Raw genomic sequence first — 144,179 nt, forward strand, 5'->3', positions numbered from 1 at the left:
TATCCTACTCAATGGGGTGCCTGGTAAAGTTTTTTGTTGTCGTATAGGAGTTCAACAAGGAGATCCACTCTCACCTCTGTTTTTTTGTGTTGGCTGCTGACTTCCTTCATACTTTACTAAACTCAGCCAACAACCATGGCCATCTGCATCTTCCAATTCCTCTGTAGAGCGACAGGGCTTCCCCATCCTGCAATACGCAGATGACACCCTCATTTTTATGCAAGCGGTTGTTGATCAGTTGAGATACCTAAAAGACTTTTCATCTCCTTTGTTGAATCCACAGGTCTTAAAGTGAATTTCTATAAATTAGTGATGGATCCTATTGCTGTCCCACAAGATAAGTTCAATCATTTAGCGACCACTTTTGCATGTTCAAAGGGATCTTGTCGTTTACTCATCTCGGTTTACCTTTAAGCCTGACCAAGCCCTTAGTTGTAGATTCTTGGCCAATGGTCTTGAGGTGTGAAAGAAGATTGATTACCATTTCTATTTTCCTTAGTCAGGATGGCCGACTAGAACTTACTAATGTGGTTTTCATTACTCTTTCAACTTTTTCTATGAGTATGTTTCTCTTTAAATGAAAATCAACTATAAAACTAGAAACATGTTTATGCATAACTGCTGGTGCATTGATTTTATTGTAGTGAATGGTCTTTTCCAACATTCAAAACAGATTTTAAATGAATTTGCAAAATAGCTTTGGAATAAAAGAAAGGGAAAAGAAAAAGGAAAAAAAACTCCCTGTCGCTCCTTTTGGCCCAGCGTCCCAGCTCCCAGGCCTCACTCCCCTCTCCTCTCTCTCTCTCTCAGCCGATGACCTTCCCTGCTGCCTTTTTACGGTGCGGCCCAGTCAGCCGGGCTGGCCCAGTAGCCTGGTGGAGAAGCCCGCGCGCCCATCCTTCCTTCTCTCGCTGACGAAGCGACCCCACACATCAGCCGCATCACCTACTATCGGCACGAAAAATGTCGACACGTAGTAAGCCGGAAGGATCTGCTTAGGATGAGCCCGGAGATCCGCTTGGCTTCAACGCAAGATTAACCGATCCTGCGAATTCCTCCCGAGGCATGTCAGTCAATTTGACCTGCAATTGACAAGGAGAGAAAGTTTATCAGTAATTTAAGATGGAACAAGCCGGTCTTTACCTAGATAGTTCCAAGTGTGCCGTTTCGGGAGCAGCGAAAATCGACTAAATAGCCGATACGCACAGAAATTGGCTATTACGGACAGTAAAGCTTATGAATCACGATTGATTTTATATTGATAAGTACAATGCCCACAGATGTAAGTGAAATCATCAACTAGGTGAATATTATCAGTGTGAATCATTGAGCCGATGAATCTAATTGAGAAAGGATATAACATGCAAACAAATCGACTATCTAGTATAAATGGATTTACAAACACTCTTAATCTAATCTGTTACCATCAACAATGAGGTTCGACCGAATTGATGGTAGCTATGATGATAATAACAAACTAAAACCTTAGAATCCGTAAAGCCATCTATACGTCGACAGGCTTTCCGAAAGACACGCTATATGTGTGAAAGCTCAAAGTGGATCGGCTGAAATAGCCGATTTGGGTGAAGAGGGACTACAACATGTGAACAATCGACTATTTCACATAGACAAACCTATGAACTCATCAGACCTAACCTGCTATCTCTAATAGTGGGGGTCGATCAGATCGATCAGCTATGATAAAGACAACAAATTAAACCTTTAAAGTCAATAGATCTACTCACATTTAACAGAATCATGGAGACACACTGTAGGCGTTAAAGCATAAGCGATCGGCTATTTAGCCGATGCAGGCATAGCAAACAGTTAAGGTCACGTCTAATCAAGAACAAATCTACTAACTAGCATCCTCCAATCTACAGCGCCATCAGTGGGGATCGACCGGATCATTACAACCATAATAGCGAACTATAGACCAGATTTAACTAACCAGCAAACCTCTTCAGGATCATGCATACCTTAACCGTGTACTATGCACGATCGAGATCGAAATAGAACAGCCGATGAAACATAACCCGTCGCTCAAAGTAAGAGACATCATGTTGTGACAAAGCAAACGACAGACTAAAAGAATATGAGGCCGATCTAAATCGATCTCGACTGGGCAGATTGATGTTGCTGCAAACTAATAACAATAAGAACATCAGCAAAATCGATAACTTAATGAATCTACTCGAAGGACGCCACCCTTAGGTAGAACTGATAACTTGACCTTAATCTAATTTGAGCAGTGGAGGTCGTCTGGATCGATGCAACCGTACTTGAACTAGACAAAAGTCGATAACTAGCGTATACTAGAGTTCGCAGTGAAGGTCGAACTTAACCAATGCAGCCGTACAAACAAAAGTATAAGCCATGATGGTACTTACAGACAAGCCGAAGGTCGGGCGGACCGATACAGCCCTGCTTGTTGAAGAACTCGCCGAGATCTACACTACTCCTACTCCTAAGGGTTGGCACGAAGTCAAAAAAAAGTAAATTGTATTTGATTGATTGGATGTCCTCTTACAATAGCTGGGGTCCAATATTTATACCTAGGGCCCAAGCATGAATCCTACTTAAGTACGACTCATTGTAATCTTTGGTATAAAAGAAAATACTCCTAACTTAAGATAACTTGGACCCTAATCTTTCCCTTTTTGTAGAGTTCGATATGTATTTCCCGACGCCAACCATAGCACATTGTCATTATCCGCTGACGTCATTCGAAGGGAGCCGATTCCAGTGTCGCATCTAAATTAGCTGATATCAAACCTTATGCAATCGATTTCTTGATTGACACAATCTTAGAAGTTTTGAGTTTCCGCGTTCTTCTTTCCAAATTTTGGTGTAAACACCTACCTCCCGTGCCCGAGCAGAACTCCAGGCAGAGGAAATTGCCGCCCAAATCCTAGGCATTTCAGGATTTCTCTATGTGGGACGCAAGCTGAGCCACCCTATAAAGCCCCAAAGCTCCTACAACTCTTGGTTCCCATCTACACGCCGCCTGCTAGCCCTAGCCACGCCTCTACCCTCACCGAGTCTCGCCGGGTTGAGAGCCGACACCGCCACAGTCAAGCACGTCGTCTGCCACTTCACCACCATTTGCGACCACCTACTGAGCCCTGCGACAAGGTTATGAAGCTACAGGGTTCGTTCTCTTTCTATTTTTCTCTCTTTGTCTGTCTCCCGCCGCCGCCGGTATTCATAGGAAGTCACCGCCTACCCCGTCGAACTGTACATCGTCACCGTTCATTCCCCATTGTCGAGAATCACCTAGGTGAGCTTGCAATCTTCCGCTCTACCTCCCTGTGCTCTCCCCACAAGAAACCGAATCCCTAAGCCCTTTTTCATTGAACTCCGGCGAGCTCGCATCACCGGCAATGGCTTCCGCCGCACAGGTCAATGTTCTGGCCAGCCAACCTCGCCCAAACCATCACATCCGTCCATCCCCAGATCAATAGCCTAGATTAAAGCATACCACTTCACCTCTTTGATTAGTCTACCACCACAGTCATGGACACGGCCCATAGCTCCACGTCGGTCGATTCACCATGAACCCGCGAATCGGCAGCCGCCACATGGCCTCCACGCGGGCAACGACTAGGTCGCCTCACGACTTTGCAAAAACCTCCTCCAACTTCCCCCAAAACAGCCCACCATCCTGAACCGATTCAAAAACTGATTTTATTTGTTTTAATTTGAAAATCAAGTTCCAGTTATTCACAGAATTGCCATTAGACACGATTAGCCCGTATCTTCTCTGTTTTTGCTCGGATTTGAATGATTCCCATGTCTGCGTGTTCGTAGCATCGCGTAGAAATGTTTTAAAACCTTTTGAACAGCTATTTCTAATGTTTTGTGTTTTGTTCTAACTAGTCTATGTGTGTTTGCTATGCATGTATGGATGGATGCTTGTATGGTGTTGTTTGATCTCGAGTAGACAGTGAGTTTTTCATTGGTGATCCGGAGCAACCCTTTGAAGATCAAGAACAACAGCAATACTTTGAAGAAGACAAGTATAATATGAGGACGATCCTTGTTACCTATTCACCTTTAATACAATACTATTCATATGCATGTGTTAATGAACCACCTAGAGTTTATCTACCTTGATATTGATATTGTGTCCTTGATTTACCTATGGTTTTTGCATGTGGGTAGTGTGCTTAATTAGCTTGTTTCAACCAATATTGAGTAAGGAATATAATTAAATATGTATATGCAACATGGTATTAAAACGTGCTTTCTAACAACATGTAACCAAGGCAGGGCTAGAGCATTGAGTCTTTTCTTATGGTGCTCTAGTTTCTCTCCTTAAGGACTCATCTTTACGCAGCAACCCAGGACTTGCAGTACAACACGAGGACCACATGGCTCTGGTCTTAGTCTAGTACCTTGCTCTGTTCTAGTTTGTAGCGGCTTACCGAAAGGGCAAGAGGGGTGTTTTGTCCTTCTCCATTTGCCTCCCTATGATGGTTTTCTCCCTTCAAATGTGATGAACACTTATCATGTTCTGAGGCGACAAGAAACAAAAACAACCATCCCTAACTACATCTTATGCCCAACTAGGTAATGCCTTGGTATGTTGCGTTCTTTGGATGGAAATCAGGGATATACCAATATTGGTTATTGTACGATGACTAGGTTGGTTCAAAAATATATCATACTATCGAAATGAGTTGTCCACGCTTATAGTTCTTACATATACACGGGCAAGGTGGTGCCAACGATCAGGTCAAGAAATCTCAACTCAATAGCACTGCTGGTGTAGCGAAGACCAATAGCAATATCACTATTGTCTCTTGGAAAGATGTAATTATTCCGCTAGAGTTCATTGTTAGCATTTTCCTTGTATTGTACATCATAAGCTAAGCTAGATAGATCATTTGTACTACTTTTGTATCATCTATAGAAGTACTTAGCCACTGATTTGAAAGAGTAGAACTTCTACTTTCAACTATAACGATATGTATGTATGAATCACACTTGAATATTGTATAATTGGACTTTTAATTAATTAGTGGACTTTGTTGGCACTAAATTCGTTTAGATTTAGTTAACGCATTAGCTAGTCATTCGGCTCATAGCAAATGCACAGGTCGTTAACTCGTTTGCTGATTCTTTCGTTTGTCGTACGGCTCATAGCAACACACGGGTTGTCAACTCGAGAGAAGGATCAATCTACCGACAAGGAGGCACAACATGATGCCTGAGAGAAGGATTAGTCTACTAGCAAAGAGGCGCAAGACGAGGCCGAAATGCTTACTCAACAGATGTTCAAAGAGAAATTAGTGCTCGATGCACAGCTCTTCGAATAAGAAGGCATCATGAGCATAGAAAGACGAGGAACCACTCTACTTCACTCTCTTTAATTTAGGCTAGTTTAGTTGGGAGTCAAAGTTGAGTCGAGCTAAGCTCTGGTTTGTTTTTTAAAATTTATTTCTGGAGGTGTGCATTATATAAACACCTCTGAAAATCCTTGCTAATATTGACCTTTAAACAGAGACAGGGGAGCCGCCCACCTCTGGAAATTTCGTTTGGCCAACTCTGAAAATGAATTTCTTAGTATTGTTTTCTAAAATCCTTTTTGTATTAGTGGCAAATGAAGTTAGGATTTAATAGAGACATTTTCTTGGGATCTGTCTACCCATGGGGCGAGTCATTTTGGGCGCCCCAACACCCGATCGGCAACAGATAAAAAATTGAGTGCTTCTTGTCCATGCAACACTTGATTTTCATGACCCTTGGATCTAGATTAAATCAACAAAAAAATCCAAACAACACAAAAAAATAACCAGATTATTTTTATGTAAGTCAAATTGGAAAATATCAAAGGAGAACCAAATAAAACATACAGAAAATAAAAAAACCATAAAATAGACAGATTATTTGTATGGAAGCCAAATTGAAAAATTTCAAAGGGAAACCAAATAAAACATACAGAAAATTAGAAAAAAAAAAGGCAAAAAAAGATCAGATAATAGTTTGAGTAATTCTGACTATTCTTATTTACGAATAATCAATTTACATTAATTAAAGATAGAACTTACAACCAAACAGAAGTAGTAAAATATGGTACAATAACATGTAATCTGCTCCTGATAAAGGAATGAATATACATACAGTACATAGCTAGGGGCTAGGTGATTTGACGGGGCAGCATGTCCCTTCACTTGCAAAGCAGCAGGCAACTTGTAACATTCCGTAATTCTGTGTAATAAAAAAATCCTAACTTTTTTTTAAAAAAAATTGCTTGGATGTGTGTTGCATGTAAATGTTAGGTCAAACTCAAGTCAAATGTTTTCTCTTCCGATCGCAAATTCAAAATCTAAGCTTCAAAACTTTTTACAACAAACTGCTTGTCATTAGGATTGATCACCTACGTGACGAGAGGTGTTTACAAATAAAATGTTTTTCAGGAAAAATTAAAACCTTGGCACTCGAATTCAACATGCAACCCGCTCGCATGATTTATTATTCCTAAAACGTAAACCTAACTCTCTCCCATACCCTTCAAATTGAGTTTAAAAATAAATTGATGCACCATTTAGTATAAGATGCATGTGTGATTTGGATCTTCTTGATTGTGCTTGGAGGTAGCCTTGATTCCCAGAATTCCCTAGAGAAAATAGGAAATCTTTCTCCTTTGCCCCATGGCCAACAGGCACTATCTAGCCCCTTGCTTCCCTAGAGACTAGCTCGCCTCCTTGCCGAAGTGGCCCAGACCAACTCCCTCCCTCCTCCTTCGCCTCAGGCCGGAGCAGGCCCAAGCCGCGCCTCGGCCCAGCCCAGGTACCAGCAGGGAAGCAGCCCAACTCGCCTGCCCTGCCCCGCACCCGCGCGGCACGCGCCAGACGGCAACGCCGCCGCTCCCCTCGATCGGATCCTCACTGTGTATGCTCCTATATATATGGCTTCTAGGCCCCGCTCATTAGCTACAGCAGATGAAGCCCCCGTCGCTGCCCGTCTCCCTTCCTCTGACGATCGCGTGCGCGGCACGCGGAAGCGACGCCAGCTCCAGTCGCGAGCGCGTGCGGCGCCACGGTGGGGCCCTTTGGCCAGCGACGGGAAGCTGCAGAAGACCGCTCGCCTCCATCGCCCCTCCGTTGCTTTTCCATCCCTGCAGTGTCGTCTTCTTCCTTCACCTGCCCCGTCCCCTTCTTTTCCGTCGGAGCCGTAGCCTTCCGTCGCTCGCTCCGTCTATCGTCGCGGACGCCGCGCCTTCACGGGCCCCGCCTAAAGCTGCGCCCCGCAGCGCCCTTTACCGCGCAGACCAGCGTCGCGACCTGCCTCCCTTCGCGAAGCTTCCCGAGTCGGCGCTCAGATGCACGCTGCGTGTCCCCGCTGCGCGGACGCCATGACCACCGCCGCCCGTAGCACGGTCCACCCCTCGGCGAACCCTAGCCGCGGGCTATAAGAACCCAAGCCGGTTGCCTCCCTTGACCTCTCCCTCTCCCAGCCGCCGCAGCCCCCCTTCCTCTCTGCCTCCCTTCTCAGCCCAAGGCCGCCATGGCCGAGACGCCCTGAGGCTACGACGGCGCGAGCACGCCGCCGTCACGGAGCTCTGCCTGCAGCCCTGCACCGAGCCTTCGTCGCCACGGAGCCGTGCGACGGGCGTGCCCACACCACGACGCCACCGCGGCCGCGTCATCTTCCTCGGAGCCCCGTCAAGCCGCCTCGCCACTCCGAGCCCCGCCTCTCTTCCACCGCGACCACCGCACCGCCACAGCCCCGAGCCAGGCCGCGTGTCCGCCGGTAAGCCCTTCACGGTGGCCAAAGCTCCCACCTTTACCACCTTGCTGTCGTTTGGGACTGAGATCGGCCTCCGTGCCGTGTGCTCTACTCGGTCGTCACAGGGAAGCCGCATCGCCTCGACCGTTCGCACCGCCCGGCATCGCCGTCTCACCTAGCCACCACGACACCGGGCCACGCCACCTCACTCGGGAACGCGTCGACGCCGAGCAAGCAGGAGCGGAACCGCGCCTTCACCTCGAGCCAACCACGTCCGCGACCGCACCGCCGCACCAGAGTCCGTGCACCGCCCCAACTGTTCCCGCTACCCCAGACTTCGCCGGTGAGACCATCGAAGCCCAAAGTCTCGACCTTCTCTTCCTTGCCAACCGCCTAACCTCTGTGCCCGCCTTCGAGCCACAGCTGCAGCGCCTCGACTTGCCTCGTGACCGCGTCCTCAACCTCCGCCAGGCACCCATCTCCGCCAATCTGCGCCTCGACCACGTCCGCGCCAGCGTCATCGTGCCCACGCACGGGAACGCCGGGGCGCACCACGAAGCCGCACCGCCGGAACAACCTCTCGGAGCCCTGCGTCAACAGCCGGAGCAGGGCGCTGAGCCGTGAGCACGCGCGGATGGCATCGACGCGACCTCGGCCTTTCCTGCACTGACCCCTACCTGCGCTACCGGAATCCTCAAATTTATGAGTGTTTTTATGTTTGTCGAGTGTATTTTTTTTGACACTCGGCGAACAATTTCTTTGTCGAGTGCTACGCTAAAAACACTCGGCAAAAAAAAAAAACACTCGGCCACTACCGGAAACCCTTAGTTCGCCGAGTGCAAAAATCTTTACCGAGTACATTATATCGGACACTCGGCAAAGAAGTTTTTTTTTTAGTGCTACCACAAAAACACTCGGCAAAATAATTGCACTCGACAAAAGAGGTAAAAAACACTCGGCAAAGTTTGGCACTCGACAAACGAGAACAAAAACACTCGGCAAAAGATAGGCGCTCGTAAAGTCCACATCCGTTAGTACGTGTGCCGTCCGAAGGAGAAGAAGAAAAAGAAGAAAAATAAAAAAAGGGGTTTGCCGAGTGTCCCGATCTGACACTCGGCAAACCCGAATTTGTTGAGTGTCAGATCTCGGACACTCGGCAAACACATCGCGGCCTCCACGTCGTCGATCCGCGGCACCAATTCATCCGCCAATCAGAGACCGCTGCTCCATTCTATAAATAAACCGCACCCCACGTCTCTCCTCACATCAATCAAAATTCCCCATCCTCAAATCAACGTGTCGCCGGACGGCGGTGCGGCGCCAGTGTGCGTCTTCTCCTTCTCCGGCCCGTGGGTGGGTGACACGCGGTTCAAGGCGCGGCTGGAGCGAGAGTTGGGCGTGTACGTGCACGTCGGCGCGGAGCTGGCGCTGGACCTCATGGTGTCGCGGTACCTCAAGGAGGAAACGCTGGACCTGGCGTGCTTCCACAACCTGGAGGCGCACCTGCACCTGCTGGACGACTACCAGGGCCGCGGCCGGGAGTTCAGGCTCTACGGCAGGGACCCGGCGCTGGTGACCCCACGGCGAGGGCACGACATCGATATTCATGATGTGCTCCTCGTGGAGGTCCAGCAGCCTGAAGGTGCTCCGGGATGCGGCGCGCGGCCGGCCGGTGGCTCGGGACGGGGTGGCACAGGTCTACGCGGCTCGCTGGCTTCCACGACAACGACTGCAACTCCTCCCAGCACGCACGCGCGCAACGCCGCGTGGGCGAGCAGCCGGAGCGAGCAGAATGCCTTGCTAGCTTGATGACCTCACCGTGATGTCATGCTCACACATTATACGGCCATTTTCCTTTAGAAAAATAAATTCAGAAAAACTTTAGAAATACACTTCTACAGTCCTCTGGATGTTTGCCGAGTGTTTTTCGCGTGGACACTCGGCAAACATGACATCTTTGCCAAGTGCCGGTGCCGTTAGACAATCGGCAAACGCGCCGTGACCGTCCTCTCGCCATCACGTTACTTTTTTTGCCGTGCGTCGGTTTTAGCACTCTGCAAAGTCTTTGCCGAGTGCACGATAAAAAACACTAGGCAAATAAACTTTTGCCATCATAATGTACGCCATGTGGTGTTTGCCGAGTGTAATACTCGGCAAATCCTTTGCCGAGTGTTTTTTTGGCTTTGCCGTGTGCCTTATACACACGGCAAAGCTCCTGTTTATGGTAGTGGGCAAAGAGGGGGTTTGCCGAGTGGCAAAAAAAACACTCGACAAAGGGGGGTTTGCCGAATGTAAAAAAACACTCGGCAAAGAAATAAAATATTTTTTCTGGTAAAGAAGGAGAAGAAAAAAATAAAAAAAACTTTGCTGAGTGCTCAGATCCAGAGCACTCGACAAAGAAATTTTGCTATAACACCCCAGCCGTCCTCCTTTCCCGCCCCGCCTCCCTCTCTCCAAATTCGCGCGCCCGACCCCTCCTCCTTTCCCACACCGACTCGCCTCCCTCTCCGGCTGCCGCCCCGACCCCTCCTCTCCCTCTCTCCGGTCGTCGCCCCGGCCCCTCCCCTCCCTCTCTCCGGCCGCCACCCCGCCCCTCCTCTCCCTTTCTCTGACCGCCGCCCCACCCTCTTCCCTGGATCTGGCCGGATTCGGCCACCGCACCGCCCCTCCTCCCTGGATCCAACGGGGACTCGCGGAGTGAGGCCTCGGGTTGAGTGCCCCACGAGAGGCGGTGGACTCTGTGGTGGTGGGTGCGGGCTTCGTGGTGGTGGGCGCGATGGCCGACCGTGAGTTGGTCGTGGTCGAGGCGGGCCCCAGCTTCGGCACCGGCAGCTCGGGCGTGGTGGCGTGGCAGGCGTGGTGGCGGCGGGAGGCAGCTCGATGGTGTCGTGGCGGTGGGAGGCAGCTCGGTGGTGGCAGGGGGAGGCGACTCGATGGTGGGCGGTGACCGGTGGTGGTGCTTGTTTTTTTTCGAAAAATGTTTGCCGAGTGTTTTTGGGCACTCGATAAAGTTTTTGCCGAGTGCAAGACAAAAAACACGTGGCAAAGAATGTTTGCCGTTAAGATCTTTGTCCGGTGTCGGTTGCCAAGTGCAACACTCGGCAAAGAGGTTGCCGAGTGTTTTTAGGGCTTTGCCGAGTGCCCCTGGCACTCGGCAAAGCTCCCGTATCTCGTAGTGCTGCACCGCACGGAAGCCCGGCGCCAAGCCATCCGTGTCCCAAGGCCTCGCCTTTCCCTATTTCTCTCTGTGTCCATGCCTGTGTCGGCCTTTGAGCCTGCGTGTTTACCCTGCAGGGGCACGATGCCATGCTGGAGGCCACCCACGACTGCCGCATGGACATGACGCCTTCAAACACACGCTCACGAGCACCCCGCATGGGCACGACGCCACGAACCGTCCACGGTCGTGGTTGTGCATAGGAGCACACACTCATGCATGGTCACCAGGTCTTGCACACTGAGGCACACCTCCTTGACACGGCACCGGCTCACGTGTCATGGTGGCGCCATGCCACTCGTGGTCACCATGACCTAGCCGCCATGTGCTTCACCCTAGCCATAGCACCAGGCGCTGCACCATCGAGGCCTCACTGCCACCAAGCATATGAACGAACCTTGTTTGTAGCTAGAAGCCCCAACCTTTCCCTTGACCTGGAGTCCACCAACGGATGGAGCCTGTTTTCGCCATAGTCACGAAGCACCGCGACTGGAGCGCCGCCAACCTTCCTTGCCGCTGTCGGAACCCTGAAGTGGAGTCATGCCCTTTTGGTCCATTTTAGCCAGTCGGGGCCTCCCTTCCCTTTTCTTCCCTCATACAACACGTTGGAGACCACCTCGCCGTAGGAGCACGAGAGCTCGTGCTTGCCGTGGCAAGAGCCACCGTCGAGCACCTATTGGACTCCTATCGAGCACCTGGAGGGCACCCCATCCCCCTCTACCTTCTCTTGTTGTTGGGCCGACAGCAACGATTAAGCCCGCCAGGCCCATCATGGTTCCTAGCCCAGTGCTGGCCCCTCTCCCCTTTCCCTCTCATCTTCCTCTCTGGGCCGGTTTGCAGCACCAGGCCCAAGATGGCCCTTCATCGGCATATGCGCCTTTCTCCTTGTTGGGCCTGCGCTATTGCACATGAAGCCCAACCGATCGATGCCCTTTCTCCTTCATCTATTTTTAGTTTCCCTTTCCCACCTTTGTAAATTCACCATAAATTCATCCTAGTTTAGTGTAGTCCTTGAGTCTAGTGAGTTAGGTTTTTGTCGCATTTTTATTAGTTCTTATTGGTGTTCGTTCTCGGCTTTTCTTTGCGTAGCGACGACCCGAGCTTGGATGGATCCGACGACACACCCGAAGATGATGGATCTCGATGGTGGATGACCCCTACTTCTGGAGACACATACAACTACTTCATGGACATTGCAGGTGTCATGGCAGCACCTTATCTTAGAGGAACCTATTAGGCATTGCAAGTAGAAATGCTAGTGCTTTACTTTACTCATTTGCTAGTATATGTGATGCATGCTATTGCCTAAGCCTTGATTGCCTTGATTGAAAACTCCTTCACCTTGATTACCCAGCTTTGCGCTCGCACTTATATATTGCCTACCTACTTGCTTGCACTTACTTTCCATCATAATTACATATATGCCTTGTTATGTGATGTCATGGTTGGTTGGTGATGTGATTGGTGGATCGGGGTTTGTCATGAGGCTTCCCCGTGAGGTAGATGGTAGGTTGGCGTGATGGGAGCATTGAATCCCATGTGGGTGGTGGTGATTGGGGAGTTCCAGAGATATTCCTTGCCTTGATCTGTATCTTTGGTGATACTGGCCGGTGTGAGAGGATTTACCCTGGAGGGGTGCACTTGGTCCACCTTTAGTCCCGGTTGGTAATACCAACCGGGGCTAAAGAGGCCTCCTAGCCTAGCCACGTGGGCCGGCCCTTTAGTCCCGTTTGGTATTACCAACCGGAACTAAAGGTTTTCTTTTTTTTCTTTTTTTTGTTTCTATTTTCAATTGATGATTTGTTTTGGTTTTCAAATAGGTTTTCGAATACGCATTCTACGCTGCTAATAATATACATATTCTACATGCTTATAATGTTCGAACATTTTGTACAAACTAAAGTATGAAATTAATGTATATATTACATGCATATACATATATTGTACGCTATTTTATGTACATATAATATGTATATATATATATTATAAATAAAGCTTGCATTGTATATTCTATTATATCCTTGGGATAACAAATTCACTCCATCTAGTTTGGCTTCCATGTTTCGTTCATGTCATTGTAGAACTCGCCAGCGGGGTTTAAGACCTAGTCATTAAGAAATCCTGCTATGGTCTCTTGAATTGCTTTTAGTTGGTCACGTCGTATGCCTTTTTCCTTCAACCATAGAGTCTTCAACAAAAGTTAAAGGAATATATATATATATATATATATATATATATATATATATATATATATATATATATATATATATATATGTGTGTGTGTGTGTATGTGTTGGTCACGTGATTACTTATATATATGAGCAATAAAAGAAATTGTGAATATATGAATATATTTATATAACGTACTTTGAGGATCTCTTCAGGAGTTCTTTTTTAGTACACCATGATGAACTCACAAACATAGTATCCGTAGTAGTTGGTCCCCTGTTCTTGCCTCAGAACCCACTTTTACGAGAAAAAAGATACGGTGAATTGAAAGCATACATGGTGTTAATTGAATTATATATATATATATATATATATATATATATATATATATATATATATATATATATATATATATACCTAGTACTTACTTTGTGTGCGATTACATCCAGTGACGCTTTGCAATGTTTCATGTGGTGTTCCTCAATGAAACTTTTCCAAACACTGTGTCCAATAAAATAAAAAATTAATTTGGACTTTAAGAATTGTTGCAGTTAAGAGATCGGGTATATATAGTTGCTAGAGAGACCAAATTACCCTTTGATAATATCTATCATATCTTGGTACTCTGTTTGCTCTTTTCTTAACGAGTCTAAGACGCTCAACCGACTATTGGCCATATCAATGACCATCAATATCCAATGATTGTTGCATATGTTTTTATACACAAATATGATCGATATTAACTAGAGTCAACATATATATATATATGGGAGATAGCTTAGCTAGTAAGCAAATAATTGAACAAATGTCCATATAATCGATATTAATTATTTAACACTCACTTGAAGTTGTAGGGGAAGAGTATGTCCTTGTTTTGTTGGTTCACTAAGAACCTCATGAGATTTTTCTCGAGTTTAGCTTTCCATTCAGGCAGGGGATTAGGGTGTTTGAATAAGACATTTGGATCAACGAAACCAACATCATTATCCTTTCTCTTTCTGAGTTCTGTCATCTCATATTTGCATATATAAAAATATAGTGTGAGGATATATAATTTATATATATATACATGTAGCTTTATATATATACACTTTAATAGTAGAAAATAATCACACTTACAGACAATAGCAGCTAATGATACTTTTGTCGAGAAAGTCCAGGTGGCATAGTTGGTGTAATTCTAAAAACTCAACATATATAACGTCATCGCCACGGAAGTAATGCTGGTTTCTAACTCTGACAGAAACAAAGGTCTCTCCCCATTCACACACCACCATGTACCACTTGTTTAGCAGGTATATTTGAATACCCAGTTCACCTAAGGCCTCAGGGTTGTATAGACTCTTTCTATGTTCAAATTTCTTCCAAGGATCCACTTTTGGAGCAAATGGTCCTTCAGCGAGCACTTGGGTAAGGTCCAAACCAGTATCCTCGTAAAACCGAACCAGGTCCTCAAAATCGACGTCCAGTAAGTCTAAGTTTGAACCATATTCATTACGAATGACAAGAGGGGGGACTGATTGTTGCGATTGTTATCCGAGTTGTGCAACACCTTTCCCTGCTCTAGTCTTTTTCTGTGCCGCCTCAAATGACTTGGTGAGAGAGCGGTCGTAGTCCAATTTTGCTAGGGTCTTTTGAGATTCCCGCTTTTTCTGGTCCACCTTCTTTCTTAGAAGATCTGGAGGTAGGTAGAAGTACGGTTTCTTTGGGTTTTCCCTCGCTTCTCGTTGCTTTCTTACTTTTTCGAAGAAACTGTTCAAATCTTTTTGTACTGCATCATTTAATTTCTTTTCACTTTTCTCGTAAGATAGTTTTTGGGGAATAATAGGATCAGAGGAGGCTTTCTTCTTTGCCGGCTAGTGGGCCAACGGCTTTGTTTGTGGGGTGGACCTCTTAGGAGCTGGCTGCTTCTTGGTCATCAAGGGAGGCGGGGCAGCCGTTGGAGACCTCCTTTGAGGTGGCGGCGGTGGCAGCATTGCATAATCATTGCCCGAAGCACTATGATGATCTAGAGATTGAATAATTGGACTTAGGTTGGCGGAGGCCCTGCTGTGTGAGTACAAAAAAGAATAATGAGGTATAAGAAATTGTTATTATTATTAATCATGCATGTCAATAGAAAATTAGTGAAAAATTATTTCGTTCACTTTTGTCCGCACCTATTGTCTGGCAGTTGAGGAAGCGGCGGTGGACTAGAGACCCCAGGAATAATGATGTAGCGCTTGCACCATAGTATGAATGTCTTCTCTACTTCTCCTAGAGTCTTCTCCCCATCACCTCCTGGAATGTCAAGAGCCAGATCACTAAAACCTTTGTTAACTCTATCCACTGAGACGCTAATATATCTATGTGGTATTATTGCCCTATGGATTCTTGGTGTCTTGGTAGGATCTAGAGGAGAAAAAACACCAAGATCCACCATGATTGTGGCATTCCCTTTTGGAATATGTAGCTCACATGATGTAAATGGTGCAGTGATGTCATCCACGGGGAAACATAGCATTGCGTCATCTTGATTTGGCAACTCTGTGAAAGCGCAGCTGCTTTTCAACTGATCAGGGGGGCTAATATTAATGTTGATTCCTGGATCTGATGCCTGCCTTTAGGCACTCATTGCTATTTGCACTTGCTTTATGATTTCCTCCTACATTCTAGCTTGCATGTCTTTTTCGCGCTCCTATGCTTGAAGCAACGCCTCCCATGACTCACGAACATATTCCTCCAACCTGCTGATCCACGCTGCTTCCTCATCATTCCTTCTCTGCTGGCTTCTGTAGGTATCTCTGTCGTTAGAAAAACCATGCTCCCAAGAAATATTCCGTCCTAAACCTCTCATTTGGCCACTGTGTTCAGCAGTCCCGATGGCATACGTCAGTTCATCCTTCTCTCTGTTGGGTCTGAATGCACCAATAGCTTTAGCTTGTAGAGCATAAGAAAATCTTTGTGTTGCTCTTTTAAGTTTTGGGCCATGAACCAGCTTCCCGGTCTCTAGGTCCAGTCTTCCCCCATGAGCGAAAAACCAATTCTTCGTGCGTTTGGACCAATTGTGTGATTCTGGTGTGATACCCTTGGCAAGAATGTCCGCTTCCATTTTTCCCACTTAGGAATGGCAGTCGCGTAGCCACCTGATCTCATGCCATAGTGGTATACCTTCTGTCTGGCATTCTCTTGGTTCCTTCTCACTTGTTCCTCACCCTCTTCCGATGTCTTGTACTGTACAAAGTCATTCTAGTAGGGCCTCAACTTCACGAGCGGGCCCCTAGTATTGAAATTGGGCGTTAGGTTCTTTTTGACGTATTTCGTGTATAGGGATTTCTTCCAAGTCTGGAATTGTGTGGCCATCTTCTTCATAGCCCACTTTCGAACTAGCTCCTTCAATTCATCATCGTTGATATCATCATAATCATCCGCTTACAACGTGAAATGTTGAAGGATATCATCCCAAATTAAATTCTTATCAAGATCAGAGACAAAACTAACATGAGGCTCGTTGATCTTTTGCTTCCATTCACGGGCACTGATTGGAAATCTATCTCTTACAAGATACCCATAGTGTTGCACGAATTTCCTTGCATGTGGACCAAGTGGTTCGCCTGTCTCAATATTGAATTTCGATATTATGTAGCGTCTCTACAATGGCTTTTTTGGGCCTCAAATATTTTTGCTTTTCGCCGTTGTGGTCGTCGATCCAGAGAGCTACGTATAAAAAAGAATAAATAAATATCATGTGTACACATAATAGATGATAGATATTCAAATATATATATAAGATTCAAATATATATATATATAAATATATATACCTCGTCAGTATTTTCTTGCACAATATTTTCTTGCTTATTTTCAAGAGCCAGGTATTGACTCCCGTCATCTACATCTTGCTAGTCACCATCGACAAATTAAGTGTCGGTGTTGATAATATTCATCATTTCTTCATCCATGTTGTCTCTCGGGGCAGCCATCTAGCTTTTACACCACTAGATATATCTATAAAAAAATAAAAACCATATATCTATAAAATGGATCGAGTCATGTGCTTAAAATTAATTAAATAACTACACTCGAAATTCAAGTCACCAAAGCATAACTTTGATTTCTTATTTTCTAGAAATATTTATTGGCAAGTGATATATATAACAAATTTATATATATAACAATATAAATTTAAAACTCTCTAATATGTATAACAAATATATATATAACAATACAAATTTATAACTCTCTAATATGTATGTATAACAAATTTATATATATAACAATATAAATTTATAACTCTAATATATATGTATAACAAATTTAGCTATATAACAATATAAATTTATAACTCTCTAATATAGATGTATAACAAATTTATATATATAAAAATACAAATTTATAACTCTCTAATATATATATAACAAATTTATATATATATAACAATACAAATTTATAACTCTCTAATATATATAACAAATTTATATATATCAATACACAGTACATTGGGGCCGGTGGCGTTGGTGGCGTGCGGCGTCGAAGAGGCGCACGGAGCTGTCCCCGGAGGCGATGGCGTAGAGGGAGTCGTGGGACTCGGACCACGTGCAGTCGAAGAGCGCGTTGGAGGTCAGGAAGGGGAAGATCGGTGCCGTGTCCGGTGGCGGCGAGGTCAAGGACGATGAGGTGGCCACGGGCGACGGTGACGAGGGCGGTGGCGGCGGCAGTGGCGATGGGCGACGAAGACGAAGAGTGAGGAGGAAGAAGAAACAACCGCCTTATATAGGGGAGGGACCTTTAGTCCCCGCTCCTGTAAACGCCCGGGACGAAAAGACCTTTAGTATCGGCTGGTAATACCACCTTTAGTCCCGGCTGGTATTACGAGCCGAGACTAAAGGTGTATTTTGGCGGGCCGCAAAAAATGCAGCCCACCTTTAGTCCCGGGTGGCAGATCTACCGGGACTAAAGTTGGGCTGCAGTTTCACTTCCCGCCCGTTTCAAGCTCCATTTGTTTTTTATCTATTTCTTTCTATAAAATGTTAAAGTCTTGTTAATTGCATAGTAAATTAAATACAAGGCATAAAATTATTTTAAAAGAATATGGATTTACTTTTGCTTTATTGCACAGAGGAAAATTGTGTGACCTAAAGTTTTTTGTTTTTTCTTATAAATATTGAAACATAATGTCATTAATAATTACTATTTCGTTAATGCAGAAATGTAGTGTTTAATTTAAATCATTAAAACTTTTGTTTTCGATTGGAAATTTATTTTCACATCATTTTAACGTAAATCTTTTTATTTTTTCATCACTCATTGTTCAAAAGCGACATGGAAATCCCACCATCAAACACAAATTTAATTTGAATATAGAAAAAAGGAAACACCTAATAAACATCTCTGAATTCATAATTATTACATAATACCTCTAATACACACTATTAAACATCACTACAAAGATGAACCGTTCATCCTTGCCAAGGATGTGAATCAGGTGTTCTATGTCAAGGATATGTCTACAAAACTGAAGAGAGGGAAAAACAACAACGACCCAATCAATGAGCCAAAGCGCCACATAGTTCTTTCAGAGAAAAGAAACATCGTTGGAATTGAAGACAAGTCAGACATATCAGAAAATTATGAAAAGGGTGATCGAATTCCACCCTTCACAGTGAACAAAGACTCAAGCATCCAGCTAAATGATGAGGACACTCCATGGTTACGGCGCAATCATAACCAAGGGATATACGTTAAGAAGTTCACCACTGTGCCCGTTTGATATAAATATTGTTGAGGTTCACGGTTGTCATTCCATACTGGTTGTCGACTGCTACCCCGCCTCTAGTCGCCTTTACCCATTGGCACTTGAACAAAGGTACCTTAAAAGTAGGTGCATAGTTTAGTTCCCATATCTCCTCTATGCGGCCATAATATGTTTGCTTATTTCCATTAGGGTCGGTGGAATCTATGCGGACACTACTATTTTGGTTAGTGCTCCTTTTATCTTGGGCTACTGTGTAAAATGTATTCCCATTTATCTCGTACCCTTTGTATGTGAGGATATGCCATGATAGCTGCCTAGCCAACAAATACAGTTGCTCATCAATACTCTCATCACCCTGACATTCTTTTCGCAACCACTCGCTTAAAGTTTCCATGTGCTGACGCGTAATCCAAGCTTCAGACTTCCCTAGAAACTCGGATCGGAGCAACTCTTTATGTGTCTCAATATATGGATCCACCATGGAGGAGTTTTGCAGAACTATGTAGTATGCTTTATTAAAATAATTGTCCTACGTACCAATATATGATTTCTTCCCTAGTGTCCCCTTTCCACTTAGTCTCCCCTCATGTCGCGATTCAGGAACACCAATCGGGTCAAGGTTGGGAATAAAGTCAACACAAAACTCAATGACCTCCTCTGTTCCATAGCCCTTGGTGATGCTTCCTTCTGGCCGAGCACGGTTGTGAACATATTTCTTTAGGACTCCCATGAACCTCTCAAAGGAGAACATGTTGTGCAGGAACACAGGACCGAGAATGCCAATCTCCTTGACCAGGTGAACTAGGAGGTGTGTCATGATATTAAAGAAGGAAGGAGGAACACCAACTCAAAGCTGACAAGACATTGAACCACATCATTCTGTAGTTTAGCTAGATCCATTGGATCGATTGCCTTCTGAGAAATTACATTGAGGAATGCACGTAGCTTCACGGTGGCTAGACATATATTTGGAGGTAGAATTCCTCTTAATGCAACTAGAAGCAATTGCGTCATGAGCATGTGGCAGTCATGGGACTTTAAGTTTAGGAATTTCTTCTCTGGCACATTTATTATACCCTTTATATTCTAGGAGAATCTAGATGGTACCTTGATGCTTGCTAGGCATTCAAACATGCTTTCCTTCTCTTTTTTGCTAAGAGTGTAGCTGGCAGGACTTAAGTAATGGCGTCCATCATCTGTCTTCTCTAGATGTAGATTATCTCGTTCTTTCAAACACCGCAGGTCCTGTCGTGCTTCAAGTGTGTCCTTAGGCTTCCCATACACACCCATGAAGCCTAGCAGGTTCACATAAAGATTCTTCGTCAGGTGCATCACATCAATCGCGCTATGGACATCTAGGACTTGCCAATAGGGTAGCTCCCAAAATATGGACTTTTTCTTCCACATGGGTGCATGACCGTCGGCGTCGTTTGGAACAGGTTCGCTGCCATGTGCCTTTCCAAATACTACTTTCACATCCTTGACCATATTGAGTACATCCTCACCAGTTCGGTTGCCCGGCTTGGTCTGGTGGTCTGCCTTACCTTTAAAATGCTTGCCTTTCTTTCTTAGGGGGTGATTCACAGGAAGAAATCGACGATGGCCAAGGTACATGACCTTTTGACATTTTTTCAAGAATATACCATTAATGTCATCGAAACAGTACGTGCATGCATTATATCCCTTGTTTGATTGTCCTAAAAGATTACTTAGAGCAGGCCAATCATTGATTGTTATGAAAAACAATGCTCGTAGGTCAAAGTGCTCCTGTTTGTGCTCATCCCACACACGTACACCTGGTCTATTCCACAAAAGTAGAAATTCTTCAACTAGTGGCCTCAGGTACACATCGATGTCGTTGTCAGGTTGCCTTGGGCCTTGGATGAGCACTAGCATCATAATAAACTTACGCTTCATGCATAACTAGGGAGAAAGGTTGTAGATACATAGAGTAACAAGCCAAGTGCTATGACTACTGCTCTGCTCCCTGAAAGGATTCATACCATCCATACTTAAAGTAAACCTTAAGTTTTTTGCATCATTTGCAAACTCCGGGAATTCTCTATCGATTGCTCTCCACTGGGACCCATCAGCAGGGTGTCTCAACATATTATCTACCTTACGGTCTTCTTTATGCCATCGCAACAACTTTGCATGGTCTTTGTTTCTGAATAGACGTTTCAAGCGTGGTATTATAGGAGCATACCACATAATCTTAGCAGGGATTTTCTTCATGGGACGTTCGCCCTCAACATCACTAGGGTCATCTTGTCTGATCTTATACCGCGATGCATGACATACCGGGCATGCATCTAACTTCTCGTACTCCTCGCCACAGTAGAGGATGCAGTCATTAGGACATGCATTATCTTTTGGATTTCTAATCCCAAAGGGCAGACTACCTGTTTTGCTTCGTACGTAGTGGCGGGCAATTCGTTATCCTTCGGAAGCATCTTCTTTTGGATTTTCAGTAACTCCCCAAATTCCTTGTCAGATACACCATTCTTTGCTTTCCATTGCAGTAATTCCAGTGTGGTACCCAACTTTTTTTTGCCCCGTATCACAAGTTGGGTATAGCAATTTCTTGTGATTCTCTAGTATGCGCTCGAACTTGATCTTCTCCTTTTCACTTTTGCATTCTCTTTGTGCATCACGAATGGCCTGACCAAGATCATCAGCGGGCTCATCTTCTACCCCTACCTTTTCTTCAGCTTTCCCCATTGCAGTATCATTGAAGGCACCATATTCAACAATAATGTCATCATCGTCCTATTATTCTTTTTCACATTCTTCCATTACAACCCTGGTTTCTCCGTGCTTCGTCCAACAAATATAGTTTGGCATGAAACCCGACTTCAACAAGTGTGAATGAAGACTCCTTGAGCTAGCATATTCCTTCAAATTCTTACATATGGCACATGGGCAGCACATGAAACCATCACATTTGTTTGCCTCAGCCACACGTAAGAAAGAATGCACGTCCTCAATGAACTCTTGGGAGCGGCGATCAGTATTGTACATCCAATGCCGGCTCATCTACATTACATGACATACATACCATATTAAAACCTAGAACATAATTAGTTAATTATACGACATGCATGCCACCACACAATGTATTAATTTATGAAAGTCTCGCTATAATGTAGACAATCCCAACTACCACTAAAAAAACTAAAGCTAAAATGCACTTCAGCAACATAAGGATTTCGCGACCAATCCCAACTAAAACAGACAGATCATGCGTTTGTTCAACATCTATGGGCTTCTTCCGCAGGATCACTGCCTCATCAGTCGCCGTAGCTGCCTGTGCAAGAGAGTTTTGCACGTGTTCAACATACTCTTCCTCCCAGTACCAGCCTGAACATCTAGTGCCATCCCACTAAAATTAAAACAAAAAATTAGAACTTTAATCACAATCATCATGAAAATAAGTATAAATTAACCATAATCATCAAATACGACAAAATAACTCACATTGCGATCCGGACACTTGTAGAAGATACAGCCCTTGTTGGGACACTCCTTCCTCACCTGGTACTCCATCACAATCTTCTCCTCACACTTGCCGCATGCAATGAGAGGGAGGTCTAGCCTCAGTCACTTTGGAACCCGATGAGAGGCCGAGGACTCGGAAGCAGTTGTCATCTACTCTCTATACTCATTTTTAATATAATATAAATTTCTCATTTTATAAATAAATAAAATTAAAAAAAACTCTAAAATTCTCTATATCTCTAAACCATGAAGTGTGCTATGCATGCTAGAAATGAAAGCTGAATACTAGTTTTGGATAACTACTTTAACCTTCCTTCATCCAAATATGCAAACTTTAAAGTGATTTTGAGCTTAAATGGCTTACAAATAAAAAAATCCATCATAAAAAACCACATATATTTAGTACACAAAATGAGATATGCTACTGATGAAACATGAGACTATAAAGTTAGTAACCTTTAGAACCGAAGAATCGATTGAGGAATCGAAGAAATCTTGTGATTACCAGCGATGAGGAAGAGGAGAGGCCGGCGATGAAGCAAGAACACTGAGCTCGAAGTGGCTCGGGCTCGGAGAGGAAGAAGGGGTATATAGGAGGGGATCTTTAGTCCCGGTTGGAGACAGCAACCGGGACTAAAGGTCTATTTCTAGTCCCGGACAGAGCCTCCAGCCGGGAGTAGACTTTTACTCTCGGTTGTAGGGACCAACCAGGAGTAAAAGTTAACCTTTAGTTCCGATTGGTAGCTTCAACCGGGACTAAAGGTCCCCTGCAGCAAAAGCCTGCCACAGTAGCCGTTGGCCAGGGACCTTTAGTCCCGGTTGGAGCTACCAACCGAGACTAAAGGTTTCTCTAGTCCCGAGCGCGAAAAATACCGGGGCTAAAGCCAAATTTCGAAGTGGATCAAAAGTCGTTTCTCTACTAGTGTACTAATTTGGAAATTCAGGAAACGTGGTGTTTTGTGAGATGATACTCCATAAATAAAACCATGCAACAAGTGCTATACAATATGTAACGATGAATGATGGACATGGATTACTTGCACATACTTCCTCCATTCTTTTCTACAGGTTATATTAGTTTTGTCCTTAAGTCAAACATTACTATCTTTGACCGTCGATTTTACAAAACCCTTAAAGTTCCACAACATATGAATTCTATACTATGAAAGTATTTCTCATACTAAATCTAAAAACATAAATTTTATGTCATGTACCTATATATTTTTTTTGTAAAAAAAATCGATGGTTAAAGATACAAATATTTGACTTATGGTAAAGCTTATATGACATGTAAAAAATCGGAGGGGAGTATGTTGAATACAAAAGTCAAACTAGTTCAAGCTGCAAGTGGGTAGGGAGTCTACTTATAAGAACTAGAACATCTGGCTTCATCCTCGAAGAAGAGGAATCAGACCACTTTATTACAACAATAACTCCACGATGACTGCATGAACGAGTTTACAGAACAAAACCGACTCAAAACACAATTCTGGAAGTAAAAGATCGTCCATAAGACGTGAAGAAATACATTGCCGCATTCTCCAGCTCCTTTCCATGCATATGCAGCTAATTAACACACTTGTTGGCCTGGTCCTTATTTTCCCACATATGTATAGATAGAGACTGCCATCATACTGATGATACACACAACGTACATTATTTCGACTGAATTACTTCTTCTCAAATAATGCCTGCCAAAAGCTCATAGTATTCTGCTAGTGATACGTTGCAGTTGCAGGCCGAGATAGAAGTTTATTACATGGCAGAGACGCTGGGAGTCATAGTAGTATTTATATCTGTGGCGATGTCGACTAATCCTGCAAAGTTGATGGGATCCGCATACTCCTGCAGGCCGTAGAAGATTGCGACCACCCCTCGTTCATATGTAGCCTGTGTAGGATGTAACATATCCCAGAACATGTAGTCATCGCGATCCGAACAATAAGTCGTGTTTGGCTTGCTGCACATTACCGCCGCGTTCAATTTTCCTGATCCGCAGCATGCCCTCTCGACCACCCGAATATGATCATAGAAATGCACAGCTAATTGTGTTAAGAACAGTTCATTTGTTACTACAAAATACTAGCTAGTACTAAACAATTGATCTTGATGAATTAATCAACCTAAAGATAAGATTGTTGCACAGATTAAACGATGGCCTTGAACATACCAGCCACGAGATGATTGTCCGTCAAGTCAGTGAGAAAATTGTAGGTGCTTGCTATGGAGTATTTCATGCCGGGCATGGAGGTTGCGACGGCTGTTGCCACGTCAAGCCTTAGGAGTTTGTTGAAGTTCTGTGCCATAGAGTTAGCGGCGTCGTTGCATCCGCCGTTGGCCACGGGGACTCTCGAACCTGGAGTACAACCGATTGCTGGCACGTCTAGGATCCCCAACCTCCGTGCTCCCAACTTGTACAACGCCTGCATTCACGAAGTATGTGCGTGGCGGTTTATTTAGAAAGAATGTAGCCACCTACCATGTCATCGTTGCATTCTTTTTATGAAAACTTTTTTCATGGGGTGTTCTTCTGTTATATTTTTCCCTACACATATATTGTACAACAAAATTGAGTTATACTTGGAGTTGTTCTGGATAAAGAAATTTTGTAATGATATCTATGTAAGAAATAATGTCACAGGCTACATTATAAGTGTGCAATAGATGGATGTGGTAAACGTATCTAAACTTTGACCATCAATTACTTTGCTTTACATTGAGATTTATCATTTCAAAGTGTAATCCACGGAGTTAGTCTCTTAATCAATCTACGGTATGTTTGGCAAAAAAAAAACATTCTACGGTCTGTCAATGTGTTCTAATAGAAAGTAATAGTAACAAATTATTTGATAGACCTTGCCAATGTCCAAAATAATAACTCTATTGTGACATATTATATTTTTTTTGGTTGCATTCTTTTGATGTGCAATAATGAACTTGTATCATAGATTATATGGTCCCTCACGTACGTACGTTGATATGCTCGACATAGGTTAAGACCATGCTACTCATGTAGGCTGGGGCATCTTCTTCGTCCATGCCACTTTCACTGAAGGCAGAGAAGTCATTGCCTCCGGCGCTAATAAGGAAGAACGACTTTGATATCATATAGTTGAGCTTCCGGCCACACCGCCACATTCTTGCTTTAGTTCTGGAGAACAACATGATCTGTTTTTGCAGCGTGAGTGTCCCATTTCCCTGCATACACATTCGCCGGCAGCCATAGATATGAAATTAATTTATCAAATATATGTAATGTAATTCTCCTTGTCCACTTTTACACAATATATGGTTGAATTTAATTACCAGTAATTATTAGCTAGTGTGGTGATCGATCGGGATATATTTGTGTACTCACTGCCAGAAACAGTAAATATGCCGATTGTTTACTTATTTGCCAAGTGCAATTAATCGGGCACTCGGCAAAGAACTAATTTGCCGAGTGTAGGAAGTAAGACACTCAGTATACATATTACACTCGGTAAAAAATAAGATTTGCCGAGTGCAGTGTAGACTATAAGACACTCGGCAATAAATTAACACTCGGCAAAATCGTATCACGTGACCGGCATGTGCGACGGCCGTCTGACGGCATGCCGGCCATTAGCAAAAGTGCAACTTTGCCGAGTGTTTTGCCAAAGCACTCGGCAAAATAATTAGTTTGCCAAGTGTTTTTATCCAGCACTCGGCAAAATTATAAGTTTGCCGAGTGTTTTTATCCAACACTCGGTAAATCCAAAAACTTATTTTCCTCTCCTGCCCTCCGAACTTTTTCTACCATCCACTTACAACATGTGTTACTACATGTTAAAATTTGTTACTACATGTTAAAATTTGGTATATTTCTGAATCCGTTTGATATATTTAATTAATTTATTGCGTTTAGAGGAATTTTTTTGGTATAAGTCAAATTTGAATTGCAAGTGATTCAAATAATGGAATAAAATGAGTAAAAAAATTATATTCATGTTATTGAGTCCATTTTGAGGCCTTGCTCAGGAAATGAAAAGAATTTTTGAACATCTTGTTCACGAAACCCGGCCATGAACGTGTGGCCGAATGATATTTAAATTCTAAAAAAAGCAAACGAAGTCTGAAAATCATGAGATTTATCAAAATCTCATGATATCATACATGAAGGCTATGGTAAAAAATTGAGAAGGTTTTGGACAATTTGTCACGTACGATGTTTACAATCCGAAGTATCTCAGAAGAAGAATCGTAGCGTAGAGAATAATCCGGTAAGATTTGGATTCAAAGTGACGGCCGAATTGGGGTTTGACTTCAGAACTTTTTGTATAGGCAATAGAGAACATAGATTGATCCATGTGTAATTTTGGTAAATTTTTGGATCCATTCAATAATTTTAATTTGTTAAGTGCAATTATAGAATTTTAATTGATATACATTGAATTTGAGCTACAACTGCATGAAATAATAAGTTTTTTTCACTCCTGACCTTGAAACTTTTTCTACTCTCCACATACAACATGTGGTACTCCATGTTAAGAATTGATATATTTCTGGATCCATTTGGTAGGTATATACAACATGTTAAGATGTGGTATTGCATGAAATAAGAAGTTTTTTTTCACTCCTGACCTTGAAACTTTTTCTACTCTCCACATACAACATGTGGTACTCCATGTTAAGAATTGATATATTTCTGGATCCATTTGGTAGGTACATACAACATGTTAAGATGTGGTATTGCATGAAACAATAAGTTTGCCGAGTGCCCGATATATGGGCCTAGCTAGGTGCTTCTTGTTTTTTAAGGTTATTTGTTAACTAGTCCTGATTAGCATTGGAAGTTTGTGAGTGCAGTTTCCAATATGTCCTCGTAGATATCAAACTTACACAATCACATGTCCAGGTGTGCGACTCGAAGAGAACTTTCTCAGATCAATGACCTACTCATGGTGCTAAGTAAGTGAAGCTAGTAACATATAATTTTCTAATCACATAGCACATTCTAATTTCACCGCCTTTCACACTTTATAGTGTCACGCTGAGTCAAGAAAAATATAGACGGCACAGGAAGAACCATTTCTAGGCTCATTATATGGAAACACATACCCCTAGAATAGTTAATAGCCAACAACAAATGCGGGTTCTACGTGATGTGGGCAATGCATTAGTACCTCAACGAGAGCACAATGGAAGGAAATAAAATGGTGTGTATGTTTCTCATTTTATATATATCGGTTAATTCAATAAAATACACTTCTATTTTGTCTAACACTTGTGCATGTTGATGTCATCTTGCTTCAACGATAGCGTGAGAAACTTAAAACCTCACAAGCTATTAGACTTCGAGATCAAAGAACTACAACACAAGCTAGCATCCTTCGCCATGGACGATGTCTTGAGTAAAAGAGTATCTTTCAGCATTGATCAAGCTAAGGATAAGAGTAGTATGATCCAGAGATGATGAAACTTCTATCGTAGTATATACATTTTTACTATAACGGCATATACATTATTGTAACATTTGTAATATAAATCTTGATGGATTTGTGATGTATGTGATGCTTTAAATATCCAGTCCAATAACCATAGGAAATAAAAAAATATATTACACAAAAATAATAAAATAAAATAATGAATAGGCATATGGAAAAATCAAATCAGTTTGTCGAGTGCCCGATATATGGCACTCGGCAAATCTCAATTTTGCCGAGTGTCAAACTTGGGACACTTGGCAAACTCCTTCACGGCCCCACCGAGCACTTTAGTTATTGAAAATGAAAAAACAAACAAACGGGGGTTTGTCGAGTGCTAGATCATGGGCACTCGACAAACCTCCCTTGTAACCACCCCAATCCCCACCCGGTCGCGCACACACGCACAGTCAAACACACAGCTGCGCATGCGCCCGCCCACACCGTCGGCCGGCCCCGCCGCCCGCCCACACCAGCCCCCAGCGCCGTTGGTCTCATGCGCCGCCTCCCGCCCACACCCGCCGACGCCGTCGGTCCCAAGCCCGCCCACAGTAGCCCTCGGCGCCGCCCGCCCACAGCAGTCACCTTCGGCCCTGCGCGCGCCCGGCGGCCGGCACCCCTGTTGGCCGGCGCCCGGTGCCCTCTCCTGGCCTCGCGTGTCCACGCCGGCCTGCCGCGCGCCATCCCCGCGATCCTGCAGGCCTCCCACGCTGCCGCGGAAGCTTGACGCCTCCCACGCCCCGGAAGCCCGACGCCGCGACCGCTGTCGTCCGCTCTAGCCCTATGCGCGCCCGGCGGATGGTAGCCCCCGTTGGCCGACGCCCGGTGCCCTCTCCCGGCCTCGGGCATCCATGCCGGCCTCCCGCGCACCATCCCCGCAACCCTGCTGGCCTCCCGTGCCGCCACTGAAGCTCGACGCCGCCACCGCCTAGGTTCGCCACCTCCACTGGTCGGTGCCACTGGTGCCAAACTTGCTTTCTGACAGGAGAGCCTTTGCAAAACTGAATGGGATTTGTTTTAGTTCATTGAACTACCATTTTCTTAATTTTCATGTCCTTTGTTCAGTAATGATGGAAAGCTAAATCTATAGTCAGAGAACCACCATTTTCTTAATTTTCAGCACCTTGATGATGATTTGTTGAGGACAGTATTGCTTCTTGGGATCTAGGATGGGGATGTTCTTTGGTGGTTGTTAGTCTACATACTTTTTTCTTATTCAGCATAAGTATTGGTGATGCAAATCTGCAGGAGTTTCGTAACTAACCCACCACCTAACCAAGTGGCCAAGTGCTGCAGTGTGGGGCGTCGCACAGAACAGATTTGTCAATTTTGTGTTTGCTTGTACTAGCTTCTGCAGGCCACAGAGTTACAAATTTATAGGAAAATGTCACTGTTTGATAAAGTTGAGTCGCAGTGGTATAGAAGAGTGTCAAGAATATTTTCTTTTCTAGTAAGGTTGGGGGGTCAATATCATTGGGAAAGTGACTGATACTGGTGGGTCATTGCTGTAGAGATTTGAAAGGACAAGTCTGAGACCACTAACCCAGTGCTATGAGAGTAAAAATACAACTGACATACTCCTCCCCTCCTCCCTTCGTTCCCCTTCAGGGAAGGTCTTGAATTTTAGAATGAAACATGCATGCAGCATCAGCCTCCCTGTAGCTCAGCAATTTCTATGCCATTGGAGTATTTCTTTTTTGCTAGTCCTGATTCTTTGTGTGGTGCCCAGCTATGTTTAAACAAATTATGAAAATTCATTGCTTTGTAGAAAGGTGCATATGCATAAAATTGTCTGCACATTTGAACTTTTTAATATCCATGTATTTCACATAGTCTCTCATGGAGGGAAAAAAAACCCACAAATGTTGAACTTTGCATCTTGGGATGAAAAACTGAGCTTTTCAATTGATAATTGCACAATTGCACGTGTCACCATCTAAAATTGCTCTGCCACGCAACACCCTACTTAAATGCATGTGCCTTGTTTTTTCCGTCCAATAGCTAAAATTTACAATTGACACTATTATGTTCGTTTGTTGCAGGAGAGGCTATTGCAAGGATCATTCCCCACCGTCCTCGACTCGTCACTTTGCAGGACAGCAAGGTGAGGCATCCTACACCCCTCTTTCCATATCATGTTCGTATATCACGTAACCTAGCTAGGCATCTCCCGTTCGAAAGAGATACAGTTGGACATATGCAGATCTTTGCATATCTATAACCGTATCTGTTTCGAATTGTCCACGTTTTTTGGACAGCCGGAGGATGTATAGATGGAGTTAGTTTCCCTGCTCTACTCGGATCCAAGCTAGAGTTTCAGCAGCATCTCCCTGTTGTTCTCCGGATATACAATCTCCCTGCCAGGACGTGTATTTGGAGAACAGCGGGGAGGTGCTGCCGAAATTATGTCTCAGATAGGAGCAGAGCATGGAAACTAACCCCATCTACACATCCTCGGGTGGGATTAGGATCTATCTTCACCGATTAGACATTATAGGAACCTGTAGATGTAATTGATTTTTATATTACTTGGTGATATGTTAGAGGATGGATGACCATGAGTGGATGTACATGGGCCGCTCTAGTCAGGGTTCGATGACCGATGAATGGATTGTGAAGGCCGATGCTTTCTTGGAACTAGCATTTGCAAGGGTTAAAGGAGCGCCTGACACTTGGTGTCCCTGCAACATTTGTGCAAACACACATCGATAAACAAAGGTGGTCATGGGTAAACATCTTTGCAAGAATGGATTTACGACAGACTATACCCGGTGGATCTACCATGGTGAATCCGATCATGTGAGAGACGAGGTCATGAGACAACGCATCGAGGATTATGATGCTGATACCGGGGTAGGAGACATGTTAAATGACTATCATGAAGCTCACTTCGATGAAGGACATGGGGAGGAGGAACCAGAGCTAACCACAAAGGCGTATTATGATATGTTGTCTGTGGCACAGCAACCCCTTCACGGGCATGCCAAGGTTTCTCAATTGGATGCCATTGCACGCCTAATGGCCATAAAGTTCCAATTTAGCTTGAGTCGAGAAGCCTTCGATGTTATGCTGATAGTTGTTGGTAGTCTGCTCCTGGATGGTCACATCCTGCCAAAGAGCATGTATGAGGCATAGAAACTCCATCGTGCACTTAAGATGCCATATGAGCAGATGCATGCTTGTCCGAAGGGATGCATCTTATTTAGGAAAGAACATGCGGAAGCAAAGTACTGTGTGAAGTGTAAATCATCTAGGTTCCTGGAGGTAGACTCTGGTGATGGTCAGAAGAGGTAGCTCGCCATCCCCGTGAAGATCCTACAGTACCTTTCATTCATACCGAGGATCCAACGACTTTATATGACTGAGGAATCCCCGTGAAGATGGGCTCGAACGGAGTTTTGAGATAGACTTAACCGAAGCTCAGGGAATGGAAGTAGACGATGAAAGTGGTGCCGACGAGGACACCGGTGGCGAGGTTCAGAATGTGAAGGACTTAGAATTACTTCAGCGATTACATCTAAGCAACGACGGTGATGATGACATTCCTCCTTCGGAGCATGGGGATGATTATATCGACATGTGTGATAGTGATGATGAGACCTATGATCCAGCTAATCCCAATGATGATTATTATTTCTAATACATGTATGATCCTTTCTAATTGATTTATTATTTGTCATACCATGTTATTTTCTAAGTATGTTTTGTTTATTTTGCATCTATTTTGATGTATTATCTGTGCTAATTGGTTTACTCTTTTTAATTGAAGGTGATTGAACAATGGTGGTGAAAGCTCTAGTTTAGTTTTGGTTAATTGATGAAACCCTAAGTGCTAACCTAGTTTATCAAAGTGATTATGAGATAGGTAGCACTACTCCAAGTAATGAAGCAATGGTAAAGATCATGGTGATGGCATAGTGATGATCAAATGCTTGAACTTGGAAAAGAAGAAAGAGAAAAACAAAAGGCTCAATGCAAAGGTATAAATAGTAGGAGTCATTTTATTTTAGTGATCGAGACACTTAGTGAGTGTGATCACATTTAGGATCGATAGCCGTACTATTAAGAGGGGTGAAACTTGCATTGAAATGCGGTTATCAAAGTGCCACTAGATGCTCTAACTCATTGCATATGCATATAGGATCTAGTGGAGTGCTAACACCCTTGAAAATGTTTGTGAAAATATGCTAACACACATGTGCACAAGGTGATACACTTGGTGGTTGGCACATTTGAGCAAGGGTAAGAAACTTCACCGGCGGAGTGTCCGCCCGTAGAATGCGGACAGTCCGATGGCACCACCAGCGCCCTATATAGAAAAGACAGAGGTCACTGTAAGTGACCGGACACTGGTCTCAGTTGGACCGGCGCGTCTGGTCAGTAGCAGCAGAGAACGCGCTGTTTCGGTCACATGACCGGACACTGGTGCGAAAACTAACCGGACACTCAGGGCCTGAGTCCGGTCATTCTGACGTATGATGACGTTGTGTGACCGAACGTTGGGTGTGTCCGGTCGAGCATGACCGGACGCGTCAGGTCATGATTTTGCGCGAATGGAACCTTACTGGAAACGACCGGACGCTGAGGTCCAGTGTTCGGTCACTTTGCAGCAGCGTGTTCGGCTCTCACTTGACCGTTGAGATCGGGCGATCAACATTTGAAGAGAGGGGACACATGGCATGCATCACGTGACCAGACGCTGAGGTCTAGCGTCCGGTTAATTTGACCAGAGCATCCGGTAACCCCGTGTTGTGCCCAATGAAGGTGTACAATGGCTCTATTTCGTGGGGGCTTCTATTTAAGCCCCATAGCCGGCTCAAGCTCACTCTCTTGGCCATTTGCATTGACATAGCAACCTTGTGAGCTTAGCCAAAGCCCTCCCAGTCATCTCCATCAATGTTTCATGATCATTGCGAGAATGGGAGAGAATCTAAGTGCATTGCTTGAGTGATTGCATCTAGAGGCACTTGGTGTTCGTGTTTTGCTACGGGATTCACTTATTGCTCTTGGTGGTTGCCACCACCTAGACGGCTTGATGCAGCGGAGGAGGATTGGCACGAGTTGGTGATTGTTTGTGGCCATCTTCGGCGATTGTGAGGGGATTCGTACCTTCCCCGGTGGAGTGCCAAAAGGTAACTCTAGTGGATTGCTCATGTCATTGAGTTACCTCACTTGTAGGTAGGTTCTTGCGGTGTCCAAATTGTGTGGACGAGGTTTGTGCAACACCTCTTAGCTGCCAAACCACCAAGTGTTGGTCGACACAACGCGGACATAACGCGTTGGCAAGCACGTGAACCTCGGGAGAAAATTGGTTTTCTCTTGCCATTTGGTATTCTCCCGGTGATTGATTTAATATTCACCTTGTGATTGGTTCACTCCTCTACATGGCGGTATAATCACCCTACTCACTCATTTATATTCTTGCAAACTAGTTGTGGCAAGCTCTTTAGTGTAAATAAAATTGAGAGCTTGCTTTGTTATTTTAAGTTCATCTAGTGGAGCTCTTTAGAGTAGCAAGATTGAGAGCTCTTAGTGAGTAGTGACATTGCAAGTTGTGTGCCTAGTAATCATTGCAACTAGAATTGTTGGATAGATGGCTTGCAACCCTTATAGAGCTAGAGCAAGTTTGCATTTCGCTATTTGTCATACTAATCAAAGTGCTCTAGTTGATTTATAGATTTTTAAATAGGCTATTCACCCCCCTAGCCATATTTGGACCTTTCAAGTGGTATCAGAGCCATGGTCACCATTTGATTGAAGGCTTAACAACCTCGGTGTCAAATTATGGCTCAAGTTGAGAAAGACTTTGTATGGATTAAAACAAGCACCTAGAGCATGGTATGAGAGATTGAGGGATTTCCTACTCTCTAAGGGATTCAAGATGGGAAAGGTTGACACCACTCTCTTCACCAAAAAGCTTGGAAATGACTTGTTTGTAATGCAAATCTATGTTGATGATATCATATTTGGGTCAACAAATTAATATTTTTGTGAGGAGTTTGGCAAGATGATGGCAAGTGAGTTTGAGATGTCCATGATTGGAGAGCTTAGCTACTTCCTTGGTCTTCAAATAAAGCAAAAGAAGAATGGCATATTTGTGAGTCAAGACAAGTATATCAAGGACATGCTCAAGAAGTTTGGAATGGATGATAGTAAAGCTATCAGTACACCAATGGGGACAAGTGGAAGCTTGGATAGTGATGCTAGTGGCAACATGGTGGATCAAAAGATGTATCGGTCTATGATTGAAAGCCTACTCTATGTGACCGCATCAAGGCCGGATGTGTTGTTTATTGTATGCATGTGTGCTAGATTCCAAGCCTCACCAAGAGAAAGTCATTCGAAAGCAACAAAGAGAATATTGAGGTACTTGAAGCATACATAAAATATTGGATTGTGGTATCCCAAAGGAGCAAGGTTTGAGTTGATTGGATATTCGGACTCCGATTATGCGGGATGCAAAGTTGAGAGAAAGAGCACATCGGGCACATGTCAACTATTGGGAAGATCACTTGTGTCTTGGTCATCAAAGAAGCAAAATAGTGTAGCACTTTCAACCGCTGAAGCGGAGTACATTTCGGCCGGTAGTTGTTGTGCTCAATTACTTTGGATGAAGGCTACTTTGAGTGACTTTGGAATCAAATCCAAGCAAGTGTCATTGCTATGTGACAATGAGAGTACCATAAAGCTCACCAACAACCCGGTTCAACATTCAAGAACACAGCATATTGATGTCCGCCATCATTTTATAAGAGATCACCAACAAAAAGGGGACATTTGCACTGAGAGTGTGGGCACCGAAGATCAACTTGCCGATATCTTCATCAAGCCACTTGATGAAAAGAGGTTTTGCAAGCTAAGGAATGAATTGAGCATACTTGACTTCTCCAATATGTGTTGATGCACCCCCCATTATATGACATGCCTCTCCTTCGAGCAAAGCAAGGTAAAGTTGATTGACATGTCATCCATCCATTGCTAAGGACTTGTTTAGTGCATCTAGTCATTCCTATCATGTCCTAGGCTCATTCATTAAAATCAAATGAATTTGATGCTTGTATGGTACCACTATTGCTTGTATGTTTGAAATGATCTAGTGGTAGCATATGACATGTTTGTGGGCTTGTAAACCTAGTGTTTGATCTAGAAAATAAGCTACAAGTGTTTAACTCAACATAGTAAAATATAACCCTTATTTGGAGGTGTGAAGAAGCTTGTCCTTGGATCAAACCGAGTTAAATATCTTTTGCAAGTAATCTAGATTGAACCAAATTGGGAAAATGATCCTAATTTCACATCAACCTATCTATAATTTGAGCTCACCTTCTGTGCTAATTGTTGACAAAGGGGAAGAGAAATTCACAAAGATAGGAAGATAGGAGGAGCAAACAAATGAAAACAACTGAAATGACATTGTAAGGGGATCAATAAAAAATGCACACAAGTAGGGAGAGCAAGCTCATAAACTTGTATGTTGTATGTGAATGTGCATTTCATATATTTGCTTGCATGACACAAGTTTTAAATTTCAATATCCATGCTTATGTGGTGTATGCTAGTTATAGGCTTGAATGATGAAATGAGAAACTAGCATGCATAGGCTAAAGTAACTAGACTTATGTTCATTCTATGGAAACTAGACCCTTGCTTGTAATGTTGATCTCATGGGGTATTCTAGTTTTTATGTATGTCTAGTTACCAATGGTGCTAAGGATGGTATATTGGTGCACTTCGATTGGTATCACGCTTCAAAGGTCCATCTCTTATACCTTAGCATCATTTGGTAGAAATTGTCTCCTATATTTCCTATCTAAGCATATGTGCAAGCTACAATCCAAACTCTTAGCACATATGTAGGGAGGAGCAATTGCTACCATTTGGAGTTCATGAAACTTGTCCATATTCTTTTACACACGGTAAATATGCTTGGGCAAGCAATGTGGATTCAATTAAATCTCAATTCATATCTTTGTGTAAGGGTTGTCATTAATTACCAAAAAGGGGGAGATTGAAAGCTCTAGTTTGGTTTTGGTTAATTGATGAAACCCTAAGTGCTAACCTAGTTTGTCAAAGTGATTATAAGATAGGTAGCACTACACCAAGTAATGAAGCAATGGTAAAGATCATGGTGGTGGTGATGGCATGGTGATGATCAAATGCTTGAACTTGGAAAAGAAGAAAGAGAAAAACAAAAGGCTCAAGGCAAAGGTATAAATAGTAGGAGTCATTTTGTTATAGTGATTGAGACACTTAGTGAGTGTGATCACATTTAGGATCGATAGCCTACTAGTAAGAGGGGTGAAACTCGTATCAAAATGCGGTTATCAGAGTGCCACTAGATGCTCTAACTCATTGCATATGCATATAGGATCTAGTGGAGTGCTAACACCCTTGAAAATGTTTGTGAAAATATGCTAACACACATGTGCACAAGGTGATACACTTGGTGGTTGGCACATTTGAGCAAGGGTAAGAAACTTCACCGGTGGAGTGTCCGCCCATAGAGTGTGGACAGTCCGACAGTGCCACCGGCACACTATACAGAAAAGACGGAGGTCACTATAAGTGACCGGACGCTGGTCTTGGTTGGACCGGCGTGTCCAGTCAGTAGCAGCAGGGGGCGCGCTGCTTCGGTCTCATGACCAGATGCTGGCGCGAAAACTGACCGAATGCTCAAGGCCTGAGTCCAACCAGTCTGACATATGATGATGTTGTGTGACCGGACACTGGGTGTGTCCGATCGAGCATGACCGTACGCATCTGGTTGTGATTTTGCATGAATGGAACCTTACAGGAAATGACCGGACGCTGAGGTCCAACGTTCGGTCACTTCGCAGCAACGCATCTGGTCATCACTTGACCATTGAGATCGGGCGATGAACATTTGAAGAGAGGGGACACATGGCATGCATCACATGACTGGACGCTGAGGTCCAGCATCCAGTCGTTTGATCAAAGCGTCCAGTCACCCCGTGTTGTGTTCAGTGAAGGGGTACAACAGCTCTATTTCATGGGGGCTTCTATTTAAGCCCCATAGCCAGCTCAAGCTCACTCTCTTGGCCATTTGCATTGACATAGCAACCTTGTGAGCTTAGCCAAAGCCCTCCCACTCATCTCCATCATTGTGAGATTAGGTGAGAATCCAAGTGCATTGCTTGAGTGATTGCATCTAGAGGCACTTGGTGTTCGTGTTTTGCTATGGGATTCACTTATTACTCTTGGTGGTTGCCACCACCTAGACGCTTGGTGTAGCGGAGGAGGATTGGCATGAGTCGATGATTGTTCGTGGCCATCTCCAGTGATTGTGAGGGGATTTGTACCTTGCCTAGCAAAGCGCCAAAAGGTAACTCTAGTGGATTGCTCATGTCATTGAGTTACCTCACTTGTGGGTAGGTTCTTGCGGTGTCCAAATTGTGTGGACGAGGTTTATGCAACACCTCTTAGCCGCCGAACCACCAAGTGTTGGTCTATACAATGGGGATGTAGCGTGTTGGCAAGCACGTGAACCTCGGGAGAAAATTGGTTTTCTCTTGCCATTTGGTAGTCTCTCGGTGATTGATTTAATATTCACCTTGTGATTGGTTCACTCCTCTACACGGCGGTATAATCACCCTACTCACTCATTTATATTCTTGCAAACTAGTTGTGGCAAGCTCTTTAGTGTAATTAAAATTGAGAGCTTGCTTTGTTATTTTAAGTTCATCTAGTGGAGCTCTTTAGAGTAGCAAGATTGAGAGCTCTTAGTGAGTAGTAACATTGCAAGTTGTGTGCCTAGTAATCATTGCAACTAGAATTGTTGGATAGATGGCTTGCTACCCTTGTAGAGCTAGAGCAAGTTTGCATTTCGCTATTTGTCATACTAATCAAAGTGCTCTAGTTGATTTGTAGATTTTTGAATAGGCTATTCACCCCGTAGCCATATTTGGACCTTTCAAGTGGTATCAGAGCCATGGTCACCATTTGATTGAAGGCTTAACAACCTCGGTGTCAAATTATGGCTCAAGTTGTGTTCAACCATGTGGGGGCAAACCACCGTTCTTTGATGGCACATGCTATGATTATTGGAAGAGAAAGATGAGGATGTATCTTGGTTCAATCAATGATCAAGTATGGGAGGTGACCGAGAATGACTATGCTATCGTTGATCCCGATGACCCCACCAACCAAGACAAGACCAACAAGCAATGCAATACAATGGCTCTCAACACCATATACAATGCCATTGATTCCAAGGTGTTTGAGCAAATCAAGGATTATGAAAGAGCAAATGAGGTGTGAAGTAGATTGGAGGAAACATATGAGGGCACACCGGCGATGAAGAGTGCTAAGTTGTACATTCTCAAGGATAAGTTGACAAGCTTCAAGATGAAGGAAGATGAGAGCATTCCGGAAATGTTCCATCGGTTGCAAGTGATTGTAAATGACTTGAAGGCCTTAGGAGAGAAGATCAAGGATGATGATATCTCTCATCAGTTCTTGATGTGCTTACCTCCAAGATTTGAGATATTGAGATTGCTTATCATAAGAGGAGGATTGAAGGAGATTACCCCTAACCAAGTACTAGGTGATGTCATGACCCAAGAGACATACTGTGTGGAAAGGGAGGGGGATGACAAGAAGGAAGAAGACAAGAAGAAGAAGAGTATAGCATTCAAGGCTAGCTCATCATCATCCAAGAAAAAGGGCAAGTCCAAGAAAGAATCAAGTGATGATGATGATCTTAGTGATATTGATGATGAAGCTATGGCCCTCTTTGTACGCAAGATGGGAAAATTCATGAAGAAGAAGGGCTATGGTGCAAGAAAGAGAAAAGATCACACCAAAAGCAAAGAATATGTGAGAAGATGCTACAATTGCAAGAGTCCCGATCACGTTGTAGCAAATTGTCCCTATAATAGTGACAATGATGAGGATGAGAAGAAGAAGCACAAGAAGGATAAGAAAGAAAAGGAGGAGGAGAAGAGAATGACCTTCCAAAAGAAGAAGAAGGGTGGAGGCTATGTGGTCACTTGGGATAGTGATGGCTCTTCGGATAGTGATGAATCGAGTGATGATGGCAAGAAATCTATCAAGAAAGCACTAGCAAGCATCGCCATCAACAACAAGCCCTCCATCTTCGACATTCCTTCGACATGCCTCATGGCAAAACCTACCAAGGTAAATTATGATGTGAGTAATGATGATGAATGTGAAAGTGATGCTTGTAGGAGTGATGATGATGATGAGGAATACTCCAAGGAGGAGCTCATGGACATGTGTGAGCAAGTGCATACTTGCTTTGAGATGAAGAGAAATGAGTGCAAGGAATTGAACAAGAAATTCAAATTTCTTGAGCAATCCCTTGATGAGCTCAATGCCACTCATGAGAGGCTAATGGAAGCCCATGAGAAGCTTGGCAAAGCTCACTCTAAGCTTGAAAAGGCTCACTCCTCTCTCATAGAGCAAGTCAAAATAGAGGAAGCCAAGAAGGAGCAAGTGAATGTATCATGTGATGTGGGACTAACATGTGATCTTATTCATGAATCTTTTTATAAGCCTATTGTAGTTGCTCCCACTAACACTTCTTGTAGCACTACTACTTCTACTTCACCTTTGAGTGATGGTCTCACTTGTGATGCCTCATTAATGGTGGAAAATGAGACCCTCAAGAAGGAGGTGAATGAGCTCACTCGTGCCTTAGGCAATGCCTATGGTGGAGATGCCCGCTTGCTAAAGTGCTTGGGTAGCCAAAGGTTTTCTCTCAACAAAGAGGGATTAGGCTATACCCCCAAGAAAGGCAAGGCAGCCTTTGTCACTCCCAAAGTTAACTTTGTGAAGGGCAATGGTCGGTTTTGCAATAGATGCAAGCAAGTTGGGCATGTAGAGCAATATTGCAAGATTAATAAGAACAAGCTACCTATTGTATCCTCAATTAAATTTGATTCTTGTTACATGCTTGTTAAGGGTGCCAATGGTGTGAAGGCTAAGTTCATTGGTACACCAATTGTGGGCCCAAAAAAGAAGGCCATTTGGGTACCAAAGACCTTGGTAACTAACCTTTAAGGACCTAAGCAAGTTTGGATACCTAAAAAGAATTGATCTTCTTTTGTAGGTCAATTATAAAGCCGGAGGAAGGCATTGAGTGCTTGATAGTGGGTGCACACAACACATCATCGGTGATCCAAGAATGTTCAATTCAATCAATGAAAACAAGAGCAATGGGATTGATAGTATCACATTTGGTGACACTAGCAACGGCAATGTCAAAGGGCTTGGTTAGATTGCAATATTCAATGACTTGAGCATTTCCAATGTGCTACTAGTAGAAAGCTTGAACTTCAACCTTTTGTCGGTAGCTCAATTGTGTGATCTTGGTTTCAAGTGCATATTTGGTGTGGATGATGTAGACATTATAAGTGTAGATGGCTCTAACTTGATATTCAAAGGATTTAGATATGAAAATCTATGCTTGGTTGATTTCAATGCTAGAGAAGCTCAATTGACAACATGTTTGATCACTAAGTCTAGCATGGGTTGGTTATGGCATAGAAGTCTTGGTCATGTTGGAATGAAACAATTGAACAAGTTGATTAAGCATGACTTAGTTAGAGGTTTGAAAGATGTCATATTTGAGAAGGATAAGCTATGTAGTGCATGTCAAGCCGGAAAACAAGTTGGTAACACACATCCTAATAAGAGCATGATGAGCACATCTAAGGCATTTGAGTTGATGCACATGGACTTATTTGGACCAACCACATACACAAGCATTGGTGGAAACAAATATGGATTTGTGATTGTGGATGATTTCACTAGATACACATGGGTATTCTTTCTTGTTGACAAGAGTGATGTGTTTACAACATTCAAATCATTTGTCAAGGGCATTCACAATGAGTTTGAAACAACCATCAAGAAAGTTAGAAGTGACAATGGTAGTGAATTCAAGAACACTAGAATTGATGAGTTGTGTGATGAATTTGGAATTATACATCAATTCTCGGCCAAGTACACTCCTTAATCAAATGGCTTAGTTGAAAGGAAGAATAGAACTTTGATTGATATGGCAAGATCAATGTTGAGTGAGTACAATGTGAGTCATTCATTTTGGGCCGAAGCAATCAACATGGCTTGCTATTATAGCAACCGACTCTATTGTCACCCCATGATGGAGAAGACACCTTATGAGCTTTTGAATGGAAGAAAGCCCAACATAGAATACTTTTGAGTTTTTTGTTGTAAATGCTACATATTGAAGAAAGGCACTAGATTGAACAAGTTTGAAAAGAAATGTGATGAAGGTTTCTTGCTTGGATACTCCACTACTAGCAATGCTTATAGAGTTTGGAATTTGGCTAGTGGTACTCTTGAGGAGGTTCATGATGTGGAGTTTGATGAAACAAATGGTTCCCAAGAGGAAGATGAGAATCTAGATGATGTAAGAGGCACTCAATTGGTCAATGCAATGAAGAATATGGACATTGGTGATATAAGGCCTAGAGAGGTGATTGATGTTGAAGATGACAAGAATCAAGTGCTCTCTAACTCAAATGTGCAAGCTAGTGGTTCTCATGATCAAGTTCAAGCAAGTGCTAGTCATGACAAAGTGCAAGATCAACAACAAGTGGCTAGTTCATCATCTCAACCAAGTGATCAATAAAATGCAAGCAATCAAGTGCAAGTACTTCAACCAACCAATGTTGCAAGAGATTATCCATTGGACACTATCATTGGTGATATTTCAAGAGGTGTGCAAACTAGATCAACGTTGGCTTCATTTTGTGAGCACTTCTCATTTGTGTCATCCATTGAACCTAAGCAGATAGATGAAGCTTTAAAGGATGTTGATTGGGTCAATGCTATGCATGAAGAGCTAAACAACTTCACAAGAAACCAAGTATGGGAGTTAGTTGAGAGGCCTAAGGATCATAATGTGATTGGAACCAAGTGGGTCTTTTGGAATAAGCAAGATCAAGATGGGATAGTAATAAGGAATAAAACAAGATTAGCGGCTCAAGGTTACACACAAGTTGAAGGTCTTGACTTTGGAGAAACATATGCCTCTATTGCAAGATTTGTAAGCAATTAGGATCTTGTTAGCCTATGCTTGAGCCCACAACATCAAGTTATACCAAATGGATGTGAAGAGTGCATTCCTCAATGGGTACATCAATGAGCTTGTGTATGTTGAGCAACCTCCTGGTTTTGAAGATAAAAAGAAATCCAACTATGTTTACAAGTTGAGAAAGACTTTGTATGGATTAAAACAAGCACCTAGAGCAGCGTATGAGAGATTGAGGGATTTCCTACTCTCTAAGGGATTCAAGATGGGAAAGGTTGACACCACTCTCTTCACCAAGAAGCTTGGAAATGACTTGTTTGTAATGCAAATCTATGTTGATGATATCATATTTGGGTCAACAAATTAAGATTTTTGTAAGGAGTTTGGCAAGATGATGGCAAGTGAGTTTGAGATGTCCATGATTGGAGAGCTTAGCTACTTCCTTGGTCTTCAAATAAAGCAAAAGAAGAATGGCATATTTGTGAGTCAAGACAAGTATATGTGGTTGGCACATTTGAGCAAGGGTAAGAAACTTCACCGGTGGAGTGTCCGCCCATAGAGTGTGGACAGTCCGACAGTGCCACCGGCACACTATACAGAAAAGACGGAGGTCACTATAAGTGACCGGACGCTGGTCTTGGTTGGACCGGCGTGTCCAGTCAGTAGCAGCAGGGGGCGCGCTGCTTCGGTCTCATGACCAGATGCTGGCGCGAAAACTGACCGAATGCTCAAGGCCTGAGTCCAACCAGTCTGACATATGATGATGTTGTGTGACCGGACACTGGGTGTGTCCGATCGAGCATGACCGTACGCATCTGGTTGTGATTTTGCATGAATGGAACCTTACAGGAAATGACCGGACGCTGAGGTCCAACGTTCGGTCACTTCGCAGCAACGCATCTGGTCATCACTTGACCATTGAGATCGGGCGATGAACATTTGAAGAGAGGGGACACATGGCATGCATCACATGACTGGACGCTGAGGTCCAGCATCCAGTCGTTTGATCAAAGCGTCCAGTCACCCCGTGTTGTGTTCAGTGAAGGGGTACAACAGCTCTATTTCATGGGGGCTTCTATTTAAGCCCCATAGCCAGCTCAAGCTCACTCTCTTGGCCATTTGCATTGACATAGCAACCTTGTGAGCTTAGCCAAAGCCCTCCCACTCATCTCCATCATTGTGAGATTAGGTGAGAATCCAAGTGCATTGCTTGAGTGATTGCATCTAGAGGCACTTGGTGTTCGTGTTTTGCTATGGGATTCACTTATTACTCTTGGTGGTTGCCACCACCTAGACGCTTGGTGTAGCGGAGGAGGATTGGCATGAGTCGATGATTGTTCGTGGCCATCTCCAGTGATTGTGAGGGGATTTGTACCTTGCCTAGCAAAGCGCCAAAAGGTAACTCTAGTGGATTGCTCATGTCATTGAGTTACCTCACTTGTGGGTAGGTTCTTGCGGTGTCCAAATTGTGTGGACGAGGTTTATGCAACACCTCTTAGCCGCCGAACCACCAAGTGTTGGTCTATACAATGGGGATGTAGCGTGTTGGCAAGCACGTGAACCTCGGGAGAAAATTGGTTTTCTCTTGCCATTTGGTAGTCTCTCGGTGATTGATTTAATATTCACCTTGTGATTGGTTCACTCCTCTACACGGCGGTATAATCACCCTACTCACTCATTTATATTCTTGCAAACTAGTTGTGGCAAGCTCTTTAGTGTAATTAAAATTGAGAGCTTGCTTTGTTATTTTAAGTTCATCTAGTGGAGCTCTTTAGAGTAGCAAGATTGAGAGCTCTTAGTGAGTAGTAACATTGCAAGTTGTGTGCCTAGTAATCATTGCAACTAGAATTGTTGGATAGATGGCTTGCTACCCTTGTAGAGCTAGAGCAAGTTTGCATTTCGCTATTTGTCATACTAATCAAAGTGCTCTAGTTGATTTGTAGATTTTTGAATAGGCTATTCACCCCGTAGCCATATTTGGACCTTTCAAGTGGTATCAGAGCCATGGTCACCATTTGATTGAAGGCTTAACAACCTCGGTGTCAAATTATGGCTCAAGTTGTGTTCAACCATGTGGGGGCAAACCACCGTTCTTTGATGGCACATGCTATGATTATTGGAAGAGAAAGATGAGGATGTATCTTGGTTCAATCAATGATCAAGTATGGGAGGTGACCGAGAATGACTATGCTATCGTTGATCCCGATGACCCCACCAACCAAGACAAGACCAACAAGCAATGCAATACAATGGCTCTCAACACCATATACAATGCCATTGATTCCAAGGTGTTTGAGCAAATCAAGGATTATGAAAGAGCAAATGAGGTGTGAAGTAGATTGGAGGAAACATATGAGGGCACACCGGCGATGAAGAGTGCTAAGTTGTACATTCTCAAGGATAAGTTGACAAGCTTCAAGATGAAGGAAGATGAGAGCATTCCGGAAATGTTCCATCGGTTGCAAGTGATTGTAAATGACTTGAAGGCCTTAGGAGAGAAGATCAAGGATGATGATATCTCTCATCAGTTCTTGATGTGCTTACCTCCAAGATTTGAGATATTGAGATTGCTTATCATAAGAGGAGGATTGAAGGAGATTACCCCTAACCAAGTACTAGGTGATGTCATGACCCAAGAGACATACTGTGTGGAAAGGGAGGGGGATGACAAGAAGGAAGAAGACAAGAAGAAGAAGAGTATAGCATTCAAGGCTAGCTCATCATCATCCAAGAAAAAGGGCAAGTCCAAGAAAGAATCAAGTGATGATGATGATCTTAGTGATATTGATGATGAAGCTATGGCCCTCTTTGTACGCAAGATGGGAAAATTCATGAAGAAGAAGGGCTATGGTGCAAGAAAGAGAAAAGATCACACCAAAAGCAAAGAATATGTGAGAAGATGCTACAATTGCAAGAGTCCCGATCACGTTGTAGCAAATTGTCCCTATAATAGTGACAATGATGAGGATGAGAAGAAGAAGCACAAGAAGGATAAGAAAGAAAAGGAGGAGGAGAAGAGAATGACCTTCCAAAAGAAGAAGAAGGGTGGAGGCTATGTGGTCACTTGGGATAGTGATGGCTCTTCGGATAGTGATGAATCGAGTGATGATGGCAAGAAATCTATCAAGAAAGCACTAGCAAGCATCGCCATCAACAACAAGCCCTCCATCTTCGACATTCCTTCGACATGCCTCATGGCAAAACCTACCAAGGTAAATTATGATGTGAGTAATGATGATGAATGTGAAAGTGATGCTTGTAGGAGTGATGATGATGATGAGGAATACTCCAAGGAGGAGCTCATGGACATGTGTGAGCAAGTGCATACTTGCTTTGAGATGAAGAGAAATGAGTGCAAGGAATTGAACAAGAAATTCAAATTTCTTGAGCAATCCCTTGATGAGCTCAATGCCACTCATGAGAGGCTAATGGAAGCCCATGAGAAGCTTGGCAAAGCTCACTCTAAGCTTGAAAAGGCTCACTCCTCTCTCATAGAGCAAGTCAAAATAGAGGAAGCCAAGAAGGAGCAAGTGAATGTATCATGTGATGTGGGACTAACATGTGATCTTATTCATGAATCTTTTTATAAGCCTATTGTAGTTGCTCCCACTAACACTTCTTGTAGCACTACTACTTCTACTTCACCTTTGAGTGATGGTCTCACTTGTGATGCCTCATTAATGGTGGAAAATGAGACCCTCAAGAAGGAGGTGAATGAGCTCACTCGTGCCTTAGGCAATGCCTATGGTGGAGATGCCCGCTTGCTAAAGTGCTTGGGTAGCCAAAGGTTTTCTCTCAACAAAGAGGGATTAGGCTATACCCCCAAGAAAGGCAAGGCAGCCTTTGTCACTCCCAAAGTTAACTTTGTGAAGGGCAATGGTCGGTTTTGCAATAGATGCAAGCAAGTTGGGCATGTAGAGCAATATTGCAAGATTAATAAGAACAAGCTACCTATTGTATCCTCAATTAAATTTGATTCTTGTTACATGCTTGTTAAGGGTGCCAATGGTGTGAAGGCTAAGTTCATTGGTACACCAATTGTGGGCCCAAAAAAGAAGGCCATTTGGGTACCAAAGACCTTGGTAACTAACCTTTAAGGACCTAAGCAAGTTTGGATACCTAAAAAGAATTGATCTTCTTTTGTAGGTCAATTATAAAGCCGGAGGAAGGCATTGAGTGCTTGATAGTGGGTGCACACAACACATCATCGGTGATCCAAGAATGTTCAATTCAATCAATGAAAACAAGAGCAATGGGATTGATAGTATCACATTTGGTGACACTAGCAACGGCAATGTCAAAGGGCTTGGTTAGATTGCAATATTCAATGACTTGAGCATTTCCAATGTGCTACTAGTAGAAAGCTTGAACTTCAACCTTTTGTCGGTAGCTCAATTGTGTGATCTTGGTTTCAAGTGCATATTTGGTGTGGATGATGTAGACATTATAAGTGTAGATGGCTCTAACTTGATATTCAAAGGATTTAGATATGAAAATCTATGCTTGGTTGATTTCAATGCTAGAGAAGCTCAATTGACAACATGTTTGATCACTAAGTCTAGCATGGGTTGGTTATGGCATAGAAGTCTTGGTCATGTTGGAATGAAACAATTGAACAAGTTGATTAAGCATGACTTAGTTAGAGGTTTGAAAGATGTCATATTTGAGAAGGATAAGCTATGTAGTGCATGTCAAGCCGGAAAACAAGTTGGTAACACACATCCTAATAAGAGCATGATGAGCACATCTAAGGCATTTGAGTTGATGCACATGGACTTATTTGGACCAACCACATACACAAGCATTGGTGGAAACAAATATGGATTTGTGATTGTGGATGATTTCACTAGATACACATGGGTATTCTTTCTTGTTGACAAGAGTGATGTGTTTACAACATTCAAATCATTTGTCAAGGGCATTCACAATGAGTTTGAAACAACCATCAAGAAAGTTAGAAGTGACAATGGTAGTGAATTCAAGAACACTAGAATTGATGAGTTGTGTGATGAATTTGGAATTATACATCAATTCTCGGCCAAGTACACTCCTTAATCAAATGGCTTAGTTGAAAGGAAGAATAGAACTTTGATTGATATGGCAAGATCAATGTTGAGTGAGTACAATGTGAGTCATTCATTTTGGGCCGAAGCAATCAACATGGCTTGCTATTATAGCAACCGACTCTATTGTCACCCCATGATGGAGAAGACACCTTATGAGCTTTTGAATGGAAGAAAGCCCAACATAGAATACTTTTGAGTTTTTTGTTGTAAATGCTACATATTGAAGAAAGGCACTAGATTGAACAAGTTTGAAAAGAAATGTGATGAAGGTTTCTTGCTTGGATACTCCACTACTAGCAATGCTTATAGAGTTTGGAATTTGGCTAGTGGTACTCTTGAGGAGGTTCATGATGTGGAGTTTGATGAAACAAATGGTTCCCAAGAGGAAGATGAGAATCTAGATGATGTAAGAGGCACTCAATTGGTCAATGCAATGAAGAATATGGACATTGGTGATATAAGGCCTAGAGAGGTGATTGATGTTGAAGATGACAAGAATCAAGTGCTCTCTAACTCAAATGTGCAAGCTAGTGGTTCTCATGATCAAGTTCAAGCAAGTGCTAGTCATGACAAAGTGCAAGATCAACAACAAGTGGCTAGTTCATCATCTCAACCAAGTGATCAATAAAATGCAAGCAATCAAGTGCAAGTACTTCAACCAACCAATGTTGCAAGAGATTATCCATTGGACACTATCATTGGTGATATTTCAAGAGGTGTGCAAACTAGATCAACGTTGGCTTCATTTTGTGAGCACTTCTCATTTGTGTCATCCATTGAACCTAAGCAGATAGATGAAGCTTTAAAGGATGTTGATTGGGTCAATGCTATGCATGAAGAGCTAAACAACTTCACAAGAAACCAAGTATGGGAGTTAGTTGAGAGGCCTAAGGATCATAATGTGATTGGAACCAAGTGGGTCTTTTGGAATAAGCAAGATCAAGATGGGATAGTAATAAGGAATAAAACAAGATTAGCGGCTCAAGGTTACACACAAGTTGAAGGTCTTGACTTTGGAGAAACATATGCCTCTATTGCAAGATTTGTAAGCAATTAGGATCTTGTTAGCCTATGCTTGAGCCCACAACATCAAGTTATACCAAATGGATGTGAAGAGTGCATTCCTCAATGGGTACATCAATGAGCTTGTGTATGTTGAGCAACCTCCTGGTTTTGAAGATAAAAAGAAATCCAACTATGTTTACAAGTTGAGAAAGACTTTGTATGGATTAAAACAAGCACCTAGAGCAGCGTATGAGAGATTGAGGGATTTCCTACTCTCTAAGGGATTCAAGATGGGAAAGGTTGACACCACTCTCTTCACCAAGAAGCTTGGAAATGACTTGTTTGTAATGCAAATCTATGTTGATGATATCATATTTGGGTCAACAAATTAAGATTTTTGTAAGGAGTTTGGCAAGATGATGGCAAGTGAGTTTGAGATGTCCATGATTGGAGAGCTTAGCTACTTCCTTGGTCTTCAAATAAAGCAAAAGAAGAATGGCATATTTGTGAGTCAAGACAAGTATATCAAGGACATGCTCAAGAAGTTTGGAATGGAAGATAGTAAAGCTATCAGTACACCAATAGGAACAAGTGGAAGCTTGGATAGTGATTCTAGTGGCAACATGGTGGATCAAAAGATGTATCGGTCTATGATTGAAAGCCTACTCTATGTGACCGCATCAAGGCCGGATGTGATGTTTATTGTATGCATGTGTGCTAGATTCCAAGCCTCACCAAGAGAAAGTCATTCGAAAGCAACAAAGAGAATATTGAGGTACTTGAAGCATACACAAAATGTTGGATTGTGGTATCCCAAAGGAGCAAGGTTTGAGTTGATTGGATATTCAGACTCCGATTATGCGGGATGCAAAGTTGAGAGAAAGAGCACATCGGGCACATGTCAACTATTGGGAAGATCACTTGTGTCTTGGTCATCAAAGAAGCAAAATAGTGTAGCACTTTCAACCGCTGAAGCGGAGTACATTTCGGCCAGTAGTTGTTGTGCTCAATTACTTTGGATGAAGGCTACTTTGAGTGACTTTGGAATCAAATCCAAGCAAGTGTCATTGCTATGTGACAATGAGAGTGCCATAAAGCTCACCAACAACCTAGTTCAACATTCAAGAACAAAGTATATTGATGTCCGCCATCATTTCATAAGAGATCACCAACAAAAAGGGGACATTTGCATTGAGAGTGTGGGCACCAAAGATCAACTTGCTGATATCTTCATCAAGCCACTTGATGAAAAGAGGTTTTGCAAGTTAAGGAATGAATTGAACATACTTGACTTCTCCAATATGTGTTGATGCACCCCCCATTATATGACATGCCTCTCCTTCGAGCAAAGCAAGGTAAAGTTGATTGACATGTCATCCATCCATTGCTAAGGACTTGTTTAGTGCATCTAGTCATTCCTATCATGTCCTAGGCTCATTCATTAAAATCAAATGAATTTGATGCTTGTATGGTACCACTATTGCTTGTATGTTTGAAATGATCTAGTGGTAGCATATGACATGTTTGTGGGCTTGTAAACCTAGTGTTTGATCTAGAAAATAAGCTACAAGTGTTTAACTCAACATAGTAAAAGATAACCCTTATTTGGAGGTGTGAAGAAGCTTGTCCTTGGATCAAACCGAGTTAAATATCTTTTTGCAAGTAATCTAGATTGAACCAAATTGGGAAAATGATCCTAATTTCACATCAACCTATCTATAATTTGAGCTCACCTTCTGTGCTAATTGTTGAAAAAGGGGGAGAGAAATTCACAAAAATAGGAAAATAGGAGGAGCAAACAAATGAAAACAAATGAAATGACATTGTAAGGGGATCAATAAAAAATGCACATAAGTAGGGGGGAGCAAGCTCATAAACTTGTATGTTGTATTTGAATGTGCATTTCATATATTTGCTTGCATGACACAAGTTTTAAATTTCAATATCCATGCTTGTGTGGTGTATGCTAGTTATAGGCTTGAATGATGAAATGAGAAACTAGCATGCATAGGCTAAAGTAACTATACTTATGTTCATTCTATGGAAACTAGACCCTTGCTTGTAATGTTGATCTCATGGGGTATTCTAGTTTTTATGTATGTTTAGTTACCAATGGTGCTAAGGATGGTATATTGGTGCACTTCAATTGGTATCACGCTTCAAAGGTCCATCTCTTATACCTTAGTATCATTTGGTAGAAATTGTCTCCTATATTTCCTATCTAAGCATATGTGCTAGCTACAATCCAAACTCTTAGCACATATGTAGGGGGGAGCAATTGCTACCATTTGGAGTTCATGAAACTTGTCCATATTCTTTTACACACGGTAAATATACTTGGGCAAGCAATGTGGATTCAATTAAATCTCAATTCATATCTTTGTGTAAGGGTTGTCATCAATTACCAAAAAGGGGGAATTGAAAGCTCTAGTTTGGTTTTGGTTAGTTGATGAAACCCTAAGTGCTAACCTAGTTTGTCAAAGTGATTATGAGATAGGTAGCACTACTCCAAGTAATGAAGCAATGGTAAAGATCATGGTGATGGTGATGGCATGGTGATGATCAAATGCTTGAACTTGGAAAAGAAGAAAGAGAAAAACAAAAGGCTCAATGCAAAGGTATAAATAGTAGGAGCCATTTTATTTTAGTGATCGGGACACTTAGTGAGTGTGATCACATTTAGGATCGATAGCCTACTAGTAAGAGGGGTGAAACTTGTATCAAAATGCGGTTATCAAAGTGCCACTAGATGCTCTAACTCATTGCATATGCATATAGGATCTAGTGGAGTGCTAACACCCTTGAAAATGTTTGTGAAAATATGCTAACACACATGTGCATAAGGTGATACACTTGGTGGTTGGCACATTTGAGCAAGGGTAAGAAACTTCACTGGTGGAGTGTCCACCCGTAGAGTGTGGACAGTCCGATGGTGCCACCGGCGCCCTATACAGAAAAGACGGAGGTCACTGTAAGTGACCAGACGCTGGTCTCGGTTGGACCGGCATGTCCGGTCAGTAGCAGCAGAGGGCGTGCTGCTTCGGTCTCATGACCGGACGCTGGCGCGAAAACTAACCGGACGCTCAAGGCCTGAGTCCGGTCAGTCTGACGTATGATGATGTTGTGTGACCGGACACTGGGTGTGTCCGATCGAGCATAACTGGACGCGTCCGGTCGTGATTTTGCATGAATGGAACCTTACTGGAAATGACCAGACGCTGAGGTCCAGTGTCCGGTCACTTCGCAGCAGCGCATCCGGTCATCACTTGACCGTTGAGATCGAGCGGTCAACATTTGAAGAGAGGGGACACATGGCATGCATCGCGTGACCGAATGCTGAGGTCCAGCATCCGGTCGATTTGACCGAAGCGTCCGGTCACCCCGTGTTGTGTCCAGTGAAGGAGTACAACGACTCTATTTCATGGGGGCTTCTATTTAAGCCCCATAGCCGGCTCAAGCTCACTCTCTTGGCCATTTGCATTGACATAGCAACCTTGTGAGCTTAGCCAAAGCCCTCCCACTCATCTCCATCATTGTGAGATTGGGTGAGAATCCAAGTGCATTGCTTGAGTGATTGCATCTAGAGGCACTTGGTGTTCGTGTTTTGCTGCGGGATTCACTTATTGTTCTTGGTGGTTGCCACCACCTAGACGGCTTGGTGTAGCAGAGGAGGATTGGCACGAGTCGGTGATTGTTCATGGCCATCTCCGGTGATTGTGAGGGGATTTGTACCTTCCCCAGCGGAGCACCAAAAGGTAACTCTATTGGATTGCTCATGTCATTGAGTTACGTCTCTTGTGGGTAGGTTCTTGCGGTGTCCAAATTGTGTGGACGAGGTTTGTGCAACACCTCTTAGCCGTCGAACCACCAAGTGTTGGTCGACACAATGGGGATGTAGCATGTTGGCAAGCACGTGAACCTCGGGAGAAAATTGGTTTTCTCTTGCCATTTGGTATTCTCCCGGTGATTGATTTAATATTCACCTTGTGATTGGTTCACTCCTCTACACGGCGGTATAATCACCCTACTCACTCATTTATATTCTTGCAAACTAGTTGTGGCAAGCTCCTTAGTGTAATTAAATTTGAGAGCTTGCTTTGTTATTTTAAGTTCATCTAGTGGAGCTCTTTAGAGTAGCAAGATTGAGAGCTCTTAATGAGTAGTGACATTGCAAGTTGTGTGCCTAGTAATCATTGCAACTAGAATTGTTGGATAGATGGCTTACAACCCTTGTAGAGCTAGAGCAAGTTTGCATTTCGCTATTTGTCATACTAATCAAAGTGCTCTAGTTGATTTGTAGATTTTTAAATAGGCTATTCACACCCCCCTCTAGCCATATTAGGACCTTCAAGGTGGGCGGTATGAGGAGGATAATGTCGCTTTACTCAAAAGTGACAGTGGCGAGTAAAGGGTTCGATGCAGCTGAGGGGTCCGGGAAGAGACCTCGGGGTAGACCCAAGGGTAGAGCGAACGGTGGAGGCAAGATGAGGCCACCGTCACCTGTACCTTTGTCGCCGTCTGAGTTACCTTCCGCTCACTCATCCTCTGAGGAGGAGGTACAGGTGGAGGAGGAGGCATGGGTGCAGGAGGAGGTAGGGATGGAGGAGGAGATAGGGGGTACCTCTTCCTCTAGTACAGGTGTGTGGTTGCGAGGTCCCTCGACCCTCCTGAAGCGGCCGATACCTCTTGAGAGACGCCCGTTGATTCGACCCGATGGAGAGAAGTAACTTTATATGTTATCACTAATTTTTTGTTTGATATGTTCAAAATTATAATAGAAACTATTAATTTATCTTAATCACTTGGACAGGGGTTGTAGGAAGATCGGTGGGGGTGATCACGCACGCCATGTGAACGGTATCCTTGGTCTTTTGATCAAGGAAAAGTTCCCTGGCCTGGTGTAGTTTGGCGGAACTGTCGAGCCAGCTTACACGTGGGCCCACTATGCCGCCGCCTCCGACAACACTGGTCGAGGTGGCAGGTGTTTCGCCGATAGGGCACAGCGTGTCAAGGCCGAGCTTTGGGTAAGTCTTTCTCGCACTACATTGCTCAATACATCGAACATATCATGTCTATATGCAGGATTTCTTTAGATGCGAGGAGGGATACGAGGCTAAGGTGGATGTTGTGGCTGATAAAGCCACCAAGAAACATGTCAAGGACATGCACTACGAGGCGCGCATCCAGGCTGTGATCCAATACCACGTAGAATTTCTTAGAGAGAGGATCCCTAAAAGGGCGGCAAGAACCATGAGCCTGACCTCGGAACAATACATGAAGGTAAATATAGAACATTAATACTTATTTTTTCTGAGATTAATTGCGCTTAATTTCATCTTCTTATGTCATATACTTGATGACGTAGGTGCCTCCCTGTTGGTGCGCCCACGATATGCAGTGCTGGGCCCGGATGGTGGAAAGGTGGTGTGACCCCGCGTGGCAGGAGAATCACAATGCTTGTCGGGAGCGGCGTTTGCTAATGCTGGGTCCAACACACCATCAAGACAACCTCAACCTCTCAGAATACGTGGCTAGATGAGTACGCGAATTCATTTCTTTATTCTAAGGCTCAACTCTACATAATTTCTAATCATATTGCTTTTTTTGTAGTCGGCGTCACATGGTGGCCAGCCCTGCACCTAGTTCATGGCATATGCTTTGGCCCACAAGGGGAAGGCGACGTCCAACGTCGTCTACAACCCAGAGGACCCGCCCTCAGCGTACAGCAACGAGTCCGTCCACAGCCGTCTCGAAGGATACACATCGATGGCAAGGCAAGTCCGTGGCCCAGAGTATGATCCGAGCTCCCATGACCTTGATGGAGAAGTGGTCATGAGGGCGGGAGGAGACAAGAAGCATGGCCAGTTCTGGATTGGCGATGGCACCATCGACACGGCCAGTACTCCCACTCTCTCCCGGATTCGAGCACGGAGCACGGGTTCCAGTCCGGCGATACGCCCACGGCCGGACTCTACACGGTTCTAGATGAACGCACTCCAGGTTATTTCTGTTTTATTCATCGTTCATTGATTTTTACATACTTTTGCATTGCATTGTAACATTGGGATGAAATATTATAGGCTCAGCTAGAATAAGAAACGAGGCACCAGGAGGAGCTAGAGGCGAAGATGGAGGCAGAGCGCCAGAGGACGGAAGCAGAGCGCCAGAGGATGGAGGCAGAGATGGTGACAGAGCGGCAGAGGATGGAGCTTCAGATGTTTGAATATATGAGGGGTGTTTATGCTGCAACCGGTCAACCTCCACCACCGTTTCCAGCCCCTCCTCCTCCTACTCCAAATACTGTTTCAGACACTGTGAGTCACTTTACAACCTTATAATCTAGTTTATGCAGAATCAATCTTACTTTGCATCCTTTAAAAGAGAGTAAAGTTATTCAAAATGTCATCTAGAGATTGTCAGTTATTTAAAATATGTGTTTACCTTGATATTAATGATGTCGATGTTGACCTTCATGTAATAGTCCTCGGTGCGTGTCAGCATGCTGAATCAGATTCCCGTACATTCATATATGAAGTTAACAATTTAATTTATGGATAATAGGTAACAAAATGTTATTCTAATAGACCTACGCATAATCTGTAAGCTTCGCAGCACAGATGGTTCTAGTAGAAAAGAAAAACGTTATAATATAGCAATATTCACATTACACGTAGATATCATGTGAAATACGCAAGCTTAAAACGAAAATACATGATCCTATAAACAAGCCCATAATATATTGTGCAGTATATGGCACAAACTAAAGACTTCTATTTCGAGGATCGATGGTTCTTAAGCCTGTGAACAAACACATAAGTATTATTAAAGAAAATCATATAGCTACTGTTAATTAGAAAACTTATTAAGCTAAAGCGGTCCAGCAATGGTGTCTTTATTAGCTCTCTACAGTATCCAGGCATACACACACAGCTATTATTATAAATAAACGTGAAGGCAGTGGTGATGCATGGTTCAGTTTCTTCAGCTATTACAGATGTGGAAGCAGCTGCGATGGTCCGGTTTCTTCTGTATGCGTTTCCAGTAATTGTTGTGGTAGAGAAATCGATATAGCAGTAATGTGATGCAGTGTCGAGAGGAAGCTGCAGAGATGGCAGCCGGAGGTAGATGAAGCCCGCAGTTGACAAATTAATAGAGGTGACGTGGCAGCACGAGGGTTGAGCTTTAGCAGAATTAATTGCTAGTGGGTATGAACTATATAGATAGATTAGATTAGATTAGATTCTGCTTAAATCTACAAAAAAAGGTAATTAATAAAGTATTTTAAATTAGTACTGTATTACATGCTCCAATCATATCTTTACAACATATATTACAAATAATCTTATATAAAAATACATATTTTGTCAAATACTAGATGAGCTGTCTCCCACATGGACGTGCGCTTAGTTTAAATCTTATTGGCCCCGTTCGCTGGTCTAAATCTTGGTTAAAATTGGCTGAAAAACACTGTTCTGGCTGAATTGTTGTGAGAAAAAAAACGCTGTTCCGACTGAAAAACAAGCCGAATAAACCGAATATAGGATAAGCCGAACAGAGCCATTATTACTACTTTTGTAATAAATACAAGTAGGATTCACCGATTCAGTAGCCTGTCTCTGTCCTTTGGTCGTGGCCTGATAGGGTGGGCACCATTATTTCTGGATAGCACAACTGGATGTTGCGTCTACTCATAGCTGGGAACATGGTTTTAAATCTCAGGCTATGTAAAATAGCAGCAGCAGTTAGATTAAAATGTGGTTTCAAAATTTTACTTAAAATCATTGACATTTGCATCACAAATTCAAAAAACAAAGTATGCAATGTTGTTTAATCTTGTCTCACACATGCCAATCCCTTCTCCTTTATGCAGCATCAATCGGCGGCATCGAATGAGCCTCATGCCCTAGCCCCGTTGCAGTGGAACTCGTGGCCTAAGTGAAGCCCTGTCGCAGTGAACTCGTGGCATAAGTACTTGTGATTTTATTTGTATTTGCATTTATGGATTACCTGTGACTACCTGTGGTTGTGAATGAGTTGTGATTACTATTTGTGGATTATGAAGTTTATTTGCATCTATGTGTTGTCGATATATCTATATGAATTGCATGTGATGCCTATTGTGAACTATCTGTGATGGATGTGATGTTTATTTGAATGTGGTCGTGGCTATGACCAAACCAAATAAACTGATTATTTGTGGCATCTTTGTCGAGTGTAACACTCGGCAAAGAGGCTTTTTGCTAAGTGCCAGCTGTAAACCACTTGGCAAAGTAGACACGCAGCAAAATTATGTGCATTCTGGGACTAAAATGGCATCTTTGTCAAGTGTCTGCCCTATGACACTCGGCTAAAAAGCCAAATTCTGTGGATTTTGGAATGGTCTTTGCCGAGTGCCCATACTTTGACACACGGCAAAAGGAGTCACTTTGCTGAGTGGCCCCTCTTTGACACACGGCAAAAAGGCCAGCTTTGCCGAGTGTTCATACTTTGACACACGGCAAAAGGGCCAGATTTGCCGAGGGCAAAATCTTTGACACACGGCAAAAAGGCATGCTTTGCCGAGTGTTCAGAGTTTGACACACGGCAAATGGGCCAGATTTGCCGAGGGCGCAAAGTTTGACACACGACAAACAGGCCAGTTTTGCCGAGTGCCTAATATTTGACACTCGCAAACGTGCCATGACCGTTTCCGCTTTGTAACGTACTTTTTTTTGCCGAGTGTCGTTTTCGGCTCTCGGCAAAGTCTTTGCCGAGTGCCCGACAGAAAACACTCGGCAAAGATGTTGTTTGCTGGTACTGTAGCTGCCGTGTGCTCTTTACCAAGTGTTTTTCGGGCTTTGCCGAGTGTCCATAGCACACGGCAAAACTACTGTTTCCGGTAGTGACTCATCATAAGAAGCAATAATATGTGTAATGTATATACACAGCTTATGAGCAGCATCTCAATCTAAAAAACAGCTTATATATGAGCATACCGTGGTGTTGAGAATGCCGGATCCGCCAGAAGCCTAATTGGCACCAACTCGGCACTTCAATAGGTCCAGATTTGTTAACGGTGTCAACGAGAGGTAAGCCGCTGGACTCTTCATGAACCCCAGACGTCGCGCTGTACATATAATAAACATTGATGAATTGCTATACCTGTTTATTGCTCATGGGCTCATGCATGGCAACTGTATATATAGCAGTATAGGAGCTAATCATGTATACCCACAAATATCCAAGTTAATCGTTGTTGTAATAGCCATCAATATTGCAATAATTTATATCTTTCATTACTATAGGAAGTATTTTCAGCGACGAGCAAGGCGGACAGCCCGACCTGCCTTTTTAAATCGCACAAAAAAATATGTACTTCTCAACACTCAAACTTGCAACCTTCAACTGACATAACACCTCCCTACCACTGCATCTTTTGTAAGTATATATAGGATGCTATATTTTGTATCAACGTTTCATAATCTTGTATGAATATTTTAGCTACTTAAAAAACTTAAATAAAAAAAGTTTCAACTACAAAGTTTTAAATCTTGTCATAAAACATTAGCATAGGACATGCCTCCATCCAACATTGTTTGAAAATTTTAAAAATTATAATATCAAAATATATTAATTTAAAACAAATATTGGAGACTCTAAACAACTTCAAATAAAAAATTTATCAACAACAAACTTGTAGATCAGGTCGACCACCACAACTTTGATATTAACCACGTCAGCATTCAAAGTTGTTTGGAAAATCTAAAATTTTAATTTGAAAATCTAAGAACGTAAAACACATTTGAGACTCTAAACAACTACAAATAAAAACAACTTTTCAACTACAATTTTGTAGACTACATTGAGAACCAGAGCTTTGTTACAAACCATGTCAACATTTCAGGTTGTTTGAAATTTTTAAATTTTAACATCTAAGAACTTAAAACAACATTTTAGCGCTTTAAACAATTTCAAAAGAAAAGCTTCTCAACTACAAAGTTGTAGATCACATCGAGAACTATAATTTTCATTTAATGTTTGTTTTCATCAAACTTAATATGAAAATTATAAATTATTTTTTATACAACTATTTCTAGAGGCATGCCTCTAAAGATGTCCGCCTCTATTAATACTTAATCAAAATTCTAGAGGCGGATCCTTAGAGTGTCCATCTCTGTTAGTAGTTATTTTTATCTGCCTCTGTTAATCAATTTACAGTGACTGAACTTTACAGGACACTTGCCTCAGTTAATAGTCTCGGCGTTCACCATAAAATACTTGCATCTGAAAAATGATTAAGTGAGGCAGACGTTTGTTTGAAGGCTGTCTGATCATTTACAAATACGAACCTTAGATGTATCCGTCTCTATTAATTAGAGAATACAAATGTGATTCTTTTACTTTGTTGTGTCTTGGATCTGTGAAGTCAAATGTACCAAAGTACTTCCTCCATCTCAAATTATAAGTCATTCTAACTTTCTTGAAAAGTCAAAACATTTTAAGTTTGACTAAATTTATATAATAAAATAATAACACTCACTACTACAAAAAACAATTTATAGCAACGCCTTCCTTTCTTTGTAGGGGCGGCTCTATATTGAGCCGCCCCTACAAATGGTTGTCAAATGAGCCACCTTTACAAATGAATTTGTAGGGGCGGCCGGTGTTATCAGTCGTCCCTACAAATGGTCCGATTTGTAGGGGCGGCTCTATATCCAGCCGCCCCTACAAATCGAATTTGTAGAGGCGACTCAATATTGAAGTGCCCCTACAAATAGACGCCGAGTATTAAAAATTAAGCACTAAAATTCAAATTTTATAAACAACCTCGGATGGAGAAATAACCAAAATGAAAGTTCTAGACCTCGAAAAGTTATGAAATTTTGTAGTTGATAACTTTTTGATTTGAAATCATCTTGTCAAGAAAAACTATGTTTGAATTTCCAAAAAAATGAAATTTGAATTTTTTAAACGACCTCGGATGGACAAACAGTAAAAATGAAAGTTGTAGATCTTGAAAAGTCATGAAACTTTGTAGTTGATAACTTTCTCAGTTGAAATCATCTTGCATGGAAAACTACGTTCGAATTTCATAAATTTGAAATTCAAATTCTATAAGTGACCTCGGATGGAGAAACTACCAAAATGAAAGTTGTAGATCTCGAAAAGTTATAAAACTTTGTAGTTGACAACTTTTTTCATTTGAATTAGTTTAAGGCCTCAAATAATCAATTTATGCTCAGTTTTGTATAATATGTGGGGAACCAAAATGGAACATAGACACAAGTGATCGTCAGGTGCAGTGGTAGAGGAGTTTACGCGCGAGCGAGAGGTTGCGGGTTCGAAAGCCAGCCGACACAAAGTGTTCAAAAATCATGAAAAATGCTGCAATGATAGAGTGGGTGTGTGTGGCTGTCGGTGGGGACCTCCTCGGATTAAAAAAATGTTATTTTTTGCCCCTTTTCGTGATTCCTAAAAATTGATGGCGGTCTGGGAACCGCCTCTACAAATCAACGATTTGTAGCCACCCCTTCGTAGGGGCGGCTGGCAAAACCGTCCCTACAAAGGGTTACGAGCCGCCCCTAAAAAATGTTTCTTACGCAGTGACTTATGGCATCAAATAAGTATCATTAGATTTTTCGTTAATTATATTTTCGTAGTATATCTATTTGACATCATAAATCTTTGTTATTCTCTCTATAATTTTGGTCAAACTTTGCTTTGACTCTCTAAGAAAGTTGGAATGACTTATAATTTGAAATCCAGGGAGTATTACGTAAACATCCCTACATGTGAAAATTGCAATCAAGATACCTGTATGGAGGCTATATATATTGCATGATCGATGTGTTGAAACAGTGATGTTGCTATATATAGTTTTATAGTTACACACGAAATGTAAAAACAACATATGGTTGAGGACTTGAAGTCACGATTTGAAAAGCCATGAGAGTGGAGTTTCATTAGCATCTGTAAAGAATATCCATATATAATTAACAAAAAGAACATAAGCATGCATATTATATACATATATAGTAAGTAAATTCGTGAACCGCCCTGCCATGCCGGTGCCGTCGAAGTGTTTAGGTCGATGCCGTACGGAGATCGCATACGGGGCGCAGCCGGCGGCAGGAAGGCCTTATTTATATTGAGGTTAGGAATCAGTATTTGGCACTGTAGCATTTTCGTTTGTATTTGATAATTATTGTCCAATCATGGCCTAACTAGGCTCAAAAGATTCGTCTCGTAATTTACAATCAAACTGTGTAATTAGTTATTTTTTTATCTACATTTAATACTTTATGCATGTGTCCAAAGATTTAATGTGATGAAGAGAAAGTGAAAAAACTTGCAATCAACTGGGCCGAAATTATTATTTCCGACATCGACTATCGAATCACCAAACACGTAGATCGATGGGACTAATGAGCGGCTCTGCAGCTCAACCACGGCTTCAGTGGTACCCAAGGAGCGGCTAGCCATGCACACAAGGAACAACACTAGAGAAGTGACCGCTCTATCGTCACTAGTACCCATGGCTTCGGGCTGGTTAATCAAACGAAAATGATGCTATATATCTTAGATGTTTTCTTTTTCCCTCCAAATATTCGTAGCTAGTAGCAGCTTGCTGCTAAGGGATGCTTTCAGAGCTGGAGCTCGATTGGTTTGATGGCTTTGGAGTGAGAGGAGAGATGCTTGTAGCCTGGTGGCATTTATAGTGTTTAGATCCAACGTGAGATACACGCTGCTTCACATACACGTACGAGTACGATGATTGATTGGAAATCGTTACTGCTTTCCATTCGGGCCCGGTTTAGTTGGCGAAAATTTTTGGGAAATTGTACTGTAGCATTTTATTGTTATTTGATAATTAGTATCTAATCATAGTTTAATTAGGCTTAAAAGATTTGTCTCATGAATTTCATCTAAACTGTGTAATTAATTTTATTTTTTATTTATATTTAATGCTTTATGCATGCGTCCAAAGATTCGATGTGACGGAAAATCTTGAGAAATTTTACAAAATTTTAGAAACTAAACGGTACCTCGCTGCGGGGTAGGTAGCTAGACGCATCTTTCTCTACAGGACATTCGTACTGATTAATGAGCATGGTGGTTGGGAGAGTACGTGCCAATTAATGCAAGATAACAACGTGCAGATAGTGTGGAGTGGACAGCATGGAATAGAATTATTCTACCTTCTATATGTATTTTGAAGTTGAAAGGTAAGTTGAAACGTTGCATTGGTCATCTATGTGTCGAGTTGTGTCGTTTGTGTTGTACATGTCTCTTCACTTGTGAATGTGCAGGTATTTGGTTTCCCCTAAGACGGTCGACGGAGATGAAAAACGTTAAGTGTGGAGCCCGTGCACGATGAACCAAGAACGGTGAAGGACGGACGAGATGGCTTGGACCGTGAAACCGGAGGCTGCAGAATTGATCATGTGCGGCTAACATTGGACACATGAGCAAAAGTACATGGGTGATGAAGACGGTGTCAACTTAGTCAAGGAGGAGAACAATAGCATTGTAGCACTTTGGTGGAGGCTGGACTTGCATCTACATCGGGGATGGTGAAGAAGATGGAAGGCGAAGGCGTCAGAGCTTGGCAAATGTTGAACACGCGCATTAACATCACTTAGTCACGCCTGGTGAAGCATGCATAAGGGGTTTGTCGGTTCGGTCCTCAAAACCGTCGTTTGGTGGATTGGGGTGAGTGGTAGATCGGCAGACGGGTAGTGAAATCTCGAATCTTGCGTCGAGACGAAGCAGAGTTGAGAAGGCATTGGGTCCGTTGGATGAATGTTGAAAATTCTGAACGATTTCACCACTCGAGGTATTGTAATGAGTACTTCTTGTATGGTGCTCCTTAGGAAATAGCAAAGTGCCTGATTGTTAGCCAAGCCCCTTGAAGATTAGATTCTCATTTGTTTAGTTGAAAGTTTTTGGTTAGGGTTAGAAAGATAGACAAAGGAGGGACTCTTTTGATTTGAGTTTTGCCATCCATAGTTTTGAGATCCACTAGAAGTGGCTTATAATCTACATCATGAAGTAATCCAAAGATCACTTTCGAGCTCCACTTGTTCTCCTCTCTCGAATCTAAAATTTTCCTTTTTCTATGATTTTTTGAGTTGTAGACGTCGGAAGTGATCCGAATCACACAACAATAGGGCCTTGAACGCCCGGGCCGCTATGGACCGAAGAACGCAGCGAAGATATCACTCTTTCATGGTAAAGAATGGAGAGGTTTACAAGCAAACCACCAAAGGATAACCAACTTGCTTGCGTGACGAAGAACCGGCTAGTTTTCAGGCAAACTAGCAAAGAAACCGGCGAAGCTCTCGCCTGGGAGGGACCCCATCAGGGCAAGGACGTCGCCGGGTTGCCCTAGGTTGGACGGCAAGCCTAGGGTGCCATCCTTGATCGTGGATCAAGGGATGACAGCATGGAGGTTGGAGAAGAGGGTAAAAGGGAGTTTGTAGATTGGTTTGTATGATGATTGGATAGATGGAAACTCAATCGGCCATTATCCTCTTATATACATAGATGGGGGTGGTCTTATTCTAGTAGGAAACCTCTCCAAGACTTAATCTCCAAGTTTTCCACGAGTTTGGAAGAGTTGGGATCAAGTTTGCACTCTCCCTGATTTGGACTGCGAAAATCAGAAGTTCTGATAGGGGGTCAGAAGTTCTGATTTTCGCGCAAAGCCAGCACCTCCAGGCGAACATCAGAAGTTCTGATGGGGGGTTAGAAGTTCTAATTTCCGCACAAAGCCAGCACTTCTAAGCGAAAATCAGAAGTTCTGATAGGGGGTCAGAAGTTCTAATTTTAGCACAAACTCAGAACCTCCAGGCGAAAATGAGGGGTTGTGATAGGGGGTTAGAAGTTCTGGTAGGGTGAGATTTTCTTGAGGGAACAACTCCTTCATCTAGACTCTGGAACATGATGGTTTAGTCCATCCTCACATCGATGACTTCATAGAATGGACAATTTTGATTGTCAACATATGCCCTCCTGTTTTTAGGTGAATGATGCATGAACCTGAAAACACTTGATCAATCAAGAATAAAACCAAATAGCAACGATACCCATCTCATTGGCTGCTCAGTGACTAAGGGCAATGTATACATCGGCCATTTTTGTTCTAAAAGCGATACATGTATCGGCCATTGGAGAGCATTTAGGCTTCTTGCCAAACACTAGGAAAGTACTTTTTCAAGTGCCTTCCATTGATTGCTTTTATGAGACGTTCACCTTGCAATGTCTCTAGCATATAGAATTTTGAATATGACTTTGATCACTTTGTAAGGACCATCCCAATTAGGTGACCACTTGCCAAACTGATTGCTCTTCGATCCAATTGGTAGTATGGTTTTCTATACTAATTCTCCCACTTGAAAGGATTTGCTTTTGACTTTCTTATTGTATGCTTTGGCAACTCGAGCTTTATCTTTCTCTATTTCCTTGAGAGCTTTTAATCTCACATCAGTCGCCTCATAGATGTTATCCATCATCAAATCATGATACACAATAGCTCATAGATCATTTTGTTTAGTAAGTCCATATGCATCCAAATTCACATCAACAGACAACACGGCCTCTTGACCATATACTAACTCAAAAGGAGTAACCTTTGTAGCACCATGCCTTGAAATGCGATGTGCCCATAGAGCCTCAGACAAAACTTCATGCCACCTCCTTGGATTCTCCTCAATCTTCTTTCTGATGTGCTTGATCAAAGTCTTATTACTAGACTCAGCTTGGCCATTGGCTTGAGGATAGTACAGAGATAAATTGAGCAACTTGATCTTATATAATTCGGTAAATTTCCTCACCTCTTTGGACACAAACGATGTCCCTTGATCTATAGTTAACGTTTGATGATGCCAAATCTATGAATAATATGTCTAGTGATGAACTCAATTACCTCCTTATGTGTCATATTCTTCAAAGGAACTACCTCGGTCCACTTAGTAAAGTAATCCATAGCAACTAACACAAATCGGTGTCCCTTCGAAGATGAGGGATGTATTTGGCCAACGAAGTCTAGCCCCAACCACAAAAAGGCCATGGTTTGATGATAGGATGAAGTATAGCAGCACGCACAAGCTTAATATTTTCAAACTTCTGACACTCTTCGCATCCTCTGAAGTAACGAAAGCAATCGGCCATCATAGTAGGCCAATAAAAACAATCTTTACGCAATAACCACTTCATCTTCGGGGCCGATTGATGCGTACCACAAATGCCTTCATGGACTTCTCCCATAGCAACTCTTGCTTGACCAGATCCCAAACACTTAAGCACAAGTCTTCGGTGGTTCTCTGATAGAGCTCATCATCATGCAATACATACTTAAAAGCGCTCCGTCGAACACCCTTATCAATTTTAGCACTTGGATCACATAAATATTTCAGTAAGGGAGTCCTCCAATCTTCTAAATCGGCCCCAACATCACTGAATGTCATATCGGGCTAATTTGGGAGCTTCTCAGACGAATTGACTGGGCTGGTAACAGGGGAGTCGGCTGAGCCGACTAGGGCAGTCAGCTTAGCTGACTTGGAGGAGTTGGCTTAGTCGACCTGGATATGACAAAGATGGAGTCGGCTGAGCTGACTAGGTTAGTCGGCTTAGCCAATTGGTCTGTACCTACATGGAAAAAATTTAAACTTTCATGCATCGGCTATTCTTGAATATGAAAATTACGCCCACCGATGTCATAGTCAGATGCTTGTTGAGCTAACATGTTGGCCTTTTGATTTCATGCCTGTCACACCCAATTTTAAGGATAAAATTGAATGCACTAACTCATGTGTGCCCAGGGATCAATCACACACACAAGCTGACAATTACATAAAGTATCATCACAGAGTCTCTTACATCAAGAACCATAATATAACTTAGTCTTACATCACACAGCGGAATATAAAAAGATAACTCTCTCATGGGACTTTATCACAGGGAAGGTCAACTGGTTGACCACAAGCCTAATAATCCTCAGAAAATTCCTCATACCCGTTGTCATATGTTACCCATCCGGGATTTTTGTCCAAATAAAGAAATAAATAAGCATAAGTACTTCTCGTACTTAACAAGATAACATGGGGTTATGTAGCTCAAAAAGGACGACACTGGCTTACTGCAGTTAGCACTTTTAGTAAGTCAGAATTTTATTACCAATTATTATCAAGTTATGCTTAAGCTCCCATTTAAACCCACATAATCAGATATCAGAATTATTTGCATCATATTATCATCGTAAACCATCATAAATGAACCACAATGAGCATCCAATTAATCTATGAGTTTTCTAGGCCACTCATGACCATGAGCACGGCTGTTATAATAGTTTGTAACCCTCTGCAGAGGTGGTGCACATTCACTGCGAGTCATGATTCCCATATGCCCAAGTTAATTACTCCCATGTCACTGCCAAGGTGAGCGGGCAGGGTACACTATGAAGCCATTTCATAGGTTTCTCTAACAAGTTAGGGCTGCTAGGTTTCCTCGTCAGGTAGATGTAGGAACCCCCCCTTTCCTATGGCACATATCCATCGTGGCTATACACATAGGAACAGAGGTAGCCCTATACCCAACGTGGCAAGCCCCTCTTGCGCCATAAAGGTAACCTCTAACAAGCTAGAAAAGGTCCTATTACTGAGCTAAAGTCAGAGCCATATGACTCTCCCAGTTGCACTATTAGTCCCAGCTTTTGCCGACAGATGAGTCCTTATGGAGGGCCGGCACCAACATGATCAAAATCCATTTGCACCTTCGCCCTATGGATCAGTTCTTATAAATCATGTTATACTTTTAGTTCCATAGAACCATTCTCCATCATGTAGATCATGTTCAGTTAGAGCACTAGCAATCTACCCATATGCAATTAACCCATAGGAGTCAAGGGAGCAAGTCATCAAATGACTAGAATGTCCTTATGGTTATCAAAATTAGACACATGCACATGAGTAAATGATTAAAGTGAATAGGACATCAAGGTAGGCCCATGCTATAGTTGCCTTGGTTCACAAACTCTTGCTGGTCCTGCTGGTCATCGAAGAACTCTTGATCTCCAACGTTCTCCTCACCGTCTAAACGCGACCAACACGGCAACATACAACATTCCAAAGGCATTCATACAAAGCAAACAATCCTACAGTTAGAATAGTACACCAACAGTATAGAAAACAAGATAAAATGTTTATGAAAATAATCTACGTCTCGCTACGATCACGTCAACGCGAAGTTCACGAAAATCGGAGCTAAAACGCGAAAGTTATGAATTAAACAGGGTTTTCTATAGCACTTTATTTTATTAAAACTAATCATGAAATTTAAAAGTTGCAAACTTGATTTACAGTGGTACTAACATGTAGACTATGAAATTACGAAGCTAATGCAATTTGAACGGATCAATTTAGAGCTAAAACGACGATTTTATAAGCAAAACAGTACAAATGGCATTTCTGTAAATACTGAAAATGTACTTTGGACAAAAACAATTTAGTTTACGTTTTCAAAAGAAGAAAGCGTACTCAGGAATTTGCGCTATGGACTGCGGGTCCAATTTGCTGAAAACTGAGGGGTTCTTTAGCAAAACCACCCGCAAAGGGGTATCAGCCACTGGTGGCCGTAGGATCAAGATCGGACGGCCTGAAATAGATCTGGGGGAGAGAGAAGGAGATGCCGGTGCCGGAATAGGTAGCAGCCGCGGCGGGGCTCCATGGCCGGCGATGAGGAGCATGCCGGCGAGCTCAGTACAAGGGCTAGGGGCCACGGTTCAGAGAACCGAGGGCACTGGGGAGTTGCGGAGGAACTCGCGACCTCAACCAGGCCGAGAACGGGGCCGGTGGACGCGGTAGGCGCGGTGGTCACCATGGCCGGTGGCCGAGAGCTCGCGACGCACATGGCTAAAGCACTAGAAGACATGAAATGGGAAATAAACCGCATGGGGAGAGAGAGAGGATCACGGTGAAGCTCACAGCAGGGAGAACGGAGTCGACGGCAGCTCAGAGACGGCGGTTCACACGGAGGCGGGCGGCGGATCCCGGCGAACTCGATAGTTGTGTCTCTGCTGCGCTTGGTGAATGCGAAGAAGAGGTGGGGAAGGCAGCAGGGAGTGCACGCGGAGGGGTTCGACTTCGTTTTAAAGAGGCCGAGGAGCGGGCGACGCGCCCACGACGCGAGAAGAGCGGGTGCGGGGCGGCGGTTGCTCCAGGCCTGCACGGGCGGTTGTGGGATGCGCGAAAGGAGGTGGGGGTGGAGCTGACAAGCGGGGCCGGGACATCAGCCGCTGAGGGAAGAAAAGGGTGCGGTGGTTTCCACTCGCCCGGTTGGGCCAGCCCAAGTAGGAACGGGAGAGGGGGAAAGGAAAGGCGCGCGGGCCGACAGTCTACTGGGCTGGCGCGGGGGGGGGGGAGTTGGGCCAGCGGCCAACTAGACCAACGAGAGGGAGAAAAAGGCCATGGGCCAAAATTGAGGAAGGGAGGGAAAGGAAAGGTAGTTTCCTTTTTCTTTTTCCAAACCAAAATTCCAAATGTATTTTCAAATAAGTTTTGAATCCTTTTGAGTTTAAATCAAAAACCACTCAACATATTAAATACAATGCTCCAGCATGAGTGCATCAACATGTTTCTAACCTTATATTTGATTTTATTTTCACAAAAATTATTTCTTTCCTATATTTCAATGTTCACATAATAACATAATTAAATCAAGATTTTCTTATTTCAAAAAGGCTGAAATTTTGGGTGTTATAATTCTACCCCCCTTAAGATGAATCTCGTCCTCGAGATTCGGATGATTGTTTACTCAAACAATTGGGGATAAGACTTTCTCAGATCCTCTTCTCTTTCCCAAGTAGCTTCATCCTCTATATACCGATTCCACTGCACCTTGCACATCTTTATAGTTCGGCTTCTTGTAACTCTTTCGGTAGTTTCCAAGATCTTTATCGGATACTCTTCATATGTAAGATCTTCCTTAACACCAAGCTCTTCCAAAGGGATCTGCTCTTCTGGTACCCTCAAACACTTTTTCAATTGAGAAACATGGAACACATCATGCACACCTGACAAACTTTCAGGTAGTTCTAATTGATAGGCTACTTCTCCACGTCTCTCTAAGATCTTAAAAGGTCCAATATACCTTGGTGCTAACTTTCCCTTCATATTGAATCTTTTCACACTTCTCATTGGAGACACCTTCAAGTACACATAATCACCAACTTTGAAACTCAGCTCTCTTCTGCGAGTATCAGCATAACTCTTCTGTCAGGACTGAGCCACTCTTAAGTTATCTCTAATCATTCTCACTTGTTCTTCCGCGTCTCTAAGGACATTGGGTGCAAACACTTGAGTTTCACCAGTCTGATTCCAGAACAGAGGCGTTCTACATTTATGTCCATACAGCGCCTCGAAAGGTGCCATCTTAAGACTCTTCTAGTAATTGTTGTTGTATGAGAACTCTGCGTATGGCAGACTCTTATCCCAACTATCACCATACTGTAGTGCACAAGCTCTCAACATATCTTCCAAAATCTGATTGATCCTTTCAGTTTGTCCATCAGTTTGCGGGTGGTAAGCAGAACTAAAATTCAACTTTGTCCCCAAAGATCTATGTACTTTATGCCAGAATTATGATGTAAACTGAGTGCCTCTATCCGACACAATTTTCTTGGGAACACCATGTAAGCACACTATTCTTTGCATGTACAACTCTGCTAACCTTGCACCCGTATAGATAGTCTTGACTGGTAAAAAGTGAGCAACCTTGGTGAGTCGATCCACTATTACCCATATTGAATCATAACCTCTTTGAGTGCAGGGCAATCCTATGATAAAATCCATACCAACTTCTTCCCACTTCCATTCAAGAATCTTCATTGGTTGTAGCAACCCTGCAGGTCTTTGATGCTCAGCTTTCACTCTTTGACAAGTGTCACATAAGGCCACATACTCTGCCACATCTCTCTTCAAACCATACCACCAATACTTCTCCTTGAGATCCAAATACATCTTGGTACTTCTGAGATGTATAGAATAAGCAGACTCATGGGCCTCTTATAGAATTGCATCACAGATAGCCTTCACTTCAGGTACGCATATCCTTTTTTCGAACCAAAGAGTACCATTCTCATCCATCCTGAATCCTGGTGCCTTTCCAAGCACTACATTCTCCGCTATCTCTCTTAGTTTTTCATCCTCCAATTGACCTTTGTGTATCTCTTGTTCCAATGTAGGATCTATCACCAATTCCATTGCATTAGTGACAAAACTCAAGTTGAGATGCTCCATTTCAGCACACAACTCTGCTGACATAAAAGTCATCCCAAGTCCATTAGCATAACTCTTCCTGCTAAGTGCATCAGCTACGACATTTGTTTTTCCTGGATTATAATGCACTTCCAAGTCATAGTCTTTGATCAATTCTAACCAATGACGTTGTCTTAGATTCAAATCTAATTGGGTAAAGATATACTTCAAACTCTTGTGATCCATATAGATATCACTCTTATGCCCAATTAGATAATGTCTCCAGATTTTCAAAGCATGAACCACAGCTGCCAATTCCAAGTCATGAGTAGGGTAATTCAACTCATTCTTCCTCAACTGTCTAGATGCATATGCCACCACTCTTCCTTCTTGCATAAGCACACATCCAAGGCCCAAACGGGGTGCATCACAATATATAGAGAAGTTCTTGCTTAAGTCGGGCAAAATCAATACTAGAGCTGTAGTCAATCTCTTCTTTAGCTCATCAAAGTTTGCCTAGCATTTATCTGACCATACATACTTAGCATTCTTTTCCAACAGAGCTATCATAGGCTTAGCAAGCTTGGAAAATCCTTCAATGAACCTCTTGTAGTATCCAGCCAATCCCAAAAAGCTATGAATCTCACTTACAGTGGTTGGTGGTTTCCAATTCAATACATCTTGCACTTTGCCTGGATCCACTGCTATTCCACCATTGGAGACAACATGACCCAGAAAAGAGACTTCCTTCAACCAAAACTCACACTTGCTCCACTTAGCGTACAACTTATGTTCTCTAAGCTTTTGCAAGACCAATCTTATATGTTCAGCATGTTCTTCTTTAGTCTTGGAGAATATCAGTATGTCATCTATGAATACAACCACAAATTTATCTTGAAACTCCATGAACACCTTATTCATCAGATACATAAAGTATGCAGGTGCATTGGTTAATCCAAAAGACATAATGGTATACTCATACAATCCATACCGTGTAGTGAATGCTGTCTTGGGTATGTCCGAGTTTTGAATCTTTAGCTGATGGTACCCTAAGCAGAGATCAATCTTGGAGAACACATGGGCTCCTCTCAACTGATCAAACAAGTCATCTATCCTAGGCAAAGGGTATTTATTCTTGATTGTAACCTCATTAAGTGAATGGTAATCCACACACATCCGTTGACTACCATCCTTCTTATCCAAAAAGATCACAGGTGCCCCCCATGGGGAAGAACTAGGGCGTATGAAACCTTTTTCTTGCAACTCTTTTAGTTGTTTCTTAAGTTCTTCTAATTTATTAACCCCCATTCTATATGGATGTTTAGCTATTGGTGCAGTTCTAGGTAATAATTCAATAATGAATTCAATGTCTCGGTCAGGTGGCATACCTAGCGAGTCATCGGGGAAGACATCCAGGAACTCCTCCACGACACAATCTTGTTCATTGACATCACCATCCAACTGATTCACAGTGGCTGTAGGCTAAGCTTGCACTATCACTTCTACACAGATTCTATCTCCATTGAGTGATGTCACAACCATAGATTTCTCCTGACACTGGATCACTGCCCGATGTTGTTTCATCCAATCCATTCCCAGAATAAGATCAATTCCCGTTGTTCTCAACACAATTGGTTTCACTTTGAAGTCTACCCCCCTTAAGGAAATGCTAGTTGAGGGACTCCAATATGAAGCGGGCATACTACCTCCCGGTTAATTTACTAGTATGCGGTTTTTCATGGCACACAAAGGTATGCTATGCATTCTAACAAAAGCTTGGGAAATAAAAGAATGCAAAGCACCAAAATCAAAAAGTACTATAGCAGAGATAGAGTTGACGCTGAACGTACCCAACATGACCTCGGGTGTCTCCTGAGCTACATCAGATGACACATAATTCACCTTCGCAGTGTGAGGTGGTTGGGCATTGAACTTCTGATTGCCAGTTTGGTTCTGAGGTGCTTGCTAGTTCTGCTTCTTTGGACACTGATGAGCATAGTGACCTACCTCTCCACAGCGGTAGCATGCATTGGTGTTATTAGGTGCACCACTCTTCGTAGGAGCATTGTTGGATGGTCCCTGGCGTGTTGCCAAATTCCAGTCTATTGCGGGGGACGCTGATTACCATACTGTTGCTGGTACTGAGGGCATTGCTGGAACTGATTATGTTGAGGATACTGACCATGGTTTCCCTGGTTAGATGGTCCTTGATTCCTTTGTTGAAAACCCTGCTGTGGATATGCACGTGGGCAGGTGTTACTTCCAGGAGCTTGCCCTTGAAGCCTCCTCTTCTTGGCTTCCATCTCTTTGCGCTTATCGTCAATCACAATAGCGCGGTTCACTAATGACTAAAAGTTAGGGTAGGTGTTGGACATCAGCTAAAGCTGCAGTCTATCATAGAGTCCCTTGAGGAAATAGCGTTGCTTATCCTTATCCTCAGCTACATCATTTGGAGCATAGCATGATAGTTGAGCAAACTTGTCACGATACTCCACCACAGTCATGGATCCTTGCTTGAGGGACCTGAATTCCTCCTGCTTCAATTCCATGAGTCCATCCGGGATATGATAAGACCGAAAATTGTCCTTGAATTCCTATCAGGTAATAGCAGGAGCGTTGTTGGGGTGTTCATACTGGAAAGAATCCCACCAATCCTGAGCTGCTCCCTGGAGTTGACCAGAAGCATACAACACCTTCTCAAGATCATTGTATTGTGCTATGTTAAGTTGCTTCTCAACAGCACACAACCAATCATCTGCCTCCATAGGGTCTGAGGCATGAGTGAACACCGGTGGACGACCCTTCATAAACTTTCCATGCTTATCTCTGACCTGAATAGGCGGTGCTCCTCTTGTAGGTTCATTGTCCAAGCGCTGCACCATAGCTTGCATCAACTGCGCTTGCATTCCCAATAATTGTTCTATGGTTACAGGTGGCGGTGGCGGTGGTGGTGGATTTATGAGAGCATCACACCCACGACCATGGCCTCTGCCTCTTCCTTCTCTTGCGGCCATCTGTTTACCAACAAATGCGCAAATTTTAGAGATTTCCAAATTATAGAGAGCTTACAAAAGATAAGAAACAATGCTGAGAATTTTCTGGACAAGATTCCAGAAACAGCAGTTCAGTAAATCTATCATAACTTGAGTTTCAGAGATCCAACAGAGGTGTACCAAGAATGGTTGGAAAGCTTAGGAGATCAGCTACAACTTTTATTTAGATCACTTTTACAGATTCTGGCATACACATGGTAAAAAATAGAGCTAAATCAAATCTGTTCTGGGTTCCAGTCTGCGCAGGAACATCAACTTGTGACAGCTAGATCTCACAAACCTGAATAGCTATTGGCGTGATTCTAAAGACATTTGAAAGATACAGAAGTCTAGTTATCTCCACAAAACTTTCAGAATTTTTGTCAGCCCAGATTTCGAGATACAAGATAAAGATCACAGGCTGCTCTAGAAAATAGCACAACAGAGATAAGATAAAGCAAACCATCTACCTTAAGATTTCATCTAAACTTAAGGTTCCAACCTAAGGAAGTTGTGGACATGCCCACAAACTTCCAGCAAACAACCAAACTCCAAATCAACCAAGTTCACAAATTAAAACATCTAATCATCCAAGTTCATAAGACCTATCAAGACTAAATATGAAACACGAACTAACGACGTTGTAATCTAAATCAAGGCACCTAACACCTATGGGGCGGTGTCAATCATGGTGAACAACTGGCGCTTCTTCTTGTAGATCGGTGGCTGCCCAAGTTGAGCACGTAGTTCATCAACTTGCTTCTGGAGGCATCTTTCGGCCCTCTATGAATCACGCAGCTCTCCTTTGACTTCTTCATCCACCCCCTACATGGCATCGACATGATGCACTATTGCTTCTAGAGTTGGGTCACTCTCTGGTGGAGCCAAGACCTACCAAACACCCTCATGATCATTGCGAGGAAGGAACCTGAAACGATCCTCCCTCATGGCCTCAAAGCGACGACCATGGTAGTAGATGTAGGTGTCATGCGCTGCATCTTCCATGCCATCCAAGGCATGGGCCCTCTTGGTAGTGGCACGGTGGACAGTCTCCACCTCATGTCCATTCTTTATATCATTCCATGCAGTAACCACCAGCTCTACCTTCCAAAAGGTTGCCTCCAAAGGATGCTGGTACTCTGCACAATGATAGTTGATGGAGGCGTGCAGATCAGGGTAGTAGTTGTCCAGCACATGGGTGAGGAGGGTGTGGTAGTAGGCCGTCTCTAGGGCTGGCTTGAAGTAGTACTTGCACTTCTAGCCTATCTCCTCATCCACCACAGGGACAGCTAGGGATGGCGCAGGTGTAGGTGAAGTAGCCGATGACTCCTCAGGTGTAGCTACAACAGGATAGACCGGTGCGACAGCTGGAGTAGGAGCAGGTGCAGGTGTCGGGGTAGCCATCTCCTCATTGTCAGAGATGATCACAATCTCCTTCTCCGCCTGTGGAGCACGTGGGGTGAACAAGGCACGGTAGCCAGCGGTGCTGAGGCGGGAAGTCTTCGGGTTATGAGACATCTATAGATTTAAAGTGAGATAGAATTAGAATCAACAATTTTATATAATAGATTAAGGTATGAAAAGCATAAATGTTTTAATAAAATAACAAGAATAAGACAGTAAGCAAGAAACTAGAGGAGCAAAGATGCTAAAACGACCGTTTCTAACTAGGCTTGCGTCCTATAGTCAACACGACTCTGATACCAATTTGTCACACCCAATTTTAAGGATAAAATTGAATGCACTAACTCATGTATGCCTAGGGATCAATCACACACACGAGCTAACAAATTACATAAAGTATCATCACGGTGTCTCTTACATCAAGAACCATAATATAACTTAGTCTTACATCACACAGCGGAATATAAAAAGATAACTCTCTCGTAGGACTTCATCACATGGAAGATCAACTGGTTGACCACAAGCCTAATAATCCTCAGGAAATTCCTCATACCCGTTGTCATCTGTTACCCATCCGGGATTTTTGTCCAAATAAAGAAATAAACAAGCATAAGTACTTCCTGTACTTAACAAGATAACATGGGGTTATGTAGCTCACAAAGGACGACACTGGCTTACTGCAGTTAGCACTTTTAGTAAGTCAGAATTTTATTACCAATTATTATCAAGTTATGCTTAAGCTCCCATTTAAACCCACATAATCAGATATCAGAATTATTTACATCATATTATCATCGTAAACCATCATAAATGAACCACAATGAGTATCCAATTATTCTGTGAGTTTTTCGGGCCGCTCGTGGCCGTGAGCACGACTGTTATAATAGTTTGTAACCCTCTGCAGAGGTGGCGCACATTCACCGTGAGTCGTGATTCCCATATGCCCGGGTTAATTACTCCCATGTCACTGCCAAGGTGAGCAGGCAGGGTACACTATGAAGCCATTTCATAGGTTTCTCTAACAAGTTAGGGCCGCTAGGTTTCCTTAGCAGGCAAATGTAGGAACCCCCTTTCCTATGACACATATCCATCGTGGCTATACACATAGGAACAGAGGCAGACCTATACCCAACGTGGCAGGCCCCTCTTACGCCATAAAGGTAACCTCTAACAAGCTAGAAAGGGTCCAATTACTGAGCTAAAGTCAGAGCCATATGTCTCTCCCGGTTGCACTGTTAGTCCTAGCTTTTGCCGACAGATAAGTCCTTATGGAGGGCCGGAGCAACATGATCAAAAGTCATTTGCACCTTCGCCCTATGAATTAGTTGTTATAAATCATGTTATACTTTTAGTTCCATAGAACTATTCTCCATCATATAGATCATCTTCAGTTAGAGCACTAGCAATCTACCCATATGCAATTAATCCATAGGAGTCAAGAGAACAAGTCATCAAATGACTAGAATGTCCTTATGGTTATCAAAATTAGACACATGCACATGAGTAAATGATTAAAGTGAATAGGATGTCAAGGTAGGCCCATGCTATACTTGCTTTGGTTCACAAACTCTTGCTGGTCCTGCTGGTCGTCGAAGAACTCTTGATCTCCAACGTTCTCCTCACCGTCTGAACGCGACCAACACGACAACATACAACATTCCAAAGACATTCATACAAAGCAAACAATCCTATAGTTAGAATAGTACACCAATAGTATAGAAAACAAGATAAAATGTTTATGAAAATAATCTACGTCTTGCTACGATCACGTCAACGCGAAGTTCATGAAAATCAGAGCTAAAACATGAAAGTTATGAATTAAACGGGGTTTTCTATAGCACTTTATTTTATTAGAACTAATCATGAAATTTAAAAGTTGCAAACTTGATTTACAGTGGTACGAACACGTAGATTATGAAATTACGAAGCTAATGCAATTTGAACGGATCAATTTGGAGCTAAAACGACGATTTTATAAGCAAAACAGTACAAATGACATTTCTATAAATACTGAAAACGTACTTTGGACAAAAACAGTTTAGTTTGCGTTTTCAAAAGAAGAAAGCGTACTCAGGAATTTGCGCTATGGACTGCAGGTCCAATTTGCAAAAAACTGAGGGGTTCTTTAGCAAAACCACCCGTGAAGGGGTATCAGCCACTGGTGGTCGTAGGATCAAGATCAGACGGCCTGAAATAGATCTGGGGGAGAGAGAAGGAGATGTCGGCGCCGGAACAGGTAGCAGCCATGGCGGTGCTCCATGGCCGGCGACGAGGAGCATGTCGGTGAGCTCGGTACAGGGGCTAGGGGCCATGGTTCGAAGAACAGAGGGCACCGGGGAGTTACGGAGGAACTCGCGACCTCAACCAGGCCGAGAATGGGGCCGGTGGATGCGGTAGGCGCGGTGGCCGCCATGGCTGGCGACCGAGAGCTCACGGTGCACACGGCTAAAGCACTAGAAGACATGAAATGGGAAATAAACTGCATGGGGAGAGAGAGGGGATCACGGTGAAGCTCACAGCGGGGAGAACAGAGTCGACGGCGGCTTGGAGATGGCGGTTCGCGTGGAGGCGGGCGGCGAATCCCGGCGAACTCGGTGGTTGCGTCTCTGCTGCGCTTGGTGAATGCGAAGAAGAGGCGGGGAAGGCAGTAGGGAGTGCGCGCGGAGGGGTTCCGCTTCGTTTTAAAGATGCCAGGGAGCGGGCGATGCGCCCACGACGCGAGAAGAGCGGGCGCGGGGAGGCGGTTGCTCTAGGCGCGCGCAGGCGGTTGCGGGACGCGCGGAAGGAGGTGGGGGTGGAGCTGACAAGTGGGGCCAGGACGTCAGCCACTGAGGGAAGAGGAGGGCGCGGTGGTTTCCACTCGCCTGGTTGGGCCGGCCCAAGCAGGAACGGGAGATGAGGAAAGGAAAGGCGCGTGGGCCGGCGGTCTGCTGGGCTGGCGCGGGGGGGGAGTTGGGCCAGCGGCCAACTGGACCAGCGAGAGGGAGAAAAAGGCCATGGGCCAAAATTGAGGAAGGGAGGGAAAGGAAAGGTAATTTCCTTTTTCTTTTTCCAAACCAAATTTCCAAATGTATTTTCAAATAAGTTTTGAATCCTTTTGAGTTTAAATCAAAAACCACTCAACATATTAAATACAATGCTCTGGCATGAGTGCATCAATATGTTTCTAACCTTATATTTGATTTTATTTTCACAAAAATTATTTCTTTCCTATATTTCAATGTTCACATAATAACACAATTAAATTGAGTTTTTCTTATTTCAAAAAGGCTGAAATTTTGGGTGTTACAATGCCTCAAAATATGCCAAATTAGAAATTTAGCAAAATAGTTAATAATATCAAGACAAGCTCATAGTGATCCCTCTAAGCATTGAACTTCACCAGCAACTTGCTGCACCAGTAGCAAAGAATCACCATAGGCTTCAACATGTTTTACCACCATGGAACGCAACATAATCAACCTGATTAAGAGAGCTTCGTATTCGGTTTGATTGTTGGTACAATAGAAATTTAATCGGCTTGACATCCCAATTTCAGCACCATTGGGAGAAACAATAACAATGCCAGCTTAGCCTCATTTGCAAGTCGATTAATCATATTGTCACATCCATGAAGTAAATCCAAAATGCATATATCATGCACCCCGGGCTTTAAAGCCATCAAGGTAAATTCCATGGGGCTTTCTAATAGCACAATGGTCGCAAGCATTCATCGGCTATATTTTTACACTAAGGGCGATATTAAAATATTGGCCATATGAATTCATTCACATGAGTATGCATAGCCAAAACAAAATATTTCGGCTCTTGATCATTGGTAAGCATAATAATTTGGCAACCCTCCATCACATAAAGATCTACACCAAGGATCAAAATAAGGAGCTAAGGGATAACCACACATATGATAGGATGAATTCCACATAGGCATAAATAGAGAATATGGATGATGCCACGACCAATGATTTTGATGATTTAGCGCAAACCTCCAACTTGATAATTGTTTCTTGAATCTCCTTCTTTCCTTCGCCTTTGTTGCACCACTTGCTTGAGAATCATCCTTTTGAGCTTGAATACTTCCTTTAGGAAGCCATACCAAGCCCTTTTCTTTCAGCTTCGCTACACTAAGGTTCTATAATTGCTTTTCTTGCCACTTTGGTAAAACGATTGAGCATATCGATTTTATTTCTATTTTGGACAGCGGCAAATCTTTCTTAATTTTGGGCACTCTCACTTTTTTTGTTCAGATTTGGCACCTAGAATATTAATAGATGATTTTCTCATTTCTTTGCCATCAATAACCGGATTTTTCAGCAATATAATCGGCTTTTTAATAGTTAAATTCAGATATGAACTCTTCTTTTTTTGCCATCATACTTCACGCGGTAAACTTGCTTTACCACTTTCTTCTTCGGTTGAGCTCCAGACCAACTTTGATCAAAATGGTCTTTATAAGATGATGATCTCTAAATATCTAGGAGCAGCATACTCTACATATTGTGGCCTAAAATATGGTGGAACATACATCTCTTGATCAAACCAGCCCCAAGATGAATAAGAACAAAAATATGCAGGTTGTGGTCCATATGATATGGGAATTGGCTGCTCAAAAGGAAAATATATTGCTACTATTGTGATCTATCTCCTTGCCAATTCCACTCTTGAGACTTGTGCTTTGGAGGCAATTTTAATGATTGCACTTTATTTAGCTGATTAGTGACATTTGTTTCTGCTACTTTCTTGTATTTAGCTAGAAGTTCCTCGAAGCTAAGCTTCGGCCTTCTACTCTTCTGCTTGTCATGGCTTTTGCCTCCAATAGCTTTGTGAGCATCCTCCTTCTCTTCACCATCTTGAAAAACATGCTCCAAAGAAGGATCCTTAGCCGATTCCCCTTGCTCAACGAGATCAATCAGCATTTGCTTTGGCCGAAGAGATCACCTGCCCCCAGTGTCTTCTAGAACTATGATAACTTCGTTATCCTTGGGGATATCTTTTAATTGCAATTCATGGACAATAACCTTGTCTTCACTTGAGGGCTCCACATCTCTCCCTTGGGCATTCAAGCCTTGATCTTTGAGTGAATCGGCTAATGCAAGCCGATTCGAAATCTGTTTGTCATCAAGACCAATTGAATCCAATTGGTCCATTTGTTGAGCTTCAGAAAATCTCAATCGTCCTTTATCAATGGCCGAATGGATCACTCGACAAAATATATTGCAATTAGAAGTATTATGATCAAAAGAATTATGTCATTTGAAATATGTAAGCTCTTCTAAATTTTGAATATATGGCAAAACATTGTGATCAATGATTCTAATAAAATTATTCTTGAGCAAGATATTAAAGACATGATCACAAAAAGTAAAGTCAAAGGTGTACTTTGATTTCCTTAGCCGATTCTTTCATGGAGTTGGCTTTAAAGCTAAGCAAACGAATGGATCAAGATTTGACATCAATCCATTTGGCCACACCTTTGTAATTGCTTTTAAGAAGCTTTTGATTTGATGAACTACCACTATTGTCCTTGCCATATGGAACAATGTGTTGGCCAATAGAATATGATTTTATGTTACACTCTACAAATAAAATGCCTTTCTCAATTGGTCTTTTACAACTATTAGCAAGGATATCTCTAACAGATGCATAAATTGAAATAGTATGACCAGATTAGAATTTGAGCAAAATATTTGCGTTCTCTACCATGTTGATCATATTGGAGAAGTTCACGTCCTTGATTTGAATGATGTTGCTCTTCATCTCCAAAGAATAATCAACAATAGGTGCCAAATCATCTGACGATGCATCGGCGGCTGCTGAAACCGAGAAAGTCAGCTTAGCTGACTTGGGCACTAGCAGGGGCAGTCGGCCTGGCCGACTGGGAAGTCAGCCTAGCTAACTTAGGGCAGGCGGTAGAGGCAGTCGGCCTGGCAGCAATCGACTCAACTGACTTTAAAGTCGGCTCAGCCAATTCTAAGCAGGCAAGCAGCCCTCCTTTGTTGCTTGTAGGGGCTTGATCTCCATCAATGATGCGGTAATCACTAGATAAGTGTACAACCCCTTTAGCTCCTAAAAATCAAGTCTAGCTATTTTCTTGCGCTTCTCATGCTTTTTTGTAGCAAGACTTGTTTTTTAATATGTGGTTGATTCGGAAAGGATATTGCGTTGTTCGACTTTTGTAGCTGAACCTTTGCTTCTATCCGAATCAATTCTTTCTTTGAAGCCCACTAGCAGTCCTCTTTTAGCTGATGACTCAACTGTGATCGACCTTTTCTCATTGGTCTTTCCAAAATATTCATAGAATTGCTCCTCTAATTGAGCCCATGAACCAACAGTGTACCAAGGCAAAGATGTAAACCATGCAAAGGCAATACCAGTAAAAGATAAAGGGAAATTTTGCACTCTTATATAGTCTTCTTTACTGGCAAAACCCAGTTGTGAGAAATATATACTAATGTGTTCCACAGCGGTCTTATCATCTTCACCACTAAATTCATAAAAATTCGGTACCCACCATCCATTAGGAGTTTTTAAGTAATCAATGCATAATGGGTATGGTCTATGATACGCGGGCACCTTTCATTTAGAGGAGCCATATGGATTTCTAGTGTGGGCTAAATCTTCATCGATTCGGCTTGATTTGAGAACCTCGTATAAAGCCGAATCATGATTGTTTGCATGTGCGCATATTGCTGAATTTTTATTGATTTAGCTATAATTATTAGCAATATGTGGAGCCAAATCATGAGAATTAGCACTCGAATGCCTTGCTAAAATTTCACTAATTCGTCTATGGTCATGAGCAAAATACAAAGCCAAATTGTGGGCATTGATCTTTGCATAAGGTGCTAAAATTTCATTAATTCGGCTATGGTTACTAGTAACACGTAAAGCCGAATCATGAGTATTAGCACTTAAATACCTTTCTGAATTTTCATTAATTCAGCTCGAGTTAGGAGTAACATGTGAAGCCGAATTATGAATATTAGCATTGGCATATGGTGCTGAACTTTGAGAGCAATTGGCTAAATAATTAGCATTATCGTAGCCAATTCTCTCATTCATCGGCATGTCATGTTGTGGAACCACATATTATGAACTTATAGCCAATGAATAAGGATTTACATGTTGTATGTTGCTAGTAGCATCAAAATTCGAAGAATTTACAATTGACATCGGCTCTTGACCATAATATTTATAATCATGATGTGTATTATGAGGAGTATTAACAAAAGTATTAGCCGATGTAACATATCTAATATCATTACAGCTAGCAACACCAACATGAGAGCTCATAGAACTTGCAAAATAACTATTAGAAGCATAAGATGCATTTGCAAGTTATACCTCAGGGCGATTGTAGTAATATTATGATGCAACACCTTGGTACTCCATGGTTTATAACTTAACCGCTTTGCTGAATTTTCCAATAAGCAGCGCAACTTGTTGCAAAGTCACAAACGAGATCACAAGGGGTCAAAACCAGATGCGATCGGCCTTTTGAGCTAGATGCAACGGTAATGGCGAGCACGAGAAGATAGATCAACGAGGAGTAAGGCTAGGTCAGAGATATTGGCTATAAGAGATATCTGAACCAATCGTCCCTAGCGGAGTTGCCAAAAAATGTGTTGACGTCGAAGTGATCCGAATCACACACCAACATGGCCTTGGATGCCTAGGCCACTACGGACCAAAGAACACAGCGAAGATATTACTCTTTTGTGGTGAAGAACGGAGAGGTTTACAAGCAAACCACCAAAGGATAACCAACGTGCTTACGTGACGAAGAACCGGATAGTTTTCAGGCAAACTAGCAAAGAAACTGTCGAATCTCTCACCCAATAGGGACCCTGTCAGGGCAAGGATGTCGCTCGGTTGCCCTAGGTCGGCCGGCAAGCCTAGGGCGCCATCCTTGGTCATGGATCAAGGGATGAATAGCATGGAGGTTGGAGAAGAGGGTAAAGGGGAGTTTGTAGATTGGCTTGTATGACGATTGGATAGATGAGAACTCAATCGGCCATGATCCTCTTATATATAGAGAGGGGAGTGGTCTTATCCTAGTAGGAAACCTCTCCATGACTTAATCTCCAAGTTTCCCACGAGTTTAGAAGAGTTGGGATCGAGTTTGAACTCTCCCCGATTCGGACTGCGAAAATCAGAAGTTCGCACAAGGGGGTCAGAAGTTCTTATTTTCACGTGAAGCCAACACCTCCAGGTGAACATCAAAAGTTCTAACGGGGTCAGAAGTTCTGATTTTTGCACAAAGCCAGCACTTGTAGGCAAATATCAGAATTTGTGATAGGGGTTCAGAAGTTCTGATTTTCGCACAAACTCAAAACCTCCAAGCGAAAATCAGAGGTTCTGATAGGGGGTCAAAAGTTCTAGTAGGGTGAGATTTTCTTAAGGGAACAACTCCTTCATCCAGACTTCGGAACGTGATGGTTTAGTCCATCCTCACGTCGATGACTTCATAGAATGGACAATTTTGATTGTCAACAGGAGCCTAACTTTTATGTTTTCGATCTACTAATTTGGCTGAGTTTTACGCTCAATTTTGGGATGTTCTGGGACCCTGGAACTTATCGAAATCATGGCTTGGAGCCTAGCTCTTATCTCCAGAGTTCAAATCTCTAAAACTCCTCTTTTCTACCTCTTTTGACGAAATTATTGAAGATCTTTTTGAGCTGAGGTTTTTGAGGTGTTCTTTGTTAGTTCTTAGGTGCCATGAGGTAATGGAAACAAGCTTAAGCTTTGCCTCCAACAGATTTCCCACGAGCACATTTTAATCATTCAATTGAACAAATTTGATAATAACGAACCCCAATTTGAGAGATGCATTTCAAGATTCCCAACCAAGTTTTTTGAGCTTTTTGTCAAGATCTCTTGAGGATACTTTTACCATGTCCTAGGGAGAAGTGTGCAAAATTCAAGTCCAAAATGTTATTTGGACTTCGTTCTCTTTCCTGGTTCGGCCCACAGAAATTTGCTAGTGCAGAACTTCCGCGTGTGAGTGTGGAACTTCTGCGAGTGAGTGCGCAGAACTTCCGTGACTCATGATCTAAAATTCAACTTCGTGGGTTTCAAGATGTTTTCCTGACTTGTTCTTACTTCCGCTTGATCATTAGACTTTTCTAGCATTGTTTCTAAGTCCAGTAGTCTTGTTATGACTATGGAGATTTGAGTTTAGTAGAAGAGAGAAGCTTTGGGGAAAATTTGGGATATAGACCAAGTTTTTTACAATTATAGGCCCACATATAAAATGTTGAATTTTCCATTCTCTTTGGCCACCTCTTTAACAGTTATGGGCCCAAAACTCTCAGCTTTTTAACAAATTTCGTAAAATATAGTTGGTGATGTGGCATATAGGTTGCATAGGGTATAAATCACTTTAAATTAGAAAATTAGTGTTTGTAGAGTTACGGGCCCATATATAAAATGTTGAACTTTCTACTCCTCGACCACCTCTCTAACAATCTACCTAAAACCCATGCCCCAAATTAAAATTCTCAGTTTTTTAACAAAATTCGTAAAACCTAGTTGGTGATGTGGCATATAGGTTGCATAGGATTGAATGGGTGCAAAATCACAAATAAATCTTATTTAATTGTGTGTGTGACGCTAGTTCATGCATTGCATTACATATACTCCCTCCAGATTGCTAAAAGAAGTCATTTTGGACAATACTTAGGTTAAACATTGGGAATATAAACCATGAATAACTTTTAAATTGTTGAGTTTGGAAATGTGAAAACCATATGAATAGATTTGTCTTGAAATAATACTTTCGTAAAAATATACATATATGACTTTTTAATAAATATTTTTGTAAAAATATGAAATAAAAGTTAAGCTTTAAAAGTTGTGTCATTGTCTCAAATATTGGGACAAGCATCCCGAATAGGGTTGAGAGTGGAAGGCTCCTCGGAGAATGCTAGCTGGAGAAGGTCCCTCGGTGAAGGCCGACATGAGAAGGTCTCCTAACGACGACCGGCTGGAGAAGGTCTTCCGACGAAGGTCCTGGACGAAGGTCTCTCGGTGAAGGCCGGCAGGAGAAGGTCTCCTGACGAAGGCCGGCAGGAGAAGGTCTCCCGACGAAGGTCCCGGACGAAGGTCTCCCGATGAAGGCCGACAGGAGAAGGTCTCCCGACGAAGGTCCTGGACAAAGGTCCCTTGGTTAAGGCCGACAGGAGAAGGTCTCCCGATGAAGGCCAGCAGGAGAAGGTCTCCTGACGAAGGTCCTGGTCGAAGGTCTTGGATGAAGGCCCAGTGATTGTTTTGTACAAGGGCTATGCGACGGAGGCTCTGCAACGATGGTCTAGTGCAGAGGCTCCGCGGCGAAGGCCCTGGGATGAAGGCTCCAACACGCAAGGGGGGAGAGTGAGGTGGCGGCTAGGGTTTGTGAAAAAAATAGTTGATGAGGAGAGAGCTCCCCTTGCCCTCATGCTCTTAGCGTTATATAGGCAAGCGGCAATTTACAAGCGACCCTCCGGTGGGGTATGATTTTACAAGCTACCACATTAACTCCTATTGCGCCTCTTCAAGTGGGAGTTGGCCCATGTGAATATGGGCTCCCCAACATAAAACTTCTTTTAGTAACGTGGAGGGAGTACCTTATGTGAGTTGGTTCTTAACCTAGCCCTTTGACTTGCTTAACTCTGGAAATATCGCTTTTGCTAAAAACCCTAAGCATATGTGTATATATTGCACGGATAAATATGAGTAATAAAAATAGAAATAGAAAAGAATATAAATAGAAAAAAGAAAGAGAGGAAAACAGGAGTCAGCCGCCAGCCACCTCTCCCGTGTGGCTCGTCTCACCTTTCCCTTGCATCCGAACGGCCCGTGGTCCCTAGCCTAGCTCTACCGTGCAGCACGAGCTCCCCCCTCTTCCTCGTGTCCTCTTCTCTCCTCTCCCATTCCCTGTCCGCGCGCGCTCAGAAAAATCCAGGAGGGTGTCCGATGTCCCTTGCTCCTGTCTCGGCCCTTCGCCTCCGGATGCGAACCGTCGTGCCCCGTTCAAACAAAAGCAGCATGGTGACACCATCGCGTCTACTACTAGAATAGAACGAAACTAAAATTCATAGTGTTTATATTATGATAGGCGACGTCTTATTATGATTTCTAAATTTATTAATGAGACATCATGATTATTTTTTAAAAGTATTATGTATTTGTTGTTTTCTTAAAAAACAAAAAAAATGCAACCAATCCACAAACTATTTGATACAGATCAAAACAGAAGAAATGACAAGTCATGACTGTTGGATATATTATGGGCTTGGCCCGTACAATATTTAATAAAACAAATAAAACTCTACGGTACGTAACATTAAGCGTTGTATGGTTTAATACTGTATGGGATTTTGACTGAACGTTTACTCAGCTTGTATGGTTGGAAATTATCCATCTTAATTGAGAAGCTGAGAAAAGGACAAAGGAGTGCCACACGCGCGCGCCGCCACAGCCGACCGCGCCGTGGGCGTGGCAGGCGGGCGGGCGTGTCCAGGTTTTGCCACTTAATCCACATAATCACGGGAGTTTCTCTCCTTTATGGTGGAGGAGAACTGATTGCGCCAATTACCGTCTCCTGGGATTCTCCGCTGCCTTTCTCCCTTCCCGTCACAGCCATAAATATGCAGTCCTCCGTTCCAGCTTCGCTTCCGAGAGAGACCACATCTCAGCAGCCCTTTGGCTTTCCCCGTCCCGTACCTCTACGCGCAAGGAGGAGAGGGAGAGCAGTTGCCTCCGGAACCCTCGTCCGCCTGCGAACCCTGCACGAGGTGTGCGACGATTAGGTTTTTGAGGTTTTTAGAGAGAGATTCCGCGACTGCTCGCTGAACCCGTCCCCGTCTTCTTCCTGGTGATAGCTGGAACCCGTGGAACCTGTCCCCGTCTTCTTCCTGTGTTCTTCCTGGTGATCGCCGGAACCCGTCCCCGTCTTCTTCTTGGTGATAGCTGAAACCCGTGGAACCTGTCCCCGTCTTCTTCCTGTGTTCTTCCTGGTGATCACCAGAACCCGTCCCCGTCTTCTTCCTGGTGATAGCTGGAACCCGTGGAACCCATCCCCGTCTTCTTCCTGTGGTCTTCCTGGTGATCGCCGAAACCCGTCCCCGTCTTCTTCCAGTGGATCGCTTGCGGAACCCGTTCGGTGACCGTACGTGGGACTGCACTGCGAGCACCATCCTGCATCGACTATGGTCCACGATTTCGAGCAACGCACTATGTCGACTAGTGCGAATGGAGCCTCCGATGCCCTCAGCATGGGACCCTCCGCTGGGTACAATCTCAACTCTGTATTTACCGCATTTTGTGTTCTTACTGTATCGATCTGTATGTCATACTTGCATGTTGTAGCGTTTGTCAGTGATATACACATGCACATATATGTCGTCATAAACCTTCTGATGTTTTATTTCTAGATTAACTTGATCATGAAAATACCTAATTATCTAACAATCCAAAAATATAATCTTAGGTAATTTTCTGTTAGTGGTTTTGCTGCTGCTTTGAAGCCAAATAATTTTGGTGGCAAGAATTTCATGATATGGCATACCAAGATGATATTGTGGTTGACTGTTATGTATTGCTATCATGCCACACAGGGGAAGCCTGAACAATTTACTCCTGAGGAGGAGCAAAAGTTCTTGGCTGCCGATAACCTGTTTCGAGGCGCCGTGATTAGTGCACTTCATCCTAAGTACGAGAAAAACTACATATCTTGCATATCAAGCAAAGAATTATGGGATGCTCTTGAGGCAAAGTTTGGAGTTTCTGATGCTGGTAGTGAGTTGTACCTTATGGAGCAGTTGTATGACTACAAAATGGTTGAAAACCGTTCTATAGTCGAACAGGCTCATGAGATACATGCGCTAACAAAGGAACTAGAATATTTTCTATGTTTGTTGCTCGACAAGTTTGTGGTCGGCGGTATAATCGCTAAACTACCACCTTCTTGGCGGGATTTTGCAACTTCTCTAAAACACAAGAGACAAGAGTTTAGCGTGGTTGAACTTATTGGATCTCTTGATGTTGAGGAGAGGGCGAGAGCAAAAGACAACCGTGGAAAATGAGTTGAGTCTTCTGCTGCCAATATGATGCAGAAGAAAAACTCATTTGCATCCCGTAATATGAAGAAGAAGAACATGCAAGAGAACAACAATACAAAGCCTAAGCAGACTGTGCAGTTTAAGAAAAAAATAACAAGAAAGGTAGAGGTTGCTTTGTTTGCGGGAGTGATCAGCATTGGGCAAGTGCGTGCCCAGACCGCAAATATAAGCAAGAAAAGAAATCAGCAAACGTGGTGATTAGCGAGACTCGAGGAGGAACATCTAGGTATGGTAATTCTTTACCTTTTGTTCTTTCAGTTTGTCTTTCACCTGAGTGGTGGATGGACAGCGGTGCTAATATTCATGTATGTGTGGATATTTCTTTGTTTACTTCCTATCAGGCCAACAGGACTTGAGCCTTGCTGATGGAAAACGGTTCGCATGCACGTGTTCTTGGTGCTGGTACGGTCATTCTGATGTTTATTTCGGGAAAGACGGTGCTATTAAAGAACGTACAACATGTCCCCTCCATCAAGAAGAATCTTGTTAGCTGTTCTCAAATGTGTCGCGATGGCTTTAAAATTGTGCTTGAGTCCAATAAATGTGTTGTGTCGAGACATGGAACATTTGTTGGAAAATGTTATGATTGCGGAGGCTTGTTTCGCTTATCTTTGCTTGATGATGTGTGTAATAAAGTAGTGAACAATGTTAATGTTTCGGATGAGTTGAATATATGGCATTTACGACTTTGTCACATTAATTTTGGCTGTCTCATGTGGCTTGCAAATCTAAATTTAATCCCAAAATTTAACTTAGTCAAAGATTCTAAATGCCAGGTGTGTGTAATCGAAACAACCGCGCAAGTCTCACAAAGCTGCTGAGGCGAGAAACTTGGCACAATTAGAACTCATTCATTCTGATTTATGCGAAATGAATAGCGAATTGACTAAATGCAGTAAACGATACTTCATGACATTTATAGATGATTGTACTAGATTTTGCTATGTGTATTTATTGAAAACTAAAGATGAAGCGTTGCATTATTTTAAAGTCTATAAAGCTGAGGTAGAAAATCAACTCGAGAAGAAAATCAAGCGTTTGCGGTCTGATCACGGGGGAGAATATTTCTCAAATTAATTTTCTGAGTTTTGCGTGGTGCATAGAATTATTCATGAGAGGACGCCATCATACTCACCATAGTCCAATGAGATTGCAGAGAAAAAGAACCGCACTCTAACTGATTTGGTTAATGCCATGTTAGAGACTACGGGGCTATCTAAGGAATGTTAGGGTGAGGCCATATTGACAACGTGTCGTGTCATATCCTGAATAGGGTGCCCACAAAGAAAAAAAATACACCATTCGAGGAATGGAAGAGAAGAGATTAAATCTTTCTTACCTGCGAACTTGGGGTTATTTGGCAAAGGTGAATGTGCCAATAAACATAAAGCGAAAGCTTAGACCAAAGACCGTTGATTGTGTTTTTCTTGGTTATGCTATTCACAGCATGGGTTATAGATTTTTAATTATAAATTCTAGTGTTCCTGAAATGGCTGTTGATATAATCATGGAATCTAGAGACGCTATATTTTTTTAGAATGAATTTCCCATGAAAAATGCACCTAGCATGACTAGTCATGAATTTATAATTCTCCATGAGCATGAAAATTTTACTCCGATAGAACAAACTGAGAAACCCTATATACAAATTCTGAGGAGGATGACACTATAGTCATTAGAAAAAGTAAGAGAAAGAGGACTATAAAGTCTTTTGGTGATGACTATATTATGTACCTTGTAGATGACACACCAATGACCATTGAAGAAGCATATTCCTTTCCTGGTGCTGGCTTATGGAAGAAAGCAGTACGGAGTGAGATGGATTCTCTTATGTCTAATAGAACTTGAGAAATAGTTGCTTGTCCCTATGGGTGCAAGCCTATAGAGTGTAAATGGGTGTTCAAGAAAAAGCTTAGCCCTGATGGTACTATCGAGAGATACAAGGCAAGTCTTATGGCCAAGGGTTATACTCAAAAGGAAGGTGATGTTTTCTTTGATACGTATTCATCGGTTGCCCGATTGACTACAATTCAAGTTTTGCTTTCCCTGGCAGCCTCTTATGGTCTTATCATTCATCAAATGGACGTTAAGACAGCTTTCCTAAACGAAGAGTTAGAGAAGATCTATATGAATCAGCCGGATGGGGTTGTAGCAAATGGTCCAGAAGGCAAGGTGTGTAAATTATTAAAGTCATTATATGGCCTGAAATAAGCTCCTAAGCAGTGGCATGAGAAGTTCGATAGAACTTTAACATCTGCTGGCTTTGTTGTGAATGAAGATGACAAATGTGTGTACTATCGGTATGGTGGGGGTGAAGGAGTCATTTTGTGCTTATGTGTTGATGACATACTGATCTTCGGATCCAACCTCAAAGTGATTGAGGAGGTGAATGAATTTTTATGTAATAATTTTAAAATAAAAGATTTGGGAGATGCTAATGTTATTCTTAATATCAAGCTTCTGAGAGAAGGTGATGGTGGGATAACTCTGTTACAATCCCACTATGTGGAAAAGGTGTTGAGTCGCTTTGGGTTTAGTGACTGTGAACCTGCTCTTACACCTTATGACCCTAGTATGCCATTGAGGAAAAATCAGAGAATAGCAAGGGATCAATTGAGATATTCCTAGATCATTGGTTCGCTCATATATCTTGCTAGTTCAACAAGGCCTGACATCTCATTTGCTGTGAGCAAGCTGAGCCAGTTTGTGTCAAACCCGGGAGATGATCACTAGCGTGCTCTTGAGAGAGTGATGCGTTATCTAAAAGGTACTATGAGCTATGGTATTCGTTATACCAGACACTCGAAGGTGCTGGAGGGCTATTGTGATGCCAACTAGATTTTTGATGCTAATGAGCTTTATGCCACAAGTGGATATGTGTTTTCGCTTGGAGGTGGTGTTGTTTCCTAGAAGTCTTACAAGCAGACTATCTTAACGAAGTCTACAATAAAAGCAGAACTCACAGCATTAGGCACCGCTACCTCTGAGGCTGAGTGGCTTCGTGATCTCCTTATGGATTTACTAGTTGTTGAAAACCCCATACCGGGTATTTCTATGAACTGTGATAACCAGACTGTGATTACGAAGGTTAATAGTTCTAAGGATAACATAAAGTCTACAAGGCATGTTAATAGACGACTAAAATCTGTTAGAAAATTGAGAAGCTCCGGAGTAATAGCGTTGGACTATGTTCACACGTCTAACAATCTGGCAGATCAATTCACTAAGGATCTATCACGCAATATGATAGAAAGTGCATCGAGAGAGATGGGTTTAAGACCTACATGAAATTTACTATAGTGGTAACCTATTCTATGTGATCGGAGATCCCATAAAATATGATGGTGAAATAAGCTAGTAGTAAATTATGAGGAAAGATCCTGAGTAAGACTTATTTTTTATGCATATCTTTCCTTTCTGTAAGGCAGGTTGGTTTTTACCTTAATGTGTTCCAAGTGGCTTGCTAAAGCAAAGATGTTGTCCTACAGAACATCTTTTGAGGAACACACCTATATGAGTCAGACTGCTGGTCACAATCTATGAGATTTGGGTGATCTCTAAATACTCATGAAAGGCACTGGAGTATGACTTATATGCTTTAAATAGAGGGGATGCCTTTTGCAGCCTAGTATCAGCTAAGAACTTTAATGACATTCACCTCACACAAAACTGTCAATTCAAGGCTTAGTCCATTATTTAGTTGTGACTCGATGAAACTATTGCTCTAGATGGATGTTCAACTTAACAGTCTCCATCGAAACACTGGTATAAAAAAGAAATGTGGTTCTGAGACTACTTTGTTACAAACCCTAGAGTTTGGTGGGGATTGTTGGATATATTATGGGCTTAGCCCGTATAATATTTAATAAATCAAATAAAACTCTATGGTACATAACATTAAGGTTGTATGGTTTAATACCGTATGGGATTTTGACTGAACGTTTACTCAACTTATATGGTTGGAAATTATTCATCTTAATTGAGAAGCTGAGAAAAGAACAAAGGAGTACCACACGCGCGCGTGCCGCCGCCGGCCGGGCCGGACCGGTCCGTGGGCATGGGAGCGGGCTAGGCCGAGGCCTTAGGCATGGCGTGGCATGGCAAGGCGGGCGGGCGGGCGGGCGTGGCCAGGGTTTGCTACTTAATCCACATAATCACGGGAGTTTCTTTCCTTTATGGTCGAGGCGAACTGATTGCGCCAGTTATCGTCTCTTCCGCTCTCTGTCTCCTAGGATTCTTCGTTGCCTTTCTCCCTTCCCGTCACGGCCATAAATCCACAGTCCTCCATCATTCCACCATTTCGGCTTCGCTTCCGAGAGAGACCACATCTCAGCAGCCCTTTGGCTTTCCCCATCCCGTACCTCTGCGCGCACGGAGGAGCGGGAGAGCAGGTGCCTCCGGAACCCTCGTCCACCTGTGAATCCTGCACGGGGTGTGCGACGATTAGGTTTTTGAGGAGCGATTCCGCGACTGCTCGCTGAACCCGTTCCCGTCTTTTTCCTAGTGATCGTTGGAACCCGTCCCCGTCTTCTTCCTGTGTTCTTCCTGGTGATCGTTGGAACCCGTGGAACCCGTCCCCGTCTTCTTCCTGTGGATCGCTTGCGGAACCCATCTGGTGACCATTCGTGGGACTGCACTGCGAACACCATCCTACATCGACTGTGGTCCACGACTTCGAGCAGCGCACTATGTCGACTAGTGTAAATGGAGCCTCCGATGCCCACGGCATGGGACCCTCCACTGGGTACAATCTCAACCCTGTATTTACCGCATTTTGTGTTCTTACTGTATCGATCTGTATGTCATACTTGCATGCTGTAGCGTTTGTCAGTGATATACACATGCACATATATGTCGTCACAAACCTTCTGATGTTTTATTTCTAGATTAAATTGATCATGAAAATGCCTAATTATCTAACAATGACATTCTCCCTGATCAGTAGTTTTACTAAATTAAGATAGAAGGATACTTTGGAACATGTATCATAAGAGTTTAAGTCAAAATAGCACTGAACATGTATCATAAGAGTTTAAGTCAAATCTAATGCAGCGCACATTGCACCGGTGGGGCCTTGTCTTCTGCTTCTTGGATAGGATAGGCATTGCAATCTCGGCGTCATGTTCCGGTAAACTCGGGGACTGATGAAAGTGCCTCTGAGTTTTCTTTGAAAAAGCTTGTTCTCTTCCTTGTTGTTTGACGACTGATGAAAGTCTGACAAAGACCATGTTTTTCGGCATATTATTTTGAAGAATATAAGTGTTCAGTTTGCTGCTGTAAGACCTTGATGATTCTTCGGCCTATTGTTTTAGTTGGTAGAAGAAATATACGTGTTCAGTTGCTGCTGTTAAGACCATGATGTACTATGTTTTTTGACATGATGTTAATGCCTTCTTGTTAAATCGATTGACGCTGATTATTTTCTTGTATTATAAGAACAGGGAGCTCACATATTTGTCCAATCTGAATTTTTGGGTGTTCGTTCAGTAGAAAAAGTGGACCATGGGAGAAGACTCTCCTGTGGCTTTAAAATAAGAAGGTGCCATGCTTCAAACCCGGGTCGGACGGGAGAGTCCTGCAGCTCACTGCTCTAACGGATCACACCGCGAGAAGCTTCCATGCACATTCGTTGTTGTGGCATGCATTTTGTTGGCTGGAGTTGCGTGGCAAAACCCGAGCTTGGGATTTCAAACCTTTCTGTTGTATCGATTCGCTTGCCGGAATAAGGCCAAGCCTGACTGACGCTGCTGATGTGGTACAACGGTCTGCAACGTAATGTCAGGAATTTTGAACATGTGTATGGCATTTGTTTTGTATATTGATCACGTTTCCATCAAAGGATTCTGGTTCTGGAATCTGGAATCAAATTGTGCCATGGTCATTTTAAGCTGTCTAACTGCTGGAAAATAGTAAAAAGTTGAGTTATTAGGGCAACTACCAGTATATTGCCCGTGCTAACGCCACGGTGAAATCTAGAAAAATAAATAACTGAGACGAAAAAAATATAAATTCACAAACAAATGACATTAACATTATGGTATCTATAGTCGTAAGTCTCATGTCTTGGTGTTCTAGCTATCAATATTTTATATGTCTGTTTTAGATCAGAGCTTTAGATTTACTATTGTCACATTTTACTACTACGACCGACTTTCTTTTGGTTACATGTCTCCTCGAAAACTAATAGAACAGTGTAAATAGTTCCATTTTACTTTGCTTCAAGATCAGGAGGTATCAGCCCCACCATGAAGTGCTGCTTGCCCGCTTGCCGCATGAGGTTCCATCTTAAAAACTTTGCAATTCCTTTAGCTTTCTAATCCTATACAAAATAGGAGTTTGTCAAATAAAAATGCAACTAATAGGTTCATCCTTCATGATTATTAAAACTAAACAGTCAGACATCATTAAAAAAAGTCTTGATATGCTGCATAGTTTACAACTTAATCCTAATTTGAGTTCCTGAGTTATTCCAAAGTTGTGGTTGCCAGCAAACAGTTTTTTTTAAACGAATCAGACAGGAGAGCTGATGATTTTATTAAAAAGTAGATGAAACCTAGATTGGGCAAAACAAAAAGGATACAACTACGGCGCGGTTGGATTGGGCCATCAACACCTACCGAACTCAAACTCAAGAGAAGAAGAAAAACAACTCTGGTTGGTCAGAATGGGACATCAGCACAAGCCCACACAGGCCGAAGCTCCGCACAGAACACACGTTCAACCGCCTCCTAAACACCCACTAGCCGGTCACCACACTGCACCGCCAACAACCGGGCAACAGAGTCGTCAGGACAAAAACGCCATCGTCACCACTTGCGCCGTCGTTGGCGACGCTGTCCCACACCGAGGTAGCCTGCTGCCGAGCAGGGCTAACCGCCGTAGTCCGCTGCAAGCCATAGCTGCCTCTAGCGCTCGCCAAAACCGACTCCGTCCACCGAGATCCAAGCGCGCACACCGTAGCTTCAGTGACCTAGCTACCTCATCGAAGGTAGAGGTGCCACAAACATCCTCCAGCTGTCAGTCGGAACGCCTCCTTGCACCAGAAACAGTCGCCGCTGAGCGGGACTACCCACCGCCACACCACGCAGGTCACCTCGGCAACACAAATCTACTGGCCACCACCTCCCACGTCGGCCTCCTCGCCAACTCCATGGACACCTCCCATGCCTGCCTCCTCGCCAACTTCATGGTCCCACTGGCGCACGGTCTCACCAAACCGCCCTTCACTGCAAAACAGATGCGAGGCCCTCCAATCGCCGCGCCACCGCCCTCCTCCTGACCACGTTCCTCCATCGTGAGCACAGCAAACTTGAATCATCAACTAGGCCTCCACCTTCCTCGCCACAATGCTAGCTGCCGCCGCAGACTGACCGAGCACGAGCTCCCAAAACGACGCCTCCAAGGAGGGATGTGATGCCACAGGCGCCGCCGGCGCCTGACCAAATAGTTAAGGTTTTCACCACAGAGAAGACACGCCGCGCACAGAGGAGTGGACCGTTCGATGATGGATGCTTCCATGGAAGAAAATGGCGCCAGAAGGCGTCGCCGCCATCGGCCCAAGAGGGACAAGGCTTTCGCCATGGTGCCTCAGCCCTGTCCGAGGCTATAGCCACGGCCCTTCTGCTGCGCCAGTCGTCGACCACGGACGGGAGAGTGGCAGCCACCACCTCTCGTGTGCGGAGTCCTTTGACTGGCCACCGCCAACAGCTACCCGACGTGCTGCAACCCCTGAGTAGGAGCGAGCAACGCGCCATGGTTGGGGAGGAAGGGACAAGCGGAGAAGGAGCCCGGCGTCATCCTCGCGCAGCCATCGGCTCTCGGCCGCCCGCCGTGCCGCCACCCACGCCGGCTGCGCCCCGACCAAATCCAGGCATGGGGCGCCGGATCTGGCCTGTAGAGGGGCGGAGTCGCCAGATCCGGTCGCCGGTGTTGCAGATCCGAGCGTCGGCCGCCGGAGCAACCACCACCAACATCGGGAAGAACTGCAACCGGGAAGAAAGAAGGAAGAAGGCCCCCGCTACCACCATCCTCGCGGCTGCGCGACCTCCGGCAGCACACTCCGGCGACGGCAAGGAGGCATGGGGAGGGCGGGAGAAAAGGTGGGCGGTGGTGGCGTCGCCGCCCGTGCCGCCCAGACGGGGCGACCGTGGGGGCGTGGGGATACGAGGCGAGGGAGTTTGCCAGCAAACAGTTATATAATTCTAATTTGAGTTACTGAGATCTAGGAGTCTGTTCGTTTCGTCATAAACAATCGTGGATTATTTACTGCTGGCTGGTTTGGTGTGAGAGAAAAATATTGTTCTAGCTTATAATCCACGATCGTATACGAGCAAGCGAACAGACAAGCATGTGAGTGCAGCTAAAAAAAGCAGCCTAGTATACCTGTTGAGAGAACAGGAAAGAGAATTATTAATACATTATAAGAAGAGAGAGAGAGAGAGAGAGAGAGAGAGAGAGGAGATCAGCAAGAACATGTTGACTATGAAATACTGTCCCATTGCATTAGCCATAAATAGCAAGTTCCTCCATTCATCGCCCTGTTCGCTTGGGCTTGTGTGGCTTATCAGCCGTACTTTTTCAGCCAACGAATAGTATTTTTCTCTCACACTAAATCAGCCAACAGTACTTTCAGTCATGGCTTATCAGCCAAACAAGCCCAAACGAACAGGGCGATACCTAGTGTTGGCAGCACCAGTCAATTTATCATTGCCACCTCCAATTTCCATGTTGTTCTATGCCTAAAATTTGAACAATTTGTACCCTATGAAGATACATGGTCATCTATCTGCATGTCCACCTAGTATATTGGAGTTAAAATCAAACAAGCAGATGGGGCTTGAAAGTAATACGAGGTGAAGCAAATACATGTAAATCCATAATCTGCAACTGCAATATCTCAAAAAAAAACAGATTTCACTTAGCTCAACTCGAAAAATGACTAAGTGAATATCAATTTCAAATCCAGCTTATGACCGAACTTTTCTACCTGCATAGTAGCTTTCAAACCATAAGCTATGACAACAACAGTGATATTTGCATTTGCAGCCATTTAAGATTTCTTTCCACTGTCTCCTCCATGCCATGCTATCGTTCACCCACCACATTGATATCCAATATCGTCAGCATGTGTTCCTGCAACCAGTATTCTTTTTGCATCTTTGGCTAATGGAAGGAATGAGTCTTTCTGACAAAGAAATGGATAGATATTTTTTTGAGGGAACGAAATGGATAGATATTATAATTTCAGACCAGCACTTATGCTCAACATATGCCTACCGATAAAGAAATGGATAGATATTATGATTTCAGACCAGTACTAATGCACAAGGAAAATACTATCCACCATCAAGTACTTTTTTTTTTACACGACACGATATTGTTCAGACTTGGAGATAGAAAACAGAAAGTAAATACAGTCATCATGCACTGACCATCTACAAAATGTGAATCCTGGTGCCATGGCATCACCTTGGACTGCCCCTCATATAATGCCCTGCTTGTTTCCTTGGCTATTGGTTAGCGCCCTTTCACTATTTAATACCAAAAGAAAATCATAAGACCTTGTATAATAACTAAAATGGCTTCTGAGAACTTAAATCTAAGTTACATAAAAGAGAATTGGGTCAAAACATGAGAAAAGTGCCACAACAATAGTCCGGAATTTAGATGAAACATAATATGTTAATTAATACTGAATGAGAAATTACATGTATCTCAGACTCATTTGATCCTAAAAAGAGTTATGCATGAGATGAAGCAGACCAATCCAAAGGAGTGCTAAGGCTATTGTAATAATAAACATGCAGAACCCGTACTACCCTGTCTTCTTCCCAACTACTGTTTGGTCAAAATTTCTAGATCATCTCTCATGATCGATGATCGATTTCACTGAAAATGCAAGGAAAAAATTCCATACAAACAGGTTAGGGTTGCTTATCTGTCATATAACAAAATACAAAAAAAATGAGAAAAATATCGCATCCAAACCCTGTCTTCTTCCCAGCTACTGTTTGGTCGTTCAGCAAGCGCATATGCAAAGGAAGCAGATTGGTCGGGATTGAGGAGGAAGCGGATGGCCGGAGATGGGGAGGCCGCTCCATGGGTTGTCGTGGTGCAGTAGAGCATGTCGGTGTCATACTCAACGCTGGGGGGAGGAGGCCGGCCGCAGCATCACCGGACACCGTGGAGGCAATGGTGCAGGCAGCAATGAGCCTAGCAGCCGTCGCCCTAGCTGGCCACAGCGCACACCTTGGAGACGAAATTGGCGCCGGCCATAGCCGTCTTCCGGCTATGGTTCCGTGGCGGAGACCTGCACAGCTCATAGGCGGAGGAAAGGTCTTCGGCAGCCTCATCTCGGACCCGCGTCGCTGCCACATCTTGAGACTGCGCCTCCGCATCCCGAGCCCACCCATGGCCGTACAGAACAAGGTGTACTCCTGGTTGAAAAACCTCTTCAGTCCCGGTTTCTCAACCGGGAGCAAGAATCCAGGACTAAAGGATCCCTCCTTTAGTCCTGGTTTCTCGTCCGAGACTAAAGGTTCACCTTTAGTCCCGGTTGGTAATATCAACCGGGGCTAAAAAAAAGCCTCCCGGCCTGACCACGTGGGCCGGCCCTTTAGTCCCGGTTAGGTTTTTTTTCTTTTTTTTTTATTTTCAATTGATGATTCATTTTGGCCATGCGAATAACTACTAGCAAACACACTGTGGGTTGTGAGCTCATCGTTGCAGCCGGAATCCATTGATGCATCCCCCGCACAAAGAATTGACCAATCTGCATAGAAGGATTAGCGCAAAGAATTAACCAATCTCCCCATAAAAAATGAATAATCTTTCTTGTTCTTCCCATTAAATGTTTCATTCATTCATGCAACCGTAACAAGAATATAAAGGAAAAAAACATTACTCTGACAAAGTTTCAAAGTTTTTGCCAACAAGATTAGGAATTTTACTGGTGTACTCACCTCACTTATCCAAGCACGACTTCAAGGCTCCACGGGGCTTTGTCTTCCTGACTTGCCGCAAGCGCTGCATGCATGGACTCCGTGAGAGTAACCACAGCGCACATCACATGGCCGGAAATAGCCAGATCCACTACACCTAGAGTGCCGCTGCCGCAAGGGCTTGCGCCACGAACTTGTTGGAGACGCAGCTCCTAGGCCCGCATGACGCCACCGCCGCATGGCCGGTGCGCCGCAAGCCGGCATGCAACCATCGTCGCAGCTCGGCTCGCACAATGGCACACAGCTTGAAAAAGGAGATCCGATGGATTGGAGATTGAAGAGAGAGAGTGAAGATTGAAGAGAGGAAGAGATGCAACATTTGCGTGAGGATGTTGAGAAGATAAGGATGAAGAAGAGGAGAGAGAAACTATTGGAGGCGATAAAATTTTTGCCAAGGAAATTTTTGGAAGTCCCACATTCAACATAAACTGTTGGAGACAGCAACCGGGACTAAAGGTCCCTTTCTAGTCCCGGACGGAGCCTCCAGCCGGGAGTAGACTTTTACTCCCGGTTGGAGGGACCAACCGGGAGTAAAAGTTAACCTTTAGTCCCGGTTGGTAGCTCTAATCGGGACTAAAGGTCCCCTGCAGCAAAAGTCTGCCGCAGTAGCCGTTGGGCAGGGACCTTTAGTCCCGGTTAGAGCTACCAACCGGGACTAAAGGTTTCTCTAGTCCCGGACGCGAAAAATACCGGGACTAAAGCCAAATTTCAAAGTGGATCAAAAGTCGTTTCTCTACTAGTGGGCCCGCAGCAGTGCTCGCAGCGTGGGACATGATCGGGATGTGGCGCGGTGCCGACCGGAGTGGAAGAGGGAGGTGCCGACTGGAGAGGGATGTAGTGGGCAGAGAGGAGGCACCGCCGCCGGCTAGTCGCAACTCGCGAGCAGAGGAGGAGTCGCACGTGCCTACTCGGACCGTCGGACGATGGAGCGAAAAATCTCTCGCAACTTAAAATATTATATATATAACTACTATCGTACCTTGTAGCTGACTATAAAATAACTTATTCTGTAGCCACTTTGCGTTACGATAATTATATGTTAATTTATGAGATTATAGTAACTCCTTATTAAGTGGTTTACTATAACGTTATGGTAAATATCCCCTATGTTAGAGTAACCCAACTATCGTAAATATGTATTGACATTATCGTAAATTAGTATATAAAATTATCATGGAGGTGGCTAATATATATATATATATATATATATATATATATATATATATATATATATATATATATATATATATAGTTTTGCTATAATACACCTAGGTACATCCTGTATATAGAACGCACCCAGGCCGACAGGCGCATCAACTTGGAGCAACCAGCGCGCCTAAGCGAACATGCAGTGCATGCTTCCCTAAGTTAAGTTGTATCTTCCACCTACCACGTAAAGCCACCTAGCATACAAATCTCACTAGACTGTATACATGCATGCATGGAATTTTTTGTTGGTTCGAATCTTTGAAACAAGTTTTCTCCTAAACCGTAACCTCGATTGACAAACCGTTTGTTGCATCCGACTCAAAAAAATATTCTGAGCAAAATTAGATCCAATATGGATATATTTTTTATCCTTTAAGCGAGTTGCATGTCAATGTACTACCGATTGCAACTCTGTCTACCACCTAGTTGCAACTAGTTATAACTCTATGTATTATATGCATCTGGTCACTATAATCACGCCAAGTTGCAATTCTGAGTTGCAATCATATCTAAGTAGCAACTATGTTGCAATTGAGTAGTAACTAGTTGCAATCAGTAGTAATTGGTTTGCAATCGGGTAGTAACTTGTTGCAACCAGTAGTAATTGTGTAGTAACGAGTTGCAACCAGTACTAACTGGGGTTGCAACTGGACAGGTGCATCTACCAACTAGGTTGCAAGTGAGTACTTGCTAGCTGCAATTGAGTAGCTATACAGAATGCACCTTGGTTGCAACTGGTCAGATGTTCAAGTTGCAATTGGCTAGTGCTAAATAGGCCACAACCAAGTTGCAATTGTGTTGCAGACGTGCTTGCAACTCACTGTACAACTTAGTTGCAATTACATACTTTAAATTTTTTTCAACAAATATAGCCTTCATGGATCTCATTTTGTTAAACATATTTTTCCGAAGAACCTACTTCAAACCGATTCAAAAACGGATCTGTGGTTTAGGAGATATCACATTTTTTTGAATCAAAACAAGAAAAGATTCCATCCATGCATACTTACTGGTGGGTGGGTTGACCTATGAGGTGGCGTCACGGGGTTGGTTGTGTCCATTTAATTTTGCATGCATGAGCGCAGGTTTGGTAGGAAAATGTGGGGAGGGTCCTACGGGCGTGCGCTGGCGCGTGGACCGCAGGGTTAGAGAGGGTCTGTGCACTCGTTACATAGAATGCAACTGGCCTATCACACGAGTCGCAACTAGTCTACCACCAGAGTAGCAATTTGTGTACGACTGAAGTTGCAATCGGCTGACGGCCTGAGTTGGAACTGGTATACAAATGAAGCTGCAACCAGCTGTCCAGGACAGTTGCAACTGCCCTACCCAACCGGAATGCAACTGGCCTATCACCAAGGTTGCAATTTGTGTAGGACAGAAGTTGAAATCGGTTCAAGGGATGAGTTGCAACTTATATACAAACGATGCTGCAACAAGCCGTCTAGAGCAATCGCAACTGGCCTACCCAACAGGAATGCAACGAGCCTGAGCATTTTTTTCGTTTCGAATCAAGAATAGATTCCCTACATGTATGCTTCCTAGTTGGTGGGTTAACCTGTGATGTGGCGTCACATGGTTGGTTGCCTCCATCTATTTTTTGCATGCACAAACGTGGAGTTTGTTAATTCGAGGACCAGCTGTTGTGCGGTACGCGTGGCGTCTGGTCTGGGCCGGTACGTCTCTCGCTCGACGCTCGCCGTGCTCCGCGCGTCTCGCCGCTCGCTCTCGTGGTCAGGTGCATTTGCTGCACAGAATGCACCCAGGTGCATTTTAGCCTCGTCCTATATATATATACAACTAAAAAGAAAGAAAGAAAGAAAGACCATTGTTTCGTACGATAATCGTCGCTCAGTCGGTCCGCCCCTCCCCTTGCGATACCGCATGTCGTAATCCTGTAAAAGGAAACCCCCTGCGATCAGCCAACGCTCGTGCACGATGGACCCTTCCTCAATCACCGTAAAGGAAACCCCTGTGCCCTCCCGCACTCGCAATCCTATAAAAAAGGAACCCCCAAGCACCCGATCATCATCAGCGCCGCCGCCTACGTGCGACCCCGCTCGACCCTCGGCGTTGGAATGGACATAATCTTGGGATCCTACGGCCTCCATCATTAGCACCACAGCCTCCGTGCGACCCCGCTCGACCCTCGGTGTTGGAACGGACCACTGTGCCACGTCGCAGCACCTCCGTTCCTTGGCCTCACGCCGCCGCCATCGGACGGTCCACTGCTGGACGCGACTCCTGCAACCCCTGCGCACGCGACCGCGAGCCACCGAACGACCTTCGTGCGACCCCCACTCGACTCTTGCTGTTGGAACGGACCATTGCGCCACGTCGCAGCACCTTCGTTCCTTGGACTCATGCTGCCGCCGTCGAATGGGCCACTGCTGGACGCGACGCCTGCGAGCCACCGGGCCATCGTTTAAGCACCGCGTCCCCGGCACCTGGTACGTCCTGTGATCCACCGACGGGTAAATATGTTGGCGGCGGGAACCAATCTGACGACCGCCGCCACGCCCTGGCTAGGCCACAGCCGGCCTTGTCCGAAACCCCCGGCTGGCCAGCAGCTAGCCCCGTCCGGCTACAGCTAGCCAGCGGCCGGCCAAAACCATAAACCCAGGGCCAGGCAGCCACGGCCGGCTAAAACCACATCCGGGCCAAGCCAGGCCACAACCGGCACTGGACGACACCCCCAGACGGCCAGCAATGTATAAGTCTTGAGTAGATGTTTTCCTATATATGATATAGCTTTCTGTTCTACTCAGTTAACTCTTGTGGTCTATGAAAATGATAACTTCAGGTAGTTTTGGATGTGGGTTGTGGCACTGGTGTTCTTTCGATATTTTGTGCTTTTGTTGGTGCCACTCGTGTAAGTTTTTAGTTATTAGTTGCACACTTTGCATTTCTGATGATCTTATCAATGTAGGAAAACTGATGATTTTTTAATCCCGCACTCTGTAGATGCTACTATATTCCTCGCATATGTGGAGGCGTAGATCATTCACCATTACATAATACCAGTGCAATCGACAGGGAGTGCCTTCAGTCCAAGAACCTCAACTCATCACTGTTATTTGTCCGGCAATAGCTACGGACAAGTGAAGCCTTGTTCATCCTATGTTTTACTAAAACATAATATACAGAGGTATACGCAGCATGCGCTGGAAATTATAATATTGGAATTCTTCTTGTCACGTTGTACTGTTTTTCTTCAGTATAGTTTTTCGTTTTCTCTCTGGTGGCCTTTAGCTTTAGTAGTCTCTGAGAGTTTGGATTCTTTGGGATTCCTTCAGGTGCAGCATAGCTTAATCTTTTCAGTTCAGTAAAGAAACAGCAAATCGTTCAGATTCTTCAAGTTTGGTGAGGCTTAGGGAAAAAATCTAAAATTTAGTTCAGTCTTCAGCTGAGTTTTCTCTAAAATTTTCTCTCCACACAGTTTTGCTCTGTATTTCAGTCTGCACTGCATCTTTATCATCAAGTAAGTAGGTAAGTTCCACGTTTCAGACTTTAGATTCTAAACTTCCACTTTCTGCTACAGTGACTTTCTTTAGATAATCACTTCTTGCTTGTCTTTAGTTATCTTATTTTATTGTTTGTTCAGTTCAAGCTTGCATAGAGTTCAAATTAATTTATTTAGCTGTAGCCTTCGTCAGATTAGTTAACAATATTTTGGTCAAAGAAACAAGATGTTTTCTCAAGTTCAGTTTCCTTTTCAATTACAGAAGTTTCAGACTTTGCAAGTGACTTTTTCACTTTTAAGTGATCGGCAATCAGGCATACCACTGTTGCCTGCATTTGGATTGACGTTGCCCTTGTGACATATGCAGCTCTAGCGATCACTTATTTTTGTATCATAGCCAACCTGCAGAATGTAGTTGGATTTTTTTTATAAGGACCATCATTTAGCTCTTCTATTTCAGCTAAGCTTAGGAAGCAATCTGGAAAGTCTTGACAAATTGGAAGTTATAGCATCACTAAATCAGTACACCATAGGTGTTGCCTACAGAAAGCAAGGCAAGGCTTTCTAATTGAGTTAACTGAAAGTGGTCTGGAAAATTACAACGGTTGTTACATCTGAACTAAACAAATAGTATATAGTTGACAGTTGGAGTGAGATAAGAGGGAGAATAACATATAGTTGACAGTTTGAGTGATAAGAGGCAGACGCTTGGGCGAGGCTGGCTGAAGTTCAGTGTACCACACACTGAACTGCAGAGTCACATCTGAACACCTACCGCTCATGGTTCGGCAAATTGTAATACTTAATTAATATATTTTCACCAGTTTACAAATTATCTCACAGTTCTGTCTATTGTCCACACTAATATGAATGCAAGCAGGAGAAAATATATTGTTTTCACTCCTGTCTACTGTTCATGGTCCAGCAATTGTAACCAGGATTGGTTTGATAGTTGATTTTCATATTGATAGTTGATTTTCAAATTCAAATCATTTAATCGTATGATTGGTTATTACTAATTACAAGTACCGGTATCTCCAAATTTTAGATAAACAGCACAGGAACAGAGATTGCAAGGTTCAGAAGAGCAGAGATTGCTGCAAGTAGCTTTGGATGCTTAACTGATCAATATACAATGATTTGGCTTACACAAACACGAAAAGCACAGAACTTTCAACATTATTTAAACGTTGGTTTTGGGTGAGAAAATGAAGAGCCAAGGAAAATCGAAATCATACTGTTAGGAGAATGTTTCAGAGTACAGCTAAAATAATTTTTGTAGACAAAAGATTTTGATTTCCAATAAATCGAGTAAGCAATTGTGAACTTAAAAAAGGTTTAATTGTGCATGCTTTCAGTTCAAATCATTTGGAACAACCGTATCAATGTTTTTGTACTAAAGTAGCTGTTCTGATAATTGATGTTACCTGAATCAGAGACTAGGGCAGAAACTCTGAAACATAGTAAAACTTTCAGTAGTCACTTGGTAGGTCCTGATGATTTTTTAGTAGCTTGGCCCTGCCGTTGCAGGTACTTAACTATTCTTCTTGAATGCTTGGCATATATTGTAAATAAATTAGTGGATGCATAGGCTGATAGTATGCTTTTTTAGCAATGTGCCATTCCACATTTTCTGAATTTATACATGACGTGTACTATGAAAATGTGAACAAGCTATCTTGCAAGGATAATTGTGAATGCAGTTTGAAATCAAGATTCATTTTTCATATGTGCACTTTGAATACATTGATGGCAATCTATGTGGCCTATTGGTCTTGGTGATCCATTCATGACCATCTTTTCCATTGTGCATACTCCAGCTTTATTTGTAGTGTTATTCAGTTCGTTCAGGTTGCATATTATCGACCTATTTAACTTTTTTTTGGCAATAATGAGATTAATTGGGCATATTATTTCTTAGGCACAACATTGCTAAAAGTGACAGGTAGTGTTATGGACACGCCAAGGCCAACCGGTGATCGGGTACCTTTGGGGACCTTACAAATACAACACATGGAGGTAAATAAACTTTTAAAATATCTCTACATATTCTATGTTCATATGTTTGCAACTCACAAAAATTTATTGAAGGGAATCATACGCAATCTAATGAGCATAAGAGGAAGAGGGATAGAGAACGGTACGCAACAATGTCTGATGAAAAGAGGAGTGAAAGAAACAAGAAACGCCGTGAGAGGTATAAGATGAATAAACAAGGTCGTGTTGATTCCCATAACAATGAGGTTGTTCATTCAATAGGTATGGTGGTGTTGCTTAGTGTCACTTTAAAAGCCATATGTGTTATAATTAATAACAATTTATTTATACTATGTTCAAACTTGCAGATAGGAATACAACAAATGGAACGGACGAAAATAGTGACAAACTCCATATGCACTCAACCAATAGTAATGGCGCCAATGAATTATCAGGTTACTTATTCTGCTAATAAAATTATTTATTGGTGCGGCGACTGCAATTAACCTATTGGCATAGTTTGCTTATTGTATGGATTAATTAATAACAATCAACTATGTTGGAACTTGCATATGGGAATACAACAAATGAAATGGACGAAAATAGTGACCGGCTCCATAGGCAATCAACTTACAGTAATGGCTTGCAATAATTATCAGGTTACTTATTAGCAGAATAAAAGTATTTATTGGTGTGGCAACTGTAAGTGACATAGTTTGCTTATGGAATGGTTCAATATGTATTGTATGGTTATATTTGTAGACGGTCTGGTACCTTCAAGCAACATTGGTGGCACTGGTTACGTGGATGACATTGAAATGGGTACACTTTTGTATCCATTGCTTGGAATTCTGGTGAATCGTGCCTGTGTTTGTTTATTCCGATTGTGCTTAGACACCATCCTAATGTGCGTTGATTAAAGTGTCATTCCATGATATATAGGTTTGGGATGTGCACCCAGTCTCATCAACCGGCTTGTAATGTGTCTAAATGAGCGTAAGCGTGATCGTGACAGAGCACGATACGCTGCAATGTCTAATGAACAAAGGGCGCTACAGAATAAGAGATGACGTGAATTGTATGCAACAAAAAAATACACCAAAAAATATAAGAATGATGCTACAAATGACTCCAAAGGAGACTGCCCAGCCAACACGTGTGCAAATAATATTGATTTCTCCGTAGCAATATCTTATCATGGTGTTGTAGGATACTTATTATATGAATGAATTTTTAGACGGTGTTGTCCCTTTAACCATTGGAGCACCTGATGATATTGATGACAATTTAACTAAGACGGATATCAATACTTTTCAAGAAACGGGTATGCATTTATAGAATGGTGGCTTTGTTTTTAATTACAAAAAGAGTTTGAACACCATCGTAGCTGACACTGTTGTGTAAATTCATTATCATACAATTTCAATTATTGTGTGTTCTTCATCGATTAAACATTGAGACCGAACATTTTTTTTATTAATATATAGGTGATGTAAATGCATCCCCTTCCATCAACAACTTTGTCACATGTCCAAAAGAGCGTAAGCGTGAGCTAGATAGAGCACGAAGGGCTGCAATGTCTCTTGAACAAAAGGCGCAAATAAACAAGAGGCGGCGTGAGTTGTATGCGGCAAAAAATACTACAAGGAAACTGCAAATGACTCCACAAGAGAAGAACTTGAAACGAAAAGAGATCAACAAAAAATATAATACGATGGTGAGAGAACGCCGAGCCAACAATCTGCATCCAGACTCAATCGCCATGGAGAGCCCTTACTTTAACCATCAGCTTATTTTCCCTTCTTCACCTCAATCGCCTGAAGCGCCTTCACACGATATGGAAATAACTGAATTGAGGGGCACGCCTATTGACATCGCGCCTTCTCTAGTTTATAATCCAGAAGTCCAGACCCCTGAATTGGCTATGGCACAGACCATACATAGGCAACGAGTGGCCACTAGAGAGAGAAATGCCCTTCTATCTCGTCGCAATCGGGCTTTTGAAGCAAACATTGGAAGAAGGGCTAGAGGATGTGCAGATGGAAAGTGCAATGATTCGAACAACCCAACTCAACCGAATGTGGTTTACAATGGTAATTAGCCTTGATCACTATATATTGTTGGTACTTTCACCTTAGCTCTTCTATTCCAAAAAGTCATAACTTTTCTTACTACAGGTGGTGTCACCCAGGAACCTCCAATTCCACCACCTAATAATTGCACAGGTACACAGATACAACCGTCTATAGTTGATGGTACCTCTTCAATGCCTCCAAACGATGCACAAGCTCATACGCCAGACTTTATGGTCGAGGATGGTATTTTCTTCATTAAATTTATCCATTTTTTGTATGCCATTATGTTTCTCTCATCATATATGTGGCCGTGTTGCACAGACTATGATGAGGATGTCATATTTGAGGAGGACAAGGAAGAGGATGTGGCATACTTTTTCACCGGACAAGGTACACCGCATAATAGTCAAAACATTCTTTCACAGACTTTCTTTCAACGCGTAACACAACAACATTTTGTTAGAAGACGACGAGGAGGGAGCCAACGTCGAGCACAATCTCGACACAGATGAGCAAGACAATAGTGAGCCTAATGTCCCGGATCCATACGACAAGGTTTATGCTAATGTCCCATCAGAGTCGCACATGCTACTGTCGGTGCCAAACTGCGAGCACTGCAATGTAAAGAAATTTGAGGGTGAACCACCCAAATTCTATTGTCAGGGTGGAAAGATTCATCTTTCAACTCATGAGACACCACCAGAGCTCATGAGGTTGTGGTCAAGCTTGGACGCTGATGCTAGGCACTTTCGTGCAAACATCAGATATTTCAACGACCACTTCTCTTTAACTTCTCTATACTGCCACCTAGATCGTGTGACCACTAACACGTGAATCTACAATGTCTACACGTACCGTGCCCATGGCCAGATTTAACATAACATACGTTCATTTGGTAAAGAGGAGGGTGTCAAAAAGAGACACCTCGAGCTTTATTTTTACGATGATGATCTGTCCCTCGAGCATCGGATGAGCAAGTGCCGTGAGCAATGCGCCCAAAAAGACAAAGAAGTTATAGAGCAATTGGTTAGTATCTTTAATAGGAATCCCTACTCTCAGCAACTAAGGAGTATGGGACACGTTGAAAATCTAGAGGATTACCGGGTCGAGTTGAACCTTGAATAGCGGCTTGACCAGAGAACATATAATGTGCCACTAACATTAGAGGTGGTCATCGTCTGGGTTGAGGGGAGTGAGCATCATGGCCAATTCGAGCATAGTGTTCTCCTACAAAGGAAGGATCGGTCTATACACGACATCTGCTCATATAATGCATGCTACGACCCACTGTCATACCCGCTGTTCTTTCCAAGGGGTGAGCTCGGGTGGCACAATTGCATTCCAAAAGTGGGTGTGACTATGGCTCAAGTTGAGTGAGCTCGAGCAATCCGCAAAAGGCATGCCGAGAATGGTGACGATGATGATGGAGGTAACTTGAACTCTTTTCAATAATGCAAAATAAACTATTTTCTGTTAACGCATTATACTAATTCGAACAATGTCTCCCTATAGAACCTGTTTTGAATACATGTGTCTCTGTGCGTGACTACTACTGCTACAAGTTCTAGATGTGGCCAGGGATATTTAATCCAATACTCTATGGCCGGCATCTTTTCCAGCAGTTCGCCGTCGACACCTACATCAAGATTGAGAGCTCATGTTTAGACTACATGAGGAACAATCAGGATACTTTGAGGGTTGGCCTATACCAAGGCCTGGTGGATAGCATGCATTCAGGTGAAGGATCTGCTAAGAATGTCGGAAGGCGTACTGTCCTGTCTTCGTCATTCATCGGAGGACCCCGTGATATGAGGCATTGATACATGGATGCAATGGCTCTGGTGTGAAAGTATGGTAAACCTGATATCTTCCTCACAATGACGTGCAACCCTAACTGGGATGATATCAAGAATGAACTTTATCTAGGCCAGACACCATAGGACCGCCTAGATCTCGTCACATGGGTCTTCATAGCAAAGTTAGAGGCGATGAGGAAAATGTTGATGGAGAAAGACATACTTGGGAAGGTGAAGGCCTACGTATATGTAGTGGAGTTCTAGAAGAGGGGCTTGTTGCATGCACACTTCTTGCTGATAATGGAACGGAAGTACAAGCTCACATGTCCCGAGCAATATGACATGATTATCAGTGCAAAGCTACCAAACAAGAATAAGTACCCTGAGCTCTACAAGATGGTGACGAAGCATATGATGCATGGTCCTTGCGAGACGCTAAATCTATATTGTCCATGCACGGTGGGCCGTGGGTCATGCAAGAACCGTTACCCACACCCATTCTATGAGGCAACGTCATAGGGAAAGGATTTGTACCCCATCTATCGGTGACGCAATGATGGCCGCACGCTAAAAGTTTGAGGCCATTACCTGGACAATCAATGGGTCGTGCCTTACAACCCTGGCCTGCTACGTACCTTCAACTACCATATCAATGTTGAGGCCTATGGGAGCATTAAATCAGTAAAGTATCTATTCAAATACATATGCAAGGGACATGATAGGGCATCGGTGGTGATGAGGGAGACCGACAAAGCAAACGAGAAAGGGAACATTGATGAGATCAAGCAGTATAGAGATGCCCGTTGGGTGACGCCTCCAGAAGCACTATGGAGGATATATGGCTTTGACTTGAGCAAGAACCATCCACTAGTACTACAACTATAGCTTCATCTACCCGACATGCACATGGTGGCATTTCATAAACGGGATAAGGTTGAACAGATCGTTAATAGGTCAGGTGTAGAAGAGTCAATGCTGACAGCATACTTCGATGCAAACAGGCATCATGAGGAAGCCCATGGAATCTTGTATCGAGACATCCCAGAGCGTTTTACCTGGTAGTCTTATGGTAAATTTTGGCAGAAAAGGAAAAACTCTATTTTTCAAGTTGGAAGAGTCATCTCGGCTCATCCTGCTGAGGGAGAACGTTACTTTCTTTGTGTTCTCTTGAACAATGTTCCTAGTGCTACCTCATACGAACATCTAAGGATGGTTGATGGCGTGCTACTACCTTCATTCCATGAAGTTGCAGAAAGGAGGCATCTAATCGAAGAAGACAATACACTGGATGAATGTCTAACTGAAGCTACTTTATTCCAGATGCCTTCCTCTCTACGAAGGCTATTTGCAACAATATTGGTATTCTGTGAGCCGCATGATGTGATGGGGTTGTGGAAAAAACACTACGATGCAATGTCAGAGGACTACAGCTGCAATCATCCATCCTTGGATCTGGTGCAATAAATGGTTTTGATAGACATTAGAAACATGTTACGGTCTATGGAGAAGGACATAAGGTCATTTCCTCTTCTAGATATTGATCACTCATACGATGATGCCAGCCATATTCCTCGTGAGATATTTGAGGACGCTAGCGTCGAGCAGAATCCCGAAGATGTGCTATTGTGCGACTTACTCAACGTCGAGCAAAGGTCTACCTATGATGAGATAATGGTCGCTGTCTACAGCAAACAAGGTTGGTTGTTCTTTGTGGATGGACCTAGCGGGACCGGAAAGACATTTTTGTATAGGGCACTTCTCGCAAAACTACGTAGCTAGGACAAGCTTGACGTGGCTACAGCTACACCTGGAGTCACAGCAGCCATAATGCCAGGTGGGAGGATGCCCTACTCGCATTTCAAGATACCCCTCACTCTTCAAGAGGGCGGTTGTTGTAGCTTCATGAAATAGAGTGGTATTGCCAAGTTGCTACAGCAAGCAACTCTCATAATTTGGGATGAGGCATCTATGACAAAGAGGCAAAATGTGGAAGCACTAGACAACAGCCTACGGGATATAATGGGCTGGTCAAACCTATCATTTGGTGGGAAGACTGTTTTCCTTGGTGGGGATTTCAGACAGGTCCTCCCTGTTGTGCGAAAAGGATTCAGAGCTCAAATAGTCGGTGCTTCTCTATGAAGGTCGTATCTTTGGGAATCCATGCGCCACCTAAAGCCCGTTTGCAACATGAGGGCTCATAGTGACCCGTGGTTTGCAGATTATCTGTTACGCATTAGTGGTGGAATGGAAGAGATTAATGGAGATAGCAATGTACATATTCCAGGTGAGATATGTGTCCCTTACTCTGGTGATGCTGAGAAAGATCTTCATACATTGATCGACATTATCTTTCTAGATCTAAATGCAAACATGGCAGACAAAGACTACATCACCACCAGAGCGATTTTGTCTACACGTAACGATTGGGCGGACATGATCAATATGAAAATGATTGATATGTTCCAGGGCGGCAAGACGGTGTATCACAGTTTTGACTCCACGGTAGATGATCCACATAACTAATATCCATCGGAGTTCCTTAACAGTTTGACCCCCAACGGGCTGCCTCCACACGTCTTGAAGCTCAAGATCAGGTGTCCTGTCATATTACTTAGGAATATTGACCCTGCCAATGGGCTATGCAACGGTACAAGGCTAGTGGTGCGGGGGTTCCAAAGAAATACAATTGATGCGGAAATCATGGTGGGGCAGCATGCTAGGAAGTAGGTATTCCTTCCTCAAATACTGCTATGCCCATCTGATGACGAGATGTTCCCGTTCCAGTTTAAGAGAAAGTAGTTTTCTATCAAGCTGAGCTTTGCCATGACGGTCAACAAGTCACAGGGCCAAACTATCTCGAACGTGGGTTTGTACCTACCCGCACCGGTGTTCTCTCATGGTCAGTTGTATGTTGTGATGTCTAGAGCCACGTCAAGAACCAATATTAAGATCCTTGCCCTCCCGCCTGATGCCGAGGCACAAGAGGAGGAGGCCAAAAAGATAGAGAAGAAAAATGCTAAAAAATGCCAAGGGGAAAAATAAGAATGCGTCAAATAAAAAAAAGATAAGGATAAGAAGACCCCAATAGCGGATGGAACTTTCACGAAGAATATTGTATTTAAGGAGGTTCTAACGCCATAGGCGAGGTAACAGAACATTACTAACGCATATAATACATTTTTTCCATTCAATTTATATTGTACAAATAATATCTCACTAATGCCATATTTGTTGTTGTTCCTAGGTATTTTTAAATGGTTTATCAGACTCTACATGGAGATGTTGTATATACACTTGTGTGATGGCATAATGAAAATTGAACATGTGTTATATTATTGTTATAAAAATGACACTTTGAGTGTTTTGTTCATAATATTTCGTTTTGTAACCATTCATAACTATTACACGTGTATGTTCTCAAAACCATGAGTTTTGTCGACTTTCCCCACTTTTCTCATGTGCCAATGAGGGATCAACCGAATTAGCACCTGCATAATTACAACCATAAATTACTTGAATAAAACCAATGAAGCAAGTTAGCAATAATAATGAACAATAGTGCTAAACAACACCATACCGGTGCTTGTGGGATGGCACGATCGTAGTGGCGTTGGTTCCGCGCATTCAGGAGGATAGCTTATTTGTATTTCCCTTTGTTGCACCAGGGTCATTAGTTTGTGAGCACGAAAGAAATGGATATCAGAGATTTCTTCCTGCTAATATAAAACATTATCTTAGCCACATCACGGAAAGGTCTATAAAGTAGAGTTTGTGAGCCTACGATGCCGCGCACTCTGTGACTGTGTCAAATTCATAAACTTTGCTTTTTGGATTAAATGTCACTTTAATGTTGGTATTTAATTTTTACAGTATTGTTATCTTATCGTGTTATCCATGTGTTTTTAGTATAAAATGTTAGCTATCCCATAGCAATGCACGGGCACGCTACCTAGTATTATTCTCCTTACAACTAAAAAGAACAAAGTGTGGACACTTTTTAGTGTGATAATTTAACTTCGCCATGTTGTCCTGCCCTCCCCCATGCGACAAAATTTCACGTCATCTCTCCCCCTCACCCCCGACGCCTCCTCCCACCCTGTGTGACTCCCCCACTCCCTCGATGCCTCCTCTCGCATGCACGCGACTCCTCCTCCTCTGTCTCCCCCACGGACGAGGCACCAGCCCACCAGGCGAGGGAGCCGCCCATCAGGCGAGGGCGCCAGCCAAGGATGCCAAGCCACCTGCCTCCGACATGGCAATATAGGCCTCCTGCCGCTGGCCACCAGGGCGCACAGCCCGCGCGCACTCTCTCTCTCCCGTGGCGACCGCAGACCATCGCAGCAGCCCTACGCTAGGTGCCCAGGTTTTCGTCAGGCCGTCCGCCATGTCTTCGTTGAACCCTTAACCGGCGACGAGCATCCAATAGGTATGCCCATCCCTTCCCTGCTCTCTCTTCTGTGCGAAACCGAGGACCCAAACCCTAACCTAAGCTATTTGGTGTACTCAGATCTAATCTAATATCAAGTCTACCAAATTCGATTTTCTACAAAAGTTATCAAGTGTGTATATGTCCATCGTGTCCTTTTAATGGATCCTCCCCTACTGTTGGTCTTGGTTTTATTGATTTGCTATGTAGTGATGGAGGGTTTAGGGATGAACTACCTTGCGAATCCAACATAAACAATTGGATAATTTGGTAAATCTACTAGCAGAGGCAAGCAGGTACTATTGCTATGCACCTTTCGCTCAGTTTATAATAGCAAAATTGCTGGTAATTTTGTCTCGTCATGATTGACATAATGATTTGTACCCATACCTCCAGCTAAACTATGTACTGACTACTGAATTAGTTCTGGCATCTCAATAGTGTCTACAGTTTAATTATTCGTCCATAGAAATAGACCATGTTTTCTACACATTACGATTTGTGAATATATAAATTGTTTAATTATTTGTTCATCCATGACTCAAGGTCCTATGTCTTCTTTGCATTTGATGAAATGCCTAACACATGCCATTTTTATATTGCTTGTCTTATGGAATACCAAATAAAGAATCTTATGCACGTGCTCAAGGGATCATATCTGGTTGTCTTCATCCTCTCTCAAACATGATGCAAGTACCTGACAATTATGTTGGTATTAAATAACATATGATCTACTCAACTTGTATAATTGGTGTTTGTTGTTTTTTCCATTGTAGGAAGGAGCGGTTCCTCTCGCTCATGGTGCTGGTGCCACATAGGAGGTGTCCTTGGAACCCCTCACCCCAGCGCCACTGTTTTAGCCTGCCACATGGTTCCAGTAACTACAGCACCCGCACTTCCATGACGATCAGCATGGTCCGTTCTAAACCTGCCTGTCCGTGAGCACACTAGCTAGGTGAGAAGTTGTTCTGAGTCATGAGTTATCATTTGGATGAATTACATGATGTGCTTCTTATTATGTATCATATGTATCTCTTTGAATTTCTAGAGTGTGCACGTGATTGCAAACTTAAATGCAATACTTGGCATGATTTGGCTACATCTGCCGAAATCTAGTAGAATTAAGGTACCTTTCAATTTTGAACCACAGATGGCTGCATATGATATCTTAGAGGGGAGGGAAGCTTATGTAGTACTGGATGGGAGTGTTTGCTGAAATCTCCTTAATTTCACATTACAAAGATTAGACAAGTGGACATGAACAAAAACTTAGGCAGGGGAAATTCAATTTCTGCAAGCAGGAGCAATTGCATTTGCTACTGTTTCTCTATGACACATGTCCATATTTCTATTTCTTCTGGCCTTCTAGATGTCCTCTCTTATGCTCAAGATAACAACAATAGGTATATATTAAGGAAACTAGTCCGTCATATTACTTCTTGTTGGACTGCATGTTTTTTGTTGACATGAACAACATTGGAATTTACAAGGAGTCGAGTGCAATAGTATGTTTGTTTATATTACCTCTATCGTGATGTCAGCATGCCATTGATTAATATCCTTGTTCTATGCTCCTCAAAGCGAAGTGATTTATTATAATACTACCTGCAGCCAGATTGGTATTCACCTTCTTATTAGGCTCTAGAAGAGCGAGGTCGAGAAAAATATCTCTTTGTTGAGAGTGTTGATCTTTAGTGATGGAGAAGTAGAACCAAATCAAGAGCATGTCGTCCAGAATCTGTCTTCCTTGGGTTGGGGAGTACATTAGCTCTCCTTTAAACTTCTTCGTGACCTTTTTAAAATTTAACGATGTGTTTAACTAGTTTTTTTATCGAGTGTAGGCCTGATTATTACCTCTGTGGTTACAGGTAAGGAAGATCTGGTTCACTGCTGGTGCATTTTGCTTAGGCAGAAGGCGGATGAAACATATTGTTGCATGTAGTGTATTGAAAATCATCTGGAGCTTTTAGATTTCCTTGCTGGTTGGTAAGGCTTCTGGGTCCACGTTCGAGCACTTCATTTTGTTCGGATATCTTCTTTTTAATTATTGCTTACAATCTCTATAAAGACCAGTAAGTGAATAGTTGCCACCATCGAAGGATTGAATTTTGTAGCAGAGTCACCATGAGTATCATTAGAAACAAATCATTAACAAATCATGAGTGTCATTTTCTCAGGTGTCCCTTGCACTAGAGCCCCTACAAGAACACTTCGAACACTAGGCTATGACATTACTCTCATATTCTCATTACAATGAGTCAAAAAAATCAGCACTAACATGGGATACAGTGTAAAACCAATTTTGTTGTTAAGGGTTAGTAACAATGATTTGCTTTTATTTTTTTCTTAGCAGGAGCGAGCAATGTTTGTGTAGCAAATGCAATGTTTGTTTTTAGGTTTGTCTCGAAATCTTTTGGTCATGTAGATTTGTTTTCCAGCGAGCTTTTGTCAGAACAACAAATTTTGTTAGATCAGTCTGTCAGTTGTGTCCTGCTTGCCGCTATTCAGTGTAGAGTTTCTATTAATAGTGAGTTTTTTCGGGAATAAATTAGCAAATATACTACAGGATTCTAATGCACGGATCCTTGTTTTCCTCTGGTAGGTAGGACGTTTCAACTACATTCGCTTGTCTAAAGTATGGTCTTACACGTAAATTCTGTTGTATGTCAGTATCTTTCAATTTATAAAGTGTTTGAGCTGTTGGTTGAAAATTCTTTGGCGTCACAGCCAAATGTTTGGTTGGCAAGATTTGATTTGCTCAGATAGATTAGCTACCGTGTCGAGACATTACTGGAATCCTTTTTAGATTATTATTGTTGGAATGTATGAATCAATTTTTGTCGCCATCACTATTTATGTGTAAATGTTGTTTTTTAACTTTAGGCAGCGAGGGGACTATCATTTCACCAACCTCTTAGCTTAGATTTTTCTGAAGATTAAAGAGGATGTAAGGCACTCAATTCTATACCATCTCTTAGATTGCCTCCCTAAATCCAAGTTGGTTTTAACTAATTCAGAAACTATGAATACTGCATATTGTTTTACCATATTTCATCTGAAAAACAAAATAATTAAAACTAACATCCAGAGAATTTCCAGTTAAAAATTTTTTAGAGATGTTTTGTTTTTAGAATGAGCAAATCCGAAATGGTGGAATCAGGCTATCAGAGACTATCTGTCAACTAAGATGGTTTTTTCCTTGGGTTGCCCAGAATTGTTGCAATTTTACAGGATGAATCAATGGTTGCCATTCATACAGTGATGCTTGATGCTTAGCACAACCGGCAGCCAAAGCAACTATGAAAAAATAATTGAATGTAGAATAAGTTCTTGTGCTCAATAAATTTTGCTGCTTGCTGGTAGATCAGTAACGACCACATATGAATATGCTAGGATGGATGCTTGGTTTGGATGGCACGATGATGACTTCGCCGACATTTGCGATATTCTTGACAGTAGTGTTCTAGTACCGCTTAAACTACTAATGTCCTAAAGCCAACAATCGAAATATATTGGCATTGACTCTCAAAGGTAAGTTGTGGTTCAAGTTCAGTTTTCTCCACTAATATATGTCTGAAGCAACCATGCTTGGTAAATAGTTTTTTGGTATTCCTCTGATCTGAATATGAACTAAACATAGCTTTTATTGTACAACTGTCTTATGGTTTTCCTTTTTATTTACAAATTATATTATAATAATAATATTGCTCTGTTTCTTCTAATGCCCAATTTTTTGTAGAATCTAATTGCTTTGATCTCTGGCATCCTGAAGATAGGGAGCTGCTTGTTGATCCTAAGTTGATGTTCGTTGGGAACAAACTAGGAAGGTCTACAAGGGGAAGTAACGATACTTTTGAGGCATGCATACTCGCACCTAATTTTTCACATGTATGTGGCTACTTTATTGGACTGAATTTCAAGTATCTACATTAGTTGTTGTTTTAGTTTATTTTCATTTGTCTTTTAGTATGTTTAAGTCATATTCAGTAGTCCTGTATTCCTTGTATCTCTGAATAGGTATGGTGATCAAATTGTAGCGATAGGTTCTTAACCATCGAAAATCTCCTGAAGAAAAAGCAACACTTGAAGCCTGTTTCAGTCGAGAAGTAAATATAATGTGTAAAGAGAAATATGAGAATCTTGTCAAGGTACTTCCTAGTCTGAATGACATGTTTGTGTGGCTACATAGATTGTCATTTTTTTGACCTTCTCACAACTGTTTATGCACTCATGCAGTTCATTGGAGCTGGGAAGGGACCATTGATGGTGATTGTTATTGAGCTACTACCAGGAATGTCACTGAAAACTTATCTGAACAGCATTTGGCCTAGCCAACTAGATACACACATCACACACTGCAATTAACTGTGCAATGGACTGTTTACATACCAATGGCATAATATATAGAAACTTGAAACCTGGTAAGGATGCTCTTCTGGCATTGTACACTATGAACCTGTGATCCTTTAGCACGGATAAGTTTCTTTTATGTTGGCAAAACAGAAGTTACATTGCATAGCATGCTAATATTTTGTTCCCATTTTCTTCAGTATTATTGAATCCTTTTGATAGTTGGATTTGTTCCCAGTTTCAAATGCGTATTGACAGTTGAGTAGTGGAGATGGACCTGAGTGCAAGGCACAACCTAAGCTAAGAACTGGACATGCAAAATAGACTCCACGAGTCAACACATGCACACTCATGAAACTAGAAGTACACTGTGGCAAGGGACGGCAAAATCTGATAGCTAGAGGGTACATGGTGGCTGACATCTTTTTAATCTTTCAACAAACTGCAGATTAATTTTGTCAAAAAGAATTTTAGAGGTTAGAATATATATTTTTTGGAATTGTAAATAGTAGGGATACAATATAATCTGTTGTGCAATCCGTGTGTTTTTAGTATAAAAGTTTTGTGTCCCGTAGCAACGCACTAACATGCTACCTAGTAAAATAAAAAGAGTAAAAGTAAGACATTGGTTTGGTGCGACAATCTGTCGCTTCGTCGGCCCGTCTTCCCCCTACGATCCCCGGCTATCGTGGCCTCCGGGCCTTCACCTCGTGCTCCGCAATCATCTCCCCTCCCAATCACGTGTGGCTCACCCAAATCAACGCACTGGGAGATAGGAAGGTCCCGCAACCGCAATTGGATCACGCGCATCCTTCTCTCGTCCATAGTGCGCCGCCCTCGCCCTTGCCGTCATGAGCCGTGCGATCCTCGCAACCTCACCATGACTCCCTGCGCCCTCTGCAACCTCGCTTTATCGCCCATGCCCTACGCGGGGCAACTGCCCCCGCAGCAGCCGTTGCTCCGTGGCCCGCGCGCCGGGTCTCGCCGCCACCACCCCTCAAACAATAGCGCGGTGCCTCCACCCCCACAGCAACGCCTCCGTCGGGCTCTCATGGGCGCGTCCCTCGATCTCCCACAGGCAGCGTCACTTTCCCCACCCCGCAGCACCGACTCTGCCACCCCTCCCCCATGGGTAGCACCGCCGGCAACTGGCATTCCATCTACTATGCCACTGACTGCCGACCGCGAGCCTAGGCCACGGTGGAGATGGATTTGACCGTGCGCATCATCCTGGTGCGGAGGAAAACTTGCCCGTCGCACGTTGCTATGGTCTGTCACAAGTGCCGTTGCACATTGCGTGCCGTCCTTCAGAGCAAACAAAATCAAGATCGACCAGAATCAACTGTGAGTTTGTACCCCCAACCTTGTTCTTCCTGCTCGATTGGTTTGGGTTTGGACTTTGGAGTGATAGTGATCTTAGTTGGTTCTCTCTGCATATACGTTTGTAACTTCGCACAGGTTTCGGAAGGAGCACTAGGCTCATGGCCAGGTCGCCCACTCGCCCTCCAGAGCGAGGATGTCAAGCTAGTCGCTGTTGACGACCCTTTCATCGCCACAGATTACATGGTATTGCTCTGCAATTTTTTTCTCACTACCAGAAACAGCAAATTTGCCGAGTGCAAAAATATTTGCTGAGTGCATTCTATCGGGCACTCGGTAAACAAGCTCTTTGCTGAGTGCTGCAAAAAAACACACTCGGCAAAATAATAGCACTCGGCAAACAAACTCTTTGCCGAGTGCTGAAAAAAAAAACACTCAGCAAAACAGAGACACTCAGCAAAAAAACCGTCACGTGGACATCTGTTAGTTAGTGTGCCGGCCGTTAGGAGTTTGCCGAGTATCCGTTAGTGGTGCTCGGCAAAGAAATAAGTTTGCCGAGTGTTTTTTCAGCACTCGGCAAAGAAATAAGTTTGCTGAGTGTTTTTTTTTTTTTTGCACTCGGCAAATAAATAAGTTTTTTCTTTTCTGACCTTGAAACTTTTTCTACTCTCTACATACAACATGTGGTACTCCATGTTAAGATTTGGTATATTTCTGGATCTGTTTGTTATATTTAATTAATTTATTGCATTTCAAGGAATTTTTTAGTATAAGTCAAATTTGAACTACAAGTAATTCAAATAATATAATAAAATGAGTAGAAAAAATAATATTCATGTTATTGAGTCAAGTGTGAGGCCTTATTTGGGAAATGAAAAGAAATTCCAAACATCTTGTTCAGGAAACACGACCACGAACGTGTGGCCGAATGGTTTTTAAATTCTAAAAAAACAAATGAAGTCTCAAAATCATGAGAATTATCAAGATCTCATGATATCATACGTGGAGGTTGTGGTAAAAAATTGAGAAGGTTTCACATAATCTATCATGTACGATGTTTACAAACTGAAGTATCTCAGAAGAAAAATCGTAGCGTTGAGAAGGATTTAGTAAGATTTAGAGTTAAAGTGACGATCAAATTGGGGTTTGACTTCAAAACTTTTTGTATAGGCAATAGAGAACATATATTGATTCATGTGTAATTTTGGAAATTTTTTGGAGCAGTTTGATAATTTTAATTTATTAAGTCCAGTTATAGAATTTTAATTGATATAAATTGAATTTGAGCTATAACTACATAAAATAATAAGTTTTTTTCTCTTCTGCCTTGGAACTTTTTCTACTCTCTACATACAACATGTGGTACTCCATGTTCAGATTTAGTATATTTCTGGACATGTTTGCTATATTTAATTAATTTATTGTATTTCAAGGAATTTTTTGGTAGGAAAAAGTCTACTTAACCCCCCACCTTTCATACTTGGTCTACTTCACCCCCAACTATAAAACCATCTGTTTTACCCCCTGAACTTTCTAAAACCGTCTATTTTACCCCCTAGTGGGTTTCAGACAGCGTTTTTGCTACAGTAACGGTGATTTGCTACAGTACCTTTGAATTTTCTTTTCCTTATTTTCAATGAATTTTTTAAAAATCATAGTAAATCATAGAAAAACCATAAAATAAAAAATCTAATTTTATTGTACTCCACATGAGTAGATCTACACAATGAATATATAATACGGTATGCTTTAGTACAATTTTTTTTTGTAGCTTTAGATTAATTGAAAAATCCAATTTTGTCTATAATTAATTAGAATTTATTTATAACTAAGTTATACATAGTCCAATGAGTATGAAATTTTTACTATAGTTCAAGCATACAATAATTAGCGTACCATAAAAATTTCACCATAATTGGACCATAGAAGCTGCAACTATGAATTATTTCAATTAATTACAGACAAAATTAGATTTTCTAATTAATCTAAAGCTACAAAAAAAATTTGTACTAAAGCATATCGTATTATATATTCACTGTGTAGATCTACTCATGTGGAGTCCAATAAAATTAGATATTTCGTTTTATGCTTTTTCTATGATTTACTATGATTTTTCAAAAATTCACCGAAAATAAATAAAAAAATTTTCAAAACCGCCGGCACTATAGCAAACCCACTGTTACTATAGCAAACAGTTGTCCAAAATCCGCCCAGGGGGTAAAATAGACCGTTTTAAAAAGTTCAGGGGGTAAAACAGACGGTTTCATAGTTGGGGGTGAAGTAGACTAAGTATGAAAGGTGGGGGGTTAAGTAGATTTTTTCCTTTTTTGGTATAAGTCAAATTTGAACTGCAAGTGATTCAAATAATAGAATAAAATGAGTAGAAAAAATGATATTCATATTATTAAGTCCAGTGTGAGGTCTTACCCAAGAAATAAAAAGAAATTTTAAACATCTTGTTCAAGACACACGACCAGGAACGTGTGGTCGAATGGTTTTTAAATTCTAAAAAAAAGCAACCGGAGTCTGAAAATCATGAGATTTGTCATGATGTGATGATATCATACATGGAGACTGTGGTAAAAAATTGAGAAGGTTTTCACACAATTTGTCATGTACAATGTTTACAAACCGAAGCATCTCAGAAGAAGAATCATAGCGTTGAGAAGGATTCAGTAAGATTTGAAGTCAAAGTAACGGTTAAATTAGGGTTTGACTTCAAAACCTTTTGTATAGGCAATAGAGAACATAGATTGTTTCATATGAAATTTTGGTAATTTTTTGATCCGTTTCATAATGTTAATTTATTAAGTGTAATAATAGAATTTTAATCGATATAAATTGAATTTGAGTTATAATTGCATGAAATAATGGAATAATATTAGTAGAAAATTAAATATATATTGTTGAGTGAATTTGATAAGGTATTTTCAAAGTACATCGGAACAAATTTAGAAAAACACGTTATATATGGAAAAGAAGGGGAAAAAAACTAGGTTGCTTGTGGCTGCTTTGCCGTGTGTCAAATCCCGGACACTCGGCAAACGCGTCGTGACTGTCTCCGCGCCGTCACGTTACTTTTTTTTGTAGAGTTTTGGTTTCAGCTCTCGGTAAAGTATTTGCCGAGTGTCTGATAAAAAATACTCGGCAAATAGACGTTTACCGGCACTATAGATGATGTGTGTTGTTTACCGAGTGTTACACTCGGCAAATCCTTTGCCAAGTGTTTTTTGAGCTTTGCCATGTGCCTGTGGCACACGACAAAGCTACATTTTCCGGTAGTGTCTCCTGTTCCCTTGATTGCTCCTATTTTTTCTGTTCTTGCCTTCTTGTTATCATTACTCCTTTTGGGATTTGATTTGTGCTGCAGTCTCAACCCGTGGTGATAGGCAGAGCCTCTGTGTGACAGGTTTGTAAATTTTTGAGATTTATTTATCATCCTGATCAGCTATCTTTATTCTGCCCTTGATAGGTCAATTCAGTGATGTCTTATACACTTGCTTTCTGTTCTATTATATTACAAACAATCGATAATTTTCAAGTTACTGTAAATTAAGTGCAATCTTAGTTAACCTAACAAAGATACAAATAACTACCGGCAGTGTTGATGGTGGCATTTGACATTCGCATGGGTAGGTAGGTGATGACGTATTCTTTTCTGAATTTATATCTGACATATACTCTTTGGTTTTCTCTAAACAGTTTGATGCGTCTGAAATAGCTGTGCTCTGTTGAAGGAAGGAGGATCTTGAACTTGTTGATTTGGTTTTGTAGATGGCAAGGAATGAGTCAAAAAGCAAATGTATATCCTCTCCTGATATAGTTATTATCAGGCCCCGTCCCTCCTGGTAAGGCTTGCAATATTTTGTGGATTATGAACCAAGGTCGCTTTGATGATATCTACTTCCAATTGTTCATACTCTATGTTGCAAGGGTTATTGAATTTCTGATTTTAATACTATGTGAGGTTTCTTCTTGGCTAAAGGGCATTGCCGTTTGACTTGTGAAATGAAAGAACCTCTTGTATGGTGGATTCATTGCTTCTCACTATATTCTCATAGTATTGCATATGAAGATTTCTTTTAGAATCTCTTTAAGCATGCATAGGAGTAAATGTCGTATTGTAGCTTTATAATCACAATTGAGCAATTTTCATATGTGTAACAGAATGTCATCGTAGCTTTATAAACATATTTGGGTTAAAATTCACTAGCAGCAAGCCAGCAACTAGCAGTTCATAGATCACTTGCTTGCCCTCCCCGTTTGATGAAAAAATAGCTATTACTATTCACTATTGATATGTTTGATTTAACCATGCTCTTATGCAGGAAAACCCTTCACTTTCAGATATGCCTTTCAATCTCACGGAACCTCTTCAGCCACTATGGAGGTGAGTTATTTTGCCTCTGTCGTTGTAGTCATATGGGAGGATGTCAGAGAATAGCTGATCGAATTAGCTCTAAAGTTGCATTACCATCCTGTATTGGTCATTATTTGTTTGGGCTGCAGATTTTTCTATGAAGACCATGAGTTATTTTGAGCATGCATTGTAAGCTTGCAGGTCCTCTCAAAATCATACAACAGCAACACTTTAGAAACGGGTTGGAAATTGCTGCCTAAATCTATTGTTTGGCGGAAGATTCAGTTAATGTGTTTCAGAGGTAATGTACTCTCACAACTAAAAAGGCTAAAAAGTGAACATCGTTTTGGTGCAATAACAGGAACTGATGTCCTGGGGGGGGGGTCCCTACGAGTTCTATGTAATTTAGTACGAAAGTTATTTGTCATATGTAGAAGCCTTTCAATTTGGACATTGTATCAAGCTTCCATCGCTAGCTAGCAAGTGTAAAAGGGGCAAATCAATCATCAATGGTGTGTGATCAGTTACCCTTGATTCTTTGGTACTATTTAGTTTGTTGTTCATGTCCTAAACATCATACCTGAATATTTGAACTAGTTTGAAACTTTGAACCTCTTTCATAAATAGCTAGGTTCAGGATCATGGCACTAATTCTGTTCTGAAAGTCTCTGCTACAATAGAAATATTGTGTAAAAAATCAGAATTGTCGCCACAGCTTATGGAATCAAGGAAGCAAGGATGGTAAGCATCCTCCTGCCTTTAATTTGTTGGGTGGCAGTTTGTGCTACACTGCCTTGTATACATAGTTCACAGAACATAGGTAGTCACACCGGTTAGGAGATGGAAAGATAGTTAACTGAACTCAATTGTGTTTGCTACGATATGTCCAAATATTTCTTAATGTTTTCCTTCAATGCTAATCATTAACATTACCTAATAATGATGTTGATTGTATGTGTTGAATTCATGGATGAAATACATATAGTTTTGTTATTTGGACTTTAGGTTACGTGTCTGTAGTAGTAAAGTTTATTACATAGGCTGTTTTTCATTTTTGGTTCTTCTCTTCCTGCTGCTATTTCAGAAACCTAGACCGTTTGAGACAATCAGACATGGAGAGAGCCTTATCAATGTCTAGAAAGGGCAAGATGGATGCAAGTTTGGCTACAGTCACCCTTGTGGGTTCAGCCATCAGACTCTGAAGATGATCAGGTACAGAGCGCAATCTTTGAGATAGAAGCTGATGTCCCCAACAGTTCAGAACAATTAGTCAAAACTGCAAGAGCCTTAACCTAATCCTTTAGCTAGATATCGTGAAAATCTACTGTAGACATAAGCATTACTTTGATAATGCAACTTGCAAAGGTTGGGCATATGTTATTGGTATTAATTCTTCTGCATGGGAGGCTGCCACCTAATTTTTGAAGCTAACTGCCGCTAGCAAAGTGGCAAGTCTGCCCTAATGTTTAAGTGGATTATTTATTCAAATTCATGTTCCTAGGGTAAAAAAAATTCAAAACTCCATAGTTGTCTTGTCAACTTGTATCTTATATTCAATTTAACTACTCTAGGGTAGTAAATATACATAATGTAGAAAGGGATCCTTTTGTGAGTTCCGTCTCCTGATCGTTCTCATCATGTAAACAAATCACGTGTACTAAGTCCTAATTATTCAAACAAATATATATTTTTGTCTTAAAAGAATAATCGTTGTTCTATGGTCTAATTCTCACTTTTCTTTTAATTTTCTTCAACGTGCGAGTTTTTGAATTCTATGGCATAGATTCTGTTGCGGTTTTCCTCCACCTTTGTAGTGACCTTAATGAAACCGATAGAGGATTTATTATTTTCTTTTAAAAACGATAGAGGATTTAGGTGAGGGAGAGAAGGGCCAACACGAAGGCAGGAGATGTATTCTGTATGCATGAAGGACTCTCAAAGGCCCACAGAAGCGTATTGTGTACACATGAAAGACTCTCAAAGGCCCACAGAAGCTCCCGTTGCAACACGAAAAGGTCTATACAATAGAGTTGGTGAACATGTAATGTTGCGCTCTCCGTTACTGTATTAATTTCACGAACTTTATTTTTTGGATTAAATGTCACTTTAACATCGGTATTTAATTTCACAGTATTGTTATCTTATCGTACGATCCATGTGTTTTTAGTACAAAAGTTTAGTTGTCCCGTAGCAACGCACGGGTACGAACCTAGTCAGAAAAAAAGACAACAGGAATGAGGAATCGAACCGTGGCCTCAGGCGCCGGCGTGGGGAGCTGGGTGCAGAAGAGGTTGAGGAGGAGGATACACACAATCTCGACGGTTCGATTTGAGTGAGTAAGGAGAGGAAGGCTTAGAATAGAATCTGGACGGTTCATTAGAAAAATGTGATTTTCCTAGGTACATTTTATGGGGTGTATGGAGGGGTGGCATCTCAGCGGGGGAGGTTTTTTGGGTGGGTTTAGCAAAGAAAAAGTTAGTGTATTAGTAGGTACTCCCTCAGTCCCACATTAAACGCACCTTTACTGTTTAAAATTTTTCCCAAAATAAATGGTCGCTATAGGGTCTCAGAACTGGCAGAGAGCAGTAGCTGGCAGCTGCAACTGGCTGTGGACCAAACCGATGAAATAAAAAATCGACATAAAAAAATAGGAAAACTCTCTCGTCCACTCGTTCACCAGGCTTCCAGAACCCACTCCGTGGCTTCTTGCTCATCCCTTCCCCGTCTACAGCACAGGTGTGAGAGCGCTCCTTCCACCATCCACTCGTTCGCATGCGCATCTCTTCCTCCGCCGCACCGTCCACTCGTCCCCCTTTCCCTCCCATTCGATCAGTTCCGTGCCGCTGCGTACGAGTTGGGCCCCGTCGGCACGACGCCACCGCTAAGCAGGGTCTGGGCCCCGTCGGCGTGACGCCACCGCTGTGCAGGGGCTTCCCGACACCACCGCCACGGACGGGCTCTGCTACGCTGTCGCGCAAAGGCTGGGCATCGCCACGGCGTCACCACGCAGGAGTTTCGCGCCGCCATCGCGCAGGCGCAGCGGCTGGACCTCGCCAGGCCGCCACTGTGCACGGGTTCCGCGCGCGCCGTCGCGCAGTGGCTGGACCTCGCAACACCACGACATGGGCTCAGCTCCGACCTATGGAGCCCCGGGCCGACTGCCACGGCAACGCGACTGGCGCTTGACGCAGGGGCTCGGCTCCGGACGGCGAGAGCCACGGCAACGCAGGCGCGCGCGGGCAGAAAGAGCTCGTCCTCGTTGGCATGGAAGACGGAGGCAACGCCTGACGTCGATGGTGGCACGCGGCCTAGACGCCCACGGTGGCCAGGGGGGCGGAGCCGATGCGCCGGCGGCGGCCAGAGAAACAGAGCTGTGCGAGAGCGCGAGGGAGTGGTGTGGTGGGACGGGTCACGGGAGGATGTATTGGGGCTGATATTTGCAAGGGCATTTCTGTAATTTCGCATACACATGGGTTTGCATGTCCAGAGCCAGACATGCAAATATTATTGGACGAAGGGAGTAGATAGATATGAAGATAGAACGGTTTTTTTTTATATAGGAAGCAAGCAAGGCGTGCTCAATCGTGTTTTTCCCTGTCCTGACTCCTGACAAAACAGTACAACGGTCACATCATAAGGCAAGGTTTCCCAACATAACAGTACTACAACTCACATTTCATTGCGACGGGGAAATTTACTAACCCATCGCCACCCAAAACCACAGATTCTTCGTGATTCGTGTGTACAACATACAAGATCTTACGTGTGCTCTCAAAGACCGTAACAGTACCGTTAAAGACTTCCCACATCTGTGCAGGCCGAGAAGTGATACACCTTATTACGTCAGGTACCTCTTTCTTGTGCTCTCTATTTTCACTGACCAAGGCCGTGTTTACTCACAGACAGACAAGTGCGCAAGATCCAGAAACACATCAGCAGTTCAGCACGCTGCCATTCAAGATCTTCAGGCCCTGATTGTTCCCTCGGGTAAAAGTTATTCCTATTACATCGAATATTTGGACACATACATAAAGTATTAAATATAGACTAATTACGAAACTAAATGCATAAATTGAGACTAATTTACGAGACGGATTTTTTAAGCCTAATTAGTCCACGATTTGATAACGTGGTGTTATAGTAAACATGTGCTAATGATGGATTAATTAGGCTTAATACAGTCATCTTGTAGATTACTGATGACTTTTGTAATTTGTTTTTTTATTACTATCCGAACACTCGATGTAACACCCCATGTGACACCCCTAAACTTTAGCTCCTAGATTTAAACACCTCCCCCACATAAACATCCACGGAAATGCACAAACTCCATACACACATACCAGCATGCTACCTCCCAAGATCTTCACAGTTCACACAAACAGCCAGTCAAATGTACAAGCTCCACACACATTTCAACATGCTTCCTTCTAAAATCTTTGCAAGTTCAATCTGGAATGCTCAAAAAAGGCGAAAGAATCATATGGTACACTGTTGTCACAGTCCCAGGTCTCCAACTATGAAGCATTACATCAACTCACCAACTAGAATCAATCAATCCTCGTACTCGAGCACTTCGTCAGGTATCTGGAAAGTGTTTTTGTCCTAAACACAGCAATGGTGTGGGGGACATACTGCACTATTAGGCCAACATACTGCATATAGAAGCTGGCTCTTGAGAGTAACCCACTAAATACATCAACCCTGTCTGTGGCGAGTCTTGGTCAGAAGAATCAGGTTAGCTTTTCTACAAACATCTCTCCCCAATTCTACCAGGGAATACAGCTACAGAAAGTTACTCAGGAGCATCATTCTTTTGGATGCCATGTCTGGGGAGAACAACCACGGCCTCACAAATCAGCTCCCTTTGAACCAACCCACTTAGAGTTAAAGGTGAAATACCAGCAGAAGCAAGTTCAATGCAGTGAAATAGTGGAACTTCAATTACAGAGCTGCAGAATTATCAGCGCCCCGGTGATTCAAGGAAAATGATAGGTGGAGTCCGGGGATGGGTGCAGGTTAAGCTTCTGAGGAAGGTCGTATCACGGACACATGGCCTGCAGAAATCACCAAACCTCAAGTCAGAATAATAATTTATTTGACATGCGAATTTACCACAATATTAAAGAACAGAATGTCATAAATAAATAAATAATTCCTACTAGAACATGGATCCATTCAGTGAAGTAAACTTCAGGTCTTGACTCTGGACACGTGAAAAAGCAACAACACTACGATGGTGTATTGATTTGGTGTGCCTAACTATTACTAGATCTGGGCTTTTTTACTACTAAATGCTGCACCACAGGTGCTATATCTACTTTTTTTTTAAAAAAACATGGCACCCATATAGAGTTATAGACTATAGTTGCCAGTGATCAATATGAGGTGCTACTTTTGCATCAGAGAGAATTCTACTTTTAAGGAATGATGCTACATTAGCTATATTATCTTGTCTTCATGGAAAGTTGTATTATTCTCTTACGTTAACAAATCAGCACATAAGTGCGTAGCACAATGTAACTATATATGTTTGGAAACGCCCTGGAGGCATTACATCTAAACTGGTAGCATGGATTCTTGAATCCTGCATACTTTTTAAGGGGCAGCAAAAAAAACACAATAGAGAATCCATGTGGTGGCATATTATTTTCTCTACCATCTTATGAAACTATATCTCGTTCTGCTATAAAGAAAGAAAAGATACCTATGTCACAGTATGGCTTACAAAACAAGGTAACCAAAGACTATCTTGTTTCTGTTATTTGGAGAGAAAAGATACCCATGTCACCGTCTCACTTGGAAAACAAAGTAGGTAACCAAAGACTAAAATAGGCATTCCCACCAAACAAAGTTATCGTATCTACAAGAGCAACATATGAAGCCATAATGCAGAGTTGCTCAACTAGGGATAATACGGAGGGCTCGAAAGTAGAAATCTGTTACAAGCATGTGAAAGGACATAGGCAAGGAAATATCCTCTAGTGTGTACTATTTTACAAGCAAACTTCTGGTCATGTTGCCATATCTTCAGCATACCATAAACACTATAATAAAGTCCTAGGCACTAGGTTGGAGGGGTGTGTGCAGGATAGCCATAATACCAAATTTACATAATTCCTTTGTTTAGACTGATAGCCTAATTCCATGTAGTTAGTTAATCAAACTATTCTCTCTTTTTGGTGCACATCCAGATTTAAATTCCTCTTAAGAGTCCTAACACAAAACTAATATATCCTCATCACTGTCCATTGCATATATGAAATAGTGAATGTGTGCAGTACAATCTGTTCTCTCTTAAATGGAAAGCCTCTAGGCACAAAATCATGTATCATTATTGTTCAGAGATAGTTCAATTGCTAATAATACTGAGGAGAGCAAGCCTACCTAAAAGGTAAGTTTTAACTTCCCAGATTTTCTACCATCCAAAATTAGTCAAAGTGGCTACAGCTAACAGATAGATGCATTATGCATAGATGTTTGGTTGAGCTCTGTATCATTGTCCTACATAAGCACAAAAACAATAACAACAACAACAAATATACACTAAGACATTGCCTGGCTAAATTTGGCAAATTGTTCCACCATTTTTATGCACACAGGATTTTCAACTACGTGGGTTTCATTCGCATGGACCTCTAGAGCAATTGACAGTCTGGACCATAAATGTTTACCTCAAGATTCTGGAAACTGAAGTTCTATGATCACACCATGATGCGACTCCACTCTTGGTACAACACTTCCTCCACAAACAACTTTAGAGCTGAGGAAGACTTTAGAGCTGAGGAAGTTCTTGTGGGTTCTCCATTGATGCCCTTAATATCATGCCCGCTCTCCGCTTCTTATCATCCTTTGCTTCCTCTTTCAAGAAGGAAGGATCTTCCCTCAGGTCCAGGGCTCTTGAATTCAGAGCTGCTGCTAATGGCTTCTTACTAAATCCAATCTTAAGATGCACTGGAGCCCTCTCTTCTGGAACAATGCTCCTTTGATTTTGATCCAACCCTGCCCCAGCATCAATCTCCCTGATGGTTCTAGCTTGAATAGCTGGCACAAATGCCTCAAGGACAGAGAGTTTCTTCTTTTCAGGAGGCAGATCGACGTCGGATACTTCTTTCTCTCCAGGCATCAATGCTGGCTCAAGAAATGGATTTCTCTTCGTACCAGCTGCCTGTATCTCCTTCCCCTTCTCCGCACTATCCTGTGCCACTGCAACAGCTGGACGAAACCCATCCGCACCTGCCATGGCCAGCCTTCGCTGCAGGCTGAGCAGGGACTTCTCAGCTTTCCTCCGTTGCCGCACCTGCTCCACCTTGTCAACCCTGTCCTTGGTCGCCGGCAGCTCAACCCACACCTCCGTCCTCACATAGGTGTGCGGATCTGGGAACGCAGGCAGCCACTCCGGGACGTGCCTCACCCCAGTCTCTCTCCCCGTCACAGCGAAGCTAGCAGAAGGCTGCGGCTCCGCGCGCTGGATGGGGAACCTAGGCAGCGGCCGCGCGAACGGCACCTCGTCCTTGGAATGGACAAACGCCATGAGGTCCTTGACGACGCCGGAGCCGACGAGGCAGTGGCCCGTGGTCGCCGCGCCCACGAAACCATCCGTGTCAGCGCCGACCTCCTCGAGCCCCTGGATGACGTCGAGCTCATTGGCGAGCGCGCGGCCAGCGAGGTTGGCGTGGAAGGCGGCGGACCGGCCCAGGTGGGTGATATAGCGCAGGACGATGTCGACGACCGCGTCCACCGCGGAGCGGTGCGCGCAGTCGAACCCCGCGGCCTCCAGCGCCTGCGCCACCGCGGCCCGCGCCACCGCACGCCCGAACTCGTCCCCGCTGCCGCTGCCGCCTCCGCCGTTCATATCTCCGCTGCTTCTCCTCTCCCCCGCTTTCCAGCCACTCATGCCGCCGAGGCGCCGAGCAGCTCGCCGGCGCGTGTTCCAGATCCGGACGGCGCTAGGGTTCAGATCCCTCCGACCCCGCCACCGCCCAGCACGAATCGATTACCCAGGCTCAGCAACGCATCGAATCGAGCTCCGCCAGCCAAGCTAATAAGTAGAGATCTCATAATTTGGGTTTCAGTTCGCGTGCCTCGATGAATTTAACACCCAATTCGTAAGTCTTCTAAAATTTTACGAGATTTTTGCTAATTACCGGTTTAAAGATTGGACTTCCTCTGTTTACCACTTCAAAGATTGGATTCGCTGTACAGCTAAGGATAACACCACCCTTTTGATTTTGCTATATTATCCCATTTTAATTTGTTTTTGTTTTCTTTTCTGAGCACATGGCTACGTGAAATGAAACTCGCCCCTATCCAATTACAAGTGATTCACACACATGCTCGTTTGTTAGTTACAAATTGAATGGCCATGATTCTACAAAGACTTAAATTAAGATAAGTTTAGCAAGGCTCCGTCTCCAGCTCCAATAGCGGCTTTTTCGAGGGAGCACTACCAAACACTTTAAGAAATGAAACGGATACTGATAAATAGTAGTTTCCTAGAGGAAAAATTATAATTTGTAGCTTTTCTGGATAAGCACTTAAGGAGGAGCCATGCTAAAGAAGTCGTTCATAATTAGAGTATGATACAATAGAGGTGCTTAGAGATCTTCGCTATAGTGTTGAGTAGAGCTTTAATTTTCCTTTTTAACCATGCTATTAAGAGGGAGCATTCAAGCCAGCAATGGACCAAGGAGTAAGAGCATTGGGACATGCAAGAAGTTAACTCCCAGTCAAGATCATGGTAGTAAGTAGCTCCATTGGAGAGGTTCTAAGTCGAGTATCTCAAAGAAGACGAATTGGTTAAGATTGGACTTCAAATGGGCATTGAAAATGTACCAGAGTATATGCCAGATGATAGGAATGATATCTAACAGATTGTTCGACAGTACTATCATGTAGGTAGTAATGACTCTGTACTAGCACTAACTGGTCATTGTATGATTTAGTGAGGCCTAGTTCTTGGTTACAGTCTTACATCCAACACCGCCAACGTTATTCCCTAGATTTCACGGACACCCTCGAAGGCCCCTTGGTGCACATGGCCTTGGATCGAGATAATCCACCTTGCTCCCTACCCTATCAGCGCCTCCTCGCTTGTGCGGATCAATTTTCTTCGTTGGTTTGTGACGTCTTGCTCTTCTCGCAACCATCTCCATTCCTTGAGCTTGGGTTTTCAAGAGAGAGAGTGGAGAAGGAGATGTGTTGGGGAATAGAGTGCTTTGTTCAGATGACAGGGAGTGTGAAGATCAATGTAAGTCATAGGGGCAAACATGTCCTTTTCCTGCCTCATTTCAGGTTATCATTTGATGTGGCACTGAGGTCTAGATAAGTTTGTCTAAGGATTGAGCAGGAGCAGTAAGATTTAAGTGGCATGTATGGAGTTAGAATCTATAATAATGACATGTGGGTAATTGTGTCATAGGATAAAGGCTTAAGCCCTTTTCCTAGTACTTCACTTCGTGAAGTAATGTAGTGTGTATCTATGTGAACGGTTCAGTCATAACTTCTGGAGGTTAGCAAATGGACGCAGATAACGTGCGACCCATCGCGCTATAGACGAAGCGCGCGACCTGGCTTTTACGGCGACTTGCTTTCACCGTGCCCTAGCATGCGTATGACGAGCCCCACTGCTCAGCGCTTGTCTTTCCATTTTCAACCAGCAGTCTAAGGCTTACCATGCAAATGTCCCTTTGTTGCCATGTCACGCTGACGTAAGCTAGAAGAAATGAAAACGTTTATTTTAAATTGCTATAACTTTCAAATAGTGTATCCATTTTTTAATTCTATCTGCACCGATGTGTTCTACGTGGTGAGACAAACAAAATTAGAACCCACTTGTATTTGTTTCGAAGAATTTTTTTAGTAGCAATTTATGTGTAATATATGCTATGAGATTTATACTAAAATTGCTACTCTAAAAAGTATATTAAAGTTGTTACATGTTATGCACAAGGTTGGGAGACAAACAAATCAAAGGAGTTACTACCATATAATATACACCTTAGGGGCAAATTAACAAATAAAGAGCCTGTTCGGCTGGCTGGTCAGCCGGCTTGTTTCGTTTTTTTCTAGCCAGAGCGGTGTATTTCTCTCACAACATTCTAGCATGAACAGTGTTTTCAGCATGAACAGTAAATAATCCAGTTCAACCGAACACTCAACATTGTATAAGCTGTTAACTAGGGGGACAAGTTATTATATAACACATTACAAAAGCCTGAAAACATGATTTGCTGTAAATTGGGAGCATTTATTAAAAAAAACGAGGGTATGGGCACAAAAAACACAAGACAAACCGCAACCTAAGGGCAAATTATTAGAATAAGCATTGAATAAAGCTGCCAACTGGGAGGGGAAGTTATTATGCAACCCATTGTAGGAGCCGGAAAAACATGACTAACTACGAACCCAAGAGCATTTATTAAAAACGAGTAGCGGAACAAAACAAGACATTGCAACTAGAGGGACAAATTATTTGAACAAACATTGCATAAGCTGTCAACTGGGGGGGCAAGTTATTATACCACCCTATTACAGGAGCAGGGAAACAAGAGTAGTGGCACAAAACAAGACAAGTTGCAACCCGATGGGGAAATTATTTGAACAAGTGTTGCATAAGTTGCCAACCGAGGCGGCAAGTTATTATACAACTCATTGCAGCAGTCGAAAAAACATGACTAGCTGCTAACTAGGGGCAAAATAATAAAAACACCATTATAGGATATAACATCAAAAAGAGATGAAGCCACTGCAAGTTTTTATCTTTTTGTCGGGTACAAAAAAATAAAAAAGAAACTTAAGATTAAGGTAGACACAATGAAAAACAAAAAATAAAACATAATACTGAAACTAAAATTGACAAGCAGATAATTAGACTGAAATTGACAAATAGAAATTGAAAACTAAAGTAGACACAATAAAAAAATAACTGAAACTGAAATTGACAACCAGAAATTGGATAAAAATTGATAAAAATTTGAAAAACTAAAGTAGACAAAAAAAAATGATTAAAACATAATAATAAGACTGAAATTGACAACCAGATAATTAGAGTGAAATTTACAAATAGAAACCGAAAACTAAAGTAGACATAGTGAAAAAGAAAATAACCAAAACATAAAATTGAAACTGAAACGACAACCTGAAAATTAAACTAAAATTGGCGAATAAAAACTGAAAGCTAAAGTAGACATAGTGAAAAAAAAATGAAACTGAAATTGACAACCAAGAAATTGAACTCCTGAAGACTAAAGCATACACAATGAAAAACAAAAAGTGAAACATAATAAAAGCCAAATGAAATTTAAAAACAGACTCGAATAAAAAATTTATAGCATTTTAAAGAGATAAAAATAAACTATTCTAATTAGATTTCTATCTTGCTAGCTTGGTCATTCACGTGAAGATGAAAGAATGCGGTTAACACGCTTGTCGTAGTGCACGTCATCTTTATGGCCGTACATAAGGTTTTGAGTGGTGATCAGCCCCCATGTGATGACGTAGCAGGCCGGCCCATTATATTATAATGTGGTCGCGCGTTCCACAGTTGGAGCGACTGGTCGCCCTTTAGAGTTTCCGTATTGTCATATTTCTTTGTCAAAAAAAAAGAAGAAGACCGCAACAGCATAGCCAAACCCGGCCCTTTGAAAACATGAAAGAGCTAGCTTGATTAACGGGCTGAAATGTGTACCTGATGGGCCGTCGGCAGGGACCAGAAGAGGTGGTGGACAGAAAAGCTGAAGCGGCGTTGCTCTTGCACAGCACGATCAACAAGGTGGTGGGTGTCACCGCCGCCTAGTCCTAGAAAAGACAGCGAAGGTCGTTTGTGAAAATTGAAGGTTCTCTTTAATTAATTTTTGTTCAGGATTCAATGGTCCATCTCACTCACCAGAAAAAAAAAACAAAAGAGACGGTTACACCCTTTGTCCCAAAACAAACGTTCACGGATATTCATCTTTCTTTACATTTTTTTCCCAGTTGCATACTCAGAAATACGCTGAGACGGAGGAGGCTGTAAATGTCAGAACCTGGGCGTCGTCTATATCAGAAGTCAGAACCTTAGTGTGTGTGTGTGACTGTACTCCAACCACAAGCATACATACGGAGTATATAAGTCGCGCGTCGTCCATGATATCTGACCGGTTACAAGCGTGTATTATATATGCGAGTAGTCATGGTCTCATGGACGACCACGAAAGTCCAGTCCAGCCCTACGTACGTGACTGGGAATTGCATGTAGCAGTAGTCCAGAGTCTCCAGTTGCTGGGAACGGACTCAGAACTAGAGTCGTAGAAACGAAAGGGTCTGGTCCAGGCGTCTGGCCCTGCAGGTGACGAACCGATCGACCGGTCATCTACGGCCAGCTGCTGCGCCCGTACTTAATAACCAGTCGTTTGACCACCTCTTCTAATCCTTTTGTTAATAGGGTACGTCTTGTTACTACTCCACTCTCTCTCTCTCTCTCTCTCTCTCGATGATAAGACATACAGCAGCTAGGCGTTTTAGTGAGGTCAAACATAGTATCAGCCGAGAGTAGGTACACATTGAGTATGTTCGCTGGTTGATTTCTGAACTGATAAGTTCGACTAGTATTGATTTGCTATGAAAAAAAACATTGTCGCCCGACTAAAACCAATAAACAAACATGCAGATGCAATGACCCTCCGAGTCCAGACTCCAGAGTCGGTCGTGTGGGTGAGAAAGACAACCATTCTGGCTGACCTCCCGCCTAGCTAGAGTGAGATTCAAATGCCAGTGTCGGCGGGCAGCGGACAAGCTAGCAGCTAGCAGCTAGCTCCACGCGTCCACGCCCATCACGGCATCACGCAATGGCCATAGACGTTTTTCATTTGTGTGCCTAGAAAGAGCTACACGTACCCTATCATATTATACTACTTACGCAACGGCTCCCATGCGGCGTGCCGACGACCGGGTGCATGCACCTCATCGAATGCTGATGCTGAGTATAGGACGTTGTTTAGAAACCTCCACAAGTAGAGAAACGATTTTTGATCTACTTCAAAATTTGATTTTAGTTTCGGTATTTTTTATGCTCGGAACTAAAGAAACCTTTAGTCCCAGTTGATAGCTCTAACCGGGACTAAAGGTCCCTGTCCAACAGCTACCGAGGTGTGTCAGAGGTACGTCAGTGCAAGAATCTTTAGTCCTGATTTGAGACACGAACCTAGACTAAAGGTATCTCCATACTGAATTTAAAAGGAAAACATATCTTATCTAAGTAAGATGTATGGTGGTAGGTGAGATGGTAACGCGTGCAAGAGTTGAAGTGAGAGGTTGTAGGTTCGAATCTCCACAGCTGTAACTTTTTTATTTCATCCAATAAACACCTTTACTCTCTTGGTTGGAGGAACCAGGACTAAAAATCAAGACCTTGAGTCCTGATTTCATAGTGCCGGTTCTAAAACCGGGATTAAAGAGGGTTGAAAATCAGTTCTAAAGCCAGTTTCTCTACTAGTGCTCTATAGGGTGCCGTACGACGTCCCTATATCAGATCAGATGAAATGAAATCAGAGTACAATGCACGTGTTATTAACTGTTATAAAGCACTAGGCCTGTTTGGATACTTGGAATTAAATTCATTCTAAAAATTTTAATTAATACACAAATTAATTAAGTTAATGTGGTTGTATATGGAATATGTATTTGTATATTATTGTTAGCCATACAAGGGAGATACTTATATGTTATATTTTTCTAGAGAAAAGCGAGTTGAAGAACATACTATAAGTTGGAGAGTAGAAACATAGCATAATGATGTATAAAATCGATTTCTATATATCTCTCGTCCAATGAATTTGAGATAGGTTTATTTGTGAACTTAAAAAAGTTGTGTAATGTCAAATTCCAAGCCAAATAGCATAATCTATTGAGTAGATTCTAATTTCTCCAAAATAAAAGGATCCAAACCGTCCATAAGTTTTTTCCTAAGACAATATGAAATTTCGCTACTGTTTAGTCATAGAAAATTACGAAATATCTCTTATAAATGGTTCGTTTTAATTACACTATTTAGTTGAATACTCCCCCGTTTCAAATTATAAGGTACTTTGATTTTTTTGGTTCATCCATTTTGTCATATATCTACGTAGCAAAATAGATGAAGCAAAAAAAAAAAGTCAAAATTCAGACACCTGGTGACCTAAAATGTAGTAATAACTTCTGGTAAAAAAACCCTTTGCTAATCGAGTAACCATCACGTGCCGGGACTTGCATACGTGATCCATGAAGTAGCTTTTTCTTTTAACAATGTGATGCATGAAGTAGCTTATTAGCACAGCAGCACCAACGACAAGCGCGCAGTCGAGACCCATCGACAAGATGAGCTAGGCCAAACGGTCCATCTCGCGCATATATGGTTCCGCGTCCCACGACGCCGCCACGTGGGATAGGAAGGAGTGGACCCCGGCCGCCGTCAGCCCCGCCACATGGCAGCCATGTTTCACGGAGATAACAGACGGCTGGAGGTTGACGAAGTAAAGTTTGTCCTCAAGGCTTGTGGCCTCGCACCGTGAACCGTTGGATTCGTACTGGGATGCGACTCCTGCTGTGCACGCATTCTAGTGCGAATCTCTCGCTGGAGGTTGATGTGCATGCTACATTTGCCAATTTCACTTCTCCTCTAAAAGTGTATCTGTAATATGTAATTCTTTCAGCCTGTTCGCTTGTTGGTTTCAGCCAGCCCAAATCAACCAGCCAACAGTGTTTTTCTCTCACAATAAACCAGCACCAGCTAGCCCAAAAATCAACCAGCGAACAGGCCGTTTGTTGTTCTGAATCACGTTAAAAATAGATGAATTTTTTAGAGCATCTCTAATAAACTCTTTATATCCTTTTCCTAATTTACAGCAGAGAAAAAATACGCTCCAACAACATACGTATTTAATTGACATCCTCTATACGTATTTCGATAGTTAAAGATAGAGAGTGAAGATGGCTTTCTAGAGTGCGCATAATAATAAGATATATAAAAGCTGGTGGGTATAAACATATAAAAATTGACTTATACTCAAATAGCACACTCCAAATGATGATTTAGATAATGGATTTTAGAAAGACTTTTGTAGATGCTCTATATAGATATAGAAGTAAATAAAAAATTACACTTTATTTGACCCTAGCAAGCTAGATAGTTTCAGGTCCATACATAGCGAAAAGAGTCCATAAATAGAAAAGGAAGAAAAATAAATAAATAGTGCATACAAAGCTTTTTTTGTTCATATATAGTATATGAGAAATTTCTATCATTAATGAGGATTAGGAATAGAAAGCAATGTTAACCTCTAACGATAGTGGAAAGTACTCCCTCCGTCCCAAATTAACTGCCATTTTGAGTTTTCGTGCCGTAAATTTGACTAGATTTGTAGAAAATACGTGCCACATTTGTATCTCTAAATAAATTTATTATGAAAATAAATTCAGTAATCTATCTAATGATATTAATTGTGTATCATAAATATTAATATTTTTTTATATAAAATTAGTAAAAGTTATTTATCGGAAAGTGAGAGCGACATTTATTTTGGGACAGAGGGAGTATATACTTTAATGGAATAGTTGCATAAATTAAATTGGGTTGGACAAAAACACCCTTTGAAAGGAAAAGGCTTTAGTCACCTGTATTAGCATTGACCACATGCATAAAAATATAATTGTGTTTAGTAGAATAAATAGGATGTGGTAATGTTCTAACATTGCAGTGGTTTATATACTGAAAATAACAAGAATGAAACAGTGAAACGTTGGTGTTCCTTGATTAATCAAAATGCATACACACGCCTTGGTTGATATCAAAACCCACCAGGAGACCTTAAATTAGGGCCTCTACTTTTGATTTGAGAGCTTTTCTTTGCTTTTGAGGGTTTGATTTTTTGCATCTACTCTAGGATAAGCCTACTGTGCTAGGGACGAGACCAGCGCTATGGATCAACAGGGTCGTATGGTACCACCCGCCGCATACCCGATGAATCTATCTCGTCTACCCCAACCATCGCTGCTTCTTGTCGGCGCCATGGGGGCAGCGAAGTAGGAGAGGGGCGCCCAGGCTTGGAGCACGACAATGAAGGAAGAGAAGTAGCAAGTTGTAGAAAAAGGGTGGCTAGCTGTCAGGGCTGCCTGCGACGTAGGAACGAATACGGCTTAGAGGGAAGGGAGGTGCTGATGCAGGAGCGAGAAAACGGCCAACTCCCTGATAAGGACCCCGTTGACACCTGCGAAATTGAGGGCGGAAGGATGAGATTTAAGGGCTTAAGTAGGGGGTCCTACTCGCTTTTGATAAGAACCCTCAAATTTGAGGATCGTAGTGGAGTTGCTAACATTGGTCTCTACGTTAGACAACTTTCGCCCTGATCGTTTGGGCTTGTTTGGCATATAAGCCGTACTTTTTCAGCCAACTAACAGTATTTTTTTCTCACACCAAATCAGCCAACGATACTTTCAGTCATGGCTTATCAATCAAATAAGGCCATGTTTGGTTCCAAGCTCCTAAAATTTTTAGGAGCTAAAAGTTTTAGGAGCTTTTATGAGGCTACCAAAACCTCCTGAAAAAGTGTTTGCTTACATCTCCTAGAATTGACTAAAAACAATAAATACACTAGCAAATAGACTATGCAACCCTCATCTTTAGGGGCTTTTAGTGGGCAGAGCAATAAAGGAGGGGTAGTGAAAGGTCCTAATATGGCTAGAGGGGGATGAATAGTCTATTTAAAAATCTACAAATCAACTAGAGCAATTTGATTAGTATGACAAATAGCGTAATGCAAACTTGCTCTAGCTCTACAAGGGTTGCAAGCCACCTATCAACAATTCTAGTTGCAATGATTACTTAGACACACAACTTTCAATATAATTACTCACTAAGAGCTCACAATCTTGCTACTCTAAAAAGCTCAACTAGATGAATGTAAATAATAAAGCAAGCTCTCAATTCTAATTACATTAAAGAGCTTGTATCAACTAGTTTGCAAGAATATAAATAAGTGAGTAGGGTGATTATACCAACGTGTAGGGGATGAACCAATCATAAGAAAAATATATAGCCAATCACCGGGAGAATGCCAAAGACAAGAGACACTCGATTTTTTCCCGAGGTTCACGTGCTTGCCAACACGCTACGTCCCCGTTGTGTCGACCAACACTTGGTGGTTCGGCGGCTAAGAGGTGTTTCATAAACCTCGTCCACACGATTGGACACCGCAAGAACCGACCCATAAGTGAGGTAACTCAATGACACGAGCAATTTACTAGAGTTACCTTTCGGCGCTCCGTCGGGGAAGGTACAACTCCCCTCACAATCACCGGAGATGGCCACGAACAATCACCAACTCATGTCAATCCTCCACCGCTACTCCAACCGTCTAGGTGGTGGCAACCACCAAGAGTAACAAGCGAAATCCGCAGCGCAACACGAATACCAAGTGTCTCTAGATGCAATCACTCAAGCAATGCACTTGGATTCTCTCCCAATCTCACAAAGATGATGAATCAATGATGGAGATGAGTGGAAGGACTTTTGCTAAGCTCACAAGGTTGCTATGTCAATGAAAATATGCAAGAGGGTGAGCTTGAAGCGGCCATAGGGCTTAAATAGAAGCCCCCACAAAATAGAGCCGTTGTACCCCTTCACTAGGCAAAACGCGCTCTGACCGGACGCTCCGGTCTTACTGACCGGACCCTGGACACAGCGTTCGGTCCACAGATGTAAGCCACGTGTCATTCTGAGTTAAACTTGAGCCGCCAGATCACAACGGCTATTAACTGACCGGACGCTCCGGCAAAACTGACCGGACCCTGAACCACCAGCGTTCGGTCGTTTACAGTAAGGGTCTAAATCCGGTTTTCTTCGATCAGACGCGTCCGGTCCACCTTGACCGGACACAGACCAGCGTCCGGTGCTAAACCCTAGTCACTGTGTTGCCATGTCAGTTTGACCGGACACAGAAACCAGCGTCCGGTGTATCTCAGGTCCAGCGTCCGGTGCAACACCGAAACTGGCGACCTCTGTGCCACACCTGACCGGACGCGCCGGTCCACCCAAGATCAGCGTCCGGTCACTCACAGTGACCTCTAATTTTTCTGTCTAGGGTGCCTGTGGCACCGTCGGACTGTACGCACTCTACGGGCGGACACTCCGCCGGTGGAGTTTCTTGCCCTTGCACCTAAACTTCACTACCCTTGATCAAATATGCCAACCACCAAGTGTATCACCTTGTGCACATGTGTTAGCGTATTTTCACAAACATTTTCAAGGGTGTTAGCACTCCACTAGATCCTAAATGCATATGCAATGAGTTAGAGCATCTAGTGGCACTTTGATAACCGTATTCCGATACGAGTTTCACCCATCTTAATAGTACGGCTATCTATCCTAAATGTGATCACACTCACCAAGTATCTTGATCACTAAAACAAAATGGCTCCTATATTTTATACCTTTGCCTTGAGCCTTTTGTTTTTATCTTTCTTCTTTTCCAAGTTTAAGCATTTGACCATCACCATGCCATCACCATTGTCATGATCTTCGCCATTGCTTCATCACTTGGAGTAGTGCTACCTATCTCATAATCATCTTGATAAACTAGGTTAGCACTTAGGGTTTCATCGATTAACCAAAACCAAACTAGAGCTTTCAGGCAGTGGGGGTCCAGGATGGACTTTAGGAGCTTTTAGGAGAGGGTGAAGCTCCTAAAATTTTTGAAAGCTTTTAAGAGGAGGTGTTTGGTTCTTTAGATAAATTCTATCCAAATTTTAGCTCCTAAAACTTTTAGAAGGGGTAACCAAACAGGACCTCGGCCTAAACGAATAGAGCGTTTACTTGTGCATCAATCAAATACGTATAAGCCTTGTCACACGAACAGAATCTAACCACCCCTCTCCTCAGCCTCCGTACTCCATTGGGTCCACACTGCAAGCTGCAGGTTCAAACCTGAAATGGAGGAATCCCAGTGATCCGCACGTAGGCCCAGCACGTGTGAGAACCATGCCTGCTCCCATCTTTGCCGACACATGGCGGAAGGCCCCCGACGCCGACGGTCCCGCAACCGCAAGCACCCAGCGTCGGCCGGCCACCTGCAAGGAAAGGGAAAGCCCGGAAATATCTTGCACATGAAGTGGGGCCCGTGGTTGGTGTGGGCCCACTGGACAGTTGGGACAGGTGCGGGCAGTTGGGCATCGAAAATACGACCGGAGGGGAACGGCACGTCAGCAGGTGCCGTGTCGTGGACAGCGACACGCTGGACCCCGGGGCAAGTGTTTAGCGGCACAATTGGATTGTTGATTAGGGGCCACGTCAGATCGCCAGTCGACGACGTCGTCAGTGCCTCGCATTGCATTGGGTTCGCTAGATCTTTCTGGAAGTATCTGGGTCTTTTGCAACGGGGGTTGGCCTGGGCCCACTGCGCAGTTGGACATTTTTTTTTGTGACTGCAGTTGGACAGATGTGAGGTTAAGTTGATACGGCACTGCATCATGACTTACTTGGAGCTGCTCCAAAAAAAAAAAAAAATCATGACTTACTTGGACATCATGAATCGATGATGTTAACATTTGCGAGATGTTTATTAGCATGTGCTGTGACACGGTAGCTCCGTCTTGATCTTTTCGGAGATGAAATGTCCGCTACGGCTGATAGCCATTAGGTTGTGCTAGTTTTCATAAAACAAAAGTGTCGGCGAAATAGAGAGTGTGACTAGGGATACAAAAGGTTCCGATACAGATGTATATCATTGATATTATATTTGTTTATATATTTCTATTTGATTCGAATAGTGTCAGTTATATCGTAAAAATACGATTAGATATCGACATCATAAATATACGACTTGAGTATTCGGATACGGATACCGTATCGAGTATTGAATATCTGGACTCAGATATGAAATGATTTGAACTCATCTAAACGGATTCGGTCTTGAATACGGTTAGAAAAATACCCGTAACATCTGCACCCCTAGTGAATAATTATATTTGCAGGATTGAAGTTAACCTTTTTGGCTTTCTCATTAAAAAAAAAACTTTTTGGCTTGAGTGGTAGGGCCTCTGGGTTACTTGAGCCGCTTGCTCGGAGGGAGAAGGAATCCGGAGTCCGAAGTCTTAGGGACTAAGAATGCACCGCAGCCGTACGCTTTCCAACTCGAAAGTTGGCTTTCTTCACGCACTGGATCTGCATCTGCTTGGGAATTGGGAATATTGGGGCCATGAGATCCCCATGGAGAGATGGATTTAAGATTTTGGCAGGAATTATCCTGAAGAACAAAAGTGATTGATAAAGAGCCACTCGGTGCTGCGGCAGCTGCTTTCATTAATCATTTAATTTTGTGAAATCCTAAGCTAGATAGAGTCTGTACGCACGCATGCAGTGCTTTCTTGGAAGCGCACTTAATTTCGGTCGTGATGCACGCTTCAAACTTTCTGCAAAATTTATATGAAAAACAACAAGAATAGGGATATCTTTTGGTGGCTTCCCGGGTCTTTAATTTTGTTGGTCCATGTAAGAACCACTATAAGCAAAATGAAAACAGAGCTATAGGTCCTCCTCGCTTCGCTGAAAATTCATGCTGAAAAGCACTGTTCACTGATTTGTTATGAGAGAAAAAAATAATGTACCATGTCTGATAAGACAGGTTGATAAATTCAACCGAATCTCTAGTATAAAAAAAGAGCTACTGTAATTAATTACAGTCAAAACAAGGCGAGTCGACCTCAAACCCATGAGAATCAACACTGGCACAGCACAGAGGTGACGGGTGTCACAACAACTGCCGATAGGGATTAGAGAGCCCGGCTCTTTAATTCTACCGCAACAAGTCCACAACCACAAACCGCAGGCATGACTTCCTCGGGGCAGTTCCAATGCTAGTTTTTATACCTATTAATTTTCATAGACACTACATATAGAAATTGTGATCCAAATGAATAATTTCTACAGAACAATTTTTTATCTAATCATATACATTCTCTCTCAATTCTGTACCAATCACATCCCTTCATATCTTGGTTCTCATGTAGACATGGTTTCTAACTTAGATCCGGTTTTTATGATTTTTGCTCTCTCTATTCGATAACTACCTTACCACGTTAGCAAAATATTTAAGTAACAGTATAATTAATGTCTACAGAAACTACGCTGGTTTGTACGTTAGAAGTGCCCCTACGTGCTTGATGATCGCACCACGCAACCGCTAACCAAAGCACCTTCCGGCGCGCTAGCTACCTCTCACTAATTACACAATACTCCCTCCTGGATCCCATCGAAACGCCCACGCTGACCACGCGACGGCGACGGCGACGACGAGAGGGCAGCCCAGCTGATTCGAGCTAGTAGTACTACACGCCAAAATTGACAAGTCATCGTTGTCACCGTCCGCCGACGAGGGGGCAAAAAAAAGAAGAAGAAGAAGAAGAGACGGACAAGACGGCGCAGAGAAGAAACAAAAACCATTTGAGCGACAGCGAGGCAAAGCACGCAGCGGTCGCAGGTGGCTGGCTGGTTGCCTGGCTCGGCGCTGTACGGC

At 42.7% G+C, this 144,179-nt stretch overlaps 1 protein-coding gene and 1 pseudogene across 1 annotated transcript; both read right to left on the reverse strand.

Annotated features, from left to right (window-relative positions):
• Positions 1–23,936: 23,936 nt before the first annotated feature.
• On the reverse strand, positions 23,937–60,541 carry LOC136506165 (GDSL esterase/lipase APG-like; annotated as a pseudogene).
• A 66,502-nt stretch (positions 60,542–127,043) lies between these two features.
• LOC136505400 (transcription initiation factor TFIID subunit 8-like) lies at positions 127,044–130,803 on the reverse strand. The gene is made up of 2 exons (XM_066500551.1): positions 129,327–130,803; positions 127,044–127,709 (listed from the first exon to the last, which is right to left on the reverse strand). Exon 1 carries the CDS (start codon positions 130,547–130,549, stop codon positions 129,428–129,430), a length of 1,122 nt encoding a protein of 373 aa, XP_066356648.1. The 5' UTR covers positions 130,550–130,803; the 3' UTR covers positions 127,044–127,709; positions 129,327–129,427.
• Between the last annotated feature and the right edge of the window lie 13,376 nt (positions 130,804–144,179).

Source organism: Miscanthus floridulus, chromosome 14 (genome assembly GCF_019320115.1).
Source record: "Miscanthus floridulus cultivar M001 chromosome 14, ASM1932011v1, whole genome shotgun sequence".
In the NCBI taxonomy this organism is placed as follows: domain Eukaryota; kingdom Viridiplantae; phylum Streptophyta; class Magnoliopsida; order Poales; family Poaceae; genus Miscanthus; species Miscanthus floridulus.

What these genes read in the sequence shown, in the direction of transcription:
- LOC136505400 (XM_066500551.1), bottom strand. Translation starts at nt 130,549, where the DNA reads ATGAGTGGCTGGAAAGCGGGGGAGAGGAGAAGCAGCGGAGATATGAAC.